At 34.5% G+C, this 144,179-nt stretch overlaps 3 protein-coding genes and 1 pseudogene across 4 annotated transcripts in view; 2 read left to right on the plus strand and 2 right to left on the minus strand.

Annotated features, from left to right (window-relative positions):
* The window catches only part of LOC144436633 (monocarboxylate transporter 13-like), a 5,362-nt gene extending 987 nt beyond the window's left edge, over positions 1-4,375 (plus strand). The window contains exons 2-6 of the mRNA XM_078125462.1: positions 1-20; positions 374-1,020; positions 2,014-2,221; positions 2,810-2,974; positions 3,608-4,375. The exon at positions 1-20 is cut by the window's left edge and continues 166 nt beyond it. Coding sequence (XP_077981588.1) covers positions 1-20; positions 374-1,020; positions 2,014-2,221; positions 2,810-2,974; positions 3,608-3,822 — 1,255 coding nt within the window. The 3' untranslated portion in view covers positions 3,823-4,375. The remainder of the gene's footprint in view (positions 21-373; positions 1,021-2,013; positions 2,222-2,809; positions 2,975-3,607) is intronic.
* Positions 4,376-22,969: 18,594 nt separating this feature from the next.
* LOC144436700 (uncharacterized) lies at positions 22,970-38,318 on the plus strand. Its single transcript, XM_078125553.1, has 13 exons — positions 22,970-23,077; positions 28,943-29,039; positions 29,288-29,300; positions 29,938-30,105; positions 30,757-30,924; positions 31,919-32,101; positions 32,821-32,994; positions 33,702-33,916; positions 34,749-34,882; positions 35,397-35,648; positions 36,282-36,471; positions 37,208-37,311; positions 37,970-38,318. The coding sequence occupies exons 2-13, from the start codon at positions 28,956-28,958 to the stop codon at positions 37,980-37,982; spliced, it is 1,698 nt and encodes a 565-aa protein (XP_077981679.1). The 5' UTR covers positions 22,970-23,077; positions 28,943-28,955; the 3' UTR covers positions 37,983-38,318.
* Positions 38,319-42,510: 4,192 nt separating this feature from the next.
* Positions 42,511-65,106, minus strand: LOC144436593 (receptor-type tyrosine-protein phosphatase epsilon-like; annotated as a pseudogene). Its single transcript, XR_013480966.1, has 19 exons — positions 64,992-65,106; positions 61,122-61,221; positions 56,833-56,891; positions 55,868-56,082; positions 55,345-55,432; positions 54,505-54,581; positions 54,201-54,237; positions 53,232-53,329; positions 52,141-52,263; positions 51,059-51,207; positions 49,703-49,838; positions 48,802-48,951; positions 48,062-48,166; positions 47,064-47,145; positions 46,560-46,694; positions 45,733-45,861; positions 44,722-44,873; positions 44,229-44,364; positions 42,511-43,460 (listed from the first exon to the last, which is right to left on the minus strand). The product of XR_013480966.1 is annotated as a receptor-type tyrosine-protein phosphatase epsilon-like (transcript).
* Positions 65,107-71,029: 5,923 nt separating this feature from the next.
* On the minus strand, positions 71,030-115,657 carry LOC144436301 (receptor-type tyrosine-protein phosphatase kappa-like). Its single transcript, XM_078125053.1, has 36 exons — positions 115,541-115,657; positions 111,806-112,186; positions 109,786-110,037; positions 109,049-109,180; positions 108,091-108,243; positions 104,966-105,097; positions 103,838-104,149; positions 102,588-102,658; positions 101,237-101,483; positions 99,929-100,255; positions 98,411-98,698; positions 97,976-98,193; positions 97,206-97,275; positions 96,711-96,817; positions 96,352-96,556; positions 95,251-95,353; positions 94,452-94,734; positions 93,355-93,397; positions 92,995-93,100; positions 91,874-92,007; positions 90,596-90,711; positions 89,480-89,567; positions 87,501-87,577; positions 86,659-86,695; positions 86,383-86,480; positions 85,660-85,776; positions 84,868-85,022; positions 84,016-84,151; positions 83,335-83,484; positions 82,928-83,027; positions 82,336-82,409; positions 81,410-81,544; positions 80,858-80,986; positions 80,305-80,462; positions 79,489-79,624; positions 71,030-78,785 (listed from the first exon to the last, which is right to left on the minus strand). Exons 1-36 carry the CDS (start codon positions 115,620-115,622, stop codon positions 78,711-78,713), a joined length of 5,427 nt encoding a protein of 1,808 aa, XP_077981179.1. The 5' UTR covers positions 115,623-115,657; the 3' UTR covers positions 71,030-78,710.
* Between the last annotated feature and the right edge of the window lie 28,522 nt (positions 115,658-144,179).

Consider the following 144,179-nt stretch of genomic DNA (forward strand, 5'->3'; position numbering starts at 1 on the left):
TATCTATGGAGTCTTTGTAGGTAAGTGTATGTCACATTGAAATGTTGATGAGTAGACTGTCTCGTATTAAAGTAGCGAGCACTCAACTAGTAGCAAAGGCCATGTTCATACTTGCAAACAAGGCTTTCTTAACAATTGAACCATTATTACCCTGCAATGTAAACATCAAACGACATAGATTGTTTAAGGAGTTCTTTTTAAAATGTTCATATGCCGATGAGCATATGTATGGCCTTAAATTTGGAACCTCACTAGAATAGTTTTTTTTTTCATATACTCAGTATATATTCAGTACTAAGAGACGTTTTCCACGTCATTGTGTTTTTTTTATTACTTTCATAGTTATTTTTATGTCATTCTTTACCCTTGACAGGTCTTTGGTTCTGGACACTTTCATTACCCACGCTCGGAAGCGTAGGCAAATACTTCACCAAAAGACTGCCATTAGCGATGGGTATTATCTTGTCCGGCACTGGGGCGGGACAATTTGCATTATCTTTTACCATACATTTACTTCTGGATGAGTATGGATGGCGTGGAACACTTATGATCCTTGCGGCACTCAACCTTAATATATGTGTGGCTGGTGCTTTACTCCGACCAATTGAAGTCTATAATGCTATGCAGCGTAGGCAAGACCAAAGTGTACAGAGAGATCTAGACTACGTTACAACTAACAGAAACGAGGATACGAAGCAACAAATTGTCAACAAAGACATCTCAAAAAATGGAAGCTTTACGCAAAATCACGAACATTATAGTGAAATTATTTCACGTGATGATCAGTCACCCTGGCAACAACCCCCACCATGTCAACAAAGTCAAGTCATGGCTGATAAGGAAGCTAACAATACTCAAGCAAATGATTGCCAATCATCGTGTAAAGTTCGATTAACAAAATTAAGACAGGGATTCAAGAATTCATTCGATTGGTCATTGTTTAGTAACCTTGGATTTGGTTTATTCATCTTTACTGGATTTACTGTCATGGGAGCCTGCATTGCTATAATGGCCCATATAGTGAGTTTATCTATATGATGTTTAGCCCGTCATAGCAATGCCTCATTACCTTAATTGAAGTCAAATAAACTTTCGAAAATAAATGAATTATTGATTTATAAAACTGTTCTTCTGGCATAACATAAAGGGCATAAGCTGAGATTATCATTCTGCTTGTGTCTGGAGTGGGTGGGGTTGGGATGGGAGTGTAACTGAACATTGAAAAGTCTGTCAAGGTATTATACTAACGCATAATAAACCATTATTTACTATTTATTGCCAGCACTCTTAACGTGGTACCTGTCTATAGTAATACATAATTTATTTGATAATACAATTTAGTATACATAATGTACTACTAAGTTGTGAGAAACACCTGTTAATCCATCAACTGTGCTAACAAAGAAGACGATTTTATTGCCACCGAAGGCATGCCGTTAAAGTGCCACAGACAGAGTTTATAAACGTTTTACTCTTGTGATATAAAACATAGCTTAAACTATTGTAGGGTAATGCTAATCAAGATGCATGCCTTCTATGAACTTACAGTTGTACATGTCTTGCATTGTTAAAACAGCTGATTATACGGATTTTTGCGATAATTTTGTCCTTACAAACATTTATGTCATCGAATTGTTTACAAATGTATATCGTCATACCAAGTGTGAGTTCAGTAAATTGCAAATGGTGGTTAAGTATGCTTTGGTAATACTGTGAATACCTCCTGAATCCTGAATATGCAGAACAAAAAAAAACTACGTCCTAAAGCGTACTAATTCAGCTTACGTCCTTTAACATTATAGCAGCTTAAGCTAATTTTATATAGAAGTATGTTACACTAGGTTTATAATTTACAAATAAAAATAACTTTTAAAACTCATCTCGTGCTAATCTAATCAAATACAGAGGATAAGTTGATGCTATAATGTCAAAATCATACCACACCAATTTTATAAATGTGTAATTATTTTGTGTACTATCGAGTCAATATTATATTGTATATACATTTCACAGGTCAGCAAGGGTAACGATTACGGTATACCTGGCTTGCGTTGTACGTCGTTGCCTGCAATCCTTGGACTAACTCAGTTCCTTGGACGATTGTTTTGGGGGATACTTGGTGGTGTTTTTACAAAGATTAAACCCACTGTGTTGTATGGTGGTAGTATTGCAGTTGCTGGGATAGCCACTATTGTCAGCATCCACACTACCACATACACAGGTAATATTTTTAAGTTCCCTCAATTTGTTTCAATAATTTCACGTCAATATATGCCTGTTAGAAAATACTATATGAAATTATCTCACTACTAGTTGATAATAGTGAGGTTTACACTGGTCTGACGTCATTGAGTAAACAGTCGTGAAAAGGGACTAGTGTACTTGTTTGAAAGCAAATTGTATAATACTTGCAAGGTTGATAAGGGGTCGATTAATTACGCTAGGTAGTCATACATGTTACATATCCAAGTCTTCTAAGATTTCTTTAAATATTGTATATACTTTTCAAGTCTTTAAATACTGAACCTACCTTAAAACAGCTACTGGGACGTCATCAATTATAATAACTTCCGCGCCAAATGTATAGTTGCAGACGATCCTTTCTATGTAGAAACATTATACGTACAGTAATATACTCGGTATTCGTTATATATCAGAGTCGTTTTCTTAAACAATTTGACATTCCCATACATATATTTTGTATTAAACGTTGTCTCATCCTTGTTTAGCGACAAGGAAAATATTGAGTGACGAGTTTCTAAATTTCGTTTTTTAAATCACACCTAAACTATTTGATTGTTACACATAGGTCAACTTGCTTTCGTGGTGGTACTTGGTATATGTATGGCATGTTTTACACCAATTATGCCTGTCATCATTCGTCAGTTACTATGTCCGGAGAAGGCAGACAATGGTCTAATGTTTTATCTACAAGCACAAGGCTTAGGTGGTTTGTTTGTATCTCCATTTGTAGGTAAGTAAACAAACGAGTATTTTTAGTATTTTGTATAGTCTCGGAAAAGTAGAAATTAGCTACCATTTTTTTGGTATAATTTAGTACTGTTATATGAAATTCCGTGCATAGCCAATAACAGCAAGATTGAAGTATTGGTTTCACAGAGAAAGTCCACTCCTACATATTTTAAATGTGACTGTGACTATAGCTGAATATTACATGTAAAACATACTTTAACCAAATTATTGATAAATAGCTTTGAACATTAACCTTCAAGGGATGTGGGTTATTAAATTAAGCCATAGTTTGTATTAAATATTAAACAGTTGTGGTGTGGACCATTGGTACACACACAGTCCACTTACAACTAATCTAGCGATAGGCCATGAGTATAGAGTTTCAATTAGGCGGCATGATGTTTGTTTACGTCTCACATAAATTAATGAAACAAAATACATACACTGATAGTGCGCAAGCGCATATGAAATGGCACATTTGTCTCAATGTGAATGCACACACACACACACACACATATATATATACCTCTACACTTCATATGAAGCAAAAAAAGAGAGATAAAATTCAGATATGTCTTATGTCCCTTTAACTGCCAAAACTCCTACATTTGGATTTCTATTTCTGTAACGACAGGTTGGATGCGAGACGTACAAGGACATTACGTTGGTGCTTTCTATATCCTTGGTGCAGTGTTTATCGTGTCAGCGATGTGTTCCTTTCCGATTCCAATTATTAATAAGTGGGACATGAAGAGGAAAGAACGTAAAGCTAATTCGAAGATGCACACCTCGGATGTATATGAGGAGGGTGTGGGCAAAGGGACACCCTTGGAGACGAACGGAATATAATGTAATATTATTAGTGCACCAATTTAAGATTATTTTATTTCCAGCTCGGTAGAGTTCAAATCTGATGAAATAGGGAAGTACAGCACTTTGCAGGTCACCATTCACCCTCTCGTTATGGTACAACCACTGTACATGCTACACTTTAAGATAGCAAGATAACAGGATTAAATGAATACAGTTTCTTGCTACATATTGTCTAAATGAAATTAACTACTGCACACATCAAATGATGATATCAGAATATTGGCGCCCACGTGTCTGCGTCTATTTGCAGTGTCATTAAATTGATTTGTTTCATTTAGAGTTAATGTAGCCAGAACAAAATGGCGATGTTCATGGCTTCAAGATACTTATTGATTTCGTTGTCATTGTATCAAACACAGACAGTAAACAGTCACCTGCAACGTGCTGTACACATACTCATCCACTCAAAAACCGGGTTTGACAGGATAGTGCTTAGAAATGCATTTTGGATTTTTACAAAATCAGTATTTTGTGTCTTTCTTCTTTTATTTAATTTAATAGACTAGATAAAGAGGATGAGGTAGAAATAGGGATGTCGATCACTACTTCCAAAGAAGAAACTTGATTTACACATATTATAATGTTATAACATGTATGCATTATTTTGTTATCAATTTATAACTAACCTTTTAAAGTTCACAGAGTATTAAAAGAAACATAATTTATTGTTACAAATATATGAAATAAAATAAAGGATTTTTGTTCAAATACTGCTTATGACCCTTAGTTGTTTTTTTTTAAAGTTGAAACACAGTTCAGAATTTGTCATTTTTGTTACGAACATTACATGGTGTGTTACTCTATTCAATGAAGTGGTGCGGTTCACTGGTGGAAGTTAATAATACTTATATGTTCTATTTTGACCCTCTAGAATGAGGTGAAGTATTATGGCAAGTACTGAGAATACGTCAACACTTGTACAAATATACTGTATACATTTGTTCCTGTATCCAAAGGATCTATATCACTCGCACACAGCGATCTGAGCAGTCAAATCAACATGGCGCCCTCTATGTTTGATGTTTCATTCCATGTAATAGAATATTAATGTGAGCAAAATTTGAGGTAAATAAGATAATACTACAGCAGTTATATTTAGGGAACATGATATGTTATACAATGAGTGTCTGAACACTGACTGCGTGTGCTTGTCATATATGAAACTGTTACCCTCGAGTATTTCTTTCATATTTCCCTACAAGGTGTTGGTTTTTGCCTTGCGTCTAATTATCACATCATGATATATTTGCACACACACACACACACACACACACACACACACACACACATACACACAATACAATACTGACAATACACAAAATTCCAGAAAGTACCAGTTACTTTTATTGACACAGTTGCATTTCGTTCACATTACATGAAGGCTTGAAACATAATTCAACATATACTAATAAATATGTTATCTCTTTCAATGATGCTGACATTTAAGATTTTATCTAACATTTAAATTTTACCTTCGTGAAAGATTCATTTTAAGGTAAATCACTGACAGAAAATGTATGCTTCAACAATTCAACAATAGTTTGAAACGATTGTTGAATCGATTGATGATAACTTTCACTAATTGAAATTCTTCGATGATATTATCGAATGCTTATTTTCCCAGTACTATGATTTGATGATTAAGTGAGCATTTATTTATAACCTATTTAAGATAGATTGGATTGTGGTCTTTTGATCAGGACAAATGTCTCGAACAAAAAAGTTACCTTTTGATATAAAATGAGCATTTATTTGCTTAGCTTACAAACTAGTAGTATGTTAACAAAATGAAGGCTCCTGGTCTCAAGCGATTCGATATACAAGAAATTCTGCCATCTTGATTAAATTTGTTATAGTTACAATTTCATACACCGGGGTAAATTTGAATGAGTTGTGCTTGTTTATGTAATGTTCCACAATACTTTCCATATATATATATTTTGAATACTGACGCGACAGAATAACTCTCAGTCTAAGGAGTTATCTAAAAGAGTCATACTTAAATCTGCACTAGCTTCAATATGTCGCTATGTTAAAAGGTGTATTGGTATAACTGGAGTATAATTTTTCAATCAGACAACCACAACATATTAACTGAATTTAAAAAAAAATACCAATTATCAGACAGTTTACATGTTAATCAGTGGTCAGTTTTATCCATAAGCAGTATAAAAACAGGTTGGTATTGCGATTGCTGTTGAGGGCGCTGTTTTTGGGAACGGGCCCAAAATCAATTGGATTTTATCTATCGTGTGTATTGCTCCAAAAATACCAGTGATACAATGCTGTTCGCAATGAATGATATTACCACTAAATATTGTAAAAGTTCCAGTTGCAGATAGTGTAGTTTTAAAATCACAGTACTGGTCAGAAGTTATCGTAAACAAATGAGTTTCCTATTGATTATATTACATTGCTCTGTCGTATATATGAAGAATGGTTGTCAATAGTAACATGGTAGGCAGATGTTAACAAAGAGGTCGACGTGCCACTAACATATTCAGGCTGATGGTATGTTTTACGGTATACACCAATATGGAAATGATCCACTGATTTATTTTCAATTAACTGAGAGCCTATTATTTCAGTTTTCAATTCCGTGCCATAGTTGTTTTTTAAGCATATCTAAAATTTCCCAAACCTATGTTGATATTAACATTGGTAACACACTGCAATATTTGTAATATAACACATATAATAACATCTTCCATCTTCCGAACGCAAGGGGCGGGCTTTGAAATACATTCTGTGAAGGAGTGGCGGCATGGACTAGGTATTCATTGTCAAGTCAAGATGACATTTTCCATTCCATGTTGAACAAAACATATATAATTCATCCTGTTCATTCCACATCACGACAATACGCGTCTATGTCAGAGTTTCACACTACCTTAGCGATCATCAGTCGCTTGATGATGTAGCGTTAAACTCCGAGTATAGACTTTTAACATCCTTATTCTTTAGTCTATTATGCTCTGCTATATATAAATATTGCATAGGACACTGTTTTCTCAGTGAGACACACACACACACACACACACACACACACACACACACACACACACACACACACACATATATATATATATATATATATATATATATATAAATATATAACTCGGTGAGTATCAATCTGCTAAGACAGTGTTCTATACCGCAGTGGCAGAGCGCAATAGTTTAGGTAGTACTGGAACTCTTTTTTGGTTGTAACTCGGAGTTTCACGCATTTTGCGATCATCAGACAAAATAGTTTTGTCTGATGATCGCACAATGCGTGAAACTCCGAGTTACAAGAGTTCCAGTACTACCAAAACTATATATATATATATATATATATATATATATATATATATATATATATATATATATATATATATATATATATATATATATATATATATATATATATATATAATACTGGGGAATAATATCTAACGGTTTTATGATTTTGGTATAATAAATTAATGCCATATATTGCATGCTAGTCATCTTTACAATCCGTAAATATGTGTGTGTATGTATGTATGTATGTATGTATGTATGTATGTATGTATGTATGTATGTATGTATATGTGTGTCTGTCTGTCTGTCCTCACATGTCTGTCTGAATATTAATGAGTGATTTACATAATGAATGGTTTTCGGGAATCAGGCTATATCCATAGACCTCCACCAACGTTGATTCAACATAATTTGGCACATATTTCATACATAACAAAGGCAACATGACAAGAAAAGCTTGTTGATATAACTTTTAGCTTTAATCAATTATTTGCATAATCTATGAAGAGTGCAAGTTTCAACTTCTATATAATTTGGTACATACATTCATAATACCAAGGTGCACATGTCTATTGACGTAACTAGGCTATATCTTAAGAATGCACACTTCAAATACATCATACTGTACTACACATATCAATAATACAAAAACGAAAGTACACAGATTCTAAAGTGCTTTGTGATGTACCTTTTAGGTTTAATGACTCATTTGCATAATTAATGATTTTCAGTAGTTAGGCTATATCTTCAAATACATTGTTCCAATTCAATGTATTTTGGTACATCAAACAAACAAATCTCATATATTCTGAAACGTTTGTTGTTGTAGCTTTTAGTTTTAAGGACTCATTTGCATAATTAATGATTTTCAGTAATTCGACGATATCTTAAGAATGCATACTTCAAACTAAAATAAATTCGTTACATATTTCATATAGCTAATTGCATATGTTCTGTTACATTCCAACACTCATTGTGTGAAGGAACGAGAAATCTAAAGACTTTGCCCTTACTTACGAAAGGCATTCAGTTTAAATCTGGTGTTATGTTAAACCTGTGTCTGCTTAATAATATCTAGGGAAGAATACTGGTGTATTTTTAGCCTGACTATTCTTATTTATAATCATATGTAAATAAAACTCCAGTGACTTCTAGAAGGTCTTTTAAGGAATGTTAATTTGAAGAATTATCTTTTAACTACATGGTTACCACAGATGCTGGTTTATATCACAGATTATGTAGGAATCAGATCTATAATACAATATATATTATTCAAATATTTCCAGATGCAATTCCCACAACCATTGACCCATACCCAGTAAAACATATATAGAAACGACAACGTCCAAACGTACAAAGAAGATAGCATGTTAGCTAAACTGTGCCCACCACCGATGTGTCAAATGGATTTTAATGACATTAATTGTTATCATTTTAAGTACTGCATCTATTGATTGCAACACTATAAACACGCTTTATGATTTGGTATAGTAAATAAGATCTACATAAGAGATACTACTTTGGCCTTGTTAGTATTCCTATACTTTATTTCAATATTTGGGCACCTTCTCATCGCAAAGGTTGCCGGTCAAATACTGTTGATTAGATAATAACTAAAACATTTTTTAAGTAGAGATCTTACTCTGATCTCTTTACAAAGTGAATGTACAATTCAAAAGACATTGAAAACACAAACAAAGTAGTCAAGTGGTAGACTTTTGTCAGAAAAGCCAAATTAGATAACATGGAAACTGTGGATGTTAAATTTTTATAGAGACAGTCTGGCACATTTGTCAGTCTTAAGTATACTTCTACCTAGAGTGAACACTGGAATAACGAAGGTAAAAATGTGGTATGAATCTAAGGGACTGTAAATGGTGAAAACATCATGGGTGATTTAGTCAATGTCGTTCCAAGTGACGAACTTTGGATCTGAAAAACAAAAACATTATAGATATAAAAAACCCAGAAGAAATCGTTCGAGTATGTTTTTCTTAATACATTTATGCATGCGTACCTTTGTACTAATATTATTCTAATAATTGGACATTTGAAACAGTTTTTGAAATAGTGTACTTTTGTTATCTTTTATGATTGTTTGTTTTTCATGTGTGTTGTACACGGCATTCGCATTGTGATTATTTTTTAATGTAGTGCGCTTGATAAGAAATAAAGATTAAGGTTAAGATTATAATCCACCAGTCAGTGTCTCTACCTAAGCGGTAATAATAACACAACATGCACAGAATACTCCATGCCAAAAATAAAACCATTCAGGCATTCGCAAAACGATCGTCATTATATAAAAAATTTGAGAGTATTCTAATAACTATTGTTTATACAACAAGTTATGATATTTTCATCAATCTTAATTTAACATTTCTGTCTCGTATCAATTTTGTTTATGACTTGGAAATGTATATACTGTCATAATTTAGTCGAATGCATTTCTGTTGTTAATTAGAAACGTGACACATTGTCAGATGAGATATGTTATATTTCAGAAGAAAAGTAGAAAGTAGAAAAAACATGTATTCATTTCCATTAATATTTATTAACATAGTTATTCTTGTTCACTGATGTGGAACTTATAGCAAGGTATCCAACTAATATTAAAAATCATTTCGTTAAATTAAGTTTTTTAAAAAGCTGTTCAACGAGCAACCTAGTCCTACAAATTGGGTTGGTAAGTCGATGTTTTTACAATGTTGGAAACGGATGTTAAAACAAGCCAAATTGATTTTATCTCTTTGCAATTTGTCTGTAGGGCAATCGATTTCCATTAGTTCTACAGTTATGAAATGTACACAATTTACGGTTAAACACATTTTGTAGCTCTACCACACCTCAGCTCTCGAAAAATATTAAGACCCGCCAAATGACACTCCAGCATTGTTTTAGCCAGCCTTTCTGTCACCAACACTATAGTGGGGATATATAAGTATATAGTACAGTGTTGCATTAAAATAACAGTGATAATTTTACTATGCAGCACATGTTATCTGGCTATTAAGTGTATTTTGTTGTGGCGAAGCTGAAACATATTTGTGGAGTGCACTTTAATTTGGTTCCAAAAATCACAAATAAAGATGAAAACATTTCAAGTCCCTCTTTCAGACTATCAGAATTTTGATGGCCCAATGAATTCTTAGCCCCCTTCGCACTGCCGTAAATTTTGCTCATTCCTTTAGTGCACGCTGGATATGCAACAACTTCGTTTGATCTCAATTCATTCTTGTATGCATCATCATCAAGTAAACCGCTGTAAAAGTCACTATATAATTTGGAATTGACTCAAATGTATATGGTCACATGTATTTAATTCAGACAATATTTTTTTAAAAACTTAAAATATAATTTTGAAACACAGACTTGTGTGCATATTAGTCAGTAGCCGTTTTACTAACCTATGAGGCCCGCATATGGAGATATTACCTATCACCAAAAAACAAATTGAATTACCAAAAAATATGAGTAGGCCATTAAATAGCTTATTTATTTTTTCTGGCCGAACAAATACTCACGTGTCCAAATCGGCCATTTACATATTACGCAAGGCAAATGCAATGACGGCCATTCCACAAGCTAAAATCGTACTCAGTTCTGGTACAGTACGACCGCCTTCTGAACCTGTAAAAAAGATCCATAGCAAAGTTATTTTCACGGTTACTGATTGTTATTCAAGAGTTTACTTTCCTGTTTAGTAATACAAATGTAATGTAGGGGCTTCACACTTAGATATTGAGCTTAGCTTTGCCTTATGTGTTATGTAAATAGTGCTTTATCACATTTGTAATCATTGCCAACAAACATTATTCAGTGATCCGAAAAATAAGAAACCCCACTCCCTTAGTTAATGGCTCGATTCTGTAATGCGGCTAATGGGGGAAAACAGTCAAGTTCCCATCTCGAGCTATCCACATGCCTTTTACTGTCAAGATGCTTTTAATCTTTTTTTTGAATAAATTTACACTGTGCAGTCGCTAACTTAGTATGATTCCATCATTTAAAGAATTAAGTGAAGCAAACAACTCCATATCATGATCAAATACCTGTGATGTAAATATGATATATGTGGGGGGGGGGAGGGAAGTTGTCACTATGTTTTATAATTAAGTGATGGGGGGGGGGGGGCTATTTTTTTTAGTTTTACAGATCTAGAGAATGTGTCAGTGACGTTTAGTCGGCCCAATGGAAAAAACCATCGCCCCCCCCCCCGCTGTAGAAACTGACCAGTCCCATAGTATTATTTGACTCATGCTTCTCAACAGCAAATACGCAAATGAAAATATTTCGAATTTTAATGTACCACTTTTCAATGTTTCGCATTCATGATGTGATCAAGATACCCACTAGAAAACTATTTATAAAATCGACGATTTAAACAAAATTAATCGCAATGGCACGTAAAACAGGGTATCAAAGCCGCCATATAACTACTTACATTTACCCTGTGCTGGGGAATCCACACTACATTTCGGTTCGTCACCTGTCCATCCTCCATTATTGCAAGTTCTCATAGCATCACCACTACTGATAGAGAAACCCTGGTTACATGTGGTTGTCACTTCTGTAAGGTGTATGATATCTGAGCCTGAGGGAGCGACGGCTCCATTTTCGACTTGAAAAGCAGTGCAGGCTATAGAGTAAAGAGAAAAGGCTTAGTGAGTCTTAAAGTGTACATATTCAGTAGGATACAATGGTGTCAGGTTTACTGTTCTTAAAGGCAATACAAAAGATTTACCCTGTGCTGGGTCACTACAGTTCGGTTCGTCACCTGTCCATCCTCCATTATTGCAAGTTCTCATAGCATCACCACTACTGATAGAGAAACCCTGGTTACATGTGGTTGTCACTTCTGTAAGGTGTATGATATCTGAGCCTGAGGGAGCGACGGCTCCATTTTCGACTTGAAAAGCAGTGCAGGCTATTAAAGTAAAAGGAAAAGGCTTAGTGAGTCTTAAAGTGTACATATTGAGTATGGTACTATGGTGAAAGGTTTACTGGTCATAAAGGCAATACAAAAGTTTTGCGATTTATTATATTTAACAATGAGAACAATTCCTGTCACAATCAATTGTTCAAATTTCAGCAATGAAAATCTATGAGCATGGTTAAGAATAGTGATAATGTTAAACAATGCAACTCATAATATTAAACACAAACACCAAGTAAACACGCACCTCACATTACATTATACATTGTGATAAAAAATAATATGCAACCACACAATAGACGTTAGCCCTCTTCTGTTAATATTGATAAAGTACACTTGTAATAAGTTACAGATTCACCTTTTACCTTGCACATTTGTAATTGTTATCTCCTCAGCATGTAGATTTACATTTAGTAATAGGTGAAATATGAAAACGACTTACAATCACAGTTTGTTGTACTTAGACTTTCATCATAAATAGCAATGCAAGAATCGTCGTTAGTTGTAATGGTATCGCTGGTGGTAGTGGCAACTACACATATATGAGTAATTCCGTAGCCGCAGTCAATATGTTCGGTAAGTGATGCCGTTGCACCACTTACCGTTGTATATCCATTGGCTGCCACTGTTATAGTGGTTGCTGAATCAGCTAGAGTAACACTGCCCGTAGAGATCCCAGGGGAAATTTCTGCATAGTTTGCAGCGTAAGATGGAGTAATATACCATGAGACCTGTAACCGTAGCGTCAGTGCCACTAACCTCACACAGAGTGAGATCGAATGTAATATCTACAGTGGAAGTACACATGCTAGAACTCAGAGATGGAGTCGTTATTGTCAATCCACCCGAAGCAACATCTTTGAAATAAAAAGATGAATTGTCCATTTAATAAGACATGAGACAGACAGAGACACGCGGACAAAGACAGACAAACGGCGAGAGACAGACAGACATTCATACATACATATGCATACATACATACATACATACATACATACATACATACATACATACATACATACATACATACATACATACACGCACACAAACAGAGAGAGACAGAGACATATAGACACGGACACGTGTTTTTACGTGTACACACACACACGCGCGCGCGCACACACAGAGAGAGAGAGACAGACAAACAAAGACATACATACATACATACATACATACATACATACATACATACATACATACATACATACATACATACATACATACACGCACACAAACAGAGAGAGACAGAGACATATAGACACGGACACGTGTTTTTACGTGTACACACACTCACACACACACACACACACACACACAGAGACAGACAAACATACATACATACATACATACATACATACATACATACATACATACAAACATACATACATACATGCATACATACATACATACATACATACATACATACATACATACATGCATACATACATACATACATACATACATACATACATACATACATACATACATACATACACACACATACATACATACATACATACATACATACATGCATACATACATACATACATACATACATACATACATACATACACACAGGCAGAGACACGGATAGACACGGACATGTGTGTTTCTACGTGTACACACACACACACACACACACACACACACACACACACACACACACACATATATATATATATATATATATATATATATATATATATATATATATATATATATATACTTGGTACAGTCTAAGGAGCATCATACTCACTCTGCGCATGCGTGTGTGATGTAAAGTCACTGAGTATCACGAAAAACAGTTTAACAGCTATACAGGTCGACCTAGTGAAGAGGAAAAAAAATAGATGTACGAATAAAAAGCTGGTGAAGAATTTATTTGCGTGATCGCAAATAACATTCTATTTACTGATCAATTTATTATAACTGACAAAAATGTTATAGACATTTATTCTATGGGAGTAAAATGCAATATGGTTATGTTCAAATATCTCTTACTATTGGCGCAATTTTAGTTCAAATATGTAATTATCCCTTATGGAATTAATATGGCTAGTTACTATGGACACTTTCCTGAGACTTATACTTTGTCCATTAGCGAGGAATCATTATAGACGTAATTGGATATGAGATCCTTATCAGAGCTGGCCACAGGTATCCCACTGAATGACACATTAGAAAAATAAACACAGACAGGTTCTAAGATATGAAAACTGAAGTGTATCTACATTCTGACAATTAATGTAACAAACAAGTTAAGGATCCGGAATTAATGCCAACAGATCCTAACTGCATATTTCGTGATGTCACTTTTAGCTTTTCTAATTTTCTTCATTTGTGATTTCTGATCTCAGTAAAAGGCCAACCTTCATGCTGAAAGTTAACTTGGTATAAATGTGAATTAAATTTGACATAGAGTCAAAACGGCCTAGTGAAAAAAACATTCATTGATTCAAGAAAATGACACATTTGCCATTTTTGTAATCAGGCCCTTATACTGTCCTACTGCCACGGCCGTGGTAAGTGCCCGCGAAACAAAACTTCTGCTTTGACAACACTATCCAACTACCGATAATTAAATATATAATAATCACATGTACACAGTGATAAAAACACGCAATCATTGCAAGAAAGCTTACTTCTGTTCTTTACTGTCAAATTGCCATACCATAGTGCAATATTAAAGGACAACACACACTCAATGAGAGACCTGTACACCAATTGAAGGACACTTTGACTTACGCCAGAAGGATTTGAGTTTCCTCAGGAGATGTATATTCTCTATTGGGCTTTTTTTGTGATATGATATGGTATGATATGATATGATATGATATGATATGATATGATATGATATGATATGATATATATATATATATATATATATATATATATATATATAATATATATATATATATATATATATATATATATATATATATATATATAACTTGTGAGTATCAATCTGCTAAGACAGAGCTCTATGCCGCAGTGGCAGAGCGCAATAGTTATATATATATATATATATATATAGGCAACAAGATTAGGTCAGCTTCATTTTTGTCTCACCAAGGAATTCAAAGGTCTGTACACCGCAAAACCACTGAACTTTCGTAGCAATCACCGGGGAAAAAATCAACAATCCAAACATTATGATTTGTTCAAATTATGTTTCGTTGAGTCAAAATACTTATAGTTATCATTATATAGAGGCTTTTGATATCTACTTCTAACAGCAGTTGAGCACCTAGTTTTATCGAGGGCCCAATTGGCAATCAACGTGAACCCAATATACTCTCCAACATCAATAGCATTTTCACTATTGTTGATAATATCGTATGATAAGACACCTACTTAAAAGGCCAAATCAATCTATCAAACATGGTATAAACATCATTTTCATAATTCTGACGAGCATCAAAGTCTGCTTACTATAATACTAACTGGCATGAAACGGTACTCTCTATGACGTCACAATCCCCAAACAGGAGAACAATACAAGGCAGTATAACTACTGCAAATTCATGGATGCTCCGGTCGCCGCTGATCGCCAATTTTAACTCTGTTTTCTCACTGATAATGCAATGTTGAATAGTCAGCTTTGCATTTACTGGTTAAGAGACATATAAAGAACATTTTTCAAAGTTGTGGTTATGGACTATGTGTAAAGCCTTTAAGGCGTGGGATGGCAGGATTCTCACAATAAATATATTAGTTTTCCTAATACCCATACACAAGGTTGATAGACGTCTCGCAATGTATAGGTGTAGAAAGATAAAATGTCAGTCAACCATGCAACTCCAGCAACGACGTGAATAAACAGTGTATATGATGTTATAACTCTACCAGTCATATATATACGGGTCAAAGGTTGCAGTATAATAGATATGACTTGTATAGGTTTGGTTTAATGGACAAGCAATATTGATAAGTTGACAATACTAAATGTTCTCTACTTTTATCGCCAGTTTTTTTGGCTTATACATTCTTACCTCCTATGTTATGCGTTTGTCTCTCTCTGTGTGTCTCTGTGTGTGTATGTGTGTCTCCGTGTATGTGCATACGTGTGTGTGTCAGTCAGTCAGTCAGTCTGTCTGTCCGTCTGGCTGTCTGTTGGTATGTTGGTAGGTATGTATGTATATGAATGAATGTATGTATGTATGTATATATGTATGTATGTATATATATGTATGTATGTATGTATGTATGTATGTATGTATGCAAAAATTACTGCACCGCACTACACATCTTCTATATGCAAATGACTACAATTGAAAAAAATATGGTAAACATCCAATTAAGATTAATGAGCTGTTTGCATAATTGATAGTTTTTAAAAATTAGGCTATATCTTAAGAATGTAGGCTTCAGCTTCAAGATAATTCGGTACATACATAACCATAATAAAGCACATATGTTGTATATAGTTTGTTGATGTAGCTTACAGTTTTTATGAATAATCTGCATAATTAATGATTGGAAGTAATTAGGTTTGTGAAGTTCTTACTTTGCATAATGAAACATTGTCAGCAATTAAGCAGGATCCAGTGACTGCACAATTCAAATTCCACAAAATGTGGTACATACATCAACCATAATATGGATACATGTCACATAAAGTATGTTGGCATAGTATTTATTTTTAATTAGTAATTTGCATAATTAGTATATTTGATGATTAAGCCATATCTATAGAATGCAACCTTCAAATATCATATAATTAGGTACTTTAATATCAACCATAGCAATGCACACATATCGTATAAAGACTGTTGGCATAGTTATTCTAAGTCGTTTCCAAAATCAATTGTTTTCAGTATTAAGCTAGAAGAATGCAAACTACAAATTTCAATTATCTTGGTACATACATCAACCATAACAAATCACTCGTGTTTGATGTAGAGATATCTTTATGTAGTTTAAAATTCTGAAGTGTAATTTGCATAAATTTTTGATAACTAGGTAACATCTTTAGAATGCAGTCTTAAAATGACATTTCGCATAACTTTAGTATATTCTTTGGTGGTAAAGAAGCACATTTCAGTTTGGACCTTTTTAAAGCTTGTTGGCATAGCTTAAAATAGTTGCTTTGCATAATTAATTATTTTTCGACAATTGGGCAATATGTTAACTATACAAGCTCCAAATTTCATATAGTTTCATATACCAATTTTCCAAATTAGGGGTACATCATGTACACTACCTATAGTTCAGAATATTCCATTCCAACAATGTGTGTAAGACCAAAAAACTTTAGTTTTGCCCTTACTGGGAGGCGCTCAGTTTAAATCTGATACTTCTAATTTTGCAGAGTTACTTTGATGTACACATTGTACTTTATTCTCACCTTAGGGTTTTGATTTTCACTTAAGTATAGTCTTTTCCTCCATGCGCTTTTCTATAAGCCCAAACTAAGCAATTTTCATTTTTAATTATACAGTGTTCCGTTTACCTGTTTACAGACATTCTTAGAGACCGGTCAGTTTCTCCAGCCTGTGGGGGCCGGGGATTGTTAAATCGGGCCGACAAAAAGTCACTAAACACCACCCCCCCCCCTCCATCTGTAAAATAAAAAAACAGACTGACCCCTTATCACTTAATTCTAAAACATAATGACCCCCATATGATATTCACATGACAGGGATTTTTTTATCCTGACTCAATGTGGATTCCTTGACTGTCTTGCATCTACTTTATAAGATCCCGGGTTAGCACTATCATAATTATAATTATTGACTACATACACAGGCTAAATATATTCCAAAAGGAGTTTAAGAACATCTTTGACAGTGAAAGGTAGGGGAAAGCTTTAGAAGGGAATATGTACAATTGTTATGTGGGTCTTAGGGGGTCTCCCCTTAGAAGCCCTAGAGGTTTTTTACTCTGAAAAGTCAATTTCGGAACTATTCAGGCCCTTCCTAACAATAATTTCCAAGATTTACAAGACAGCACCAACATGTAAAAAGCTACTACTGAAATACTTTTGAAATATACTTTGATAGCATCTTGACAGTGAGAAGGGAAGAGCTTGAGACTGGGATATGTCTACCTCATGTGGGGGGTCCGAGGGGTCTCCCTCTAGAAGCAATGGAGGATGTTTACTCTTAAAGCCAATATTTAGGCTATTGAGACCCTTTCAAGCAATAACTCAATCCATGCTTTACAAGACAGCATCATCAAGTATCAGAAACTATTCTTTATAACTTACAATAAGGGTTGAAATATGTTTTTAAGAAATTGAATGGCATCATTACATACATGTAGTAAAAGTCAGCACATCTAATGGTGGTTTCATTGGTAGGAGATTTAATGCAATTTTAGACCACCTTGGCAAACATTTCACATCTTTAAAAAACAATATCATCTCAAATTAGAATTTTATGAAAATATTTAGGAAAAGTTTAATACCATTATGTAAAAAGGTTGTTGGTGCATCTGATTGTTGGTTGAAAGCATGGGTGACCTCTGGGGGTGAGGGGGTGCTTGGGGTTTCCCCCTGGCAGATCTGCATTTTTTGCTTCTATTAAGGCAATGTTTAGGTTATTCATAGCCTTTGAATATTTTCCAAGCTCTCAATAGCTAACGTAAATGTAAGTTTTAAATGAGTTTCCCTTGTCACATAACAATGGCCCCGTAATATTGGTATAGGGGCATTAATATTGCATGTATGGTAAAGTTACCGGTATGTTAGAGAACTTTAGGTGGTCATACCTAGTGCATAATAGAAACTGGAATCTCATGAGATGTGGTGATTTGTAGTGTTAATAACATGTAGTGTCCAAAATAGAAAGTGTATTAATCCCTTTTGGCAAGTTCATAGTGATGAGTAGAACATTTTAGATAAACTTCTTTTATAAACTGTCTATGAAGATTACCATTACGAAACCTTCAAGTCCACGTTCGCGCCAAAGTGCAGTGAAGCACTGATTGTGAAACAGCAAGCATTTACATGACATGTTCTGTTACTAGTGTGGTAGCTAGGTAATACATGTATATGTATATTTATAGTTATGCTTGAACTAATAAGTGATATTAAAGAATGCATGTAAGAAACAGGGACAAGAACAAATATTTACATGTACCACATTTCAGTTTTTCTTCCATCACAATCCAAAACAGAATGACCCCCCATCCACAATTTTGAAAACAGCATGACCCCCTACTGCCAATTTAAAAAACAATGTGACCACCTACAAATCCACCGCCCCTCCCCGGGCCGAAGAAACTGGCCGGTCCCTTAGGTTGTATAGCATTTTACTTTCTGTACACTGTTATTTTATTCGTGTTAAGATTACTGCCGAAGGTAGTTTGTGAAGGAATGAAAGTTGTTATGAAGATTAAACGTTAAACATCATTGGGAGCAAATTCGTGTCATTTCATACAGAACTCGACTTAGACAGCAGTTTTAGGATTCGGCATATAGACTATGTATAAATCCATAAACTGTTTTCCAACAATAGAACTTTGCTATTGGCTTGTCAAATTATTTATTTTAACTACAATTGCTTTGATGGCCTTTGTACTGACCACAATAATAGAATAGAATAGGTCCACTACAGATGCAGACAGTGGCTTTTTTACCCAATGTCGGCGATCCATGGTCAAATTTTGTTGTTGTTTTTTGCACAAATTGTCTGTACATACAATTCATTTATAAAATCAAATCACATGGCTGACTTCACAGAGGGCATATAAATGTTGTTGTACGTTACCAATTGCAGAATCCTTACAGTGATCGCAAATCTCCGCTAAATCTGAACAAACAGGTACTCATTCTGTTTTGATAGTTCAGTTTCTGAGTGATCCATTTCAAACAGGTAGAATTGCAATTTAGGGACACCACTGTACCCGAATGCCTGATAATGTCACGTTCAAGGTTAGGAGGGTACAACATCACGAACTTTCAGAACTTTCACTTGAACCATATCAAAATGTGCAATTTTGGGATACAAATGGACTTACAAAGTAAGACATTAACAATTAGTTAAACTTTATCTAGAAGATAATAACTGTAATAAGTTATATAAATCAATAGTCAGATATCGTATCAATCAATACAAGTTGACTTATTTTTGGAGCTTTTATTTCATAAGTTTTATAACTCTTATTCTTGAACTGCTTCTTTAAAGAAAACAATACTTTCTTAAACATATTAACCTACTTTGAAAAGTCGTATTCTAAATGTAAGATACAGGAAATTTGTAATTAGTTTAGTGTGAAGTCTAAAATATGTCCTACCTGAATGCCATTCTTACTATTGAAGTCTGGGACACAGTGTATCAATGGGTTTGACAGAGGTAAAGACGTATGAAGTGCACTCAACTGTCAACTAATGCAACAGTTTGTTTAATAATGTCAAATATGTTCTACTGCCTTTGCACGTGATTCATTGCTTGATTGCCATTGGTTATTACTATTGCTGACATCATTATGCAAATATGGTTTGTTTATAGCAACGGGTACACACATTTCGATTGAGATGAACCCTTTGATTCATGTATATTAGCTAGATTTCATCAATATCTTGTCATTCACATGTTCATGTATAGTACTTAACATGTACAAATGTATCAACATACCACTAGTGATGAAATAATTGATTTCTTGTCGTGTTTATCTCAGAGCTTGACAAATCAATGTGACTGTTATTTGCCGCTCGGGGTGTATTCACCACAATATAGTCTCAATATAGCTGTATTTTCGGCACCTCTAAAAATGACTAACTTGACAATACTCGGGGGAAGTGTATGATCAAAAGAGATCTTTTGCTTTTTATCTGAATGAAAATGATAAATATAGATAACAGAAGCACAAATTCACTACACAGTGGAATTTTGTTAAATACTTGATTCTGAAAATTAAAGTCCTACACCAGAGTTTGCGATGTGAGCATCCGACTATTTTTGTCAAATTATACCTAATTTTGATAAGGGTATTCACCAACTGAACATTGGTTTGGTTATGTTTTAATTTTCCTAAATTGATTTCATGCGAGTCGACATACTTGTCTGAGTATGTTTATCTCACTTTTGCTATGCCATAGTATTATACAAGTTGATTGCTATCAGACACAGACCAGAACAATTACTTGATGTTATCCATGGTAAAATGACTTTTAATAATCGCTTAGCTGATTTCGTACGTATGCTCTTTGTTTATGTCAAAGTTGCGTTGCCACGGGCACCAGCACAATCGTCTCTGAATGAACATTGTGTTTACATGTTTGTAACTTGTATGAGAGAGCCTCAATTACACATTAACTTTTAAACTTGCAATACTGTCTTCGGTAATAAAGATTTTTCGACTGAATGGAACCACACTGTGACAGAAATTGTGTATAGACTACTAACTTTAGAGTAAACTAGGCACTTTACGATCTATCACAATGATATGTCACTGACAGTATTGTACTCGTTTTTCATTGCACATCTATTTATTATTCTTCATAAACAAGACATGCTAGAGATCAAACATTTATTGTTATTATTCTTAACTTGGCGGTGAAAGGTTTCAGCATTGTGTTGTTTAGCCATCATGGGAATGTTCACTGTGACCAGTATTTTACCCACCCTGTCCATTGTTTGTACGACGTACTTTATTATAGCCATTAAACTGAAGGCCATGGAAGCTTGTCACCACACGCACCAACGTTATATGTAAGACTATCTTCTATTAGCCTGCGAATAATAGTGGTCACTCCAGGACAAGGCTAATTATCTCATCACGCTGTAGACGTACCGAATAGATACTTGCAAGTACATAATGGAGTCTATGCATTCGAATACCAAGCATAGGCAAGCAACGATCTATACATATACCGATTATCTTTTACATTGCACAACGTATAACGTACTGACCATAAAGTTAAAACATGTCATTTTTTCTTGTAACATGACGATTGATTGAGGATGAAAACTTCAATTATAAATTGCACCAGGTTCAATCGTCATAGGAAAGAATTGTATATTGGGTCAAAATAAGAATAATTGTTTTGGGTCATCGCGCGTCACTTGAATAACCTCGTGTCGGTCTTGTGTGTGTGTGTGTGTGTGTGTGTGTGTGTGTGTGTGTGTGTGTGTGTGTGTGTGTGTGTGTGTGTGTGTGTGTGTGTGTGTGTGTTGTGTGTGTTGTGTGTTGTTCAGCCCCAAAATAAACCTCCCTACTTCATTGAAGACAACTGCAGGGCCAATCATGAACAAGCAATTTACATCAGCCCCCACATACACACTTGCTCTAAAGTACCAAATAAAAATAGCAGTAACTGCCATAAATAGTATTTAGCTTGAGTGACAGATTTCTTTAGGATTTGAAAAAGATATCGCGTCGTCGCACCACTTTAGACAAAATGTTCTGACCAGAAATAATTCATTTTTTTACATTGTGCAATGTAAAAGGCGTTTTGTAAGAAATAAATATTATTATTATCATTATTATTATTATTATTATTATTATTATTATTATTATTATTATTATTATTATTATTATTATTGTCATTAACTGTTTAAGATATCCTTGCGTTAAAAGGGCAACTAGCTGAGCTTATATGTGTTTAGGCCCAGACCACTACGTAGTTTATTTGCATATATATATGTATATATGTATAAAAGTACTCGCATTATTGTACCTACACGTACCTAACCCCAATTTGCAATTCAACAATGATTTGCCGTAAATCTAAAAAAATTGTTTTATATTTGTACTTCCTGACTACTTCCTGACTACGTAATGGAGTTTTTACACGAATTGGCTGCAACAGGTGTTTTTTCTATATATAAATGCGTTTATTTAATAACTAAAATTAGTTCTGAAATGATGTAATTGTGTAGTGGCCATCTTGTGATTCGGAAATTTGAGCGAATTTTATAAAGAACGCCGAATAGTTGAAATTTCAATTTCAATATAAAGGATGAATGCCAATCATATACTTATTATAGTGAAACTGTGAGCTGTGCTGAAGGGGTACAGTGTCATCGTTCACTTCACGTTGAGTTCGTGCTGATAATCGAAGATCTGGTAAGTAGACACGTATATTACGAATCCATTTGTACGTGAAATCTTAGCATAACCTCCTTCGTATGAACGACACCGTATGTTTACCACAAAAAATGTGCGGTCTTTCCCCTAAAGTAAACCACTCACAAGATTTGTTAATTTTCTTACACATTACTGTAAGTAGAACGAAAAAAAGTTGATAGAGAATAGCAATGTTTATACACCTCTGATTTGATGTAGTTGATAAAGACAGCGTTCGAAAAATTTAGGGACGAAAAATAGCATACTTGGATATGTGTTAATTACTTTCTACCGTGCTTCATGAACTTTGCTGACAATAGTAGTAAGGGTACATTCTTAAAGGGTACTTCATTAAATACCACATGTTCTTCGTCGTCTGAACCATACGTTATGTACTGAACGGTTCATATGATGACACTTTCAATGGTAAACGTTCGGATATCAGGCTGGTTTGATACAGATCTGTTGGTTTAGGCTCCGTAAAGCTTACTGAGTCATTAATTCCACATTTCTCCCTCTCCAAACGAAAAAAAAAAGTATCCAACAAAAGTAAGCAAAATGATAAAAATCGAGAAAAGTGTGTGATTCAAAATACACGTTCAGACAAAATGAGAACGAAAGATGAGACAGACGGAAATGCATAATTACGACGGGCATAAAAGGTGCGCTGAAAATCGAGATGATTAAGTGAGGCTACTACGATGGAAATAGAACTGCATGTGAAAACTAGCATTGCAGCACTCATTTTTACACTATGGGGTTGATAAAAGTTTACAAATATCAAGATCAATTTCAGTTAGTTTTGATGCTGGTCTCTGCTACCGTCGACAAACAAGACTAATTAAGCTTACACGTCAAAATCGTTTGCTACCAGATCTATCTATCTATCTATCTATCTATCTATCTATCTATCTATCTATCTAATAAATTTATATAGCGCCAAATATCCAAAGAAAACAATGTTCAGTGGCGCTTAGAGTTAGAAAAAAGATGAAAAAGCTCTCTGAAATATGTGAGTTTCCAAGCGTCTTTTGAAAATGTTTATATTAGGAGAGGTTTTAATGTCCAGGGGTAGAGAGTTCCAAAGTTCAGGAGCTGCTGAGGAGAAGGAGTGGCGACCATAGGAAACCAGATTCCATTTGAGCGTATGCAGAAGAAATTTATCCGATGAACGAAGAGTGCTTAAAGAAGAACGAGGTGTAATTAAGTTCTTGAGATATTGTGGAGAGATTCCATTTAGGGCTTTATAAGTGATGAGCAGAAGTTTGAAAACAATACGATGAGATACTGGAAGCCAATGAAGTCGTTTTAGAATAGGGGTTATGTGTTCGAATTTCCTGGTGCGAGTAATATTCCTAGCTGCCGTATTTTGGGCACGTTTACGTTGTAAGCGCTGTAAGTGAACGTCAGGCAGACCATATGGTAAGGAATTACAATAGTCTAGCTTCGATGATATGACAGCATGGACGAGGGTGGCACAAGAATCCTGGGAGAGGTATTTCCTGAGGTGTCCAAATTTACGAAGGAGGAAGTGAATGGTGCGGCAGGTGGTAATTATGTGTTGTTGAAATGTATAATTGTCATCAAATATAACATCAATGTTTCTCGCAGATGAATTAATTTCATTAATGCTTGAACATATGTTGATGGAAGTGAGAGGCAACAGCGAATGATCAAATTTGGAACGAATTAAAATGACTTCCGTCTTAGAATCATTTAACTTCAGTATATTTTGCGTCATCCATTTCTTAATATCGTTGACACATTCTTCAATAGAAGATACGGCAGAGGTGGTATTGGATTTCTTAAAAGACAAGTACAGTTCATTATTGTCAGCGAATTGGTGAAACTGAAGTTTATGAAGGCGAATGATCTGACCGAGTGGTGAAATATAAATGGTACGTAAACAATAGATGTCCTAGGACAGAGCCCTGAGGTACTCCGAACCGTTGCAATTGAGCAAGTGACATTTTCCAATATACTGTAACTGATTGAAATCTGCCTGTGAGGTATGAGCAAAGCCATTTAAGAGGAGTGCCTTTGATACCAAGATCTGACAAACGCTTTAAAAGTATTTCGTGATCTATGGTTAGTATCAAACGCTGCGGATAAGTCTAAAAGAACAAGAAGAACAATTTGCCCGGAGTCGGGTGCAGTCAGAATATCGTTGTGTACAAGGAGAAGTGCTGTTTCGGTACTGTGGTGTTGTTTGTAGGCAGATTGAAGTGGCTCAAATAAAAGGTTATTATTTAAGAAGTCTGTGAGCTGAGCAGCAACTACCTTTTCAAGTAACTTAGACAGAAAAGGTAGATTTGAAATTGGACGAAAGTTTTTGAGAATTTCCGGATCGAGCGTGGGTTTCTTTATAAGTGGTTTGACAACTACAGACTTCAATAAATGGGGTACAAAGCCAGATTCGAGTGACAGATTAATAATCCAAGTGATACTCACGAGTAGTTTATCAAGACACAGCTTGACAAATGATGTTGACAGTGGATCTAAACTACTTGACTTGTTTGGTGCACCCCTGATGGATATCGTGAATTTCTTTCTCTGATACTGGTTGAAAACAATCAAGAGATTCCTAAGACTTGAGCGGATATCAATGATCTTTTTAATGAAAAAATCACAGAAACGGTTACTTAATTCCAGTTCATTCCAGATACCAATGGCTCTTTCCTCTGTAACTGCTGGAGATTTGCGACCACTAATTCTTTTCCCCGTTCAATTCTGTGGTAAGGTGTTTGTTATATATTGCAATCCACATCTCTGGCATTTGATGAGATATATGACATTTGATATACAAAGGCCGTAGACAGTTTATTTCTTTATTGTAGAGAACTAAGTATACATTGAGCATATGCATACAAACCGTCATATCACCAAAGCAATAGTCGTCTGTTAAAGATGCATGATCCAAGAATGTGCGTAATAATCCTTGGGGGGTCATTTATGGAAATGAAGCATTTGTTAAAGTTGTGAAAATACAAATAACTCTTCCCTTGTGCTAACTCAGTATTTTAAGGCGAAACTCTTATAAGGCCAAATAAAAAAGTGAGTTTCTGATCCAATAACTCGACTGACCCTACTTTAAGCCTCAAACCCTACATATTTCTTTAAACATTCAATTTAAAAGATAACAGGGTACAAATTCTTTGTCTTCTTGACCCTCATGCACGTCTGTTTTCTTTCTCCAGTGATGTCTGTACATATTTCATCAATTATCATAGAAGGGATATTCTGACCGACAATTTGCTTATTTTGCGGTCGAAGCAACATTTTTCAAATATAAAGCAATTGAAACATAAAATAAAATGAATCCCGACCTACCTACCTACTGCATGTTATCGGAAACACAAAATAATTTTTTTTTCGCCTAAATAAGTTAATAGTAGCGATTTCTAATTATCTTACGGGTATTGCGGAGCCACTATGATTGCAAGATGAATACAATTATATTTACCTTCTACGCAGACATTGGCTGAACTAATTCACTAGTTCAACTATGTAGTTGGAAAAAAAAGAATATTTGATCGCGTCCAACTGTGTGGCTGCGAAAAAGGCTAGCGTTACTAACACAATTCCACAGATAAAGTTAAGAAACAACAATATGATAAAAAGTGGTGATTGTAAGTTTGGAAACTTAATACTTTAAACGACAATGAAATGACTAAATGTTTACTTTTAATTTGGCAGTGATAGTTATTTAGAGTGACTTACTTGGTTACATGTACATGAAATAAAATACATTTTCGTATACATGTAGATCACATAAATGCGCAAGTGTTTCGGTTGCGCGTCTTCTTTTAATTTCTGAAGGAAGGAAGAGTTAAAGCAGTGTTTTTACTTTTACTTCACCATCGAAGTGTAGCGGAAGAAATAACAGTTTTGGTTTGCGAGAATGCTTTTATCTGAAAAGGTGTTTCTTTTCCTCTTTTCTTTTCTTTTATATCATTTTAATTTTTCTTTTAAATGGGTGATTAATGCCGATTCTTGAAAATATAGTGAATTATATATCGACAGCATGTGCCAGTAATATTTTATCGTTATAACATTGGTTGTATTAAATGATTTATCTATCTATTTATTTATTGTTTGGTTGTATATTTTGTCAGTGTATTGTTTGTTTGTTTGTGATTATTTGGTTGGTTGGTTGGTTGGTTATTTTGTTTTGTCTGTCTGTCTGTTTGTTTGTATGTATGTATGTATGTATGTATGTATGTATGTATGTATGTATGTATGTATGTATGTATGTATGTATGTATGTATGTATGCATGTATGCATGTATGTATGCATGTTTGTATGTATGTATGTATGTATGTATGTATGTATGTATGTATGTATGTATGTGTGTATGTGTGTGTGTGTGCGTGCGTGCGTGCGTGCATGCATGCATGCATGCATGCATGTATGCCTGCCTGCCTGCCTGCATGCATGCATGCATGCATGCATGGATGTATGTATGTATGTATGTATGTCTGTCTGTCTGTCTGTCTGTCTGTATGTATATGTATGTATGTTTGTTTGTTTATTGGTTGGTTGGTTGGTTGGTTTGTATGTTTGGTTATTGTTTGTAATATGTGTTTGTTCGTTTATTTGCTCTAAAGACGTGTTACGTAAGTGCAGTGTACAAAGCTTCTGAAAGTTTGAAAGTACACAAGAATGGAAATAAGTTCAATTTCAATACAAACACAAACTCAAACGCAAACACACACACACAAACATAAACATAAACACAAACGCAAACACAAACACAAACGCAAACACACACACAAACACAAACATAAACATAAACATAAACATAAATACAAATAAAATCAATAAACGCATACGAATGTTGGAAACATTAAAAATGTATAACGAGAGTAAAGTACAAATGCAAGTATAAAAACTGACCAGATGAAATATATTACTGAAAGTAGTTCAGCTAAAAAACTACGGTCTAAAAATATCCAAACTCTTTGCATTCCTTTCATCATTTGGGAGCGAGTGGAATTCATATGTGCACATATTGAGAAAGCCCTGTGACTTAATAAATTTGGCATTCGAACAATGGTAGACTTTCAGCTGAACGAAGGGTGTTGGAACACAAAGATTGATAAATTCGCACACAAGTACAACGGTGCCGCGTGTTTGGATATAACAGTATACAGGAAATGAGATTACATTGTTTTCCTCTGAAAGTTATACGGTTTTTTCCTCTGAGGAAAGGGTCAACACAATGTCGAGACAGCTTACAAGTTAACAAAACGCCAAACTACGGGAGTAAAACAGCCTAGTTTAAGAGTTTAGTTACTGTTGGTACATTCATTTGATGAAATGTTAATTAAGTGTTTCCGGATTTGCAGCCTATTATACAATTAATTCACACTAGATTTTGTAAAACACATATTGAAAATCGCAGTATGTGTTATTTATTTGTATTTCTATATTTCCTGAATGATGAATACAACATATGTTTTCTTTACTCCTGCAATTTATTGTACTAATACCTTAATAACTTTGGAAAATATAATTATAATGAATATGTATGAATAATACCTCGTATCGAGGTAAGCATTTCCTGTTTCACATCAATATTGGTGCAATTGAGTAGCACATGGCTAGAGTAATTGCAACTGTTTTCTTTGTACCTAATATTTTGACATATAATTCAGTTAACACTTTTGAGACGCATGTTGAAGAGAATACTGCAAAGAAACCAATGTGTATGTATGTATGTATGTATGTATGTATGTATGTATGTATGTATGTATGTATGTATGTATGTGAATGTGTGTGAGTGTGTGTGTGTGTATGCTGGGTTGCTGGCCCGTTGTGATAACATTTCGTTTCAACACAGTTTTTCTGTTGTAAACTGTCAGAATTGGACGTGTGATGATGAAGGCCAACACCGTGTTTTTGTTACTTGTTGGAATTTTAATACCCCTATTGATTCAAATAGGGTTAACAAATGCCCAGGTGAGTGTTTATGAGGTTTTGCCACTGTCAGTATCAGTAACTGTAGGAATAATTTCTAGAATGTCTGATAGTATCATAACACCTAATTTGACAAATAACTACGACTATTTCGTCATGGAATAGAAATAGTTCATTGCATTAAACGCTATTTTTATAAAATTACAAAATATATTACTAGATGATAGATTGCCTTTCTTCGAAACTCTTTTACCACTTACTGTTTAACTTTTTTACTTTTAAACACCTAGAACGAAGGTGATGGTAAGTACATTTTTCTGTAATCTCTGTCCGTCTGTCTGTCTGTCTGTCTGTCTGTCTGTCTGTCTGTCTGTCTGTCTGTCTGTCTGTCTTTTTTATCTGTCTCAGTCTCTCTCTGTCTCTATCGTTCTGTATATATATATATATATATATATATATATATATATATATATATATATATATATATATATATATATATATTGTGTGTGTGTGTGTGTGTGTGTGTGTGTTGGTTGGTCGGTCGGTCGGTGCATCACTTCCTTCCTCCTTTCCATGTCTATATCTGCCTGCCTGACTCTCTGTCTCTGTCTCTGTCTGTCTGTCTGTCTGTCTGTCTGTCTGTCTGTCTGTCTGTCTGTCTGTCTGTCTGTCTGTCTGTCTGTCTGTCTGTCTGTCTGTCTGTCTGTCTGTCTGTCTGTCTGTCTGTCTGTCTGTCTCTCTCTCTCTCTCTCTCTCTCTCTCTCTCTCTCTCTCTCTCTCTCTCTCTCTCTCTCTCTCTCTCTCTCTCTCTTAATGAACACTCCGAGAAACAATTTCAGTATACGATAAATTACCCATTTCTTCAACCATTCTATGTTGATGCAATATTTTAATCACGTTGTTTATGCTGGCAACGTATATTTATAACTGACTTTATCAGACTGTGCACTGTTGAAACAACCGGAACACGGAACCCTGAACAGCACCGAGATTACAAGTGGTACAAGGGTCACATATATATGTGACCCAACGTATACTTTGAACGCTGTCACTCTACTGGTATGCACCAATGGCGTGTGGACAGGCACGTTTGGGCAATGTGGAACAGGTAATTAGTACTGTAATATAGTTATCACATACTCTTTATCATGTTTATTGTTACATAATGGCAATATTTAATTCAGTAAATATCAAAATGAATGATATGTTCAAAAAAATAAAATTTGTTGGGTTGGATCTGTTATATAAAATCTATATGTTGCTGTTGATGTTGTTGTTGTTGTTGTTGTTTATGTTGTTGTTGTTTATGTTGTCGAATTCAGCAAAAATGTCATGGGTTGAAACTGTTAATAATAGTAAATCTATATATGTTGTTGTTGCTGCTGCTACTGCTGCTGCTGTTGTTGTTGTTGTTGTTGTTGTTGTTGTTGTTGTTGAATGATTGAAATGGATGTCTGATTGTCAGACCTTTATGAAATCCAGGAAGGAAGTAATAAATGATACATTTGCATTTTCAAATCGGGATTATAAGTTGTTTGTTTGTTTGTTTGTTTGTTTGTTTGTTTGTTGAAACCTTCCTCAGATTCCTCAATAAAACAAGATTTAACAGAGCCTACAACATAAGATGTGTGTTTTTCCCCAGAAGTTCAGATCAATGTATTCATCTCTCCCAAGTCTATTACTGCACGATTCCAATTGTTCATATGTTAATATTTTCATTTCTATTGGTGTTTGTTCTTTTTACAACACGTCATAACAGACTGCCCACAACTAACTGTACCACAGAACGGAGACATATCAACCACAGCTGTCACAAGTGGTACGGTTGTTATACTTAAGTGCTATGATGGTTATATAGTGAATGGTGATGCTACAGTAATATGCAACGATGGGGAGTGGACTGGTACGCTTGGTACCTGTATTCCAGGTAATTATACTACAAGATATTTTTACTATCGATTATACAACACACGAACAAAGGATAAGTGAGAAGATCAAACCATAAAAAATCGGTTTTATCATGTTTAAAAATATATAATATGACACAAAGTTCTATTTCAAGTATCAACTAGATCAATCAGTAAGCCGAAAATATACTGTTCATGATAGATTTGGAGGCCATCTTGGAAAATGATTGCCATCTTGGATTTTCAAATGTCCCAATCCATATCCCACTAAATACATCTGTGCAGAGTTTCATACCTGTATCTCAATTTGAACGTTATCCCTGTTATCTGCTTCACTATATGCAGTATTGTGTTGTTTTTTGTCACAAGAGATACTTGTTATGTACACAGTATTGAAAAAACTGTACTGTTGGAAAATAATTTGAATTTCTGAACATACTATATCTGTAAAGGAAAGTGTAGGAAGAAAAACTGAAGTAAAGTGGCAAAAGCTGAGTTTGTAAGCTTTTTACTTTTGTGAAAATACTCACCAAAAAAAACTTCGATTAATTTATTATAATATTATAATTTTTATATCAACACATGCCTTCTAATTATACATGACAATATGTGTTCTGGCATCGTTAGAACTGTTAAGTTGATTCCTATACATTTTTGGTGCGTACACTAAATTACGTCATCGGATTGTTTATATCATAATACCAGGTCGAGTTAATTGCCAGTGATTAAATATACATCAATATGTAGAATACCATGAGTATCTTTTAATTATGCAGAAAAAACAATTAAACTCCCAAAACGTATGAACTCAGCTTGTGCCCTTTTAAGATTCAGTAGTGTTATATGAATTGTCTGTGTGTTGTAGGAGTATAGGGTGGGTCATGTGTGTGGGTAGGCTTTTAATTGGTGGGAAAATTATGTCAAATTCCTTATTATTCGTCGTGATGTTATCTACAGCGTCTATTTTTTCGAAATGTTTAAATCACAATTATCGTAAAACGGTTTTTTTTATAGATAGTGTAGAAGACGATCCGTGTTGCTTGCCTGCTGACCGAGGTGATTGTACACCAGACCGTCCAGAGCAGAAGTGGTACTATGATTGTGACCAAGGCATATGTCTACCGTTTAAATATAGCGGATGTGGAGGGAATGAAAATAGGTTTGATAGCTGCAAAAAATGTCTTAAACATTGTGCAGGTAAATAATAAACAGTTACTTCGATTTTTACATTTAAAGAAACCTTCATGTATGTTTTAGTAGTCATAGATGGGTTGAACATACACACTTAGTCGACTAGAAAAGATTGTAAACAATATACAATAGGGAACTTGCAATCCAGACTGAGCATGCTCAGACGCAAAGGACTATGGGATTATCTGTGGTTATCTTAATACCTAATCTGGGGCTACCAATAAAAAAATTCCCACAATTGTCAGGTTAACTATGAATTGATCATTCGTAGTTGCAAAAAATGTAACAATATTGTTTACAGTACCGATTCATTAGTATTTATTATCACATTTCCCATGATGCAACATTCAACATGGCGGGTTTGCAAGTTCCCCATTTAGATACTCCATAGGCCATATCTAGTGATGCCACATATCCTTGTTTATCCGTTCTTGGTTTATTGCAGTTTCGCAAATCGTTTAGGTAAACTGTTCCCTAGTTATTGGGGTAAAATTGAGTTTTGTTGAACGAAGTGTTTGAAGTATCACCTGGACGAATATGGTACCTTGGCGTTAGCAATTAAAGAACCTACATGTACGGACCGCAAAATGTTGCTCGGTGTTCAAACCGATACACTGCTGAAAGTACACTGTATACCGTACGACCAGTGTTGAAATTAATCAAATAAGAACACAGTTTCAAAATATGAAAGGAACTAACTTATATTATATTTATATTTTTAATAGCTGACTCCTGTTGTTTTGAACCTGACCCCGGCACAATCGGCAATTGCCAAGAGAGCAAACTTATGTGGTATTTTGACCCGAGAGATGATAGGTGCAAAGAATTCTACTATCTTGGCTGCGGTGGCAACGAAAACAAATACGATACAGAAGAACGGTGCATAGTATCATGCCGATGTAAGTAATTTGAACATCGAGTACTTGCATGATGCGAGTGAGTCAGAAAAATTAGCTGCTTTCATCTGGTATGTCTACACTTATACTTGTTATTGTTGAAGCTCATGTAATGTTCACCTGACAAGTACCAGCGACAGCGCATGTAGAGGTCTCTCCTATAATTCATAGATAAGATTACGTATTCTAAATAATGTCTACAATAATGCGGTCACTTTGGACTTGTGTACATGATACACTCGTGCAGAGAAAGCTAAAACAACTTTGTGCCCAAATTATTTGGCTCTAGAAGTACTAGACTTGAAAAGTTATGTTTGATGACAAAGAATGTTGTTTTGTTGTTGTTGTTGTCGTCGGTTTTTTTGTTGTTGTTGTTATTTTATTGTGTTTTTTTGGGGTGTTTTTTGAGGGGGTGGGTGGGGTATTTGGAATGTAAGGCCCTGTCCAATTTCAGGCCACTGTTTTAACAATTTATATCAACGTTAAAAAACCAATAGTACCACGTGATATGATATAAAATTGAATATGGATGAAAATAGATATGATGCTGACTTATAAATATGAATAAAATGATGCGTTTAAAAACCACCATCAAATTTTCTGACAATACATTGATGGAATAAACGCATGGTGTCGAAGTAGGGGAACAACTTTAATATGATCACATAATATATTCCTGAAATGTAGTTTGCTTTGTAACATGTTTTCAGCCTTCAACAAGAACATCAGTTGTGAAGCCGACGCAATGACAGCTACAATCTCTGTGGAGTGGTTGCAAGAATTGTTGCCCGAGACACCAAACGATCCACAATGGTATAGTTTGAATTGGGATGAACCAGGATGTAAGGGCTACTGGCGCTTTATTGGAGGGAAGGAGTATTACGAATTTACTACTGGTTTAGAAGGATGCGGCACTACTTCATTCGTGAGTTTAGCATTTACTTCGAACATGTCATGATATTCGATTGGTATGAGTGGCTGTTTTAGAACGTGTCATTGTATTTGATTGGTTAGAAAGGCTGGCTTAGCTATAGAACGTGTCATGATGTTCGATTGGTTAGAGTGGCTGGCTTGGAATCTGCAGGTTGCAGGTTCAAACCTCGCCACTGTCGCTTGTTTCTGAATGGCTAAAGTCCTTGATCAAGATTTAAGCACACTTGAGCTTCAGTCAACCTAGCCGGCACCTGATAGGACATAGGTTGCTAAGTGAACGCAATAATTTTTACACGCATGCAGAGGCTGCTATAGCTTGTAGATGTTCCTTAGAGTTCAGGAAGCTATCGATCGCGCAATGTCACAAGCGAACATCTTTCGTTTCGGTCAAACCTCCCTCCTCTTCCCCCTAAACGAACGTTCAAAAGTGCGACATCAAACGTTTGTATATGATGTAAACTATGATGAAAACTGTAGCGGTCACATAATTTGACGGAGTGAAAGTTTTGAGTCGAAATTTGGGTAAACGTGCGAAAATGAAGGACAGCAATCGCATTGACGCTAGATCCCCTTCCCCTTAACGATTGAAGTTCGCTTATTGAGCTTGTGGGAAATTTTGCGATCGTCCCTAAGCGCACAACATTGTGTATTCACATCCTCTTTCTCCTTCTGGGTCTCGAATTATACAGCTCATTTCAGTTCGTCACAAAGTAGTACTATTTCACGAAGCCATGTTCAGTCACATTACCATCCAGGACATATTTGATGTAAATACAACATTATGACGTGACGAACGAATTTTTCATTTTTAATTGCCTGTTCAGGAAAAACCCGAAGAGGACAGAATTGTGTACACGAACATCATACATACACACAGAGGAACAGAAGTCTTTGAACTGGAATGTTGCTATGAGACAGAGTACACGATTGCACCTATCCATATCATTACCAACCCATGGTAAATAAATTATTGTGTTAATCTTCAAATCGTTAAATCACTACCCTCGAATTCAGTGATAATGATAAGACGTACAGTCTCCGAAGACAACTTGATTACAAACTCCCTAGATCGCCCCCTAGAACGTACAATTACAACTCACTTCAACTGTCTACCAGTGTTATCCACGATAACTCCGATTCACGACGTTTCAACTTTTCATCAAAAATCAAAATGTATGTTTCCGATAGCCCGGTCGACCCTAGTTTAAATTAAGCCGCCGACTTTTTCTTGTTGACCTCCATGTACGTCCCCCCCCCCCCCAGTGATGTCTGTACATATTACATCAAACTATCAAGGAAGGTTTCTTCTGACCGACATTTCGTTTGGTTTTGGGTCGAAGCCATAATTTTCGAAAAAAATATAAAACAATTAAAAAGACCAAGTAAAATAAAATTCCGACCTACCCTACTCGGAAACACACAATTACTGTGTTTCCGCCTAATACAGTTAATTCCTCTTTTTTCTTTCATAGTTGTGTGCTGGTCACACTGAGAGGCTTTGGTACTTTTAACATCACGGCATCGTTGTACACCAACAGCACTTTCACCATTCTGTTCAATGAAAAAGACTTTCCACTGATGATATGTGATGGCGTGCTCATCTGCTTCGGTATTCGAGTGGAGTTACATGACTCGAGCTTGGAGTTGGCCGCTGAGGAATGCTATGCATCAGAAAGTGATGATCCACAAGCACCTGTAACCCAATATCCGATAATTACAAACGGGTTGGTTATATATTAACGAATTCTGCTTGTTTTGTCCAATAAAGGTAACGCCTTCCCGACCCTGGACTTTCGTTACTAAATCAGCCTTGCATTTTAAAAGTACACTAATTGCAATCTGGTACCTGTTTTCGACAAGACAACCAACAAATTGTATGGTCACTGAATGTTATTGAAATTGTAATAGTTAGACATTTTGCATATTAATTACAAGTCAGTTTTTTTTAAGCGTTGTACGTTAACTTGTTGTTATGACGATAGCGTTTAGGGCGCTGATTTTAGGGTACGGACGCAAAAATAATAATTGGATTGGACTTTTGTGTGATGTGAACAACACAGGTAGTCAGCTACTCTTTATGGTGACAGTACACATAAATATTATGTAAGTGTAACGAGCCGTGCAGAATGAATAAGGAATATAAATAATTACATCGTTTCACCTTGATAAAAATCTGTTTTTACAAAAACATTATCAAGTTTGCTAGGTGAATTACAAAAGTAGTAATTTGATATGATAATGTTAGCAAAATTTCCAAATATCAACGTATAAGAAAAGCTACATATGAAGTGTATTCTAAAACAAATACGCGTATAAAATTGTGAAATGAATTGAATTATTTCCGTTACGTTTAACAGGTGTCCGAATCCGGATACTTTGAATTTTGAAACCAATGACCTACTTACTCTCCATTTCTGCTGGGATGCCTATGATGCAGTGAACCGTGATGATGTTGAGGATGGAGAGGAAATCAACTTATACATACACTGCAAAGTTCACGTATGTAAGATAGACGAAGCCGGAACACGGTGTGATGAGCTTGACGAGGTAAGCTCAAAAACAAAACTCAGCGTTAGAATTTATAGTGATCATCATCATGCACACATAGATTCGCAGTGTGACTAAAGGCAGATTTTCCCATTCCGGCCACACCGTATTTCTTTGCCATATAAGATTCATGTGATACCCATCAGTAGATAAATAATGTATATGACGACATACTGTAAATCAAGTGTCAAATACCAACACAATTCACTTTTTACAAAGTTGATCGCTGTCGAACTGTTATACACCAGCATCCTAATGGGGTGCAATAGAGCTGATATGATCATGGACATTAGTTGTGAAACTTGTGACTGGTATAGGCCAAAACAACACAAAACATACTAAAGGTTGAACACGAAAGTAATGACCCGACATTTAAAATACGTGCTTGGATTAGGATAAAATTGGCATTTTTTCTAGTCATTATATCACCTTTTCCCCCCACACCAATCTCCATGATCGCCAGTGATAGAACGAGATATATTTACACTTTTTCACTTTAAACAGATCCCTGTCATGGGGCCATGAACATTTGCTAACATTGTTACGTTTTATCAACTGACTAAACACTACTATTAAACACAACATTTTACTAATTGTATGCGACCAAATTATCTTCGCAAATGTTTACATTGTAAACGAAGAGGCCCCACATCATAATGTATATGGAATGTGTTGTCAGGACAACCCCATGAATAATAAACACATAGTCAAAACTTGTAATCTGTTTTATTTCCAGGTTAATTGCAATAAGAAACGTAGAGCGATCGCTGACATGTCCGTTGATAGTGGCGCTACAGCGACTACTTTCATCACCCATGGGCCTTTGCAGAAATCTAAAAAGTATGTAAGAATTATCATGTGATTTGAACTTGTGAATTTTGATGGTAACAATGTATAGATAGCAACACTTTTATCACAATTATACTTATAGTGTGATTCAAATTCACAGTTGGTAATACACAAACACGTCGTATAATACAACCATTGCAACACTTATGTCTAAGAAATGCTGCTGATCAGAATGTACGTGGACAAGCTTTGAAGGTGCCGACAAAGTCTTCCCCCAGACTGACATATAGTGATAGAAAATAAGATTGGGCCTCTCTGATATAAGTTCACACTATTTTTCTTATCAATTTGTTTATGTCTGTGAAATTTATTCACATCGCCATATACACCATATATCTAAATTTCACAGACATAAATAAACTCACTAAAACATCATATAGCATGCGCAAATGCATCTACACTTGAGCATAGACCCTCCACAGATGGTCTATGATTTGAGTCACTCGCTATTGTTTTCTATTAATGTATGCCAGTTCTGATAGGGAGAATCCTTTCGGCACCTTCAAAGCCAGTTTTAACAGGCCAAATATTATTAGGGCGCCATCAACGACGATATCTCATAGTTCAGTAGTAATAAACGTTTATCTGATGGTTGAAAATCAAACCACAGTGATGACAATTAATTTGTTATTGTTTATTTTTATTTCAGCTGCCAGGGCTAACTGGACAGGATATGCATCGCAAACTCGGCAGCAATGAATACAAGCATACAATGTTGTCATCACATGTATGACATCACATAGATGTGATGTCATCTTCCATTTTAACCGATTTTAACATTTTAACTATTCTTGTCTACTTGGTAAGCTTGATCAATTTTCAGGTGGTGGGTTTTTGGTTTGTTTTGTTTTGTTTTTCTGGAGGCGGGTTTATGACATTTTGAATTTAGTTAATTTTGACTTGAACGACAGTTTGTCTCATCAGATAAAGCATTGGAATGTTTTAAAAATGTTTAAGTATGTGACTGGTTAGATGATTGTTTATGCCATAGTTGCAACCTCTAGGTATATCATAATTATTATGTTAAAGTATTTGTCATCAATTGATATACATTATCATCGTTGTTATTCCATTGTATGTGGATTTTGGTTTCTTGGTTAAGTTTCAAGTGTGATTCGATATTCATAGCGATATGTTGCTGATTATTTATTTTTATTAATTTATCTTTATGTTTCATTTAATATATTCATTACATTTATTGTTCAATGAAAGGGTAGTCAATTATTGGTTAAGTCATATTATTGGGCAAATAAAATTAGTTCAACACATTTTTTTTCTGGTCAGTTTTCAGTGATTTTAATTTGTATGATCATGCTGTATAGTGTCACGTAAATGTATCCAGCAATAATAACATTAACTGAGTACCAAAAACAACAACAACAACAACAACAACAACAACAACAACAACAACAACAGCAACAACAACAACAACAACAACAACAACAACAACAACAGCTGCAGCGAAGGTCTTTTTCCTTCGACACATTCATAATGGTTATCCTCAAATACATGGGATATATAGACAGCACTTTTGTAGTGACACAAACACTTACAATTTGCTAGGTTTAGGTAAGAAACTACACACACACACACACACACACACACACACACACGCACATACACATACACACACACACTCACACACACACACACGTATATATATATTTGACTTTTAAAATGCGAATATCATAGTGCTAGAAGCTTGAAAGATTGTATCAATCAGATTTGATCACTTAATGTCAATTTACGGTTATGTTTAACATATTACCATTTCAGTGAAATATATACACATATCACACATTTATACTACTGTGTGGTAGAGAATAAAGTATGCGACATCGTCCTCACATTCCTGTTCTACTAAATTACTGGCAAATAATGGGGACAAACGATAATGGTAAACAACTGACATTTTCAATAGTAAAATATATTTCGACATGTTTTTCTGATATAGTCGCAGTTGAAAATGCAAATTGCCACCTAATAGGTGTAGATATGTGATTTTAACACCAAATATAGAACTTTCAACCTTTCTCTACAAGTCATTGGTTATGAAATTACACGTATATACCTTTACACTCTAACAATTTGAGTTTGGAGGGAATAAATTAGAATTTTGAATGTCATATACAATCAGTGCTATTCGGTCCTTCAATGTCAGAAGCATCATACAGCCTAATTCTGCAACTACTCCAACTTATCTTCATCATCAGTGACTATTAAGTCTCAGTCTCTGAAAGGTATGTATGGAATCAGGATGACAGTGTACGGCATTGATGACGCATCTATCTGTACGTCCATATTTCTTGCCACATGTCCCTCAACTCTGCATGTTAAAGTTGTTGACTATTCAGGATTATACATACATATGGGGTGTACCGTCTATTGATAACAAAGAGATAAAGATAACCCATCTATTCTTGTTTAACATATAACATATACATTTATCAAACTCAAATCATAATTTCGTCTGTTTAATAAGAGTTAGCGGGGATCTGGAACCGTCAGGAGAGGTAAAACGTGACATTAAAGCTAGTAGCATTATTCACATTTGTTAGAACATTGTGCCCCATTAAACCAAAGAAGAGTTTAATTTCTGCAAATACAAAATATTTAAATTAGTTAATTACAATGCTCAAATTCATGGTGTTTTTTGTTTTAAATTGTCACCTGGGTCAGAGATGACTAACTCGACATTTCATTTAAATCTTGATTGAATGTTTTAAATGATGTGTCATGATTTTATACCAGTTTGTCAGGTTTGTCAAGACAGACAGACAGACAGACAGACAGACAGACAGAAAGACAGACAGACCAGCATACAACATACATACATACATACATACATACATACATACATACATACATACATACATACATACATGCATACATGCATGCATGCATGCTTGCATGCATACATACATACCTACATACATATCTACATACATACCTACATACATACATACAGACAGACAGACAGACAGACAGACAGACAGACAGACAGACAGACAGACAGACAGACATACATACATACATACATACATATGTACGTGCGTACACAAATATATATACACAGCTAGACATAAGTACATTCATACATACATACATACATACATACATACATACATACACACACACATACATACATACATACATACATACATACATACATAAATAAATAAATAAATAAATACATGCATACATACACAGATACATTAATCATATATGTTATCATATACATAAAATGTGTAGATTTTATTTCAAATTTATTTGCATTAGAAAGTTACATTTAAAATGTTATTACAAAGTGTGTTATGGTACCAAGCATATTCTTTGAATATACAGGTTTTTACTGAGAATATGTATTGACACAGAGTCTTGAATATATTTCATGAACTGTAAAAGTGAACACTGTTAATTTCCTGAATATATACATAATAGACAACTGAAATGTCAAAATTAATGTTTCAAAAATAAAATATTTTAAAGGCTTCATTTTCATCATCATCATCATCATCATCATCATCATCATCATCATCATCATCATCATCATCATCTTCATCGTCCCTGCTATTGCTTTGTTATTTAGTTTGTTTATCTGTTTTTGTTTGTTGATGTTGTTAATGTCGAGTTTAACCAGATCCTCGATGTAAATGGTTCATTAAAATGTAATCTTGTTATATAGCATTGTACCAGTACACTATTTTGAAATATTAGCCGGGTCATATTTTAAAATATTTACATTTTGCTGAGCATATGGTGTTGGATATTTACAAATTCGAATTTAATTCAAACATATGTATAGCTGAAACCTGCAACTATGTGTTACTAATAAATTAAAACTTTTACAAGACATGTTCGCTTTATTCTAAATACACCACACAGTTCAATGTTTATAGTGACTTCTAATCCTTTGCTTAATCAAACCAAATATTTTACTGTCAACAAGAATATTGATAGTTATTATACTACCGTATTGTAGTCACTTTAAAACCACTCCTTAACCTCGAAATGCAAAAAAAAAAATATTGTAATATAGTTAGACGAAACCCCTCTTCCTAACACAGACCCTGCAACCCCGCAATCCCTCCCCTCCACATAAACACATACTAGATTCATCGTTTCCGTCTGGAAAGTATGTATGTATGTATGTATGTATGTATGTATGTATGTATGTATGTGCGTGTGTGTTGGAAATCCACAAATAAGGGACAATAAAAAACCAAAAAACTATATAATGTGTAGGTCTTGATAAGGTTATGCATATACAAAGACACATTAAAATGTAGTGTACTGTTATTCCTCAGGCCTTCTTGAAAAAACGTGTAATAATCCCTCCCTATAACAGAAGCTAATATTATCATCGGTGCTTACGAAATGTAGAGATGCAATGATAAAAACTCCAGTCTCACTTATATCAAACTTTCCATTCTCCGATTAATACCACTCTCTAGAGTAAATCCAGAATGCCTTAAAATACATACTTATAGTGTTTCGTTACAAAGGAAACTAGTCGAATGTGAAAATTCATTAATTCTGCATCCCTTGTTGGAAAATCATATACAAATGACAGTGCCCCTGGCAACTCCTTCAAAAGCATTTACTGTGTAACTTCCATACTTTAAAATGTCTTAAAAACAGTATAATATTTAAAAACAATATCTAAAAAAAGAACAGTCTTTTTTATACTTAGTTCTCTGTACAGGAAACACTTAATAAACACAAATAAAAATGCAATGATTCAACTTCCAAGTGTTGTACTAATATGTACATTGTAATCGTTTGATCTACATAGATCCTAAAACTCTTCCATAGAGTAACTCTAAATCCTGGCTAGAGCAAGGGGATGGTCACTGTCTCTGAATATTACCACAAAATGAGAACAAGACTTGACTGCCTAGGTCTTACAACACAATTCTCTCAACCAACCGAGTTTGCCTGTCACAAGCTGTGCTAAACCTTGTGACTTGTGGGTTCCTCCTTTTAAATTAATGAAGTCTACCTCATTAGTCACACTATAAAGACAAACTGATAAATCACGCCATTACTAGACTCTGGCACATGGCTTATTAGTTATTTGTGAAGTTATCCATTTACTTCATATGTATGTACGTACGTACGTAGCGTACGTATGTGTGTGTGTATGTGTGTATGTATGTATGTATGTATGTATGTATGTATGTATCTTGCCAACAATTTGCTTACAAGTAATTACCAGGGAGTGAAGTGTGACACTGTGATAAATAGAGAAACGTACTACTAGTAGGCAGTTTTAGCACAGCTTGAGACAGGCTAACTCGGACACCTGATCGAATTTGGTAGTAGTATAAAAACTGAGCAGAAGAGATCATTTTCAAGGAGTCATAAATGAACTTGGGTATTGTATACTTGGGCCCTTATTACTATGGCAACCAAGCTATCGACAAATTAAGACAGACACCACGTGTGGTTGGTAACGGGGGAAGGGGGTGATAGTCATGTTGTGGTTATGTAGATATAATCACCCTATAATCAAGATAGATAGATTGCGTAGACGGTGAAAGTCCCCGAAAATGTTCCTTCGAATATCAAGTTCGAAATGAGACTGACAAGAAAAAACTCGTGCCATCAGAGATATGCCAGTCTATTGTGCAACGTTCAGTGATAACTTACATCATGTTGCAATAATAGTTTGTGTCTCTGTTAGCTTTTCGATAATTGATTTACCATAGTCGTATAGTTAGCTTAACAAAATCATGAAATCACAGCACACACAATGAATAAATATGGTTATTCTGGGTATGTTGCTCTAAAGGTGAATTGACTGGAAAAAAATCCACATAGGCAATACTGGATAATGGCAAATTAAGAATAATTAACGCACATAAACTATTCAAATATTATAGCTACAACGTCTCCTACATGTACTCTTCAGATTGTGATCATTACAAAGTATTGACTCTGTCGTCAGTGATTGTTCATATATATACATATATATTGAGATTCATTTGTCATTTTAGAGCTTGACAAGAGCATTGCCAGTCAGTATTTTAAATTGGTACATGTCGAACTCGACTCAAGCTTTACTGCTGGAAGTTGGAATAGGTAGCAAAGGAGTCTAGATACAATAACAAAACATCGTATATGTACTGGTACTGTGTCTGTGAAAGAAGTAAGAAATAAACAAATTAGATGGTTAGATTGCCTGTAAGAGGCTTGTGCGAATGTTTTGGGAACGTTATTACAAGTGTTGACACTGCGTATGCAAAGGGTAATTTTAGTGGATATTACACGACATGTGAACTGTGAATATTGTCACAGTGATAAATGGTAAATCTTGCTATTGTACATTATTTTTTATGAGCACGAGTTAATTAATGTACATAGTAAGCCTAGTTACCCGACGTTGACTAACTGTTATAAATGTTCAACTTTAACGTGCAATCTGAAATCTGTGTGAGATACAATTATTTTTTAAAAAAAATGTATTTCGCTGTCAGCTATCACACTAACATGTCGTGTACATGTGCTTAATAAAATGTCTAGTCAATGGTTAATACACACAGTTCCTCGGCGTTTACGTCACCTACTGATAAACATCTTAATCCAATGATTGATTTTTAAATTAAGAGTGGTTGTTTGCTATTGATATATATTGCTGTATTACAGAGACTTGTCTACAGCAAAATTGGGTATCTTTACTATAATAACACATTATGCTTTTATTCACCATTTCGTTTTTGTCATGCTTGCATATATTAATATCGTGGGAGGTTTTTTTCTGCATCTTTGCCATATATCTAAAATGTTACAAACGTTAGTCGCAATACTATTACCGTTCACATGAAAGGCAGGTGGTTTATGTATTAAGAGACGTTTAAGCGAATGCTCCAAGAACTCCCACATTGCTTAAATTAACAAACACTCACCAATGTCTCCACCATTCCATAACGGTGTAGTCTAAGAGTTTTCACTGCCTGCAAGACGTCAAAACTCTGTTCAGTCTTTACCTTCTCACAGTTCTTATAAACAGCACAAAACACACCAGTAGAACCTAATCCATTCCTAGTGAAACAATGTAATAACGTTCAGGATGATCATATTCCTCCAGGAAATGTTTCATGATTTAAAGTGGAAGTGAAACAATAGAGGCTAAGTCAAGGTAGAGGATATTATATCATAATGAAAATATGAATACTTTTGGAGACCACAAGAAGGGATATTCCCGAAACATCAGCTTTCTAAATCTCATTAACTTAATATGTAGACTGCGGATATTCTGCGTCACCACCGTTCTTTATTTAAAAAAAGAACATTTATAAAACATACTCAGTGGTAATTCTTATAATATATAATAAATTATAACATATCCAACGTTTCACCTGGGACATAGTTGTGGATAGAAATGTAGGTGAATCTTACTTGCAATGAACTCCGATGGGATTATTACCAGATTCTTGCTGTGCTCTCTCAACGAGTGTAGCAAGGTCCACCATGACTTTATTAGACGGCGGTATGTCTGTATCATTTGACCAGTTTGTCATGTGCACGTGTTGAACATACCGTGGTGCTTCCTTGATAGAGAAAGATACAACGAAACTATATTTTAGCTATAGTTATACTTCTCTATGGTCTAATCATAAAATAGGTTTGATGTCAATTTGTTTCCTTTATCGGATTGGACAACATCAAGAAAAGTTGCTTGCATTTGGTGCTTTATGTAATGTAATATAGAAATATACTAAATAAGATTTGTTGGGAATTTTAAAATTAATTTGATCTGGATTTATCACATTTGACGTGGTTTGATCTGATCTCACCTGATGTTATTTATCTTTGTCTTATTTTTATTTGATCTTAATCTGATCTGATCTGATCTTATTTGATTTCATCTGGTCTGATCTGATCTGGTTTGATTTCATCTGGTCTGATCTAATCTGATTTGATTTGATTTTCTGGTCTGATCTGATCTGATCTGATCTGATTTGATTTCATCTGGTCTGATCTGATCTGGTTTGATTTCATCTGGTCTGATCTGACATTTATTTGATGTGATGTGATGTGATGTGATAAGATGAAATCTGATTTGATTTGATTTGATTTGATTTGATTAGATTTGATTACATTCTTTACATTGTCTGACCCAACACAACCAGACAATATAATTCACTATTTACCTGCACAATCAGAGGTATATGTAATCTCTATTTGATTATTGATTTTGTATTCCATTTTTTACTGTTATAAAATGAATATTGCATAAACCTCGTCATCTACAAAAAATCAAAGTGAAAGATATTTCATATGTTGATGAATTGAACACTTAACAGGAACCACTGGTACCTTCGGAGTAGTTGAAAATGGTTCTTTACGAATATACCGCCAAAACTTCGAAGCGATGCGGTACAAATAAGTTGACATGTATCTGCTTACCGTCTTTTTGGTGTTTGTGATTCTCATTTTCCGGATGTCACAAGTACCAGCAGCTGTATTTGACATCACTTCTATTGAGAATGGTCCAAAACTCTCAGCTCTTTCATCTGACCAGTACTTTCCTTGTATCTTAAATGAAACAATGGAAAGTGCAAGATTTATATCTTAACAAGTAGTGGTAATTATCATATACCCAGTATCGATTCCAACGCAATTGAATGAAAAGCACGCGCATTGAACCCGGGTAATAATTTTCTGTATCACGCCCCGGCACACTTTGCCCAAATATGGCAAGTGGCGCGCTCATCGATATTCGTTTGCTCAGTGATTTGGCTTTGTTAATTTCTTCACTATTCACTATTTTACATTAATCGAAACATGGGATATTTATTGTATATCTGAAGTATTTTTTTCAGGAACGTTTTTTTTTCTTCAAATGGTACCCCGTATAACAAATAGTGTAGCCTATTTCAACCCTGATCAACAGAGAGTATTATAGGTTTGAACAATGGTTAAAGGCAATAAACCATTATGTATAGGTTGTTAACGCAAACGGTCAGTAATAAGACAAAATAAAGGTAGCTAGATTTACTATTGTAAAAATACAATGAATATATGTAACAATAAATTTGGTTACTATCACTCTTGTTGTTGTTGTTGTTGTTGTTGTTGTTGTTGTTTTTGGTAGTGGTGGTGGTGGTGGTGGTGGTGGTGGTGGTGGTGGTGGTGGAGGTGGTGATTACGGTATTACTGGTATGGGGTCTATCTTTCAAAATTTTTGAAGCCTAAATTCTAAATTCTGAACAGTAAAGAACTGATGTGCATACCATGTCATCTGTTTTTAGGTCGTTCAGCATCACAATAACCCTGATGTTATAATCCCAAATCATTCTCCAGAAATCAACTCTTGTATTTGACAGTGGCATTTGAGTTGCTAGGAAACCATCCTTTCTGTTATAGCCCTGTAATATACAAATACATGAAAGTGTTTCTATTAGTGTAGCAGTGACACACACACACACACACACACACACACGCGCGTTTCTCTCTCTCTCTCTCTCTCTCTCTCTCTCTCTCTCTCTCTCTCTCTCTCTCTCTCTCTCTCTCTCTCTCTCTCTCTCTCTCTCTCTATCTATCTCTCCCCCAGCACTTTCATAGTTGTATCCTCGTATTGCATACGATTGTGTATTTTGAAAGAAATTATGAAATATAAATGACGATTACCTATGCTGCTTTCGTTTCCATCATGCGAAAATTCAAATTTTGAACTTATCCATATTTAAGTGTAAGATAAAAATCATCATTATATTTAAGTTCACAGTTCTACTCACCGGCAAGAAACTGGCATTAATATAATCTGTAGAATCCGGATCATCAACTTGAGTCATCAAATAAGGAATAAGGTCTTGATAACTCAACTACAGAACAATGTAATAAATTGACCATTAAATTCTTAGCGCAAGGGACAATGATATCATATATATATATATATATATATATATATATATATATATATATATATATATATATATATATATATATATATATATATATATACAGTATTCCTTTGGGTATTTCCAATTAGATTTCAATTACAAATTAGATTTCAATTACAAACCAATCCTAGATTATAACAGATAAAAATGTTTTAGAAGGTTAAGTAAATATAAAATAGTGTGTTTCCGATAAGCTGAACGACCCGAGTTTTACATTTCTTTCACCAAAATAACATGAAGGTTACAATTTACTTCTATTTCCATGTACATCTTTATGCCTTTGCCTCATCTGTGGTAACTTTAATGTAAAAAACAAATTGTATTCCAGAGAGAAACCAGGTCTTCTTAGATTATTACAGTACAGTCTGTATAACGTGATCATCTACTTCACTAACAATTATCTGTATTACGTCATTTAGACCTCATCAAACTCTCACGGAAGTATTGTGACCCACGAGCTCGAGTATCTATCTTGGGATCGAAGTAATTTTTAACATTATTAAAGTAAAATAAAATAAAATAAATACCTGCCTACCCTATTTGATGAAGTCATGTTATCGGAAACAAACACTTAATTTTTAATTTTGCCTAATTAAAGTGCAATGAAACGATGGTGTTGATGGCATTAGCGCTGTCACCGACAGAGGGCGCTATTACAATAGCGCCAATGTATGATCACAGAACTTGCCGCTCTTGACCGTATTATTTATGATTTTGGTCAACAGCAACTAATACACAACAGTTGATGTTTAAAAACCCTGAATTTGTTGGAATATTATAAAAAACCATTACTCATATAAAATGTATGTATTATTTCATAATTTATTTTATACATACGTGGTATTACATCCGGATATCTATTCTTGTTGACGTTCTTGGGTTGTCTTTCCTGCCTTACAGTCCTCTAGCTTTGGTGGATTACATAGTTGCTTCAGATTCTACAATATATACAGGGTGACAGTAATTCTGTATTAGGTGAACGGTGTGACAGTTACCAGTGATCAGTATTGAGGCCTTAAGACTACATCTTGGTAGTAGGTACATGTATATAAGGGGGTACTTGGATGGGTAGTCGGTACTTGGGTATGTATGTATGTATGTATGTATGTATGTATGTATGTATGTATGTATGTATGTATGTATGTATGTATGTATGTATGTTGTATGTACGTACGTACGTACGTGTGTGTGTGTGTGAGAGAGAGAGAGAGAGAGAGAGTGAGTGAGAGAGAGAGAAAGAGAGAGAGAGAGAGAGAGAGAGAGAGAGAGAGAGAGAGAGAGAGAGAGAGAAGAGAGAGAGAGAGAGAGAGAGAGAGAGAGAGAGAGAGAGAGAGAGAGAGAGAGAGAGAGAGAGAGATGTTTCAGCAACCTGTGATGCAATAATTACTCGAGAGTTTTAACGAACTCTTAACTCTTCTCTGGTTAGGAGAACTTGCGACTTTGGTACAAATACATTTAATTTTGTAATGAAAAACCGAGATCTTCTAAAATAAACATTACGTTGCTTTCAGTTGCTCCATACTTTTAAAATTAACATCACATCTGATTTGTCATTACAGCTGATATCCCTTACCTCAAATTCTTTCTGGAAACCTGTCTTTCTTGTGTTGGGGTCCTGTGATTTCAGTTCCTTCATCTTAATCCTTACATCTGATGCCTGTATTTCTGTTATCCCAAAAATGGTGGACTCTAGTAGTACGGTGTAGATGAAATCATATTGATCCTGAAGAGACAAAGAAGATGTTTGCACGCTTATCTATAATCTAACATTAATACTGCAAAATAATCATAAACGTCTCTATATTACTGGAGAATGCACCACGGTGCAAATTTGCCTGGCAGTCAAAGTGCAATGAATCACTTGTTTGCTGTGGTGTTAGGAGAGTAGTGGATGTTTCAGGGGAGAAGGGCGACAGTATGGTAAGATATATCGGATAGTGGTCCGGGAGTGGACTTGTTGGCCTTGGTCCCGACAATGTCGGTGTGCAGTGCATTCATCTAGTCTTTAAGAGATTTGGCCTTCAGTTCTGCCAATTAGATCGTGACTTGTTAAGTAATTAACGCAGTACGTGTACCTGTGAACTATTTATCCTATTTCACTCCTGTCACAACACTCAAATACCCCCCCCTACCTCCTCCTAACAGATTTGTAAAGTCTGACCCCGATTCCTCAGCCCTCCGCAATAATTACTTGAAACTCCCTACTCATGTTCAAAGCACTTCCAACGACCAAAATATCCTAAATGCATGTGTCGACATTCATGTATGCTAGAGCTGCAGTGTTATGTCGAAAAAACTACATTTGGCGCGACCTTTGGCACGAAACTACCTTTGGCCCGAAAACATCTAAATTTGCCCGAGTCGTAATCCCTCCTCCCCAGTCCACTCCCCGTGACTCTATCCCCACTCGTATCATAATAGATGACACTTCAAGACACTATGTTATCAGTGGGGAAAATAAGCTATATACTCACAAAGACTTGTACGAATTGTGTTCGCCTTGTCCTTCCATCCTGTATAAACGAGAATACATCGATCTGTCCCTCTGCCTCAGCCATTTGCAACATTGCGTCAATTGTAACAAACGAACCACTCCGACCTACACCAGCACTGTTCAAACAAACGATACGAGCACATATTCAATGACGTGGCATTTACGGTATGTGTACACATTGAAAAACGAGTCTGTAATAAAACTTTATTGATAAATTCAAATCTAGCTATAAGTAATAAGTTCAACCGTTATGTATTTTATCTTGTATGTGACGTTATGGCCGAAATTTACGGAAGACAACATCTCCCAAATAAAATATAATATTATTTTGCTCGTCGCCAATAATATTTCCTAGTGATAAAAGAGATCTGCAAATAATATTACATTCGTTAAACTCTGTATTTTATACCACGCAGTTGTGTAAAGTTTACATAACAAAGAATTATATAGCAAGAGGGTGGATTATACACAATTATATAATATCGGATTTAAAACGCTTTAGAAAAAGGATAAACAAGACTAAATTCTCTTCCAGTACAGAAATACAGCAACATTTCCTGAAAGTTACAATTACCATGGCAATGGAATTTCATAACGTAGAATATTTTTTTTATTTCAGATTCGTTTAAATTCATAACTGCACTTAAAACTATTTTATAATTCATTTACACATCGCAAATATTTAGTGACTTTACTTTGGTCTGTAGTTTGGTCTGTAGTTGACTATCGTTTTCGCAAGCTTAGATCCACAGTGTTTTTATTTCTATATCATCTGGCTTTTAGCGAAGCTTGGATAAAATAACATTTCACACTTCCCATTTTAAGGCTGTTATGTTCAACATACCCATATATACAGTAATAGATGCAGAGGTATAATATCATAGGATAAACATTAACTTTACGACTTTACAATTGCTGAACCAATAACGTATTACTAGTAGTGTTCATTATATACACAGCATGCGTGAACATTTCTGTTCACTGACAATTCTACAACCAAACAAAACCTGCGTCGGCATTTAAAACGACATGGCTATAAAGAAAATAGGACTCGTCTACTTGATCTGGCCACCGAATCAGAAAAATCCATCTCTATGGCGTGTATATTCTAATCGACATCACTATAACGTCATTTCCTCTTCTTAAAGTGAGAATTATCTAAAATAGGAACAACTTTTGTTGATGCATGGCCATATATGAAACAACCTGCGTTTCGAAAGAATTGTATACGTAATCCTTGCACAAACTTTACAATTGGGTTATAACAAATAATCTATAATGACGCACGGGTTCAGTTCACAAACCTTTACAACTTTTTAAAATGATTTCACTTTACCTGCAGTGGACAACTAAGGGTCCTGATTGAGGTGCCTTGTAATCATTGATCTTTTTCAAGAACGCTACTACTGCCAGTGGATAGTCTCCAGCCGACATATCCTTCCAGGTTTTGTAATGAAAGTGTTTGACTTCACGGACCGTTGTTCCCTAGAATTGAAACATATATATTTAATAAATTGATATTTACTAAGAAAGTGTATTGCGTTCGGCAGTAGGGGCTCAATATATATATATATATATATATATATATATATATATATATATATATATATATATATATATATATATATTTACAAAACTATTACGCTCTGCCACTGCGGTATAGAGCACTGTCTTAGCAGATTGATATTCACCGAGTTATATATATATATATATATATATATATATATATATATATATATATATATATAATTTTATTTAGCAAACCAATCATGGTGTGAAATTGTTTGTATATTTTGTGTGACAAGACGGGGAGGGGTGGGGGTAGAGATAGATAGATAGGGTTGTCGGTGGCCGAGTGGTTAAACCACCTGCCTCTTACCACTGCGGTCGGGGTTCGAACCCCATTCAGGGTTCGATTAAGTTTACCACGCTGTAAGTAAGAAGAGTGTCGTTCAGTTTGACTCTACCAGGTTTTCCCCGGGTTTTCCTCCTACATTAACACTGAACCCATGATGGCTCCCACTGGAATTCTTGGGAGACAAGTGTTTATATGCTTAAAGAACTATCCAGTATAAATAAAGATTATTATTATATATGTGTATGCCTTGTGTTGGCGGTGGTTTTATGCTATAGAGAAGCAGAACCTATCAGTGCACGACTCCAACTTTTATTAACTATTAAAACGTGCTTGAAAACTGTCAAAGTTAGATGTCGTGAGAGAGACACGCTGTAGTCATTTGTGGTCTCTGCTGTATTTGTTTGTTTAAAGCAAGGTGTGTGGGTTGTTGTCTTTGATCAACCATTCTGCGATATCATACGCTGCCTCACCCCCACCCCTCCCCGTCTTGTCACACAAAATATACAAACAATTTCACACCATGATTGGCTTGCTAAATAAAAATCAAGTTTATTCCTTACCATTGTGACCCTGAACGTTCTGATAACAGAATCGGTGAAAATTTCCTCCCTGTCATTCTGAACAAGGATATCTCCAAATGCAACGTCTTCAAGGAGGTCAGGCCAATACTTGAAACATCGATCCTGCAATATAGAAGTAGGGAATATATTTAGATTTATCGAGAGAAGCATGAAATTTATAGTACATGATATAGTCACTAATCAATATGCAATGTCATCTAAAGAAAGGTGGTGGATGGTGACAAATGATGACAGTTTCCCATTAATCCCTCTTTTTATCTTTGCTACATCATCATTTGGCTATTACTATGGGCGTGGAATCTTTATTCACTTGCCCACCCATTCCAGTTTTCACCTTTGCAATATAAACGTCATCATTTGGCTGTTGCCATGGGTGTGATATGATGTTGTTGCTAGATAACTTTGCGTACGTCGAATGTGTAAATTATCTACCCATCTTTATCTACCTATTTTTATCTTTGTAATATACATCATCATTTTTTGTTTCTAAGGGCGTGGTCAGGTTACTAAGGCCAGTTGTCGCACATATAACAATAATTGCTGAATAACACCTTCAGGAACATCCCACCAAGTTTCAGCCCAATTCACCATCTAATTTTCGACATGTGCAAAACTTTTGACAAAATATTTGTAATTGACTGATTATATATAATATACAACGTGTAACATGTAAATATGACTTTTCAGTAACTTTGACATGGTTTTATAGGCAGTAAGTATTAAGCCTACCAAAACATGTGTTTACCCATAGCAATACATGGTATTTCGGTTTTCTCGCGATATAACAAAATGCCCAATGGTGCGCGAGTGGCACCCATCAGATATGCTAACAGGACACCTTTATGAGGTGGAATCTGCAACAAAATATCACATAACTCACATTGCAAAGGTTAACCCCTAAAAACACCTCTGGCAACTGGACTATTGTGGCACTGCTAGATATGCAACCAAAAGATAGCAAAACAATCTCACTTAAAGAAATGATCTTGTCATTAATTTTTACTTCCAGAAAGTTCATGCCTGATTACTGTCTTTTTACATAGATATAGATACAGGTTTGACAAACTTACCCTTCCTTTTTCAACCAGGTCAGTGGCCATCAGTATAATCGTCGATCTCTGTTCCCATACCATTCTCCAGAAATCGCCAGCCGTCTCTTTCTTTGGACCTGATGAAAAAGAGCGAAAAATAGTGAATATACAATAACTACTACAGTATCGATACATTGAGATACACATCCGTTAATCTACCCCCCCCCCCCCTCACTCCATCCATTCATCCATTCATCCAGCCATCAATTCACGTATAAATTTACCCGTTACCATATCAGCAGTACACCTACATTTGCACTTTAAAGTGGCCTTGTGGATGAGGATTGGGTATTTATTTTGGATTTTTAATCTATAACGCAATGTTATCATGGCTTCCTTCTTGAAAAATCAATGTGAAACAACATATACCAAGTCCTTGTTTGTAACCCAATACATTTCAAAAGCTAAACAATGCGTAAAACGTTTGTTATTGTACATGCAATAACAAACCTTTTTACACATGTATTAATATGTTGCAATGCATTGAGTTACAACCAAGGACTTGGTCTATTGTGTTTCACGTTGATTTTTCAAGTAGGAAGCCATGATAAAATTGCTTTATAAATTAGAAATCCAAATTAAATACCCAATCCTCATCCATATGACCACTTTAAGATTATATAACCAGCCTAATTGAAACTATTCGATTTGACTGTCAATTGTAGTTCTATGTACTGGTAATTGTTGGCGGTATTAGTACTTCGCCACCAAGTCATTACCATATATTTCTGTGATCGATCAGTAGGCAAAAGGTAACGCCTCCTGCCCCCCCCCCCCCCACCTTCCCTATGCTTAATGAATGATACCAAAGGATACTAAGGCTTGTGTGAATTCGTCGATATAACAAATTTCATTCTACATTTTCTTGTCACACGTTACAGTGTTATTAGTAGATAAAATAGCCAGATCTTCTGTAGTGAAAAAAAAAATGAGAATATTGCATCTTACCTTGCGTTAGTATGTAAGCGTTCGGCTTTTTGTAACCCTATTAAATCAAGAAAAGGAACTAGTTAATAGATAATGTGAACGTTTAAAAGAGTGTTGACAGATTTGAGTTCATTGGCTTAGAATACTTCATTGATATTATGTCTTCCCAGCGAATGATGAGAAAGGAGAGATATGTTGTTAATACAGCATGAGTATGAGGTAACATTGTCTAACCTGTACAATGACATTCTTCAGGCTGAAGTGACAAACACATTTTGATGCCAAACAGTATATTGTATACCTCATAATAAATGTGATCACTTACATTGATACGTGAAGCATTTATATAGTCCGAGTACGGATCTCCTTCTAGCTGGTGAAGGACCACTCGCGAATCATCGTCTACATTTGTATGAAAAATAAAAATAAAAGTTTACATATCAAAATGTTTTCTGCATAATTATATATAAATTTGTCAGAGTGTCAAGCTCAATTATGAGATATGTACTTAAGGCCGATAATAAAGTTCGTTTTTTTTTCTAATTTAACACACACACAAACACACACACACACACACACACTCACACTCACACTCACCAAATCGACCATGCCGGATAATCATAGCACGGTAATCAAAGTAAAGCTATGTTGTAAACACCAGATACCAATTCTGACTAGTTAAGGATTCCACGAGACATCACCGACAGCCAGATTTGGAGTTTTGTATTTGTATAGTATTTTACTATTGTATCTGTAAAAATGTTCAACATTACTTTTGCGATCGGACACTGAATACTGTCTACCATATTGTATCCCATCTCATCAAATACAAAACGCTTTAAGAAAGTAAATTTCTTCTTCTTCTCTCGATAGTTGCTCTTATTCTACATCGACGAGCAACCCATAAACTGTATTTGCTATCACTCAACGTTGTGTCTTTCTTTCAAGCAAAAACATTTGCTTCATAATCAAACGATTCACAAGATTTGCAATAACATATTCGTATAATATCCATATCCGATTTGCCCGTATTCAACTTACCCCACTATTAGTATGTAGTGGCAATAGTTTCGTGGCGACAGTATTACGCGAATAAGTACTTACAGTAAGTTAAAAATCCTTTCATACACAAACGTAATTATGTAAATAAGATGTAAAGTCTTACATGTAATGATATTTTTGAAACGGTTTTTTGTCCTGTTGACGTCCATCGACCCGACCTCGGTTGTGCCATAATCTTTTCCGGGTAAGTTCTGAAATAAATGAACTTCGTATTTAACACAATACTGATATTAACGGTCGAAGTTTGTCATTATTTCTTTAAAAGCTCGACATGTTTCGTGACTGATTACTATCATAAGTGTTTATTGCGCATTCAATCGTGTTACTTATCCATACGAATATTGACATAACATCAGTTCTCAGCGAAAACAGAATTTCGCAGCAGAATGCTATTTTTTCCTGCCTCTTTCGTATTACATGCACAATCCGACATATATTCAAGATACGTGTAATGATAAACAGAGGATGATAATTGTCCATGCTATATATATTCACGAGTGCAGCAATTTTTACAGTGAAAAGTACACTGAAAACAACAACAACAACAACAACAACAACAACAACAACAACAACAACAACAACAACAACAACAGTAATAACTAACAATAAAAACAACTGAAACTTACAGTATATTCCTCTTTTATAATGTTTTTCGCCCTTCTTATCCTAAGGTATTGTGGAAGATCGGCAACTTTGACTAAAGTAACTGTTGGATCCTCAAAGTTGGCCGATGATGATGTCATACCGTTTGCTATTGGTATGTTGTTCGGATTTGTCACCGGGTTTCGTCTGTGTATATCTTGGGTCATCTCTGTGTCTAGATCTGGAGATGGACTCAGACCTGATAAAAAAAAATGTAGAGAAATATTGTTGAATATGATCTATTACTAAACTTGCCATGTGAATGACAATTTGGAATTTGTTTTGATTTTGAATTGATAAAACAACTCCACTGTGTTTCTCGACTTGAGAATAAAACAGAATATAGCAAGGCCTTGATTTTAACTTAATACATTGCAATTAAAAATTTAATTTGAATTTAAACTAAAAAAAAATATTAAAGGTTTAATGTTGTACGTACAATAACAAAACTTTTTACACGCTTCTTTGAAGCCGTTTGGACCTGGTTGCTACTGTTTCACATTGAATTGTAAAGCAGGAAAATATCGTTAAGGTATTTTATCAATTGAGAATCCAAAAAAACAAATACAAAAAGTTTCGATACTTCTAAAACTAATTAATGATTAACAATATAATGTTAATAAAGTTTACTAGGTCTGTCTGTTACCCCGTTGACGTTGTGCGTAATCTACGGACCCAGTGTTATCCCTAAATTTCCAAATACGCTTGTCTTTAAAATGATTTCCTATTCGTAAGTATTAGTAACTTTTCGAGGTATAAACGTCGTCTTTCACAAGTTGGTAAATGTTTTACTCTTTTTTCCTTTTTAAAATTGTAATTTGAGTGTAATATTTCCATTTGAAGGTAATTTAGCATCTGATTCGCTTGAGTAGATGATTGACATGTAGTGTGAGTATACTGCAGTCTATAGGTGACATGTTGATGACCTAATAACATCACAATACATTACCTTCTCTTGACCTCGGTTTATCTCCCGTGATCCATGGCGCATCCACTTTCAACCATTTCCTGTAAAACGAATAGAAAGTGTACAAATTAGTTGTACGGTGTTGTGTTATGACCCGGATCTTCTACAAGTGAATACAGAAATATTATATATACTTTATACAGTACTGCGTTGAGCCCTACATGTTGTCTTCCCCATGCCATTCCCCATCTTATCAGTACTGTCTGCCTTTTCCTACACTGACCCGTATTGGTGACAACCAATCATCGCTCATAATTCACGTGTCTGACCTCTGCCTGACCTGAATGACCATGAGCTGGTGACCTGATACATATTCATGCGAATTTGTTTTTCGCCCTTCCCCACCTGTATTTCATTGCGTTTTTTTGTGTACATATGTAATAATAACAGAACACCATGGCCTCGCAATGGACGGTAGGGCATACAGTTAGTATGTAAGTTATTTTCACGAGTGATTCGGTTTATTCTGCCGCGTATTTTCATGAGGGATAGCGAAAATAACTCATGAAAATAACTTCTGTATGCCCTACCGTCCTTTGCGAGGCCATGGGGTTCTGTCATATTATTTCGCGAAATGTTTGGTGTATGGGATTGATTTACTGACTCCTGATTGGCTGAATCGCTCAAATCCACAAGTCAGTCACACTGGTCCGTAGGTTACACCTACTTTGGGCACAAAACCATATGAGAAAAATAATTGTCCGGCAGATATATAAAGAAAAAGCTGGCCTGGATGATCCTATTTACTCCTTCTTACTTTGCTGATTAAAAGATGGCCTGTCATTCCATGGGTGTCAAATATTGGGTTATATTTACAATGACAAAGTAAGAAAGAAATAGTAAAATGAGATGGAGCTGTGTATATGATTTAGAACGAATTTTCATAAAAGGTGATAATTTATGAATTTGCTGAAAATGAATATATTTTTGTATGCTTTGTGTTGATTTGTAACAACAACAACAACAACAACAACAACAACAACAACAACAACAACAACAACAACAACTCCTCCTTAAACAATGAATACAAGAAAGGTTTCGAGTTTCAATATAGCTTTTATAGATGGTTGTACTATTATTAGGGGGGGGGGAATATGAGAAAAAAAGCTTTATTATTCACATCTTGTGATTCAGGTACATATATGTAGTGAACTAACTCAATCGTAGTAAAAAAAATTCAGGAAACCATTTATAAAATTTCATAAGACTTAGTTCAGATTTATATACACAGCTACGCCCTACTCTACAACTATGTGCAATGAGGACCCAATCGTTTATCCGAGGTTGAGATATAGTTGGGCTTTATGCCAAACGTTTGTTATAAACAAAACATCAAACTTGTATATGTATTGTCTCATCGAAAGAATATAAATCGGAGAGTTTCAGTTGTTTTCATAACGCAACACAATTGACCTTTAGCCCAATGCTCTTTTTAAAAAAACAACAACAAACGAGTGGCCAAAGGTTAGATGATCTAATGGCAAAAACACCTCGTATATCCACGCACCCGTCTCGAACGAATAAACAAAAATACGAACCATAGGGGAGTGTAGTATTACTTAGATTGTTGTTTTCTTTGTCTACAGGTTGAATATAACGACGTTTTGACTACAATTTCCTACCTGTTACTGGTATAGAGAGTGATGCATTAGTAGCAGCAGGATTCGTTTGATATTTTCCTTTATAGAAAACAATTTCAGCAATAATACGTGCCCCTGTGATACGAACCAACGACATCAAAAATGTAAAACACAAAGTGAAAGCAAAGCTGCAATTGCCATCCTCCTGTGATGATTTCTTACTGCCTAGTATCAAATAGCCATATTTTAGATGATACATAGTTTAAAATAGTTGATTTTACGCCAATGGAATGTCACCCAGTACAAATAAACTAACCAATATTAACAACCACGATGTATGGTGATTTATTTCACTTATTTTATATACATCTCCAATACATGAGTACCAATTAGGGTTATTTGATTTTCCTTAGGTGATATTCTCTAATTTCACAATTGACCGGCTTTATGCCTGGTGATAAATTTGAAATATCAGATCAGGCCTTTCAATGAGTGACCAGACTAAAATATATCATCACTAAGACCGCCATTCTTAAATATATCTCACAGAGACGGAATAAAAACTTCTCTCTTCATGAAAAATTAATCTGGTTGATTCATTATCATCCAGTTTGGTCAAAAAATAACAGATTTGTGACAAGGACCAGGACGTGTATCTTATCGACAGACAAACTATACAATGTTTCCTTACTAGGGATTGGTTGAATTTGAATCAAGGAAACAGTGCGTTATTAGGCTAAGTATAGATAACGTATTCGCTTCCCTAGTGTTCCGTAAGGACCGAGTGGGAGTGGGGATCGGCGGGTGGGGGTTGGGGGCGTTTACGGGACAAGACTTCACTAATAAGTTGTGTAATGTGAAATGAAATTATTAGATGTCCTTGAGAAAAGACAGAATTTTACGATTGCATTTTTCTTACGACACAAACGATGGGCATTTTTGTTGTCTTTTTGTCAAAAACACTATGCGATAAAACTAGTATAAAAATTCTCATACCAGTATACGTAAATGTCAAACAAATAAAAATTAGGAGAAGTCGATAGTTAGTAATCCACACAGTATACGTACACACGATATGACCTATCAAATTAGCAACCAAACTTCGTGATACCATACAACGATCAAAGTACGCAGTCTATAACGACAAACAATGGTAGTCTTATCAACAATACGTTACTATACTGAGACTGTCATGTATCTCTTGTGACCTCATGGTTAGGTCACTATGACACACCCATGGTACATATAGATCATGTAGATAGGTCAGGTAGACGGAAGTAAAAATCGCCACAAAGCAAACTTAATATATTAAGAAGTAATATCACTTGCAGGAAGTTCACATAGTGTAGGTTTTGGTGGTGGTGGTGGTGGTGTTGGTGTTGGGATTGGGTGGTGTGGGGGTGCTGGGCAAACTTATATTTTTACACATATGATGAATGCTACAAGTAGAGATATGGATAAGTCAAAGCTTAATTTTGTAGACAAATGACGTCACTACTAAATTCTGTTCAATTCACTCTATTCGAAGTCATATTAATTTCAATCATATATAAACAATTGAGAGCGATAGCTTTTCTCAACAACGAGACGTCTAAAATTGGCGCGAAGCCATCGCGGAAAAAAACGTCAGAAAACGCAGTCAAAGAACAATAACCACACAATGGGTGGGATTTCCCCATAGAATTACAAATGACATAACAATAAAACTGAGTTGAGCTAAAACGCCATGCTGTATGTATTTTCTTTCTTTACCTACTACTAAAACCTTATCAGAATACACACACTCATTCACTCTCACTTCCCTCTAGTTTGCTTTTCTTATAAGGCAATACGGAAGTTAGAAGACTCTTGTATTTCTTTAAACACATTGACTTCCTTCCTTCATCTTTATACTATTACTGTATATTTCCCAGTGGTAACATGTGTAATGTTCAAGTTTTAAATTCATTGTAAGTTTATCATTATTTGACTTTTGATATTCCCTGAGTTCAGTCTCTCAGTCTCTAGGGTAAAAAGGAAGCTTGTCACGGTGGCGAAATGATATTCAACTAGTTTTTCTTACAGTGGCATACACTGAATTTTAAATTTTTTTACTAGAATAATATTTATCCAAATGAATTCTGAAATAAAAAAATAAATATATATATATATATATATATATATATATATATATATATATATATATATATATATATATATATATATAATGAAAGAAGACGAGTATGATATTACATTATGGATTTACACTACAGATCGTTTCACCAGAAGGATAATTGTTAACTAGTCTATCGTCAAATGTTATAATAACAGAAACATGCCAACTAAAACTAAGAGGAGGTTTAATTGTAAGATAGATACATAGTTATTAATTGTGATGAAACTGTGTCAAACCAAAATTTATAACACTCTAAACGTCAGTACCAAAATGCGTAATTTTATTCTCTTTTATTCTCCTAAAGGTTTCAACAGATTTTTCAATATTCCAATGGTTGTTCTTGACTAAAAAAACTATCCTAATTACGTGTCGAACACTATCCGGCAGAAAAGCGGATATTGGGTTATTATTAAGTTTCATTAAGTGCCCTCGTTTTAGTGATTATTTTTAATATGTTTCACTATTCTTATCACCTAAACATGAAACAAACTGTGATAACTGAATGACCTGGTAAATGCTATCAAAGTGCTACTTACCGTTGTATAGCATATATGACACAGAGTGCAACGACGGCGACCACAAGTAAAACTAGTATTGTCAGCAGTGCAATTTGTAAGCCTTCAGTCATCGTATTGTCTGCAAAAATAGGAAAATTGATTTAAGTATAGTTGTATCAACACAGTTATGTTTAACATTTGTTTTAGGTCGCGTATAGTTAAATAAACAGACATGCCGCCTCTAGGGCAAACTCCAGCTACTCATAGAGTAACTCCAGCTACTCAGAGGAGTAGAGAAACAAGAGACAGAAACTGGGTTACTCGAAGAAACCTTAAATGTGTTATAGCGTTAGACTGGGCATTATACATAATTACAACCATTTAAAAGAGACAGACTCTTATTAAAAGCACTTGTATGATTATAAATGAAGCTCTCGAAATACATGACCATTAATAGCACGCTCTAAACAAGCGAATTTTTATTACATTTTATAGGCTATAACTTTCCCTAATTCCATTCTTGTTGACGGTCATTGATCGACATACTGTATTGTAACTAAGATGTGATCTTGATCCTCAAATTAAAAGTCAAACGTCCAGGGAGAAGAAAGAGGGTGCTTTGTTTGCTATTGAAGCCAAGTGGAAATTGAACATCATTTTTAGCTTATCTGTCATGCATACACAGACTTAAGGAATATGCACATTTCAAAGCAATTCGTTGACCCCTTGCAGGACACAACACAGATTGCATTTGTTATTTGTAACGAAAGAAGAATATTTATCAAACAATTGTCGAAAATTATATATTATGTTTTTCAAAAAAATGTCAAAATCTCACAGTGATGGCTATGAGATTTATTTATATGTTTAACTGTATGTAAAGGTTGGTGGTTTATGAGAACATCAAAATAAACATCGCCACATTAGTAGACCATATAAACTAATTGTTGTTTCTTGTTCTCAGTCACAGTCACGCCTAAACACCTCGACGGAAGATTGGAATCCGAATGAAAAATTGACCTTTCAGCCAAATGTTCATTTTAATAAATACATTATTCTGCAGAGTGCATTATTTTAATAACCATACAATGTTAATTATAATTCAATATTTAATACCATACCTGTACTTAATAACTATTTACCAAAAAATTGCCTGGAATTGAACTATTGTTTTTTGATGTTGATTTTCAATTGAAAGAGATTATTTACTGCTCAACAGGATGACTTCCAACACTGGCTTTGTTATGCAAATTTCATATGTATTAGAATACGATTTATATGACATTGACAAAGTGTGACATCACTTTGTTTGATATATGTTTCTCACGACTAAAGTTTAAATAGTTAATATGTAGCTTTGTTTAATTGCATTGTTTTTGTCGTAACATTCCATCATGTCGTACATTTCATCCTATCGTAAAATACACTATCAAAGGAGTCAAAAACATATAGACATTATCCCTCTCTCTTCTCTCTCTCTCTCTCTCTCTCTCTCTCTCTTTCTCTCTTCTCTCTCTCTTTCTCTCGCGCACTCGCTCTCCCTCCTTCCCCCTCTCTCCCTCCCCCTCCCTCCCCTTCTCTCTCTCACTCTCTCTCACTCTCTTTCTCGCTCTCTCGGCTCTCGGGGGCAACTCCTATAAACGATCAGACGGGGAGGGTCCGCTGGAAAGGTGTGGGTTTTGTACTCGAGGGGGGGGGGGTACTCGGTGAAAACACATTTCTCGTAGCGGGAAGACTTCGAAAAAAAGTCCATCTATACCGGTATGTTTTGCTCCACTAGCTTAGAATATTTCTATAATTTTCAACGTTATGCTTAAACAATTGTTTAAAGTAAGATTTGATTTGATTTCTCAAAAAATGATTATTTTAATAACGTTTTAGCTATTTCACCATGCAAACTGCTATCTACATGTATCCTAGACTCGTGTAGTGTTTATTTTGTGCGATGTAGTTGGTATGACAAAGGTTGGTATTTTGTGGCATGTGGTATGACAGCAGTTTGGGCTTGTATGTCTTAGCGTAGCCTCAAAGTATTTTACAACCCCTGGGCCTATTCTCTTCTGTAACCCCCTTTATTTAACTACTTGTATTTTATTCTACTATAAGTCATCCACAGTGTCAGCTCTAAGCAGTGGAATTTGACATTCTTTTGTATTCAACCAGAATATATTGTACCACATGTCAACTGATACTGACGTGCGTCGCTGCAGTTGTCAGAACAGATAACCTCGGCTCCTAGGTCAATGTACAGGCTATCCACCGACTGGAACATCATGGGAAATATTCAACAATAGTTCGCCTGTTTACAAATTACCATCTATGAATAAAACCTGTAAGTGTGTACTTACAGGTACAGTGGTGACTTTTTTTTTCTTTTTTTTTTAAATTGCATTATAAGGTATTTCTGCTTCAATTTTTAAAACATTGAATGCAATAACTGATCTATTTCATGTTGACTGTTTAGGACAAATAACAAAAAACTAAGTGTTTCCAATAACCCAACCGACAACCGACCCTACTTTAAGCCTAAACATTCTTATACATTCAAAAAAGGTAAAATAGTAACAATTTACTCCTATTTCCATGTAAATATTTTGGTCAAAGTATCTTTAGTAATTTTAGACTGTAAAAATGAATGTATACGGTACAGTGTATTCATCTATTTCATAATGTAATTGTCTTCATTTAGTTCTTTTACATTTCATCAAACTATCACAAAATTATTGTGAGCAATGGGTATTTTGTTTTAGTGTTCGTTAAAGATTTCTCAACAGCCGTAATAATAGAAAGAAAAAATTCCAACCTACCTACTCTATTTTCTGAAGTCATGTTATGTTTTTGGAAACAAGCCCCCCCCCCTTTTTTTTTATTTCTACCTTACTAACGTATTTAGATTGCTTCCAGTTGAAGGATATCTGGATATATCTCAGCTGCAATGAGCAACATTTCTGAGATATGTACACCCATGTTGTATCACTATGCACCGTGCAAACATAATATTTATGAAAGAGCAAATGGTTGACATGGTTACTGTTACTAACGCAGTGGCTTTTAGTTTTAAAAAAAAGAAATCTTTAAGATTGCAATATATCATTTAATATATAGACACATGGTCATTTTTCAAAATCAATACTTTCTTCCGAATGTCATTGTCATACATGCATTTCAAGTGGTGAAAACAAACGTTACCTCCAATTGGTCAATTTCGTCACATGACGGCTGTATATTGGTAATATAATTTTTCAAAACTATAAATGATAAATTATAGTGTACTGAGATATGTTTTGACCATATGCACAATTCAGCAATGTTCACAGCGACTATGTAGACGAATACAATAAAGTAGCCAGTATAGCCTTGACCTTTGACATGAGATGGGCCCTATCGATATACTAGCTCACTATTTAACCCGGAAGTAGGTAGCAATCGTCGGACTACCGAAAGGCTCGTTTTGTTTTATCTGAAGTTCACCTTATATATCTGATCCATATGATCCTAAGATGTGTTCAATTGATAGATAGTACATCGAATTGTAGACAAATGTCGTCAAATCTAAATAAAATAACCCCCAAACCCTTATCAAAAGTAACTACTGGGTATTTGCTCCGTTGACCTGATATCGCCTTAGTGTGTACATAATATAACCACACAAATTACAGGGTAAATTAACAAACGTTAAAGACCATGTCATCCCAAACCGTCCTCTGGGCAGAGTATCACTTAAATATCAATGTCGGATGAAATTAATGACGTTCATACAGATTGTAAAATGTTGATTGTATTGCGGAAATATCGGTGTGTATACTTCCTCCTAGCCGATTGTGTTGGACTGACGTTTGTTTAAAAAAACACCAACATTTCGTCGTCATGTTTTTAAACTTCAAAAAAAGAGTACGATATAGTACTCACCTTCAGTAAGCTTATGTTGTAATGTTACTCACTAATTCCGTCGGTGACTTAAACTTCATGAAGGTCGGTTTATAGACACTAGACAGCTCGAGATCTCCTCACCAGACGAACTTCAGACCGCGAGTGTACTAAAATTAGAATATCAATAATGGGCTTCTGGCTGTTGTTCACTCAGGTGACCCAGGATTAACACCGACTATTGGCATAGAAGAGAGAATGTAGGCAGTCAAAGGTCAACCACTGGTAGGATAAAAGTACGTGTGTAGTGGTCACAAAACACTCCAAATTTAGTATGAAGTAAATTAGAGTTGAACGAAACCTATATTAAATCATCGCAATCTTGGGGGTTAAATAATTTGGCCGACAAGAGAGTTCAGATTTGGTCGAAATTCCTTTTCCACAAGAGAGTTCAGATTTGGTCGAAATTCCTTTTCTTCAGTTTGTGAGTGTTTAGCTTGCTAGTGCTGTGCAATAACCACATCGATCACTGTTATTAACAGTGTTAATGGTTTTCAAGTATCGCTCAACCACTGGTGCTTAATCAATGTCCAACTTCTTCAACGTCCAATCCTAGTACATGTACACAATTCTGTGACAGACGACAGCGAAGGAACAAAGTCTGAATGTTACAAGACTTAGTGTGATTTATCATTGGACCATATCGATTGTTAGACACGTGATCAAAAAGGTTTTTCAAAAAGCTAATCAGTATGACGGTCGACGTCATATTTAGTTTAATAGGGCATTTAAATGTAAATTCTACAAATTTGGAAGATGAATTCTTTCTAACAATGACTGCGTGTAGCTCTGTAAAGTGATTATGCGGAAACAATGACATGCTCTGTAATAAGCCTCTAGACAAAGAAATTAGTCAACATGTCCAGGCGCAGTATTTCCTTATTCTGTTTGTTTCCACTTTCATTGAGATTCAAATGACCAACAAATACATAAAAGGCTATGACACACAGGGTGTTTACCATCATGTCAAGTATGCACTGATTGCAATACAAATGATGATGATGATGATGATATCGTTGTTGTTGTTGTTGTTGTTGTTGTTGTTGTTGTTGTTGTTGTTGTTGTTGCTGTTGTTGTTGTTGTTGTTGCTGCTGCTGCTGCTGCTTCTGTATATAAGCTTATATAACTACCATCCTGCTCTCCTTTCATATGTATAAATCAACGATGACATTATGTATAGACAGAATCAAATATCAGTGTCAAATATTTATAAATACAACATAACTCCCTGGAATTTCTGAATAGTTTTAAGCGGCCACTTGACCAATTTTTGAGAAATACATCAAATTAGATACACAAAACGTCGTAAAGTCTATGAATTTAGTCACATTTTATATGGAAATGTTTGATGAACGACAACACCAAATTGGGTTTCGAATAGAATACATACATTTACATGACTATACGCATACCGATGAGAAGCTATCTCCAGGAATTTATTATGTTACATGTTGCATATACATTTCATCTATACGATCTCATTTAATCACACCAGGCTATGAGAATACCATAACGTAATTTCAGGAGATAATGGACATTCTGTAATTGTATCTCTGTACTCGTTGAACGAAACTCAACTTTTATACCATATGTAGGAGCGAATAGCTATTTTTTATGGGTGCCGGCCGGCCGCGGCGAAAGGGAAAAGTCAGCTGCAAAATAGTCACTTGAAACATAGGTCACCGTGTGGAGTACATATCGTAAAATCATAACCCATTCATATCTCCAAAATAGAACATTTTGCTGTTGCAGTTATCTTCTTCATTGGCTATTTGAATCATTCAGTATGTAATACCAGCTAAACTCCTTACGGATATCACAGCGGGGGGGGGGGGGGGATTAGTAACCTAGTAGGAATGTTTCAAGGAAGTTTAGCCTTGAAAGCATCGGTTTCCTGGACGGCTTTCAAGGCATGGTTTAGTGTGGTTATCGAAGGAAATTGTGTTTTTGGCGTTTAAACGATCGATGCTTGAATCTCCCTCTTCTTCCTGGAATAGAGGTATCAAACTTGTATCTAGAAGTTTATTTATTTGCTAAATGATGCCCATTTCAAACTCTATATGGCAACGTCGCCATTAACAATATTTGCAAGAAAAAATAATTTAGCTATATAGTACATATTATGATAACTTATCCCAGAGAAGAAAGATATTATAGCGTACGTATGACAAGTTCTCAACCTGCAATGTTTATTGGAGAGGATATCTCATTAACATATTCATAATCGGTAGAAAGTAACTGATATCGATGACAAGTAACACATAACAGACTCAGTGCTACTCCCAAGAAACATCGATCTCGCGAAGTGAGCTCATTCGGAAACAGTTTTGGCCAAAACACAACAGTCCGTTGTCAACCAAAATTCCTCCATTATGATCAAGAAGGTCACTCAAGGACAGTTGACTGTGTTGGGGGTACTTCTGACATAACTCATGCATAACCATGTACGTATATCTCACCCTGAGGTATTTATAAATATATATATATATATATATATTATTGACTGGGTGTTGATATAACCACATAAAAGTGCTCAATACAGTTAGTAGAGCGAGTTATATACAGGTTTTGAAAATATGAACAAAATTACATGCTATTGACCCTACAGAACTGTTTCGTGAGGTGTGTATTCCTCACTCATCAGGGGGGTAGAATGGAATATAGTATCTGCGTTTCCTTACCGTTAAATTCTATTATTCTAATGTTCCTAACAGGGAATATCTACCTAGTAACATAGCGTATTTGCATAGTTAATTGTTCTACAATAATGATTTATGTCTATGCCTACACGACGACACAAGTTCATTCCGTTTGTTTAGAGTGCAGCGATGAGGTTGACAAATTATAATGTACTTTTCAGTTATGCAGAGATTACATCTCTGACTGGAGCTGTTGTACGGTCGCGCGCGCGCGATAATTTTCCACGTTATGTCGTAATCAAATTCTTTATCCTTAAGAACCCATACACTTACTTAGTTCTGTTGAGTTTCTTGACAAATTGTTGCGGAATGAAGCTGTGTGGTTCCTGTACCGTGTCTTGAACTCGTTTTCAGTAAGTCCGACATACGTTTCACGGATATTGGTGTCTTTGCGCTGAACTGTTGTCTGGTATACCACACTGTTTTGTAAACATTTCCCGTTCACTGAGGGGACATGTGTCCTTCACGCGACAGTTACATAATTTAGTATTCTCGTTTTTACAGCCGTTCTGGGTAGACAGTTGTGTTTTATTGTGGTTGTCGATGAGACGTTTAGTATTAGTTACCAACTGTAACTAATTTTAATTGTGTTACGATTGATGATTTTCCTGAGGTTGTTCCCTTGTGGAAAGCACTTGTCTACCAGGGCGAGGAATTTTTTACCAATATTAGTGGAGACACTCTTGCTGAAGGGTACCATAAAATATTATTCCGTGGCCTATTCTTCCTACCTATAGTTGCGGGGGGCTTATAATAAATATTCAAGTTTGTATTTATACCCGCTTTCGTGTATTGCTTTCTGGTACTGAGGTGCGGCTTGATCGAATGACTGCTTGTCTGATGATATAGATGACAGGCGTCTATTTACCCCCGCTGGTATGTTTTTAAATAATATTAGGGGGGTCTATCATCTGTCTCAATCCGTTCTTAGACAAATCCTAAATTGTCGGACATAAATTAAATTGTTACGTCAACTTCGACTTTTACATTTAAATTATGTGGAATACAATATGTGCACAGAACACAATACTCTTTGCCCTATAGAAAACTAAAGTCATTCGTTGGCACTGGTCCATTACTATACCGTTTGTCATATACACTGTTGATAACAAAGGGGGAAATATATTCTTGCAATGCTTCTCGTGTAAAAAAGGGGTAACGTGATCTGGTATTGTTGAAAAAATGTCGGATGTTTTTTTTTTATGTTGATTGCTGATAACTAGTAGAATCCTGGTACATTAGATTAATGATTTAAGACACTGTGTTAGGGAGGTTTTTTTTACACGTTTTTGTCTAATGCTTCCCTGAAGCCCAATACGGTTTCCTGGTTGTCTTACATTCACCTACTAGTAATTCGAAACGTAGGTGATTTTATTACGAGTCTACAACCCTGGCATACACAAAAGTCGTTCGAATTTAAATTTATCTTTTCGCCCTTGCAAAGTTAACGACGTATTCTTTGTTAAACTACTTTATTCGACTATCCACTTTGGTAGGAAATGCTTTCGCCATAGATTAGAAACTACGAACAGACCAGGTTTCACTGATATCATTCTATGCTGGTTGTTTTTTTTTGTCTGGTTACCATTCATCATACAGACTACAAAAGCACTCTATATCCATATATCCGATTATTTATATTTCTACACATGTAAAAAACTATATAGATAAATCACAATCCCTCAAGAGGAAGTGTGGTTGAATACAACTATTGGTGAGGTATACTTACACGTTGTTGTTGTTGTTGTTGTTGTTGTTGGGGTGGTGGTGGCTTTATAACAAGCTGATTTACTATTAATCATATACCGCTTAACTATATCGCGATGGAAGTAACAACGTTCAGTGCAAACTTGAAACTCGCTTTAACACAGTTTCCATGTTTAGTTTGCGTTAATCATATTCGTCCATCATCGTCTATCTCATTATCGACGTCTGTTGTTGTTGAATATATACTTCATGTTCAAAATAAATTTCAAATATACTAGCATACTTCATTGCAGAATACTATGTTATTGTGTGTCATTCCATAACCACTATCATTTACTGCCATATAGTTTACCGGGGTCGTCTTCAGCAAATTAAATCGTATAGTTTCAATGGATAAAATCATTTGGAACACACGAACCAATTACAAATGATAACACTCATAAATTACTAAATATATGGGAATCAGTAAATACATGTCATTTGAGAAAGAGTACATGAAGGTGAACATTTTTCAGCTTGGCGGACAATAAATCAGCAACTATATTAGACTATTTTATGAATGCATTAATTAAATACCACATTGGCCATGACAACCAACGACTGTGCATGATTTGAATGCGAGGGTATATTTTGGGACAATGATTGCACTTTACAATGAACATCAAGTCACCAGCACAAGAGACACGGTAAAAGTATGAAATATAACTTGGTGCTAACCCCCTTGGTTTATTATTCCAAATAGTAGAACCCAATAAGACAGGGCAATACACAGTGTGTTGACTCGGATATACATGTATGTTAGTATAAGGGTCGGTTATTTATGACCAAATGGTATATCAACTCTGGCGTTGACAACGTTGACACACTTCACATTTACAATTTAAATGACACTGCTAACAAAATTTAGTGAGACAGTGCGGTGGCATTTGCAGATATTAAATTAATCATTGAATTAAAGATTAATTTTTACCAAAATAAAAACAGTATATCAATCTGGAAAAATGCCAAAATGTGAACAGACTGCAATGTACAATGAGTAGCTAGCCACAAACTTTACTTCACAGTCAAATGTTCACACTTCTCATAGCTAGGAGAAAACCATTGGCGTTAAGGATCTTTCAGGAAAGTTCAAAGATGACCTTATCTGTTTACTTTTTGAAGAATGCATGAGGAAAAACAACTCTGGACGAAAGTGTACTTTTGTTCTATGTACTCTGCCATTTACTTTATTGCTACGAAACACAAGCGAACAAAGAAAGGTTGATTCGTTACATTCCACAGCTAGATAATAACAGTGGGAAAAAAATGTGTCAACAAGCTAAGACAGACAAAGATTACAGCTATCATTGTGGTATTTAGTAGCTATAGAAATGGGTACTAGTAGCTATTGATGTGTGGGTATCATAACATTGTTATTGCAATACTACAAAGACTTGGAATCAACAATAATGTACACTAAGAGTCGACACAAGTATTCCACTGTATGGGTCTGCCACTAGAACGAACCATTCGTTCATGGTTGGTATTAACCGAGAAATGTTACAGGTCGAAATAAACATCAATTTACCGGACTATGAGTGTATTTATCAACAAGCTACAATATAGCTGGCTTTACTTTGTGTCCGTCTGTCTGTCTGTCTTAATTTGTCAAAAAACCCACACCACTGTAATGCACAACACCTTTCCAAACAAGTATCAACAGTCCTTGCAATGACAATGTGTTGGCACAGTGTTGACAATATTCACTTCTTTCTACATGCATGCCTATAATGGAAAGACTTGCATGGACATGCAAGACATTGACACAATAGCTTTGGAATTCAAACAGGAAAACAATACTTTAAACGTTCTTTGTTTTAAGTACAGCAGAGACAAATAATTCAGTTTTAGTAAAAAGCAAGGAAATACAAAGATATCCAAATCGTGAAGGACACAAGAAAAGCCAGATAAAGTCATAAACTATATCATACTGTACACAGGCGTTATCTGAATTAGTATAGGTGAGTGACAGTAAATATTATATAACAGATATAGTAAATGATGTATTGGAATTTATGAATAATGATGTAAAAACAAAGAATAAATGATTTATATAGAAAATATATATATACATAATAAAGAAAGGCCATTCTATGGCTTTCAGATGACGGGTAATATTGTTCACATTGTATAATAAAGTTTACAATAATCAATTAACATTTGACAATAAACAAAAAAATTATAATAGGCTTGACATAAACAGGTACATCATTTTGAGGAGCAGATAATTAGTATCTGTGTTTGTAGTCAATTGATGTATTTGATGACTAAGCATTATTGACACTCATTTTAATGCAAACTTATGACATCATCAGTGAGAACAATTTAGGACTGCAGAGAGCCATTTTCAGCTAACTAAGATAGATAGATTCAAACTATAACTATTGTTACAACATGCCAATATTACGATATTCATTTAATTTAGCTCACAGTAGGGCTGTGTTTCTCACAACTCTCTCCAGTGTTTATTTTTTATAAACTTCCATGATCTTACAGTTACATTTCGGGGACTTCAAATGTTAACAATACCTTGATTACAGGGTGAATATATCCACATGACCAAGGCCCCCCTGTTATCCACTTGTGTATTCTACGATAGTGAACAATAGTATAAGTTTGTGTCTAACTTAGTGAGCTGAAAGTCTGCTTTCCTAAACCCTTGCTAACTCATTGAATAAAAGACAATAACAAGTTTTGGCTCAATTACTTTGAATGAAATCAGGTCGGGTTACTTTTCTTATACAATCAGATGTTTGCCAATTCACTTAAATTGACAGTACACATAACTATTGAAACTATTTTGAATCAAAAGATAGTCTGGCTTGATAAAAATATGACTAATACTGCAGCATTTTCTATGCATGAGCTATAAGTATAGCAGATCATTGCCAAATAATCTGTTGCAATGACATTCAAATGACCAGCATGAAATGGAAAGACACAACTGTGATTTTCAAGATAAACTAAATTGATAAGACCCCTGTATATAAACAATTACACTCTTTGGAAAGTCCAATTCAAACATTCAACTCCAAGTGTGGTATCTGACAACAGGAGGTTGTAAAAAAGATGTCTTGTGTTGAACTCAGTCTAAGGTTCAGTCCATTGTAATGCAAGATTGTCTATAAAAATAGTATTTCTGGGTAGGTCAACTTCACTCAGTCTAGATATTGGCGACCTCATTGTATTTTATGACCTCCTGTTATCAGAAACCACAATTGGTGTTGATTGTTTGAAGTGGGCTTTCCAAATGCAAAGAGTGTAATTGTTTATACACCGTGGTCTTATCAATTGAGGTTGTCTTGAAAATCACAGTTGTGTATTCCTATCACACTGGTCATTTGAATTTAGATAACAGTGTCACATACAAAGAAAATGTAGTAATGTTATAGAGATATGTTGTATAAACTCTAACAAAGTTAGTACTACCAAACAACAAAGACTAGGGTTTTAATCTTATTTTTGCTATGAATTACACACACACAAATATGAAATATTACATTTTATCTCTGTTATGCATTTGAATCATCATTATTTCATTTGACAGTCACATCGATTTGTGTACACAAAGAAATAAAATGTATCATTTCATTTGCGTGCACACTATCAGTGTCATGTAATTCGAAACGAACAACCTTATGTGCAACATAAGAAATATTGTGACCTAATTGAAACTGTATGGTCACTCTGGTTTGGTAGTAAGATTTCTGTCAAGCCAGGTTAAATAGATTCAATTGTACTGCTTTGATAAAATATCGTAAAACCTCATCCTCATAACTGTATTTTTTTCACCTGTACAAGTTACACAAAACTGGTCAAAACCTTGAGAAATTCTAGTAGAATAATATAAAAAAACAACATATATGCTAAGTACATAATAGTTTAAGAATCTAAGATAACAATTATAGTATTTACACAAAATGATAATAAAGAACAAAAATATTTTTAATGACAATAGAAAAAATGTCTGGATAATAACAAAAAAAAACATTTCATAAACCATATAACTGAACATAATACTTTCACAAGAACTCTTTTGTACTAAAACAGTATGAATTGATATTAAATGTTTTTTGACAGCTAATTACAAAAACTAATGAGTTGTATTCAGACTATACAGTAAGTTGCATCATAATAATAACAGAGCACATCAAGTCAAAAAAAGAATAACAAAATTGGTATAGTGCTAGAAAATAACTGTCATTAGATAAGTGAAACACCTTTAGATGTGAAAATAGCATAACTCTCACTGAATACTTGGCTATTACTAAATTATAAGAATAGCTAAATTAAACAAACTGAAATACGTTTTAAAAAATAACATAGTCTGTGAATGAATATGTAGTTATCATCACAGACAAGAACCTGGATAGAGGTATGTCACATTGTTAATTGCCATACAGTTATCGACAATGAAGTTGGTGATGGCAGTACATTTGCTTACGTTGCATTCTCACTTCCAACACAAAGTATGTAGTAATTTCAGCCATTATTACATACATACATCATACTATATCTAATTAATATTCACATATTTGTGAAATTGTAGCATACATATTTAAGCCACACTGGCCACTACTAATAACACTATAAATAGTGATATTCAGGTGTCAGTCAGAAAGTCAAGCGGTTTTTGTACATTTAGTGTTTGTTTGTTTGTTTGAAAGTTAGCTTGCAATAAAATAATCCTTTATGGCATTGCTAGATTATTTCCGCTTTATTATTAAATACTGATACAGGTTGAAGATTAATGTTCTTTGTAGGATTACTATGTTTAAAAATCTTCCAGGAATGTTTTTGTTATCTTTAATAATTTATTTACCTTGATTAATACACAGTGATGTTATGATGGAAGACAAGCTGGTTACATGGTATCTGTATATTTAAAGAATTATAAAAATTACACAACATCATAAAAGCTTCCTTATTTAAAAGTATGTTGTTCAACATTGAGGGCTCATACATTTAAAATCAATCCAGGAAATAGATGTACTTTCACAAACTTTGGACTCCAGAGATTTCTTTCATGATTTTACATACTGTAAATTTTGCGTGATTAATAAATAATACCAGTTGAAACTCTATTTCGCCTCTATTGTTCAAAACCTTGTTCACTGTTGCTTCATGGGACTTAACAGACATACATACATGAAGGTAATAGATGCATACTGAATGTTCATGACTATCTTTAGGTATGTAATAAACAATTAGAAATCAGGAACATTCAGTAATCATCCCTTAATTAATATGTATATCTGCTAATATCCATGAGGAACTTGTGGCTTAGTATGAGAACAACAATGGTACAATTTACCGTAGTGTATCTTGGCAATTGCGCAAAGTTTATATGATGTAAAATAATGAACCGAGTCTCCAGAATCTAAAGTTTATGAATATACAATCCATTTCTTGGAGGGGCATTCCAGAAGCATTTGTGATAAGCTAATGATATATTAAATAAGCAAATCTAGGGAATTAAGAAATCTTTCTAGAACACTATTTTACTTTTGTCAGTGTTAGTTTTCACTGTGCATAAATGAAAATCCTTGGAAAAAAGCAAACAATTAAACTTCCTCAATTTCTCATGGGGTATTGAAAAAGTTATGAGATGACATTACTGAAAAAAAAAGAAGAGTTTTGTTGAATATATTAGTTGTATTCGCTAGACATAATTTTTGTTATGTTGTTGGAAAAACATAAAGGTCACACCCTGTTAGTCCCTTTTAGTAAACATTGCGGATCTAGGACTTAAGGTTTACATGATATAGCTATTGCTACAAATCAGGTTTAATTTCTTGGATATTATTACATGTAATTCAATAATATGCACCCAATGTATGAATCAACTGATCCCAAACCCCTCCCATCTGTTAGAATAATGTAAGTTATTAAAATATGTTGAAAGTGAAGTTAGTTCATCTTAAAATGCAAGAACTGCACAGGCAGTTGACTCTTTGAGTCTAAGTTACAACAAAATACTAAATTTCCTCATTCTAAAACAGTATGTTTGTCAAACTATATTAAATATTAAACAATATACTTGTAATCTGTGTTAAAAGTCTACCATCTACTGTAAAATATAAAACTAATATAAACACTAAAACATAGAAATATAATTATCATCAATGAGCTTTCAATTAACAAACTTTCAATCATTTTTATCAGCACCTTTTCTTTCAAACATAACAATTCAGACAGTGAACTATTTAGATATTCAAATATTACTAAGATTTAATGATAGTTTCAAATTCTGAACTGTTTTGGTTAATTGACCCTGAGGCGTATTAAAATTTCACTTAAATACATCTGGTTAATTCACTTATTGCCTGCAGTACAAGTTAAGTTGTGACACAGTCCCATATTAGTAAAATATTACAAAAAAGCTGCTGGCAAAGACATAAACTAGCACTCTACCTACATCTGTTCAAACACTTGCATAGATATTTTAATCAACCTTGTTATATCAGCCTACTCTCTATTGTAAATGCACATTGTGAAGGTTTGTGTTTTGGCGTTCCAACATTTTATTTTTTAGAAGAAAGACAATTATGTCCACTTTGTTCACAACTTAGTTATTGTAACATCAGTGCAATAAGGTCGTAACTGACATAATTCATAGGTCAGTTATTGCACCGACACAACGTTATCAGATATCAATGTAAACATAAAATTGTAAGACAGACATACAATGTAGATCTAATTAACATGTGCTTGGCAACAACATGGGTACTTATTGTAAAACAAAGCGCTCATCTGAGTCACTACATTTGGCTTTGTCTCTAGGTTGTATTCCAATTGTCTGTAATATGACAGAACCTCCTGAAGCGCGAGTGTAAGTGTAGTGTATGCGAGGTATTTGCACGAGTGCATCTGTACTTTCATGAGAGTAGCTAGTGCAGCAGAAAACACTGTACGGCAAGTGCAAATACTCTTGAGTACCCACACTGGCATTCACGCATCACAGGGCGCTGTTATTATTACATAAGTTTATATGAAACAGCAAATTTCTGTACAACATTCATATCTTCATTTGCATATAAGTTGTATATTATTTGCATGCAGCTATGCAATACTATTTTTGGTACTACACTGCAGTAAAAATACCACCAGCATGTGCATGAACCAGTGCAATTAATTTAAGAGTGGAGGTGACTCAAATTTGTTCCCGATTACTTATGACACAATGTTGTTTCTGCTAAAGGAGCTAGTACAAGTCAGCAGCTAAAATGTACTCAACATTCACAGTAGTTATTAAGTTAATCAAAGATAAATGCTTAACGCTTCAGGCACTGTCAATTTTTATTAGCTGCATGTACACGTAAAATGAATCTTAAATTTAGTATAGAAGGTAACCCACAGTCATCAGTCACATACACTGCATATTATTATTATTATTATTATGGTCAGTGCAAGTTTACAATTGTATGTTGATTATGTATATTGTTTTAAAAATCTGATGTAGAGTGATGAGTGACAAAAAATTAATTTCCATATTATCAACAAAGCCTATTTGATGACATGTAGGGCCACCATATCTGATTACACTTAATATTGATAACAAAAATGGTATAAATAAGTATGTATATCTGATAACAATGGTATAAATACGTCATTATGGTCATTCAAATGATGAGATTAAATCATAGTTACTTACAGCTTCAAATCATTGACTAGATTTTACTCATGATTTATTAACCACCTTGTTTAATTTCTCAATTATATGGAATCATTTACATCAATAGCACACCCCTTTGTATAAACTTTCCAAGCATTATTTAACATGTAAACATAGGACAACATGATAAAATGGAAGATTGCAATATTAATACTGACATCCAATAAATTCTGTACATAGCAAAGATGATATTCTAAGATAATTTACAGTTATCAAAATGTGTTGTAACAGTACCCAAAGCAACTAATAACATTGTTATTTAGTTTTTTGTTAAGGGCAGTAAGTTTAAGTTAAAATCTACCCAAATTCCCCTGTCATTGTAACTCAATTCCCCACCAATAATGGTAAAATGTATGGGATACTGTGTGTGTTTTACCAGGTTTCCTAGCCCATAGTAAAAACACTATGGTATTATTATGACAACAGACTGGTACAAGTAACTTGCCGAGATAGAAAATGTAAATTGATATATTACCCTCTATGAAAAAATTATGTTCATCGTTTAAAATTGGTTTTGTTTATAAAGTGTTAACTTTCTGGTTAAAACACTTTACTGATTGTCAAAATGTTGCTTGTATCAAAATATATTGTAAAGTTTTTGGTCCTGCCAGGCTGTAAACAGCATTAACTGGGGTGTAAATTGAATGACTTACAGATGATTTGATCGAGCCTCGAATGACAATGTTTCCATTGATATTGATTACTAGTATTGGTTTCAAAGTTAGTCTCCAAGTTTACTTCACTTGCAAGGTTACTTGGCTTGTGGAAGTGTACAGTGAAGTAATTGAAGATTTTTATGACTTATCTCAGTTAGATACTGATGAGCATTTAATGGATTTGCCTGAATAGACCACCTTTATTCAAGGTGTTGTCTGCATTTCTTTCACTAAGTCTTGTTTTCTTTACATGTATATGCTCATCAAGTTTGTGTGTGACCGAGTCCATGTAAAGACCTTCAAATTATAATGATGACAGAACACACATCACATGTTCAAAATAGAATTACTTACTATTGTAGCAGCCACATCATTAAAAAATACATGGGACTAGTATTTCCACACAAGGCAACCAAGTGTGTGCACTCTGGTTTTTAGTACTGACACTATCTCCCAAGTTTATGTGTAACTTCAACGATGTCTGTAACTGTTGTATCAAGTTGTCAACCATTCTACTAGTAATCTAATAATATCTATGTAAACATTGTCATTCTTTATTTTGTTGACTCAGCTGTAGTAACATCCTTAGACTGAATTATTCATTATTGAGTACATTGGTTATTGTAAAAGGTTAAAATGGTGATTTTTTCAGTCTTTATAAAAGCCTTTAACTCTTTCCTTCCTAGTAACTTTCACTAATATTTCACTGGTAGGTCCATTATCAATGGAGTATACAACACTATACACAATATGAGACATTAGAAACATTTACAAATATCTATCAATTTGCACAAAAGACATACTGTATCTTGGCAGCAACAGTAGCAGCAGTATTGGTTACAAGACACACGATTATTTTCATGCTTTTCTTTCTGATTACTTGTTTGTTTGTTTGTTTATTTGCTTGCAGTTGGTCGTTGGTCCATCACTTGAAATTTGCATAGGTTTCAAAGGAATCCAGGAATTCCATTGCAGTATCATAACAGAATGAATATTGCTCCTGCAAAAGAAATTACACAAAGAAAAAATAATCAGTCATTCATGTCACTAGTCTAGTAAATTAAGATAAATTTTACCATTACACTGAGAACTCTTGTTCAGATGGAACTATAATATGTATCAATTCTTGATATGTTTTCATGCATTTTCAAATTTGCAAGTAACTTTCGTAAAAGTATAACAGTCAACTAATATTTTCTAGGAGCATTGCATCATGGTTCCCCAAAATACTATTTTATATATTGCAACTGAAAAGATTTCATCCCACAATCAAATTTTCCATTATCATATTGATTACAGTTTCTTATATATTATTATTCAGGAGTTTCTAGACGTTATCTCAATTTCTCCAAGACTGGAATGGATGTTCAGATTGCCAAGAGCCTTTTAAAAATACAAAACTACCAATGAGTTTCTAGTACTATTTCATTAATTTTCTTTACAAAAAAAATTGGAACTGGCCCCTATACAATTAAAATTTGGAATTAATTAAAATATAGAAATACCACTGAAATATTAGGGAGTAAGGCAGAGGTGGAGAGAAAGTTGAGTTCTGAAATATGAAAGGCTCCAAAGGAGCATAACAATACAACACATTTTACTACCAGTTTTCTGAAATTGTCTATCTTGTGGGAAATACTGAAATTTGATTTCAATTTTGCCCCATATATTCTCTTTCTTATGACACCATTGTTGTAACTTACCAAGCTTTGCACCATGTTGGGCCTGTTTAGTCTTAGTTTCTTGACAGCTTGGAAGACATCCACCATCTGTTCAACTTTCATTCTTTCAATTGTTGCATAAATTGCACAAAATGTCCCCGTCCTTCCAAGACCATTCCTGAAAACAAACATTCACTCAGATATTCAATATAATTTTTCTTGATTACTATAATTATAATAGTAATACACAACCCGCAAAAAAACACTGGTCATTTGCTTGAATGAATCAATGAGCTAAGAGTTCAAGCAAAGACAAAATAGGTAAAACCAACAGACACAAAAACAACAGGGGTGCCCTCTTATGTACATTTAGGTTCAGGTGACACTTGTATCAGCTTGTTGTTTATATCTGTGGAGGTTATAATGTAACAGTAACAGTTGTAATCAGTGATATAACATGCAGCATTCTATCATTAAACACAGTTATGGGATCCATGCTCCAGTATGGTTTTTACATAATATGCTTTGACTGACACTAATAACATTGTATGTCTGTACATGGAAATTGTCTCATTCCTGCTTACCACAAGCATTCATAAACGCACTCAGTCTGGTGTTTTTTCGTGGGTTGTATGTATTGTCAGCGCAAAGAAAAATTTCAAATGATAACTGTGAAATCAAGATATTTATACTTTATCTTCCACTATTTCATGTGTAAAAATTGAATTATACTCAACTCATCTCTTTGTTGAAGATGTAGGACTCAAACTAGTGCTTGGATCTATCACAGCATGTCTGTTATATTCCACAACAAAATCTATTACATGGAAATGTATTTCAAGGGGCTTATAAACTTACAAGCAATGCACTGTGATTGGTCCATTACCAGTTTGTTGTTGCCATTTTTCAACCAATGATATAAGGTCTACCACAGCTGGTTTGGATTGTGGTACATCATGCCCTAATGGCCAACAGGTCAAGTGGAATTGCTGAATTGTGCGTACACCTTCTTCCTCCTGAGAAAATGAAAGGAGTAACCACATAAGTCACACGACTTCAGTACAAGTAGACATACAAAATAAAGAGCAGTTATACTATGTGAGTGTTATACTTTGAACACCATTATACATACAATTGTATATAGCATACATGATGCTGCTTTGTTAACAGGGCCAATACTAGTCAGAATTTCTGGAAATGGTTTGAGTTGAGGTTTATTTAGAGTAACCGCTTTTCATTTGCATGTTTGTACAACAGTACATAGCATTAAAGAAATCAAGAATGTGGTGAAACAGTAGTACTGTAGTAAGAGTTCCGATCAGTGCTTGGAAGGTTGCCAAACAAAAGCAGTGGATGACAGTACATAAATCTCCCTCAGGTGCGCAGTTCTAGAATCAATACTATGACAAACCTTTCTTCCAGTACGATAGAGTTTAAACACTCTACATTTGATAGCACCGTAGTCACCAATGGATACCACTTCTACTGTAAATGGACCATACTCCATACCTTCCTCATCTGGCCAATACTGCCCTAGAGTCTGAAATAAAATACAGCAAACACAAATTATTCCCAGACAATCAACTTGCATGTTATAATAATAATGATGATGCATACTTAAAGAACACCTTCCATAATAAATGTTATGATGATAACGTTGTACAATTATTGCATCTGGCACACCCACTACTCTCTGGGGAGCATAGTCCATTGCAGCCTCTGAATGCACATGGGGTTAAGACACTCACATATTATATTACATGTAGCAACATTTGTCTGACCACGTCCCATATTATATACATGTAAAGCTGGACTGACTGGGGCTCAGTTGAGGTTCAAGTCATGCCGAGGACCTCATAAGCAATTCAGAAACAAATGGCAACGGTAAGCAGAAACCAGCAATATGCAGATTCCAAGTTAACAACTCTACCCATTCAACTATTATGATACATTATGCACTTACCTCATCTGATTGATCCATAGAATTCAACATGACAACACTGCAAGATTTGTGGTCATAAAGCATTCTCCAAAAGTCTATGACAGTATATGGTAAGGGCATTTGAGTGGCAAGAAAGGCATCTTTTCGTTTGTAGGCCTGCAACCAAAATATCAAACATGTTAAACTAACAATATTAAATGATAAGTAAATGCTGACAGTAATATAGGAATACAAACTTTCACCAAACAAGAAATCAATATCCTAGAATAAAAATGTAAATTATATATTTTGTCATGTTTAACATTTACTAAAATTACATTAAGCATTTTATTTTTACACCTAATGGTTATGGAATTTTAACCACAGATTTAGCTTGTGATGGATTTTATTTGTTTCCAATCTTAGAATAAGTCCAAAGACAATGAGTAGGCAGTGTTTTTGTTCATGGTTGTAAGTAGATAACATCTACTTGAGTTTACCGGTCACTTTAAATACCTGGTTTCCCTATCAAAATGACTACGCAATGCTTTGTAAACTGTGACATTTTTACCTGATTTCCCCCTTTCTATATTAATGGGTTCCCCATCCTTACCAAAAACCCTGGTACTATCGAACCAGAAAGGCTATAAAGTTTTTATTCGGCAGCACAATGTTTTCAACATCTCATACAGTGTTTTTAGTCAGGAATAATGCAAACAAAATACATGCAAAATTATAACATTTTATTCTCACTGTGAACACAAATAAACAGTTGTCTGTATTATGTGTAATTCATAACAAAAAAAGCCTTGGTTGATACTTAAACACATTGTGTCGCCTAATTTAAGCTCTATAGTCACTCTCGTTTTATCAGTTCTTGCACAAAATCTGCTTCACTAGCAAGACTAAATTAAAACTGTATAACATTGGCGATGAGAATATTCTAATAAGACTGCGGGTATACTTACATCTACAAATGATGCATTGATGTAGTCAGATCCGTTCTCTACGTATGTCATCAGGTACGGTCGACATCGATCAACTATTACAACAAATGATCACATAATATCAGTATGGATTCAAAATTAAAGCCCAGGGTTTCAATTCTATGTTCTCACATAAATGTTACATGTATGTTATCAGTGTTGCAATGAGGAGTAGATAGGATTATTCTTTTGTTGTGGATCAACTTTTTCTAAAGATCTGCAAGACAACTGTCTTAGTGTGATATTGTGGAAAAAACACATATACATGTATTAGGGGAAAATCATATATCACAGTGACACATTTTTGAACAGTTCAGACCCTACCCACAATTTAGTGTTATCAATAGTGAAGTTTTTCAATAATCCACATGATCAATACCTACATTAAACACTTTTCATCTGAATATGAAGTATTTGAAATAGTGCTATATATGCTGCTAAATCCATGGACTACAATATACCTCAATAACAGATTCTTTTTACCGATATATGAAAACTGTCTATATGCTAGCTGCAAATAGTTGTAGACAACAGTATGTATATGATTACATCTTAACAATACATGTATAATCACCTGGTATGATGTTTGGAAACCTATTTTTCAGTCTGTTCTCTGGTATGTGACCATCTTCACAATCTTCTGGTTCTGGCAATGGACAGACTACAGACAAATTCTGTTTGCAAAAAAACCCAGTATAATATGATTTCTTATGACACTGGCACAGACATCTCATAAAGTGATACAATCTACTGCTTGTAACTGAAGTAAAAGGTTGTGAAGTAGAGGAGTGTACATAAAACAAGTACTAAACATACAGATATAAACTTTTATGAATCTTTCATTTTACACAATATGTCATATTCTGATCATTTTAATGGAAAATATTCCTACAACCCCCTCCTAGTTATTACTGTAATACAGGCAAAGACAGCAGTGATATATAATTAATTTAACCGATTACAAACTGCAACGATACTTACCTGGAATTCTTGAAATATTGTGTTTTGATTTGTTCTTGGATTGATTTGTTTCATCCTGTAAAGTCGTATTCTGTAATCGGATGTAGTCACTGAAGTATCACCACACAAACTAGCTTCTAATACAGCTTCATATATGAACACATACTGATCCTGCAAATAATTCACACACAAGTCAGAAATCACACCAGACACTGCCTTTTATGAATGGATTAGTCTGAGTGCAGTATGACTTCAAACATGACAAGAGTTTTCTAATCGCATTAGCCAATCTCGCACATATGATTATTTTGGTACAAACTGTTTTTGAATGTGTAAAGATTGCAAATTTATTATATATTTTTTACATTATTCATGTTGCTGGTGTTATAGAGCATAAAGACAATGGAAACAGAACTTATGCCTAAATAATTTAGTAAATTTGGCCAGTTAGTGTGGTTTTAACCACCCCCATCCACTCATTCTTTCTCTCTTATTACAGAAAATTAAATATACCTTTTCATAAACCACGTCTTTTATGCAGTATATATCTAATGAATCAATGACCAAGAGTGGTTGTGAAAACTTTCTAATTCATATCTTGAAGCTTATCACTGTACTGTTTCCTGTATTGTGTGAATTTATACAAAAAGTAGTTTCTGAAAAATGTGACGATCATATTTATGGTGAATGAATGAATCTTACCAGTGTCTGAACCATGTTGATTCTTTGTGTTCTTATTTTCTTCACAAAGTTATAGATGTCTACTTGACGCTCGGCTTTCATCATGTCTAGCATGGAGTCAATGACAATAAATGTTCCTGTACGACCTACTCCAGCACTGGAAAGACACAACATATGAAATAGGTACATTGTTTTAATGTGCTACAGGATTATTTTACATCCTACATGGAATACTAACACAGACATAATATTGACAATAGGGAACTTGCAAACCCGCCATGTTGAATATTGCATCATGGGAAATGTGATACTAAATACTAATCAAATAGTATTGTAAACAATGTTTTTAACCACAAATGATCAATTCATAGTCAACCTGACCATTGTGGGAGATTTATTTCATTGGTAACTCCTGATTAGGTATTGCGATAACCACAGATAATCCCATAGTCCTTTGCGTCTGAGCATGCTAAGTTAGGATTGCAAGTTCCCTATTAAGTTCCAGATCTTTAGTTCAATCAATATCTACTTAAAAAATATGTATGTCTTTGAAATGAGTATGAATAAATGATGGTCAAAAAACATAGGCACCTAATTACAAAGGTTAAACTGTTGGGAATTTATTTGAAGGAAAATACATTATGTCTTACTGAAATGTATTTTATTTTATTTTATATAAGTTGAAGAGTTGAACTTTATAAGTATCAATAACCAATGAAGTTCTGTGACAGCACCTTTTGGCAAAACAGGTGACTAAGAAAGGCTACAAAAAAACACAAAAGAATTTGACGAGTATCAAGTTTGAGGGCACTCTACAATTGCCAATTCATTTATTATGCATTGTATACCATCATGAAGTTATGAAAAACCTACCTGCAGTGGACTACAATTGGACCAGAAGTTGGAGAATTGCTAGCTCTAACTCTTTTCAAGAAAGCCAAAACAGCGGTGGCATACATAGGTACTCCCATATCAGGCCATACTATGAAATGGAACTGTTTGATAATACGAATTTCATCAGAGCCAGCCTGTAATAAACATACAATTAATATACACAATGCACTATCAAAAAAAAATCAACATCTCACAGATACACCTAATATTAACTGATTTCACATAGAATATTATTTCATCATACAATTATCACATACTGTAAACCAAGATATTTTCAGTACTAGAAAATTAAGACTAATTTTTACTATTTACCTGACTGGTACATTATGTTTATGTACAAGAAGACATTTTAGTCACTATTTATTTGTGTGATATTGTTTGTAGCGAAGTTAGTGAAAATAAGTCTTTAGCGAGGTTTAAGTGAAATTAAACTGAGCAATCGATAAATTGAATATCAAATTGGTAATTGGCAGTAGTTCAACAACACACACCGCTGGCTCTGTTAACCAGTCACGTTGAAAAATGATAAGGATTGCTATATGTTTACTGTACAGTAGAAGCAGGATTCTGCTGAAAAAAATTACACATCTACTTGACGATTTTAATGGCCTCAATTGTTTACTTTCCAACATGTTAAACTGTCTACTTCTACATCCCCACTATGTGTGGCACCTATATAATTGTTTCTTTTGATTTGAAGTTGTCTGTGTGTATAAAAAACATCCTGTCTCATGAGTGAAACTCCTGTATATTTCTCCTGTATATTCTTACCTTTGTCATTCTGAATACCCTTATAATGAAATCTGCAAGTCTTTCTACTCCTTCAAATGTTATAGTTATATCTCCATATACATTGGATTTTTCTGGCCAGTACTTGAAACACTTGATCTAAATAAAGAGGAAGAAACCATTGTAAATTATTGAGTTACACTTTCAGTACATAAATAAAAGTACTTATCTGTCTTGTGCTATTACTTAACTTTGAATGCCAAAAAATGACATTTCAAAAGCGTGTTATACAATTGTTCAAACAATATCTGGATCAATACATGTGATATGTTTCTTCAGTACCTGAGTAGAAGTTCAATTTTCAAGCCCAAACTCATTGGGAATTTTAAGGTAATTTTTAATTGGAAATCAACTTTATATGTAATTTCTTCTGCTATTATATCTCCATCACATGTGTACCATATATTTAAGTGGATCTGTTAATTATTCTGTTCATCATGATATGACTAACATAATTATTGAAGCTGTCCATTTTTTTGAATAGCGCCCTCTATGGCCAGATCAGAAAAGAACATACGACAAGCTGGAGACACCACAAATATAAAATATGGGTGAAAATAAATGTTCCTCCCTTATTTACTGTACTTTCAAATAAGCCAAATGGTTTACTGTCCTGACGTCAATAACAGGAACTGTGCAATACATACATTTTCAGAATGGTGCTTTGAAAGAAGTATTTCACAGATGGCATGAAAACCTACTCACCTTTCCTCTTTCTATTGTGTTTGTAGCCATAATAACAGTTTCTGTATTCTCCTGCCATACCATTCTCCAGAAATCATCAGTTGTTTCATCATTAGGACCTACCAAGGAACGTCAACACATGTTAAATTAGTTCATGTTAACTGAAGAGAAACTGAATTTCTTACATATTCTCAAGTAATATACATGTATATTAGCTTTTAGTAATTAGTATACATTATATTAATCATTACATTTCACATAAATGTGTAGGTAATACTTTTACATTATACTACTTACCTTGTGTTGCTATGAATGCATTCATTCTTTTGTAACCCTGAAAATAAAATAACATGTTTTCTTTAATATGCAAGTAAAAGAAGTCTGTTACAGCATCATTTATAATACATCAGAAATACATTCTCTAAATGGTTAAATGTATTGTGTTTTTAGTAGTGAAGTCTGCCTCACGACAAGTGAATTATCATTATTATTAAACTTTATTTCTGGAGAAAAGAACGAAAAATGCTCATAAAAATCCCATAGAAAAAGAATACACACAAAAACAGCATTGTAAAACAAATGGAACTTAAAAAAGACAAATACATACATGAACAAATACAAGCATTTAAAAATACAACAAATCTCTATGCAATTTAAAAATTCTTGAATAGAGGATTGTATCAGAGTTAAGGACCGCTGCAATTCAACTATTATGATTATTTCTAATTGTTGTACCTATAGAAAGCGGAATTGAAGTACCATATTCAACACAAAGTAAATGTCATGATGTCACATCATAAACTCATGATGACTCATTGTGATTTACATTGATGTATTACAGACTGGAGAAAATGCAGATATACATAATATAATAAGTACAGTCAAAAGAATGTCCAAATGGGGTAAAAAAAAAGTATGGTCAGTTTGTCTTTAGTGTTATGAATCTAACAATGTTACACACATTTTGTTGCAAACATGTATGTACCTGATGCCACATTTTTCTGGCAACATGGGAATGACTTTCCTTAATTTACTAAAGGAATAAATGCAACAATCTTTATGACTCAATATTCCATTAAAGACATCATATTCCATCTCTAGCAGTAGCGTGCAATTTCAGTGTTTATAGTTATACTCACATCAATGAAATTAGCATTAATGTAATCAGAAGTGTCATCATCTGGCAAAGGATCTAAAACAACCCGAGAGTGGTCATCTGAAATTACAAAACAGATGACAAGATGTTCAAGATCAGTTTGGTACAACCAAACCGGAATGTCTGTAAAGTTTCAATTCATACTACATAAAAGACGTACATACTGTATAATAGGCATAATGTTTTTAAGTCTCACACATGCTTTTTTGTTAAATATTATTAAATATCACAAAAAGAAGCAGACACGGCTAGCATGCAAGCATGATATTGGTACAGTTTTTGTCACTGCACACAAATCAACAGTCAGATTGAACAATTAAGATTCAAAATCAAAATCGTTTATTTGTGTTCACAGTGAGATAAAATGTAGCATTTTATGTGTGTATGCTATCAGTGTCTGTATTATTTTTGTATATAAAAAATATATATTATGAGATGTAAAAAAACATTGTGTCGCCTAATTCAAATTCTATAGTCTCTCTTGGTTTGGTAGTAAATTTATAATGGTTAATTAGTGGAATAATTAGGTAAGTGGCAGCTATCAGTAGTTTTTGAGAATTTCCAGTAGTAGGGAATATCTGGTATAAAGTAAATGTTTTCCATTCTTTTATCCAAAATCTGTATATTCATAGAAATACATCCCCTTCATGACAACGAGAAATTATAATCAAATTGTTTCAATTTATTTAAGCAATAACCCCCGCCGAAGGCGGGTATACACGAGATTTTGGTACAATTCGCGACATATAGCACGAGCCGAATGGCGAGTGCTATATGGAGCGAATTGTACCAAATTCGAGTGTATACCCGCCTTCGGCGGGAGTTATTGCTATTATATTATATCAAAATGTGTGTCTATTGATGTGATTCTGTGGTTATTTATATGCCCGAAAAGGCGAATTCGCACGTACAGAAAAAGATCGTCGGTAATACATCGTCGGGAACGAGCATATTTTAATGAGTGGATACGTTCATGTAGCCCCCACACACACTGCATGAACACAAACCATACACTGCATTGCAATGCATTGCATTGCATTGATAAATTACTTTATTTACATCATATAATGCATAACGAAAACGCGTTGAAAACTAGCAACAAAGAAAACGGGGCAAGAGGTCAAAGAAAGTAACAATTTTGTTTGGATATTTACATAAGAACAATAAATCTTGTACACTGCTAAAAATAGATGTCTCGGCGTTGAATCGGAGAAAGCGCGAGACAGTAAATCAGAGACGCGACGTTACACAGTCTTCTTTAATTTAATGGTTAACAAATTGAACATTGACCGAACCTGAAAATGTACAGTTTTGAAATAATCCTGACGCACCTTGACTGATGGTTAAAAGTTAAATCGGTGTTGCTTGATTCAACGCGTAACGAGAGTAGGACGCTGAGACGGCTCGTTGCATGGGGAGAACTTGTACCTTATCAGTGATGTTGAAGCCACTGATCGATCGTTGCTTTCGATCGCAAGGTCATCAGTGGAATTATTTGGACTACTGTAACCCAAACTATTGTACAGGATACCTGACACACCTTTACTCTGGGGAAGTGTTAACTTATTGGTAGAAGAACGAACACATTCAGCTTGTATGTACTATTCATATGCTAGTTTAGGGGCCCATTTTACCACTGCCAGCCGTGGTAAAATGGGATTTTACCACAGTTATTATCCAATCAGAATGGCGCACAGTAGCATGATATAATATAATTCACATTTTATAATAATAAATCAGTTATACAGCAAATGATATGTCAAATTTAAAACATCTCTTTCAACATACATTTTTATAGAATGTTAAAACTATATAAACTTTTATTCACACAGGATTAAAAATTCTCCTTTTTTTTGCCAGACTATTCTATTGTCTCATTTTAGAACAATAATCATATCACATGACCTTAGAGTAATCCTACTGTATTGGGGGTGTGTTTGCATAACAATAGTCTGTACTTACATGTAACTATGTTGATGTAGCGATTCTTGGCCTGATTGTCTGCCTTCAAGCATACATTGTGAGGCATCGTTGGTCCTTGTTGAAGAGACTGTAAAAGAAAGGTCATCTTTAGAATTGGAATGGTTGAATAATTTCCACTTGACTGACCACAAAGTGCTAATGTGTTTTTGAGGTCCAAGGTGTCAATCAATTACAATACACATGAGATTATATAGCACAATGAAGCACTTACTGTAACAATGTTAATTGATATGTTTTATAGTTGTCTCTGGTTCAACTAACCGCCTTGTATTCATTCTAAGTTTGTTTTGATAATAGTGTCCTCACATGAGGATGGGTCAGTCTTTTGTGAGGGATGACTGGTCACAGTGAACAAAGGTACTCGCCATTGAGTTATAGCTTGTTTTTAACACTACACAGCATGCCATCAGAAAAGGCTACATGTACATTTCTTATGCCTGGTGCTAAACCCTTGACCTATTTTCACGGCTCTGGTGTCTCACTTCTATAAAAGCATCTTCACACTTGAGATATATGACAATTGTACATGTAAAAGTCTTGCTAGCCTTTCATATGCAATTACAACTGATAACAATAATTGTTTGCTCTGACATCTTTCATGCACACTTTCGGGAATTAACACTGTTTAAAATGTTTTTCACTCTTCCATCATTTGTGATCAGAACATCGCAATATTCCCAATTGTACATTTTGCTCATTTCTATTTTTTGTCATCATTCCAAGATTCTGAACTTGGAGCAAAGCAGTTCAGAAAAGAATCAGTGCCAGTATGAATCAGTGCCTATATGAGCAAACTCCATAAAAATGTTGCTTTGCTTCATTTATACTGACACACTCTCCTTTTGCAATGCTATTTCCTTCTTTCTACTAAAAGAGGATATTGGTACTTCTGAGTAAATCATTGACATTGTAACTCGTCTTTTTACATAAAAGTCTGTAAATGTACACAGTCATGTAATTTAGATTTACTAATTATCTGTTGTTCAATCAATCAAATAATCCTATTTGCTATTTCTGTTGTCAAATCAAAGCCCATGAGAATACACACTTCATCATTTTGTAAGCCAGAGTTGATTGTCTCCAGTCACGACTTACCTCAAACTCTTCTACGAAACCTTCAAAGCTGTTCGCTCTCTTGTTCTTGATGTACTCTGCTAATTTGTTGATTTTGATTCCATCAACACCAAGTTGAACAATGTTCGGTTTCAACACTGGAATTTGAACAGGAAATAATTTCTCTATAACAAAAATATGTAATTCCTTCAAGCATAGCATTTGCTTGTTAATCAGCCATGCTATGATTCAATTCTCTTGATACCAACAGAACTATATTTAACACAGATTTTAATTGCAATGTCACATTTGCATAATTAGATTGTGGATCATAGAAGAAAGCTAATACGTTTCTACATGCAGTGTTCATCAGAAGACTACTTGTAACATATGTATTTATGATCAAAGTCTGTTGTTGTTTTACTTGATAGATAATAACACTTTTACTGTCGAATACAGCTTTGTTGTTATCAAGGGGAGTCTAAACAGTTGAATGAATTGTAAACAAAACTTCTTTCCTCAATCATTATAACCCTGCTGTTTTCAGCAATAAAAGTGCTCTTAATCTTACTGAGCAAGTAGAACCAAAATCTCAACTTGTCAAATGATATACATTAAATGTATATGATAAATGTATGCACAGTCTTCTGGGGAACACTCCCTGTTGTGGCTGTATCAGCGTGGTTTTCATAACAACATGATTATAGGAAAGTGTAAAATTACATGTAAAACTGTCTACATTTTTGATAAATGTGATCCTACATGCATATGTATTATAATTTGAGCTTGCAACAACCATCTATTAAATGTAACAAAACAGTATTGAAGGACAAAGCTCAAGTGCTTCAGGGATGAGACATGTTTCAAAGGAGAGTGATGTTCCATGATTTTTCCAGGATTGTTCAAAAGCATTCAACAAATCGACAAACATCACTATTATGTCCATCCAATATTTCTTTACAATTTACTCCATTTTCCCATTTATAAATAATGAAGGTAATGAATATTTACTAGCAGTAATGAACAGCTGTTGGAAGAGTGTGCATTAGTACAAAGGCACTTGTAAACTGTCGGCATATATTCAGAATCATGATGAATGCCATTTTTGAGCAAGTGAAGAATACTTGCACATTGTTCATGAATAACAGGATATACATGTACAAACATAACAACAAAGGAATGCAAAAGTAACAAGTAATACATGTACATTTCCAGTATAATTCTTGATGTTTTGAATTTAATATTCTTTCACAAAAAGGCTTATAGGTAAGATATACAACAACACATATGCATTCTCATACACGTCATGTCCATAAATACCTTCTAATTCATGTTCATCTATACTCCTGCTTGTATTTTTTATATGATTCTGTCGTCTATCTTTGTTTGGTCTATAAATTGGTGTTCGTCCATTCTCCACAATAGGCTCACCTTTCTTTAATTCTCTTTGATACCTGCAGTGTCACAGAAGAACTGAATTAAAACATACATTCATGCAAGTGATACTGATTGTTCGATTTAGATAAACCTAATTTTTCAAAAATACAATTATATTGGCTCATCAGAAGTTACAGGTTTCATGACTGCATGTTATTCACTACTGTAAACCTAGATATTTCCGCTCCTAGAAAATTTAGCACTTTTACAGTCTTCAGCTAATTCTCAAAGACTAATTTTCACTAATTACCAGACTGGTACATTGTGAACATATACAAGAAGGCATTTTACTCATCACTAATTATTTTTGCGTTTTTTGTTTTCTAGTGAAATTAGCGAAAACTTCCGGTATTTCATGTTCAATTATCATTGTAGTATTTTGAAATCAATTGCAACAGAGCTTTTGAGATGTCTTTCACTCATTTGGATGGTAACACAGATAAATGCTTTATGAACTTCAAGTGCACATTGCACACACTATACCAATCAGATACTGCTGAAGTCAACAATCTTTACTCTTCAAACAGCATGCACAGCTCTATACACTATATCACTTTTCTAAAGTCAGACTTATTGAAAATGTTTCGCTAGTGTACTAATGAACAAAAGAACAATTAATAGCCATGCAGTAAATTACGTTTTCATCAAAAGAACAGAAACATTTTTGTGACATTTTGTCTAATTTAAATGAACTAAAGTTCCACCATGCAGACATCAATTGCATACATCAAAACATTGGTGCCCACATGCCTGCGTCTAGTTGCAGTGTGCTTAAATCGTTTATTTTATAACAGACAAAATGTACCAAGAAATTCCAAACTTGCTATCTTCATGTAGAACATACAGTTTCTTAGTGGTTTCTCAGTGTATCATTGCATCTATTTGAAATAGTATAGGTGAATGGTAACTTGAAGTTGAAACATGCTGTATATCGTATAAAGATAAATAATTAAAGTTTTAGGAATACTTTACTGGAGTGTATTGATGTATGATAGCAAACTTACTTGACAATGAAAATAGCTGCTATAAGACCAGCAAGTAAGACCAACACAATACCAACGATTATCGCAACAACGATTGGTGAAATACCTCCCTTTCTAGCACTGAACACTGTAGGCAAAGTTGACATAATATAACATCATAACTTGACAAAAACAAGTTCTCACAAATAGCCAAGTTAACAGGATAGTAAAACTGGGATACTGAAACTTGTGAAAGGTGAATTGCTCTTTCATGTTTTGAAACTAAAATACAAAACTGGCTGGGTAGAACAACATAATGGTGACGTGATAATGTCTTGTTTATTCCTTTCACAGTTTTTTTTCTACATAAATACATAAGTCTTGGAGCAATTATAAGCTTACCTGGCATAATTTTAGTGCCATTGGACATTACAAAAAATGTTTCCTGAAAGAAAAACAAAATGGCCATTGATACTTTACATTTATTTAGAAGTAATATATGAATTTACTTTTCCTCAATTGAATTAGTAACTCACAACTCATATATGGTTTTAACTTTTTATGTATAATTTACAAAAAAATATCTTCAAGTGTGATTTTACAGGACACACACACACACACACACACACACACACACACACAAACAAACAACAACTTAACCTGCAAAAGAAACACTTATACATGTTATATATTTTGTACACAGTGGACATGTAGGAAGAGGTAAAGTTAACATGATGTTGACATCAGTTGGAAAGTAAACAACTGAAGCATTTAAAATCATCAAGTCAATGTGTATTTTTTTTCTGCAGAAACTTTTCTACTGCACTGAAAAAGAACAATACTTTCTCAGTTTCAATGTGATTTGGTGAAGGATTCTGCTGTGTGTGTTACATCTCTGTTATTGTTAATCTAGAGTTGACTATGTCTTCTATTTTTGTTTCAAAAACTCTGTCCTGTGACAAGTTAATTTCATCTGTACCACACTCATGGATGATACAATCTACTTTGCATACTAATTTTTTAACATGATTTCCTAACATACATTTGCATAAACATAATCACTTGGATAAATAATGGTGTACTTTGCAATGAAATATATTTAATGAATTTCAGTCAGTAATGTTCAATGTTGGTGGATGAATCCATATATATACATGTAGTACTGTATTTGTAAGTTACTGCAAAATTAGGAAGAATGCCAATGTTGTTTGCTCTATGTTACAGGTACTGTGCAGTTCAACTCTCGAATTGCTTTTTGACAGAGCTAGCATTGACATAGCTAGTTAACACTGGGCTTAGCCTAGCATTCACACCACACCAGTTTGTGTTAGCAAATGGTAGAGTTAATGCCTGCATTAGTCACATAACACAAACCAATTAATTAAATCGTAAACCAATATTAATATCAAATTGACAACAGGTTAGCAAATCAATAAAGAATAATTTAGCTGTACAGAAAGGCAAGTTCTCATCACTCAATCACTTTAAATTCAACTGACCTCTTCAGTAGTGGACAATATTCCAAAGTGAAGTTGATAATTCACTCCTGACATCAATGGTGCATTGTAGTATCCTCCTATAACTTCTCCATCTCCAACAATAAATGTTTCAGGTAGTGTTTCACTTCCACTAAATTCAGCAGTCACATAATAGGATAAACCTTGGGCTTTGGCTGTATAGTATTCAAATAACTGCCAACCGTTACCATTGAATAGGTCATTGGAAGTATCTCTTTTTCTCTTTGCACCATCATCTAGACGCCTTACTACCAATTTATATGCACTGTGGAGACACAAAAATAAAATACTGACAAAATAGCATTATGCAAAACCAAAATCTTTACTCCACAGATATACTGTGATTAAGCCACCATTAATAACCTAGATATAGATTCAGTATTAGCGAATGTTGAAAAAAAGGATGATTTACATTAATTTGTATATATCAACTAGTTTTCTGCAAGGGGCAGACATGTTTTTATCACAATCATGTATTACTTTTTTAAATGAATTCAGACATAGCGCCAAAGGAACATCATTTCACTGACAGTAGCAAACAATAATACAATTGTCTTCAAATAAAATAATGTTATAATGTTACTTAACTTCTGAACCATGATTGTTTGTCAATCTCTTTAGTTTATTTTACACCCCCCCTCCAAATATCAATGCATGTGTGCTATACATGTAAATGTGTGTATGTCATGTGTCGAATACTTTTAAACACACACACACACACACACATTTGTACATATCTTTAATACACTGAACACTAAAGACAAAAGAAAGTTACCAGTACCTGATGGGGGCATTTTTGCTGACAACCTGTTGCAATTGTACTTCTAGCGTTGTACCACTCATTTGTCCAACTATGATTGGTGGTGGAATTTCTGATGTTGGTACTAGAATTACAAAAGACCATTACATATATTTACAAGAGAAATGAATTTGTCTTCAATTGGTGTTTCAATCATGAAACAGGATGGTTTGTTTGTTTTGTTTTTTTTAAACAGAGGAGAGTCTCAAATGCAAAAGAAACAATTATATAGGTGCTGCACACAGTGGTGATGGAGAATTAACATGCTGATTATCAGTTGAAAAGTAAACAATAGAAGTATTAAAATCATCAAGTCTATGTGTACTTTTATAATTTTTTCAGAAGAGGCATACATGTATTTGTACTGTACGGTAAACAAAAAACAATTACGTGTATCACTCCTTATCACGTTTTAAAGTCTCACAAGCTGAGTTTATAAGCTTTTTACTCAAGTGAAAATACTTGCAACATGTCATTTAGACTATTCTTAGTACAGTAGTAATATGTTAATGTCAATGCAATATGCAGCATGCTTTCTCTGACAAACATTACAATTTGTGTTCTGGTATTGTTAAAACTGTTGATTGCATAGTAGGGAGTTCCAGTACATTTCTTGATACATACATGTACATTTGTATGATAAATTACATCAGTGAATCGTTTATAATTTATATCCTAATACCAGGTTTGAATTCAGTCAGTTGCAAGTGATTGTAAGTATGATCTGTAAGTACAATACTGTGAGTACTTTTGCTATTTATTTGCTAGATAAGAGCATTTTTATTGCTGAATACAGCAGGGCTATGATTGAGGAAAATGTTTTGCGTATAATTCATTCAACACTTTAGACTCCCCTTGTACAATTGTAACAACCATGCATGCTGTGTTGGCAGTAAAATTGTTATCTATGTGAAAAACAACAATCTGTGCTTGCAAAATCGTCGACTTTGATTTTAAACACAACACATTACATTTAGTATTCTGGTGAACACTGCCTGTTTTCCCTGTAACATTAGTAAATGCTAATTACCCTTAATTCAAACAATATATGTTGCCAACTATATCAATGTAAAACACACCTACCTTTAACTTTGGTTACTACATCAATCGGATCAGATGGAACTCCTGGTAGAATAGTGAATGCTTGGATAATTATCCTGTATTCTGTGGCTGGAAACAAACTTGAAAATTTATGCTGCAAGGCTGTGACATTTTCTTTATAATCCAAGTCATACTTAAGTTGATTGAAATTATTTTCATAGGGACGATCTATTAACATAATGTGGACCTTGAACAAAAAGAACATTCAAATTGTTAGGTGAAGTGATCAACACATAATTTGAAATACATAACTTTGCAACTGACACATGTGAAATGAATTGAAATACTGATTAATGTTTACATAATTCTAGAAATATGATAAGTAAGTAAATGACCCATACCTGATATATAGTAATGTGACCATTGGTTTGTTTTGGTACATCCCACTTGACATCTATAAATTGTTGACCTTTGTTAACAACTTGTACATCTGCTGGTTCACTTGGCACTGTAGTAGATAAAGAAAAAGTCATGAATATAATATTACACAAATACACATTCCGTGTTTACATTAAAGAATCTAAATTAAATCTTATCCATGGTAACACATTAAATTATCAGTAATTATAAAACTACATCCTGACAACCAATTCTTGTCACATCAATGATTTGTCAGGTCTAAAAACATGTAACTTTTGAAAACTGCATGTGTTGTCATGAATACTGTTGCTCTGTAAAATTATATTCAGTAAGAATTAATGAATGCTGGCTTACATGTATATTACATGTATTATATAGTTTTATACATTCTGTTCAAATTACAAGTACATGTATATTACATGTATTATATAGTTTTATACATTCTGTTCAAATTACAAATTTAAGTTCAACTTCACCTCCAGCCATTGTTTTATCAGTGACAGTATTACTACACACTCCAGTTCCTACTGAGGTTTCTGCCTTGACCTGTAATGAAGATACAAACTTAAGTGATTAGAATATCATACATTACAATGTTATAGTTGTATCAATTTATCTCTAGTACACCAGGCTGGCTCAAACTGATCTGACCATTCTTCCCCTTGAGATTTGGTGAATTCTTTCCCCATCTGGTTTATGTACTGGAACAGGATTTTGTCAACTTTTCAAGTCAAATCACTGTAAATCAATTTGAAAAAGTAGCACTGCATGAAAAGCAAATCACTGCAACCATAGATCTGATTTTCAAAAAGCAGCCCTACTGAAACTATAAATAAAACAACCAGTCATTCAACAGCTTATCTCTGTTGTATCAACACATTAAGACACAGGTTTTAGTTTGTGTCTATCTTAGTAAACCATAGCCTTGATTACCAGTCTGAGAGTAATATATTAAGTAAATTCTGATTTTCAAATGGCCTCTGAAATCAGCTTGTCATCATCTATCCATCATGCAATGAGTTGAGTGCATGTTGATATCTAAAGTGGTTGGGTCAAAGTTAATGTCAAATGTGTGTGGCAATTCCTCAGAGTTTATTAAGTTTCTACTCAAAAGACTGAACACTAGATGCTAAGACAACAAAATATGGCATATCATTCCACATACAGTTGTATTTACATTTCTATCAACCAAAGAGTAGGTATTTCAATTTCTGATGAAAATAACAAGAATGTAATTCACACTTACACAAAACGAATATTCAGTGAAACTTTCCAAGTTCTTCACTTTATAGACCATTTTGTCCTGAATATCTACAGTTATTTTGGAAACATTTTCTTTTAATGGTAGCCACAGTATTGTGTATGCTATGATTATTCCATTTGGTCGTTCTGGGATCTCCCACTTCAGTGTGATGGAAGTGTTGGTAGTCTCTTTCACTCGTAACATCTTTGGTTTCCCTGGATCTGGTTAAGAAAGAAATTCAGTTAGATGGTAACCATTGGCTGCAACATAGGTGAATTTGAATGGATAACAGGTTTCTAAACTATCAATACGAAACAAGCATAACCTAAAACACGGTGTATTGTTGTTGTTTTTATTCATCTCAGCTACGTAAAATAATGTCACATGTGCATTGATATTTAAAATTGAAATTTAATACGAAGAATTGAGATTACTCACTATCTTCCAATGTGGTGACCATTAATGGTTGACTGAAGTTTCCAGTTCCCTTATCATTTACAGCTTTTACTTGAAAACCATATTCGGTGTATGGCAGTAAGTAGCCAAATTGTGTTTCTTTTCCAGGTGAATGTTTTTCAATAGCGTCTCCAACAGGTGGTGTCATCAGGGCATAATATCCTGTAATTTCACCATTTTTCATACCACAAGCTGGTTCATCCCACTTAAATCCCACTGATGTTGAAGACACTGTCGTGTTGGTCACATTTTCTGGTGGTCCACTCGGAGCTTTGTGAATGAAATAAGACACCAATATTTTACTGGCAGAATACGGATTAATGGTTGGTTATCATTAACAATAACACATATTGTACAATACAGTTTTTTCAATTTATTTGGTCTATTGTACCATGCATAAACTACTCAAAGTGGGCATATGGATCAGGATTGGGTATTTATTTTGGATAATTAATTTTTACAACAATTTTATCATGATGTCCTACTTAAAAAATCAATGTGAAACAACATACTGTGTGTCAAGTCCTTGTTTGTAACTAGATAAATTAAAAAAGACTGATAAATGTGTAAAATGTTTGTTATTGTACGTACAATAACAAACTTTTTAAACTCACTTTTTAGCACTTTGCAAAGTATTGAGTTACAAAAACACATATTTCAAGAAGGAAGCCATGATGAAATTGTTTTATAAATTAAAAATCCAAAATAAATATCCAATCCTCATTCATATGGTGGTCACCTCAAGCTGCACTAGCCGCAACTGGAATATTTTTTGAACCTGTTCTGTGAAATATGAGAACATATACCTGTCAAACTGCATTGTGGTTAAATGTAGTACAACTAAATAAATACTGAATTCTTTTATTTATTATAAGTATTTATTTCTCAATACATAATGTACAAATGCAAAAAGTCATTCCCATTTTGATTACTTTCATAATCAACTAGTCTGTTTACTTACACTATAATTTGTAACTGTGTTTCTAGACATCTTCATGTATACCCTTGCCCCTATGAATTACAGGCCTGATAAATTTAAAGTCATAACAGATCTTAGACTAGAGTTGCCCAAGGCACAAAATGACCAACTTTACGTTTTGTTTTTGTTTTGTGGGTTTAATGCTCTAGACCCACAACACAAATTATGTTTTTTTTTAATAATATAAACTTACAATCTTTAGGCATTCAGGAAGTTTGTACAAAGACTAGAAGTCATATTTTATGGGAAAGAAAAAAAAAACGTCTGTGATGATGCTAAGCATATATGGCAGTCTGAATTTCCCACATTTGAATATGCAATACCCACAGTGCCCTTTATAAACCCCTGTTGTGTGTTTAAAGCCAGGCTAGTAAATATGTACTGTACTTTAAGAAAAGGCTTAAAATTTGCAAATTGTTGTTGCAGACAATGCAGAATTGTCTCTAAGTAGTAAACATATTTCTAGTACATGTACATGTATAAAGGATGTACTCACAAAGAAGTACATGTATTTACTCTACCTGATTGTGATGTTCTTCCTTCACTTCTTTCTGGGGAACTTTTTTCACTACCAACAACATCATCCACTGCAGTGGATACTTCAACCTTGTATTTTGAGTATGGGATGAGTCCATTTATAGTATAATTTCCAGTAAAACCTTTTAATGTATATTCAGGTTCTGAATATTCACTACTTGACAAATCACAATCATCTCTTTCAAGTAATTTGTATCTGACTATATAAACATACTCTTCTTTACACTCTCTTGGACTAGTCCATTCAGCCAGAAGAGCAGTAGGTAAGCTATGCTGATAAACTTTTAGATTGGTGACTGGAGATGGAGCACCTGAAAAGAAAATAATCCATAAATCAATTTATAAATACATATTGAGCAAGTGCTTTAAAGTTTAAATTATCCAACAGACTTGTTTACATACAGTGTCAATATACCTTTCCTATCATACCTAGTTTCTTTATGATATGCTTTTGCGTACCTATGATACACATGATTGTTTTAGTTGAGAAGGAATTGATCACCTAGATGTACTTGTAGACTAGAGCTGTGCAGAGGAGATGGCTGGAAAATTCAGACACAGACCGAGAAAGACAGTAAAACTGGGTATGCATTTTTAATACAAAATTAACGATACAAACAAGGCTTTGAATGACACTATTAGCTACATATACATTTAGAATATTCTGTGTTCTTTGGAATATGTTTATTTGTAATGCATTATGTGAAGTCAGGAAGAACTCTTGGTTGTAACATGTTCATGCCTTATACATGTACATGTGTATGTATTGCCTGCATACATGATATACACGGACTACATATACTTTAGTCAGTAAGAACTTATGTTTGTAATATATTTATGTCTTACAATGTCTGTGTCACATGGATTATGTGATACCCTTACTACATGCATGTCATGCACTTAAAGGTTTGCCAGTATTCAAAAGCATTTCCTAAAATGGTTGCTTTGATTTGATGATGATATAGAATGCATTTGAACCAGAAATTGTTGACAATGCAGTCATATATTTAGTAATCAAATTTAGTGTTGTATTTACAAATTTACTTTATTTATGATCTGCAATATATACATTTACATGCAGATTTTTCAAAAAAGGAAATTAAAATTATAACTAGTTATCTGTACATATATACAAGTATTGTTGCATTAAATTCTTTCTCCAAGACATGGTATTCATCAAACTAAAATCGTTTAGAGTATTATGCAACAAAGATGTATTTGATAATACATGCCAGCAGAATGTTTGAATCCACTAATGTTTTCATGTACATGTAAAGTTGTATAACACTCACTTGGTAAACCAGTTTTCCCTATGGCTGGTTGACTTCTAGGTCCTTCTTTTTCTCCATTGAACAATAATACCGTGACAGTGTACTGAGTACATGGTGTGAGGGAGTTGTTTCCGATTATATGCATCCGGTTTGAAAGAGATGATGTTGCCGTAGATGAGGGTTGTGTACCTTCTGCTTCATAGAGAATATAAAATTTGGCTTTGTCTGCATTACACTTTAGAACATTTTCACTTATGTCTTCTTGTACCTGTGGAAACATTATTATGTAAGAACAAAATGTTAATCCATGATGACAAGGATGATAAATTTCAGTTATAAGGTAACTTAAACTAAACAGTGTTTTCAAATTTCCAAATTGGTTAACTGAGAGTGGCCATTGTTTTCAAACAAACCAATTCTAATTCCTACATAATGCCCATCTGAAAAATACAGCTGCATTTCTAAACACCTGACTAGACTGAATAGCCCATATCCAGCACACTACAACCAGACCATTTGCATCAAATAAAATACAGTTAAGATGTAAAAGGTGTCAAAATGACCATGATGTTAGCCTTTTGATGCTGATTCATCTTGCATGTTCTTTTACTTTCACCACCCACCCCAAATCGTTAGACCATTAGTAAACATAACTTTCCAGCCAGAGTTTAGTATCTCATAGTCTGTAAGATATGATGTCTGTGCCACACAATCAGCTACCACTCACATCTGTACTACACTATGAGTCTGTTCCTGATAGATTCAAAGACTTATGCCCCACTTTGAACTTATGATTAGAAGGTCAAAGTTAAACAGAGGCTATTGTGCACAAAATATACAAGTTGATTAAAATCAAATAGCCTATATAATGTCGTTTACTTGCTTCTGATGATAAGAATGAATGTTATGGTGATATTGACCAATTATTTGTACTCATTAACACTACACCAAACTATATGACCAGAAACTTATGTTTATCATTGACGTAACATTAGGTGATTGTCTCACAAGTCAGCCTTGAAAGGCTGGTATCATGGTCATTTTACCACCTTAATGTTGATTGGCTGCAACCAAATCTGATTGCACAGTGCAAGACATTCGGTACTTTAGTACGGTGAAGGTTTAGAACCCTGATAGGAGATTTCTATGAAATCATTTCATGTTTACAGCAGCCTTGTTAAAAATATGTGAAAAAGGGTTATGTTGTATATTTTAACCTGAATAAATTTTGCATCTGTACATCACAAGCTGTGCAGAATAAATACATCCATTGACAAACACATGTACATGTATGCACACATGGACAAAACTCAGTCATGTAGACCTATCATGCAAAAGTTTGTGTGGAAAACCTTTTCTAAATATGACTTACCTGCCATTCAACTTTTAAATTATTTGGCCCAGATTGAGTCACTGTAATTGCATTTGGAGCAATGGAAGGTGCTGAAGACAAATGGAAATAATATCACAATTATTTTTGAACATCATAAAACTGTTGCAAGATTACATTACTATTATAGTATTTTGTAAATTTAATGTAAATGAGGTAATTGCAGTATCAGCAATCCATGGTTTCCTCTCCATTGGCAAAGGAGAACAAACATGACACTGATTTTTCATATCAGCTACATCTCTTTCTAGAAGACCCTGAAAAGTCTTCATTAATAATCCTAGAGTGCACAACCTCTCTAGTCTGGTTGTAAACTAGGTAGGGCACTGTGGGAAATAAACAATGACAGGAGCTTTTTGTTGAAACAGTGGTTTCAACATTGTGTGGGCTTTGTTTTGAGAGTCATGACAACTGACACTCCGTCATTTAACATTATATACATACTTCTCATAATGCCTTGACTGTGTATAGCAGACCTCTTCTTAATAAGATATGTCAATTTTTATAACTATATTTTAGAGGTTTCAAGCAAGGCAGGATAAGTGAATCATACAAGAACACCTTTCTTGGTCCCTTACACGATAAAATGCAGCTACATGTAAGACAATATCAGCCTTACTTGTGTTTCTGTTTAACCTGAAAATTTATAATAATCTTGTGAAATCAATGTTAGTTTTATGTCATTATGCTCAGAGTATGATACCAAGGACTGATACAAATTTGAGCCAATGTTTGTAGAGGCATTATGATGTAAAACTAAAACTGATTTCATAGAATTGTATATTTATCACTAATTAAAACAACTGAAACAATTTTTGACAATTTTGAATCAAATTATATGAACACTTAACAATTATTTGCTGCATATTCTCCATCACATACACATGTAGAAAATGGTATCTGATGGATGGCCTGTGCAAATACAAATGTACATGACTTCTGTCAAACTACAATATGCAACTATTTAAAGTATTTTACTGATAACAAAAAAGGTGCTACCGGTAATCTTTTATTGCTGTTACTATACTGGAGAGATGCTTCCATTATCTGTTGGTTGATAAACATAATTTTCTAAATGTATAAGGAAAACAGATGTTTGTGTTGCATGTATGCCTTGTGACAACCAACGTTTCCCTATGTGAACATAGCTAGTTTATTCCTGGTTCCAACATACATTTGTACAATATAGATATTTTGAATAACATGTACAATTTGATATAATCAATACTTACTACCACATTTTGTCTTAACTGTAATTGTTTCACTCTTAATCTCACTGACAACATAGGGTTGGGATATTTTTGCCTCTATATAGAATTTATATTCTGCATCTGGTTCTAAATTCTTCACTGTCGCTGATGATGAGGATTCCAAAACACCATCCCTTGGTTTTCTCTTCCAGTCACTGCTACTTGATTGCTTGAACCAGACTATGTAACCAGTTACTGGAAAGTTACTAACTTCTTCTAAACTACCCCATGCCAACTTCACTCTTTCACTTGTAGTCTCAGCAACATCGGGTTCCGTGGCAAATTCTGGAAGGTCTGGCAACAATGAAAGTAATAACATTTACAAATAGTATCGGTATATTTCTAATCATCAATGATATTTCTTTGTTAGCTCCATAAAGTGGTTATACAGAAAACTTAAAACATTCGTAAGTCATGATGAGAAGATTCTGCCATGCCTACATGTACACTGCCATTCATTAATCTACATTTGTGTTGTCTTTTGATAAAAGTTAAATATGGTAAAAGCTATTTGCTGCAGACAAAGTTCAGATAACTGGAGCATACCTGTGCTACATGTTTATTAATAATGAGTAAGTGAAATAATTTCAATTCAAACAATGCTTGTAGCTGAACTATTTCTTATCACTGACTGTGACAGGAGAATAATAAGATGAGATTATACATACATGTACATTATGATTTGCTACATTTGTAGATAGACAAACAATCTTAGCACATTTATACACCAACAATGTACAGTCATGTAGTTCATTTTAATCCTAGTGCATAAGGCTATTACTTCATGTACGTGTACATCATATGGACTATCACATTATGTATGATATATCATAAGCAATTCTGCATTTTTTACAGAGAGACAGATTATAATTCACACCACCTTCTAAAAAAGATAAAATTGTGTGACTGAAATCATTATTCTACTTTTTACCGGTAAATGTACACAGGTACAAAAAAATGATCATATGGAAAAGTAATGTGATGGATGACTTTACCATGGCAAATGCTGAATGTCGGCTACTGATTATTATAAAGACATAATGACTACAAAGTTCCTCCCTGCATAGAACATAAACCAATAAGTATCCATCTACATAAAGAAGTATTTACCTATACACTGTGGTTCAGTCCTTCCTTCATTGCAACCTTCATAGCATCCACCTGTTATTGGATCACATTTACCGCTGATGCAGAAATTACAATATTGGGTACAGCCAGCTCCATAGTAGCCTTCTTGACATTCTTGTAAGAATAATACAAAGACAAGCGACCTATCGGTCAGAATAGCTCCGCTGGTTTTTTTTTAATTTAATTTTTTATTTTGGTGACATGTAGAAGTGGTTCAGGTCTTCAGCTCTTCGAGTCACTATGCAGTTTTGTTTTAGCGATGCAATAAAGTGGTTAGTGGTTTCATATGATGTCTCACTATAAAACACATTTTACACAGAAGTTGGTAATGTATTGTACTTTTATACCATAGTCACCATTTTATAACAAAAATCTACTGTTATGAAAAATTGCACAAAATCTCAGAAAAAAATGACTGGGAAATGCACACAAGAAAAAGAAAAAAAAGAGGATTTTGAGGTTGGCTATAAGTAATTCCAGTGTCTTACAGCTGTAACCCTGGAAAATTTTAATGAAGAATGAAATAAACTAGGGATCTAAAATAATTTTGAGGCAATTTGAATTTCAATTTTCTAACAAATTTACAAAGTCAACAACATTCAACTTGTTCTAGTTGTGGTAGATATATATAGGGAAGAAATGTATTAATCGCCATCTTAGTTTCCGTACGGCGACAATCTCAAGTACCCGGAAGAGAGTCATTCTCAGCCATACGTTACAGTGGTAACACTCGTTCATGTTCGGTTACCTTTCACAAAGAAAACACAACGAAATGGTTGAAATGATCTATTTTTAATTTCTTTTCATCACAACAACAAAATCTGCGTGATCAAAAGTGTTGTAAACTAAACCAGAAAGAATTATCGGACTGGCTAAACTTCCCGATGAACTGGAAGGTCCTACTACTTCCAAGTAAGCCTCGATAGTACTATAGTACGTGAGAAAATCGTCTCAAACTAGCGATACAACTTTCAAAATATAACTTGACATGTCTTCATTTGTTAGAGTTATACAATTCAAGACGGGTTTTCACTCGAAAACAACAATTCTGTGAATAATGACACTCTGAACGCAGCGATTTCTCGGACGATGTTACCACTGTAACGTATGGCTGACAACGACTTGCTTCCGGGTTAGTCCCTCGTGCATACGGGTGAATTGTCGGCGATTAATACATACATGTACATCGTCTGATATTTTAATTCACAGTGTTTTTTGTGACCGGCGCCTGTCAGCAGACTCTGCCATTTTTTTCATCATTCCATTGTATTTAAACCTTGTACTTGACATTTCGCAATATTTATAATTCTCAACAAAATACCTCAACATGCCTCACCTCGCTCGTACTCAAAGCAGCCCCGCACGTAGTCCTGCTTGCATACGGAGGAATTCGGGACTCGATTCTGACAATTGTCCCTCCCCCTCCGGTGTTTAGAGTCAAGTCAGTAATACAGACTCGTGCACCCGAGGACTACCCCGCGCGGTATGATCACTGACACTGATGACATGATGAGAGAGAACCTTTTCGGATTTACATGTAAAACGGGGAAAGATACGCAAAACATAATGCAAAGTCTGAAGCCAAATTAAAGTTGTAATTATTTTAATTATTTTTACTTGCCAAATATTTGCATTTTGGAAAGGCAAGACACGTTCATGTCGTTTAACTTTACATGTGAACTGTCGGCCATATTTAAACTTCAACCGCATGCCTGGCATGCCCTTCCTTACGCAAGTTGTCTGAATTCTGGTTCACTGTCATTCCAAATTGCACGACAATATAGAATTAACCACAAGTTACATGTTATCTGAAAACATCACACTTTTATAGTGGGTCTGAAGTGTGATTTTAGTGAGTACTAAGAACGTCCTGTGTTGATACTCAAGATACTTGCTGTGGAAAATCGCTCGGTCGAATGAGGTCACCTTCAGCTTCTGGTCGAATCAGGATAGAGTATGCAAATGAGGATGTTGCGGATTGGCTGATAATGTAGAAGGGTGCAGAATTGGATTTGAAGTTTACAACCCTGTTTCGAACAAACGCTTGTCATTTGGGCGCCCAATGCGTAGAATTATGACTATAGCACATATTACATTGCTTGTTTGACGTCAATAGTGTCTTTTGAAAAGTGGCAGTTTACTTAAAGACTCGTCGACTGATTTCCAATATGGCGTCGGTCATTATGCTCATTAACATATTCATTTTTTTTTCAAATTACAAAAAAAAAATCATAAAAAATAAAAACGAGGATGTGCTGACTTGAAATTAACAAATCTGAGTAAGCTACCCCCTGCGCATCAACACGCCAGATATCAAAGCAATCTAATAAGAGGTTTTCAAGGAGTTGATGAAAATGACATTTTATGAAAAAAAATCATAAAAAATTGAAAATGGCACAGATCAACTTGGCATGAACAAATCTGAATAGCCTCCCCCCAGGGAACATGCACACCAAATATCGAAGAATTCCGACTGTCACTTATGGAGTAGATAGTAAAAATATAAAAGTTTGACGGACACCTATGATTCACTCTACTCTCTATACCTCAATACCCACCTATACCTAAAGCTACGCTTTCAGCTTTCGCTGACAGCGGAGCTAAAAAGAAATTCAATTTGAACATTTCATCTCTACACAATTATCATATTTCTCAATGAATGATATTATCATAAATACACATACATGTTGGTGCTGTATCAATTAAACAAGACTATATTTAAACTGTATGTGCCATGATATTGTTTTCCTGTATATGTGTATGGTAACAGGTCTCGTACTTAGGAATACTACACCGAAACGGGAGTATTAGTCAGAATGGTTGGTGACAGTGACAGCTGTTTTTAATGCCTGACAAGATTTCACATACACAGTACTACTGTCCAGATAGTTCCTGTCAACTATTGTTTTTACAAAGAATGTCTGTATGTGCATGTACTTGGCATTCTTCCAATTGTCAATTACAAAACACTTGAGAGTTGTTATTAACACTGTTCAATGATGTTAACCAAGATCCAGTTTGTAAATTCTCTGCTTTTATGGTCCTTGTGGGTCTTACTGGCCTAAGATTTTTGTGGCACCCAAACAAAACGATAACAATTAGCTTACCTTCAGTACAGTTCTTTCCACCATATCCTGCAACACATGAACATCCATAGGGTTCACGTTGACATATAAACTGACCATTACAAGTATTATCACGTCCAGTAGTCATACTGCATGGTATTTCACAGTTTGCACCAAAATAATGGGGAGAACATGCTGTAATTAAGCGAACCAAAGTTACTCAGGACTAACAAAGACATTGACATACATCAACATACACAAGTTAATTTATTGTCTTTGAACAGAAAATATGGACATATACTCTGGTCATTGCACACCACAACAAACTGGGTCTACATACAAATGTAACTTGTTCTGCTGTGCTCAAAAAGTTAAGTTAAAAAACAATTAACAATATCATTATTCCAAGACAATAAATCTTCAGTCAGCTGGAAAATACTCATGACCTAATGGTTTGTGACACTGCTACGAGTCTAGTGACTTATAGTGACAAGGCCCCTTACTGTATTTTCCTGGCTGAATGAACAAAAATAGTGGGAATAATATTTAAACATATGCAATATCCTTTGAAAATACAGAGTGTGCTTGAAATGATGACTCCTACCAATGGCTTACAGATATGCTCCTCATTTTCAAAATCAAAATATCACTTCTGTACACATATCAGACGTACATGTGCAGATGTAAGAAATATTGTCATTTTGACAATTTAAACTTTTCAAAATATGTTTCTCATTACATTCTTCAACTATAAAAAAGCCTGGTGAAGTTCTTGCCATACTGTACTGTAAGGAGAAATATTCTGATCTGTATCTACTGTCAATACAGTGTCACACTGGCAGCAATTACTACATCAGTACAGATATGGTATACATTCTCACTTCTAAGTTCTATTAGCAGTCGATCCTGTCTCATCACAGTTTGAATAATCTGATTTTGGCAGAATTCACTTGCTGGCCCTCGGTATCTAGTAGTAATACATGTTATTGTAGTATCTCACCATTTTCACATTGTTCTCCCATAAATCCAGGTGGACAAATACATGTGCCATCCTCATCATTACACATTCCTCCATTGTAACAAAGTGGACAATCACTTTCACAGTTTTCACCCCACGTTTCATCTGTACAAACTGTATTATTTTAGAATAAGGGTGAAAAATAGAAATAGTTTGAGTTACATAGTCTTTCTTCCTCTATCATACATATACCAGGAGTGTGGTTTAGAATTCCATCCTTATACTATAGTACAAGTATTTACATATGATACAATCACATTTACTGGAAATCATTATCATCTCATCTGTATTTCTGTTGTTACAATGTGCGTTATCTGATTTGCATATTTTTCCATATTATCTAATTCTACTTTTTAATTTTTGTTTGTTTTAGGAATTGCTCCTAACAATTTTCTATTTATGCAGCCATACACTGTATACACACATATTCCATATTTGTACTACATTACTCGTCAGTTAAATCTATTTCAATAGATGGATGCTTTTCATAAACCATATCAATAATAAATAATACCTTCATACAAATATATACTCATTCTGAAACATCAGATGACATGTACATGTTCTATGTAAGACATATTTACAGTGAACACAGAAATCACACGTAGAAATTAGAAATGTGATTTATAAACATGCAATTACAGAATTCGTGTCCCTAAAACACATTTCCTGTGTATCTTTAATTCTGTACATGTGATGTACAAAATGTACATATTTACCTCTAACATTCAGCAACACAATAGACTGCCTGCCAGTTTCCCTTTCACCCTTTAGGTAAGATTCATATATCCCACCATCAGCTTCAGTAACATCTCTGATCTGCACCTCTCTGTTACCTTTCCAGTCCTTTTTGTTATCATCATTATGTCGCCATATTAAATCAGCTGTGGTGTCAATATTGACTGTTACTGCTAGGTCAACTTGGTTACCAGTGTTCACAGTTTTGTGATAGTATGATGGAATCAAATTAGCTGGTTTATGAAATGGATAAGTGACAAAATATATTTAAACATGTACACATTGTATTTGTACATTCTTTTCTACACAAAGACAACATAAATTTCATCTCCCCTCTAAATGTTGCATACATGTACATGTACAGTATCTAATTAAGCAATAAACCACCCCCTGGGGATGGTATACCAAGAGGTTTTGACCAGTGAACGAAATATATGCACGAGCGATAGCGAGTGCATATATTGAGTTCACTGGTCAAAACCGAGTGGTATACCTTCCCCAGGGGGTGGTTTATCGCTATTATATTATACCAGTATATTGAAAATATCGGAAACAAGATAAGAACTAACGTTTTCTCGTTTCATATGCGCCCCTGTGGCTAATTTGCATAACAATAACACTGCTTTCAAGACAGCTGATCTTGGCCTGAACGTGAACGTCGTGCAGCTGCAGCGACTGGATTTATTTTATCTGCGAATCGTTTCTAGGGATAATCTGTACATTGATCGGCTTATTAAAAGTGTACAGTGATGAATAAACAACCTGTTTGACTCAAGGTATAAACTTAAAGTGGTTTATTGAATACAGCATGCTTCGATCGTTCCCGGCCGAATTCGCGACTCGGTGAAGTGATAGACAGGTTGATATTGACAATGTAGCCGCGCCGAGGCTGGGACCGATTTCATGCATGCCTTGACCTTAGTACATGTAGTAGGCGATGATTTGAACAAATACTCGATGACTTGGTTGCTTTCGAAATTTCCTTCAATAATTTCTCGTAAAATATTGTCTCATTGAGAGAAAATCCTCCTCTGACAATTCGAAGAGTTCGCAATCAGTGTCACAGCGGACTACAACTCAACGCTCGACCGTAGCCAAAACAAACAAAATTTGGACGCGTGCCAGCAGTGCATTATCGCTCGTTTTAGACGCGCTAGTTCTATGTCTAGACCAATCAGATCTCTCGATTTGCGCCATCAATATACTGGTATAATATAATGAACAGTAGTGACTCAAGTCATGGAAATTTCAAAATGTTCCGGAATACCATTCTTTGAAAAGGCTAAAAAAGATTTTCCCCATTTTTGTATGGTCTACAATACACATGTATGTACATGTACCTTAACTTCAGCAAGTCATGAATGTGTGTGTACTTTCTATTGCCAAACACACAGAGCACTATTCATGGATTTTACTTCTCCAATTTATTGCTGGGCAAATGCATATCTTGCACATGTATATAAAACCTATACATTTGGTAATTCTGTGTCTTCACTGGAATTGTTTGTTACTATTATTTTCTTAAAACATTGTTACATGTACATATGTTGATATTACATACATGTGTACATGTATGTGTACATATCAAAATTTACTTGCACGGTCCACATACAATGTACATACAAGTGGTATTTGCACTGCAGTGCAATATCGAAGAAAACATTATTGCATACAAACATGCATGTAAATTATATGCAAATTACAATCTTTTGTTGTACATGAAAACAAGTACAGGCTGTTTTGCATTAATGCATACATGTATGTAATACGCTTTCTAGATGATTCGGGACCAGACCAATTTGGCCCTGGTTGATTCGGTACCACTTTTTTGTTACCCTGGACAATTCGGTACCAGTACCCTGGTCGTTTCGGGATACTAACAGAACCCAATTCTTCACTCTTGCCCTTGTGTGTCATTAGATTCTGTCATATTTATCTCATCTTTGTGGTAAAATAATGTCTAATTGTATGTGTACAAACCAACAAGACAATGTTACTTACCTTCAGATTCACTTGGATTGACCAAGGTTACAATGTTTAACTCTGTTCTTGAGTTGTTAATGTTACAGTAAAAGACACCAACTCTTCCAGCTTGTCCCTTTGGCATGTAAATTTTATACAGTTCAAAGTCATCATTTTTGAGATTACTAATCACAGATCCTGGTGGAAATCCACTATCATCAGGCAGTGTCTGGTTGGTAGACCCTATATCATTATTTACAGTAAACCCTTGACCAACATTTTGTGTTCCAGTGTAAACTTTTCTTCCGACTGACAAAGGTTCATCTCTATGTGAATCACTTGCAAAACAACCAAACACAAACTCAGAGTCTTTTTGCACGTTGGGACTTTCACTCCAAAACAAAAGTTCTGCATGTACACCTACAATGTATTGAACAAATTGAGAAAGAAACATTGAAGAGTTTGATTGAAAAAACATGTACATAAACTTTAAGAGGGATATCCATGATGCAGTAAATATGAAACTGATACATGTGTAATTTTTTTTACAATTTAGTTTTATCCATATGTTTGTACATTGTAACCATGTGTACAGCATGTACGTGTACATTGTACATTATGTACTTTTATATAACTACATGTATATTGTATGTATGTGTAGATAGAGTGGAATATCAACAAGATACCTGTACATACATACTATATGTACATAAAGTTACAATGTATCTCAATACATTGTAAATGCACATTTTTTTTTACTACAATTGGGAAAGTTGTTTAATATATACATGTGTATCCTACTGAGAAAGTAAATGAGCAATGAGTATTATAAGATACTGTACACATATTGGTGTATGGGTGTACAATGTACAAATGTACAGTTACAATGTACACATGTACCTAATATTAAATAATCACTTGAAATGTTGAAGCTGATTCCTTCTGTTAGATAGTACAATGTACATGTACATGAAGGAAAAGAAACATACATGTAAGTATATCATCATGAATTTGTAAATCAGGGACTGTTTATTTATTGATAACATTGTAATAATTAAAAAGCAACATTACAAGATACATCAAGATGTACATGTATCCCTAATATACATGTAGGATGTTGCTGCTATAGAAGTTGTACATATAGGCTCTGTCTGTTGTGAGAATGGGAACTGCAACATGTACATGTACATTTGTACATGTACATATTACATGTAGTAGTACATTCTAGTTGGGGTGGGGGAAGGTTTATCATTATAGCTGGGGGGGATAGCTGGGGGGGGGGGGTTAACATACATTTAATTTGTTGACTAACTTTACAGCAACAGCAAGGAGAATAAAGACAATGAGAAGCACAATATCTGTCTGTTTTTCATACCAACACTTGCCTTTGGAAGGAAGTGGTTTCTAGTGCTTCACAGGAAATCTGAGTGGTACATAGATACATGTAGATACATGTACCAGGAGGTAAAACTTATCGATGATGTCAGGAATGTTGTGGTTTCCTGAAAATTTCTCTATTGTGTACAGTAGTGATGAAAATTGTCATGTAATTTATATAAGTGAATTTATAAATACACATTATAGTAATTAATTCGTCTCTGTGTGTTCTCGTGTTTTGTGCTTGGCCAAAATGTTCAGTAAAATCATCACTAAATATTGTAGTACATGTATGCCTCTCAATGGAACAGACTTGTTATACATGTAGTTTAAATTGGAACGAGGCTACATGTGTATGAACTATTTAGAACAGACCTATAAAAGTTGAACATAAAATTTTAAATGCCACAGACAAACCACTCAAGCACATCTTGTTGACATAAATCAAAGGTCTCAACATTACAATGTATGTGAAAATATACCAGTACATTTTGTACATGTACATGAAGTATACAAAACTGCCGTATCTCACTCTTTTGAGTGTGACTCACATGTATGTTTACAAATGCAATGTTAACAAGGATAACAGCATTAAACAAGTCTACTTCCATGACTAATATAATGTCTGACAGTTACATGTACAGTAAACTTTCTATACATGTACATCAATCTGTACACCGATAGAAACAGAAACTAACTCTCTCTGGTTTAACAAAACATTAACACTAGTCTTACATGTACATTGTTTATATGGAAATATAGGCCAGCCAAGTGATACATGTACATGTTTCCCATCATACATCCTTACATTTTAAATATTCAGAAAGCAAACACAAAAGTAGGTATTTAAATGCATTTACAAAATTTAATGTAATGTTGTGAAATTGAAACCAACCATGCTTCATGTATCACTGGGTACATATGATGTACATGTGCACACTATCATTGTATGTAGTATATAATGTACACATTGGCACTACATGCATAAGAATGTAGTGACTCAGATTGTACTGTTGACATCCATGACCTATTTACTATATTTTAAAATCTGTACAAAATGTATAATATGGATAAATTCATGTAATATCTCCATGTAGACATTTAATAGCTAAATCATAGACAATGTCTATGGCCAAACACCAAACATATGTCACTGTCAATACAGGATATCTTATCACCTTTAAAATAAAATGTCTACTCTTTTCTTACATGTACATGTAGCAGATGACAGAAGTTAAGAAATGTATTTTCCGTTTCCTTTGAAATAAGGTCAATGAAGTATGCAGGGTTACAGAAGGCCAAGCCGTAAAAAAAGGGGTACTTCCGTGTTACTAACCATGGATGATCCATATTATGAGTGGTGTACTAGTCTGGATGCCAACATGGTTTCTGTGAGTGGAGGTGTAAATGGTAACGATACATGTACATGTAGTACAATAACCATTAGGAATTAGACTAATGATGAGCTGACAGTTCACAATCAAACTGTACCAAACAAATACAAAGACATGGAGTTCAACTATCCTGTCTACTTTAGGAATCAGCTACATACACACTGTACATGTAACTCATCATGACTGATAGTTTTTAGTAGCATGCTGAGAAATATAAACAATTCATTAACAATATAATGAATATTTCATTGGATTGTTATCACATGTTGTTGATAACGTCGAATCATTCTTTGCCAGTTTGATGTCTGGTTTCTATTTCTTTTGATTACAGTTATCTATTGTGGTCTAACGATAGAGAAAAAAAGACAATACATACAGTACAGTGAAACGTCATCATTGCTACACTTATTCACACTTGAACGTTATTAAATTTTATGTAAAAGAGAAACGTTGTAGACATTATCTCATCTCAACGCTAACAGAGGAGAATAAGGTCGTGCTTACAGTGCAATGTCGTGTCGTTTCACGACAACTGTGCCCACTTCATTACGATTGGCCTCCCTTTAGACCTCCCCATTGACGGATTTAGTCAGAAAACTGAATGCTTGGACAAACAATTTATGTGTATTTATACAACTTACAAGTAGAGAGAATCTGGGAGCCAACAGAAGATAACCTGTGGACGGATTCCCCATTTGTCAGAACGTTGCAATTTCAAACCTTTAGCCTAACCTAGTATTCTACTATCTACAGATTAGTCATCAAATTTACGGAAATCCTCAGTAACGAAACGATAAAGATGATCATATGCGTGGGCATGAAGTCAGCCACTGTCGATTAATTGTCCTGAAGTTTGAGAATGAAGACGATGTATCGACAATTGTGAACGCTGGCTTCGGCCACTTCCTTATTTACGCCGCAATAACTGACATTTCGTGGGTAAAACGTTGGTTGAGGAGCCCTTCATTCGTGATCACTATACCGTACACCAAAATGTGCTTACCTGACACCAAGTAACAGAAGAAACAGGTCAAGAACACAATAGAATTCATGGTCAACACAGAAGCCACCGATATGGCCGCCATTGTTGGAAATAAGTTTGTGAAGTAGCGCACCACCTACGGAGTGAAACCGGAAATGAAATGATGAATTCATTGGTCAACGGTTTATGAATATTCATGATGCTCGAGGTCTGTGACGTCATGGGGCTAAGTTGTTGCAGACGACAATATTTACATCTACATTTCCTGTTCACCGAGCTTCGCATTGGAGAAACGTGTTAAAATTCCCTCCATATCTCGGATTTTAGTTCAGTTTTTATCTTCATTAAGTTGTTTCGAAGAATAGTTATCATGTGTGTTACACCTGTGAGACATATTATAGAGAACATGATTGTGATAATATCCCAAGTAAAGGTAAGTTGCCAATTCTTACATATTTTAGAATTTTTTGTTGAATTTATTTCCGAACATGTAAACAACAAAATTTAGCGACATCACCATGAACTATAGCTGCAACGTAAGTTTTTGTTTTGTTTTTTGTTTTGTGTTTTGTTTTGTATTTTTAAAAGCATTTTGTTTTTATTTTTATAAAGAGCTCTTTTTCGTCCGAAGTTGAAACACAAACTGAAGAGGCTAAAAGATGACAAACCAACAAACTAAAAAAAAAATAAAAAAAAATAAAAAACCGAAATTAGATGAGAAAAGGTTCATCCTATTGAAAACGAAGGAATACCATTGTATTATTGTACCGTTGGCGGCGTCATACATTCACAACAGATTGAGTGCGCGGATGTACAATACTATTTGACATCGATCATACGTCCACGTTCAGTGGTACCCTGGCATTTGAAACCAAATAACACATCTACAGTACTTTCAGGTTTATTCTTTTCGAATACTTTATAATCGGTAACTTTTAACTGCATTTTATGATTAATTTCAAGTATTTATGATGATGTAATGATTTATGATGTTTTTAAATATCTCAGGTTTTAGTTTCTTTCATATTTGTTATGTGTAGACACCATATTTCGGTTATCAGAGTGATGAAACATTTCATGGTTTGTCCACTAAGAGCAAGTTGTTAGCAATTCATATTTGGACTGGAAGTTAGGGGGAAATATAGTTAGTTTAAAGACAGCAGAGACGCATGCAACTTCCACAAATTTTAGTTTGCTCTTGTTGTACTGGTTTATGAGCAACTATCAGCAGTTAAAAAATTGCCAAACTACTGCATATATACTCTTCTAGATCTCCTTTAAGAACACAGAGTTCTGTAGCTCATATTTGGTCATCATAGCTTCATACATTACAATCAGTAGCCAAGAGCAAATTGTAGCCGTGAGCATTTTGCCAAATCTGGGGCATCCTTGTTGTGTGCAAGACTGAACTTCAGTAACCAGAATATGTTGTATTACGCTTAACAGGAGGCAAATTATTATAGGTAGGTATCGCATCTGTTGTGGCAACAATGTGTTCCATCATTTCTTTCTTTAATATAACTTTGATTTAATTCACATCCCTTTGAATTATACACATTTTTTATTAGACTACATTGTATACTTTCTACACTGCTGATCGCATGCTAAGATGCATTTCCTCCCCTGCCAACAAGAAAGGTGCAAATCCAAGCTGTTATGTTTTCATGTTGCTTATTGTTACTGAATGTACTGATGCATAAATATTCTTATAATAGGAGAATGATTATTTTTTTATGGGGGAGAGTTTAGATTGCTAACAATACATTATGGCAAGCATTACACTATTTCTATTTTTTCTGGATGCACAGTTACATAAATTATGGTACCTATAAGGGAGTGATACTTTTTATAGGAGGGTTCAGAATGCTGACAATACTTAAAGCAAGGATTGCCTTCTTTCTATCTACTATTCCTCGATACTGGTGACATACCTTTTGGTCACATACCGGAGTGAAAATGTTTAGGGAAGTTCAGAGTCCTGATATAACACTTGGACAAGGATTGTTTCTTTCTGTTTGCTATACCCCATGCACTGATGCAAGTTGAATTGGGTTACATAAGGGAGTATTCACATTTTATGAATACGTTTTGCACTATAAATTTTGTATCATATCCTATCACAATACTTTTATACAGCACTATACCTTACCACATAGTAATTCAAGAGAAAAAAATCATTGCCATGTTGCAATGTAAGCATTTCGGGACCCCCCCCCCCCCCGGATAAAAATTAACCACTTCCTTATACAACAAAGTTTATATTTTAGTACATCCAGTATTCGGCAGAAAGAAGAAATTCCAATGTTAGCATTTAGGACCCTCCCAAATAAATATTGGCCACTCCCTTATGTTCAGATATTTATGGATAAGTACAGCCGGAAATAGTAGACAGAATAATCCTTGCCATAATATAATGTCAACATTCTGAAATGACCCATATACACATTGATCACCTCCTTACATCACAGCATATATATTTGTGCACCAGACACAACAGAGAGAGATAGAAAGCAATCTTTACTGTGTTGTTATGTTAGTATTCTGAGCCCTCAACAGTAGAAAATGGTCAGTTCATTATGTACCGAAATTTATGCATCAGTTCATCCAGTAATGGTAGAAAGAAAAGATCCTTGCCATAGCGTGCTTCCCCCCCCCAAAAAAAAAGGGGGGAGGGGAAGAAGAAAAAGAAATAAGAAAAAATTAATGTGTTACCCCTTGTGACCTCTTTACGATTCATTTTATCATAGACATATACGTCTTTCTCCTACGTCTATGACTCTATCCAGGATTGCTCGACAGAAAGAAAATAATCATTGCGATAGTGTAATGTCAGCATTCTTAACCCACCCCATTAAGAAATGATCACACCCTTAGATACCCATGCATGCGAGATAAATTTAAGAATAAATACATAGACTTAGACAAAGCTAATCTTCAGTGTCACTGATGGCATTTCTGAATGCATCGGGATTTTTGTGTGTGTACAAAAGCTTGAGGGAGATAATTCAAAATTCTGCAAGATGCTGGTATGCGATATATGCGATAGGCTAAAATGTTTTCAGATCATGAGGGATGTAATCGATGGTTTGATTGAAATGGCAAATCAATGGTGACAAGATGTATGATTGTGAATCTTGTAGAACATCGTAAGACTGGCAATATGACGTCTTTCAGCTAGTATTTTCCTCTCAAGTTCGGAAAGCATTTGACCTACATGTACACTAGAAGTGTTTCTACACCGCTGTTGGGTACACGGTGCAGCACGTCTTTGGACCATCGCTATATTTTGTTTGTTAGGTCGGCTGTACGTATAGGGATATCGATCCCACGTGTTCTGAGTGTTCTAACAGAGGTCAAACAAGTGCAGTATATGCCTGTTCCTATATTTTGGGGTTGTTAGTGTTGATGTTGCCACACAGGAAACTGAGAGTATTGTTTGCTTTGGGTGTTATATTGTAAATATATTTGTCCCAGCGTAGGTTGGACGAGATCCTAGATATTTCACATAGTCAACGCGTTTTAACTGATGATCATGGATTTGAGTATGAATAAACAATAGGGGTTCTTTTCATAGTGATGACTTCACATTCGTCAGGATGGAACTACAGCATCCAAGTAGATTCCAATTTATATATATTACATATCAAATCGAGGTCCTTTGAAACAATGCTGCATCGTTAGTATTTTTATGGCAATGTATATAATAATAATAATAATAATAATAATAATAATAATAATAATAATAATAATAATAATAATAATGTTGGGTTCTTATATAGCGCTTTCCCACACCGTGCTCAAAGCGCTTTACAATTTATTACCCCTTGCTCGGATCAGAACGGCACAACGGCCCTTTAGTCTTCCTCAACTCTCCGGGGAGCATACAATCCATTGCAGCCATTTCAGCGCATAGGATTAAAGCTTTAAATGGAAAAATGAAGCAATTAATGTATTATTTTTGACCACTTCCTTGTCTGATGTTTGGCACAGCACATGATCAACACACGCAGCTGCTTTGCTAGAAAAGAAAGAATGGATAACACTGATAAATGGAAAATTTCAGACATCTGCATGAGACCATATTATGTATCATTTAAATCATTATTATGATGATTATTCATTTATTTCTTGTAAAAACGCTGTATTTCTTGTAAAAACCATGTCCCCAATTATACAGCTGGGTTGACTGAAGCACAGTCGTGGTTCAAATCTCCCAAGGACTTATTTAAGCCACTCAGAAACAAACAGCAGGCAGCTCGAACCTGCAACCTGTAGATTCCAAGCCGGTCACGGTAACCATTCACCCATCATGACTCCACATTGTGTCATTAGCAAATAATCTAACCATGGTTTTCAACAATATCATTTATGTAAAATAGAAAGAGGCAGGGGCCCAACATTGACCCCTGTGGTACACCGGATACCACTTGTTGCCGAATTTGTACTGGTACACTCAGTTTAGAATGTTCATTCGCTTCCAAATCCATAAAGTTACCTTTATCATATACTTATTTCCCATGACTTGACCACCAATATATGCAGAGAACATGTACTACCAATTTATGAATATGTATGTACATGATGCACAGATTAAAGCACAAATCTTTAAATGGAAAAATGAAGCAATTAATGTATTATTTTTGACCACTTCCTTGTCTGATGTTTGGCACAGCACATGATCAACACACACAGCTGCTTTGCTAGGAAAGAAAGAATAGACAACACTGATAAATGGAAAATTTCAGACAACTGCATGAAACCATATATGCATCATTTAAATCATTTATTATGATTATTCATTTATTTCTTGTAAAAACCCGCTACACGTGCGTCTAAATACATTGCAGAGACTGACGTTAAAAACAGCAAAAGTAAATCAATGAAAAAATAAAGTAACAGCACACACACTTGAAAAGGAATCAACACTATTAAAGTATAAAAAACCGACCCACTGAAATTATTCAAAAAACCGTCAAGTTAAAATCAATCACTTCCTATAAAACCTACCGATTAAATGTAATTACTTGAAATGTTGTCTAAAAAAGATGCGTCTTTAAACTACGTTTAAAAATGTCAACAGTCTTTGCATTTCTTATTTCAAATGTAAGCGAATTCTTCAACGACCTTGCTCACACTGAAAGCGCCCTCTGGACCTAAGATATATCAAAATGACCACGTGTTTGGACTAAGAGTAGCTTTTCAGCAGAACGAAGATTTCGTAGTGGCACATAAATACTATTAAATCCGACAGGTATGATGTGCCACGTGATTGATTATCTTGAAAGTGATCAGTAGGATTTTGAAATTAATTCCGTCCTCAACTGGGAGCCAATGCGAGTCAATGAGTACAGGAGTAATGTTGTCGAATTTACGTGTACAACTGATGAGACGGGCTGCAGCATTCTGAAATTGTATAATTTATCAAATAAATCTGGGTAAACTTAAGTTAGCAGTTAACAATCATGTAGAATATCTACAAGCTGCATTGAATGTTTTGTCGAAAGCGTTCTGATAAAAATAAAAACAAATCTGCGAAAGTGTATCCCTACAAGTCACACAATGTGAAACTAAATCTAAAATATAAAGTTTCGATTAAATGAATCCTACATATAACAATCATGTAGAACATCTACAAGCTACAATAAATGTCTTGTTGAAAGAGTTTTTATAAAAATAATGTGAAACTCTATATATCTAAAATAAAAATATAACGTTTCGATTAAATGAACCCATATAACAATCATGTATAACATCTACAAGCTACATTGAATGTTTTGTTGAAAGCGTTTTTATAAAAACAAATCTGCGAAAGTATATAAAAATATAAAGTTTTGATGAAATGAATCCTAGATATAAAACTAATTGTACTAATTTTGTCATACATAATACTTACTATAATACCACTTTACTTCAAATTTCTAATTACTGTATGTAAAAAAAGATCAAACAATATAATGATCAAATATTTATATAGTTACTATAAACCTTACTGAGGAATTATGACAACTGTTGTATTTTGTTGTCAATTATGATCACCACACTTCCAAGTACATTTATGAATAATTTTAAATTAAAACTGGTTAATATAGAAAACATTTTGTCATACTAGTCGTCCATTCTGTGCTGAATGAAAGTTTCAATCTGATCATGTACAATTGTTGTTGTTTTACAAATAACTGTTTCTTTAAAAAGTATATAAACAATGTATGCAGTACTTGTAAAAATATTTGTATGCAATATTAAAGTGAGTTGAATAATTTCATATAAAAAAGTATGTGACTTCTGTTGATTAAATAACACTTTGTATACACAGTTAGCAAATATAAACAGGAATGGAATATATATCAATTCTGAGCTCCTCAGAATCTTTACCAGTGTGCTAAATTCGTTTAATACATATCTAAAGTAAAAGTACCAAACGGAGAGCTCTATGAATTATGTAGCGTGATATGGACCCACAGCGAAATAACGACAATAAATGAAGGTCATTTTTACAGGTAAAAAAAGAAATTGAGCCGTATTCACCACACCAGATTTTAACCAGATTGTATGTGAGTCCTATCAGTGATTTGATGTGGCTATGTGCCTGACAATGTGAAACGTCATGAAACTCTAATTGCCTAGCCTTATTCAGACACTAGCAGACTTCATATTACCCCTCATGATGTAACAACTTAGAACTAAAAAACTGTATGACAGCCTCATAGACAAAATTAAGATGTGTTATACATGTAGCTCCTAGCCTCGTCCTATAGCTTTGTTGCTTTCGAAGTCTTTTATGTCCTCACAACACTCACTCCCAAACATGAGTATTCAAACCTAAAATTAGATAATGATTTCATATAATAACAGCTATTAAATACACCGAAACCCGTCATGGAATTGTTCCCTTTGTGAGTGGCTGATACTGTCAGCTGACTATGTTTTTGCAAAGCTCCAATCTCTTTTATTAATTAAGAACATGTGGTAATAACAGCGACAAGCTATCTGGCACAGCAGGTAAATCCAGTAAGATTGTATAGCTCATTGCCTCAGTACTAACTTCAAATATCAAAGTAACTTCTTGAGAGCGAGGGCATAGCTGCAATTAACAAAGCAAAAGACTCTAGGCTATATAGCTCGTTTCCCTGTAAAACACGTTTTATACAAAACTCTGAGTGAACCTTCTTTGATAATCAAGGCATTTGTAGTCAATTACTGCAGTTACAAATGTAATAGGCCATGCAAACATCTATAGTATTTCTCCAGGAGGGCATTCATTCTGTGGTATGTTTGAGTACAGGTGGCTTTCGAAATCTGACATTGTCAAATACTCCTGAAAAGGAAACAAAATACAAATATATGTTTAAAAGTACTTCATAGTGAGTGAATAATAATTAATATGCAATAATAACCATGAAGAAATGCACTGGTTATAATCTGACAAATCTGACATTTCAGCACTGCCATGTAGGTATCAAATTAAAAATATGTATTTTTCAATAATATTTTGAGTAACCAAAAAGTCGTATATGTATAAAGTAAAAAATACATTAAGCCTTTAAATAACGAACAACTTAACAATCAACTTAGTGCTCCGCTGTTATTTATTTTGGTTACATAAATGGTACAGGTGATGGACAAGGTCAAGTTCAAATGTTGTATTAGCTGACAGTTCTCTAGAAACAGTTGCTGTTGCTGATAGTGCAGCTAACAAATCTGAAAAATCTGAGTAGGTGTCTTTGCAAATCAACAGACAGCTGACAAGGTAGAAGCATATGAAAATGCAACACATTCATGATACCTTCATCGTGTCTGCAACAATATTCTCCATTGTGCTACAAAGCTTAGAAAATGTAGGTCTCATGTTTGGTGTAATCTTCCAACAATCACACATAACCTGGTACCTGAAAAAGTCAAAGTGAAAAAGACAGAAATGTAGTCAAATGTGTACGACATATCATAGTCTGCAGAGAAAAACAAGTAAGTTAAATAAATAAATAAAAAATAAAAAATAAATAAATAAATAAATAAATAAATACAAAAATGATTGAATATACAGAGTTCATACATGAATACCACACAACTTTGACAACACAACATAGTGGAAAGATTACTAAGAGTATATAGCATTAATAAAAGATAAGAGATTTGTAGCCAGCTGATATGATAAAGATCATCCTTGTGTGTGTGTTGAATACATTTTCTGGATTGTTGTAATTTGATCGATCGATGGATAGACAATGGGGGTGTGAGGGTGGGGGTAGTGTCGTTATCATTAGCGATATTGATATCATCACTTACAAGGCATCATTGCAGTGTGGAGGTTTATCCAGTACACGCCCTTTGAGTAAACTATCACACATTTGTTTAGAAGACAAAGCAGCATACGGTGTCGCACCTAAAAATAAAACAAGAGCAAGCAAGAGTAAATCAAACCTTGAAGATTTTTTACCTTATATAAGTGAAGGACATGTTGTTTGTTTATATGTCAGCCTGTCTGTCCGTCTGTCTGTTTGTTAACACAATATTTAAACGACTACTGCATCACTTCTAATAAAACTTGCTACACATCCACCATATGCTAATTGTAAGAACAGAATGGGTCTTGGTAAATACATGTATATATACATGTATATATACACTTCAAATTCCAAATAAGCAGTTGATATGAGGGCTAGGAGGTACGACCAGCCAACATAGTATCCCACAGTACACAGAATGCATCTTGGATCAGGAAATTTGACAATTGCAAATGATGCTCAAATGGGTTTATCATTGGGTGAATTAGCACCTGGAGTTGCCGGGGATAGCCTTCCCCCCTTTGTTTTCCCCTAATCCTCTACTGCAGCCATTACTATTTCTGCCGTTGTATCCACATTTGCTCAAGGATGTCATCACATTTGTTGTTTTCTGCTATTTTGACAGGCTTTGTCAGCACTGCCAGCTTCATCTACACAGACAGATCAAAGTGGTAAATTATGCTGGAATACAACTACACAGGATCGGACAAGACCAGCATGATTGAATCTAGCATCAACCAACCTTTTCTCGCGGATATGTCCACTGAAGAAAGTGAAAATTGATACCCCCAATGGCAAAGCCAAGTTAAAGAAAAGCATGCCAACCGAGAACTAAGAAAATTGACCCATCAGCGCGACCTGGAAGTCGAAGTTGTGGCACTAGCCAGCACTGTGAAAGGCTTGTCTAGTACTATTGGTATATATTAAAGAACAAGTTAGTGTTCAGTCAAGTTTGAGTGACAGTAAGCTGACCGGATATAGTAGTAGCAAACCCAGCCGTAGTGAACACATCCCATCCAGCTGTGACCAGTACAGCCAATATCCACTCCCTTACATTAGTAAGGACAGATAGTACAACAGGCGGTCAACAAACTGATGGCTGAAATGAACATCACTGAGATTGCCAGTTTGCCTTGTGACCCAGCTGGTGATATAACAGCGGCAGCAAAGGTGAGGAGGTGACATAAGAAAGTCCATAAGAGCCGTAACTCAGAATCTAGCCAGATCCCTAAAGGTTAGCAGATCAAAAGTGGGGCCACTGAAAAGTTTACCGACACTGTTAAAAGATACATCGCATGGCCAAAACAACTTTTCAGAGATCCAGACCCATAAAAATGGACTCAATTACACGTATACCTTATGGTCTGCACTTAATTCCATCTGCATCCTTTCCCAGCTTCTGACACTGTAGACTATACTATACAAATGTGACAACACCATGATAAATAACGAAGTATAAATTTAGGTTACAGGCTGCATGTGAGGCAACGTATTCCAAAATAATGTTTTCAATTAACAAAAAAACAGTATTATTTCATTTGTGATGTTTACTTATTCAAAACATTGACTCACCACACTTGCATGAATTATAACTTACTTATCAGTCATTATTTCCTATACACTCACCCAATGTTACTATTTCCCACAAGACCACTCCATAGGACCACACATCACTTTTGCATGTATGGAATTCATAGTGTATAGATTCTGGAGCCATCCATCGAAGAGGTAGCCTCCTCTGAAAAAACAGACAGTAACACATTTTATGATTATTTGAAAAGGCAAAGTCACTAAATTTATGGTAATTTACTCTCAAGAACCGTGACTGATGCTAAATTGGATGAATTCAAGGTCACGACAGAAGATATAAAACATACTAAAGAGATGCTCATTCCGTGTCACGCCTACCAGATCTCATGTTTCAATTGTAGATGAACTTGATTACGGTTAGGCCTAAAAAGGTTAAGTGGTTCAGGTGACCCAACCCCATCTAGTTTTTCACTGCTAACCCTTAACTCTTCTTTTTACATATTCGAGAAAAAAAAATAAAATCACGAAAATTGTGTGACGTCTCGCCAGAAAGTGGATGCAGAAACTTACGTCAACTTAAAAAAACATTATAAAACTGTTCTTCCAATCTGCAATGGCTGTACATCTGATGACAAGAAACCAATAACACAGAGGCCAGAAAACATTACCTGAACGAGACTCTTACAGAAGAAAAAAAAATAAACATAAAAAAATCTATCTACCCCACCTATTCTAAAATTTAGTGTAATCGGAACTACACAATTTTAGTAAATAGGCCTTAGTGTTTTTTTGTTCAATGTTCAATGTCTTCGTGTACTTCTCACACATAATTGTATTGGTGTACTTCTTTTGGGCAATACCAATCTGTCACGGAAGTAATGGCCACATGTTGTCTTAGGATCGAAGTAGTTTTCCAAAATGCATATTTGCTTAAAAATAAAGTTCCGACTCATCTACCCCATTTTAAGAAGTCATGTTATAGGAAAAAATCATTTTAACAACTGAAAGATAATAACTTACATCTGTTTTTCTTTTGTACATATCGACTCCTTTGAAATCTCTGGCCAAACCAAAATCTGATATTTTACATGTCTTATTTTCCCACAGAAGGATGTTTCTTGCAGCTAAATCCCGATGCAGACACTGAAAATTGCAAAATATGTTCATCAGTATGTAATTCAATTGTGAGTGGCTTTGTTCAATAGTTAAAACTTCCGAAACCCTGGACAAAGCAATGGTGGATAACTAGTAAATACTTTCTCGCTTTTCGTGGTGGTAATGACGTTAATTTTATGAAAATATGCTTTGCAAAAATCAACTTTCATCATTATTATATATACTGCACTATTGAACACTTAATTATGAACACAGAAATTGATTTCATGATTAGAAGTGATTTAAATTATTGTCCACAATTATTTGAAACTTAAGTCGATGAACAGTTTGATCAGATGTTCATATATAAAAATAGTAACAGACAGAATGCAATTAGGACAAATCCATTCCTTACTTCTGGCAATTTACAATAATGTAGCGCCATAAAAAATGATTGTGCTAGAGATTAAAGTTTACACACTACATGATTCTTAACGAATTTTGGATATTTTATGCCTCGTTTTCTGAAAACGTTGAAATCAAAGGGGTATTGATTATGTCTCCTTAACTTAAGCAAATTAAATTTGTAACAGTGAAAATATATTTTGATTCAGTGCTTCTAAAACACAAGTCATCCAACTTTCCTTTTGCAGGTATATGGCAGCAGCATTGATTTCTACAAGTAATTAACTGACCTTTATATTTTCCAGGTAACTCATTCCCTTTGAGACTTGCCACCCAAAGCTTAGTAGATCCCTTTCCGTTATATCCCTACTATCAGCATGCAGATTAGTGTATATATGATCAGAGTGATTCTTCCTAAGATAATCAAGTAAACTACCACCTGGTGCAAGTTCAACAATAATGCAAAGTGGCTCTAAAATAGATTATACATGTATAAAACTCTTCTAAGTTATTTGTATTTTTGAACAAATAAAAGCTATTTGTGGATCTATTAGAAAAAAAACTCCATGGCATTATAATTTTGAACATGATTATTTTGTCATATATGTTGAAATTATAATAGTATAATTCAGGCAATACTTTTTATCCCGGAAACAATTCCCACGACCGTAGAAAGCCTTGGTAAACTATTTACCTGATATTGTAACACATCCCAGTAGGGATACCACATTAGGATGATTTGTTGACATTGACTTCATAAGGATCAGTTCGTTTAAGAATTCTTCTTTTTCTTCTTTTGATGCATGACCTGCAATATGAGAATGGGGTCATGGCATGGGATTATAAAAATCCATACAATAACACAGGTTGCGATTTATGTGAACACATTTAATTTAGTTAATGCTAACTGATGTAAACATTATTTCATGTTTAGGTACATATCCCTTGTACATTTCAAGAGTACTTACAAAGAACTTGCGTTATTGATATAGTGAACGTTTTTGCCTTTTTTCTAATATTCCTGAGTGAAAACTTGAACACTAAGCTTACGGTACAAGTACTTATAATTTGACATAATTTTTCACCCTTCACGGTTTTCACAGCAACCTCTGTTCTTCCACGCCAACCATTGATATTGACAGCAACTGCCCGTCTAACTTCACCAAATTCACCACTACCTAAAAGGCTGTTGGCTTTACAGATTTCTAATCTTTCCGGAGGGAATTCCCATATATCTGTGAATTCCCAAAGGGCTTGTTGATTATCATATCTGCACTCCCAATTGGACTCTTGGTGTTGATTATTTGATATGCTGTCCATGGAATCACCAGTAGTACCACTATTGTTTGATAGAATAATCAACAAGTTGCTTCCCTTTTGGTGTAAGAGAAGACAACAATCTCAAATTACATTTTTATAGTGCGTCAACAAGCCTTTGTAATTACAAAATTAATGCTTATACGTTTATAAACTTACATGCAAAAATCAAGAATTGGGCATAAAATGTACAGAAGTTATTTTTAGAAGTGATACTGTGCATTGCTGTAGCCATATTTTCACGATGCAACAGAATACATCATTCTTACTGTTGCCTTGTTCTTTCAAATTACCCCTGGTTGGGTGATATGATATGAGCTCCATTTGCCTGCAAATCAAAGTACTATATAATCATGCATGTACCTAAAACAATGGCAAGTTTGGCTGCACATGTTAAAGCTTCACCTACATGGCAAGTAGCCTGGATGTTTTATTTATTATCTTAAACAATGGCACTGTTGTGTTTGTACATTTTCAGATACATGTATAATTATATCTGATATATATTTTCCTTTGTAGGAACCTACCACAGAGTGAATGTCAAGGACATCACAATTGTCTTCATGCAAGACATCATCTTGGACATCATAAACCTGAAAACCGTAGAAGATAACTTGTAAGCAAATGAAATACATATTAAGTTAGGTTAGTGAGAGTACGGAAACAGTTCATGCATCTACTTCAATGAGAAAATTTGTTCTTTTTCCTCAAGTATACATGCATACGTAATAAGGTAGCTTACAAATATGATTTTTAACATAAATATGGCCACCATTCAGTGACATCACAAGGCATACATTCATGTGAATGTCCCCATACACTGTGTCACATTTGCAAATAATTTTGAAGAAAGCAGCTCCACCATAGACCCTTTTTGACTATTGTAGTACCAAGGTAATTGTACAATAAGTATTTTAAGGACAAATATGCGGAAGGATATCTAAATCTGGACCTATCAAGGTCCGAAACGTCCCTTCTCGCCCAGTTTCGATTACGAATTTTACCATTAAGGATAGAAACGGGTCACTTCAGAGGTGAAGCGCTAAAAACTCGTACATGTAGATTTTGTGACTTGAACAAGATTGAGGACAAACCTCATTTTATTTTCAATTGTTCCCTTTACAATGATATTCGTCATATTCTTTTGAACACTGTAAGAATCCCTTGTCCCGAATTTCCTACCTTCAACGATACCATGACTAAACATCCAAGACTAGTTTCAAAATTTGTTTCGAGGGACTTCAACAGAAGGCATGATATATTGTATGCACAGACCTAAGGTATCATGTTACATTGAGAAAGTTTTTGGACGTAGTCTGCTTTTTTTCTTTCAACAGTGTTACCTATATATATTGTACAATGTCTGTAGTAACTTGTAAGCCCGTTGGGCGGGGTAATTCCTTGTTTCGACTTGTATTGATACTATTATGTTATGTGATTACATGTCACTCTGATAAACATACTACTACTACTACTACTACTACTACTACTACTACTACTACTACTACATTTGTACTACTATGACTGTAATCCAGTCAGCCAATTTGACAAGGTTGCAACAGTGATAAATATAGTATGTGCTCACTTTGACATTTCACCTGAAAGTTGTGACAAGTTTGAACAAAGTTGGACAATGCATTTCAGAGATTAGGCTACTGACGGACGAATGCCAAGTGTGCTGCTTAGTAACCCATCGCTATGACCAATTACTATTATACATGTATTCCCTTAAGACTTCATCTGTAGTAGTGTACCTTCTAAAATAGTCTCACCTCTGGCTCATTGACAATGCTTTCACCAATGGGGTTCTCTACTCTGGCAACTATTGGTTCCAACGCTAAAGAATAAAGATGATTAAAAAGCTATGAATATACTTAGAGTATATATATATATATATATATATATATATATATATATATATATATATATATATATATATATATATATATATATATACTTCAGAACACGACCATTCCACAACAACAGCTAAATGATGGTGTATATTGCAAAGATAAAAGTAGAGATGTAGAAGTAGAAGTTGATAAACATCCAAAAAGTGAATGCATGTACGCCAAGAAACAAGCCTGATACCCATAGCAACAGTGAAATAGTGATGTATATTACAAAGCTAACAACATGGATGGTTAGGCAAGTGGATAAACTAAAACAATATTTGACATAATTGACACAGAAACGCAGATACTGTCCATACAGTAAAATTGTTGTGTATATAACATATCTAAAAAGGGACATATAAACTCTAAAGCTGTATTACAACACCATTGGTGATATTTTTGTTAGGTTCAAATTGATATTTCTTACTTCTACTCTCAAACTGGTGATTGGATATCCTTCATCATTTGACCTAGCTAGTCACTCGACGCTACGAGTCTGACCAGATTTGTTCATGTCAAATTGGTATATTGCATCTTCTTTTTTTTGGTGGGTTTCGGGTATTCTAGTATTCAATTAAAATTTGTGTTTTTATGTTCTGTACTATACTTTATGTCAGATTGCTTTGACATGATTCTAGGATGTGACCTGATTGCCATCAGTTTCCTTTCTTGGTTTTAAATGCCTTGAGAGTAAAATTGGATAAAATCGATCCATTTACATATTCCATCAGCTATGAAAAAAAGAATTCCACCATGATGGTGAAAAGTACTATTTATAATATTTACAAAATGAATGTTTTCTTTTTAAGCCATAAACTAAATGATAATTGCAGATTTTTGTTTGAAAGTTGTTTACAGTTGATATGGACCATGTAACCACTGCAGAGAGTTCACCACTATGAAACTAAAAGTAAAGGTGGAGCTATTTCGACTTATTTGTATTTATTACTCTAGGGATAACATAGAGAAGGCTATCTTACTTGTTGGAATTGTACTTCCATTTGACATCACAAAAAATGTTTCCTGTTGGAGAAAGTATAATAGTCATGATCATCTACATGTATACTTTACAATTATCACCAAATCCCAAGGGTATTTGAACACAGTAAGAATTTGAAGATGGTTATCCATGATAAATTTGAACCTATGTTATATAATGCAAATAACTGACCTTTGAACTAATCTTTAATGTACAGATGAATAACACCTCTGGTTGAATGTACATATCTTACATACATGACTCGTCTTGCAAACAAGTAAGCAATGGACAGTACAAGCACATATGAAAACGTAAAATGGTGAAATACGCTGTGTTTACATTTGTAAGTACAGTCAAACCTTGTTAGTATGAATAGCTTGGGACTGGGGAATTCAGTTCGATTTATCTGTATTTAGGTATAAACGTACTGACACCGGGGGCGCTATTCAACTTGACATATGTTGGGCGCTATTCAGCATGGCAGAGAATCAGAAATGATTTCGATTCAACTCGATTTTGTTGTGTTCATACATCTTGAGAACGTCAGCTTTCTTTTTCAGGATAGTACACATGGTGCTGGGTTTGACATCAAATTTTCACAACAGATGTCACCAGACCAGTAAACCAGACTTTATCGCTTTGATCATTTGCACTTTGCAATCATGATAGTTTGTATGCAAAGACAACCCCCCACCATGGTGTACGTGCGACTATGTGGTTATAATCGCCTTATGTCTCCATTCTATATATATATATATATATATATATATATATATATATATATATATATATATATATATATATATATATATATATATATATATATATATATATATATATATACATACAATATTGGGAAATCCAAGTCTTTATTCACAAATGAAGTCAATCCCTGCCTACATTTTACAATGTGAAGAGCCGTGTTTTTGTTGTCAGCGAAGTTTCATCCTTTTGTTGCACTATGATAAAAGGAAAATGTTCATCGTAGTTGTCAACAAGCCTTCAATCGAAGACATAGACCCAAATTGTATGTGTAAAACAACAATCTTAGCAAAATCATCCACTTTGACTGTAAACACGTTACATACATGTACATGTAGTTTTCTAAGTTTTAGTGAACATTGCATGTTTTCCCTGTAACATTAGTAAATGCTAATTGCCCTTAATTCAAGCAATGTATGTTGCCAACAATATCAATGTAAAACACACCTACCTTTAACTTTGGTTACTACATCAATGGGATCAGATGCAACTCCTGGTAGAATAGTGAATGATTGGATAAGTATCCTGTATTCTGTAGCTGGAGACAAACTTGAAAATTTATGCTGCAAGGCTGTGACATTTTCTTTATAATCCAAGTAATACTTATGTTGATTGAAATTCTTTTCATAGGGACGATCTATTAACATAATGTGGACCTTGAACAAAAAGAACATTCAAATTGTTAGGTAAAGTGATCAGCACAATAATAATTTGAAATACATAACTTTGCAACTGACACATGTGAAATGAGTGATTAACATTAACAGATTACATTTGTTTTCTAGAAATATGATAAGTAAGTAAAAGAGCCATACCTGATATATAGTAATGTGACCATTGGTTTGTTTTGGTACATCCCATTTGACATCTATAAATTCTTTACCTTTATTAACAACTTGTACATCTAATGGTTCACTTGGCACTGCAATGGATAAAGAAATAGTCATGAATATAATATTCTACAAATACACATGTATTGCTTGTACACGCATGCATACGCTGTGTGTTTACATTAAGTCTAATTTTAACCATTAATTAAACTTTATACATGGTAAAACATTCAATTATCAGTGATAGCAACTCTACATGTAAAACCTCAATGATTTGCCAGTCGTAAAAACATGTAACATTTGAAAACTATATTTGTCATGAATAACGTCATTGTGTACAATTTACTGAACAATAGTAGATATTCAGTACAGATTAATCATAGACCCTACACAAGGCTGGTTTACATGTATATTACATGTACATGTAGTACACCTCTGATGATGCTGACAAGTCGGTGGTGAAAATTTGGGATGCACTTCCAAGAAATATTCCATGCACATTCATTTTTGTATACTACCCGGTACATTTAGTATGTACTAGATTTATAAATTTTGTCCAAATTAAACAGTTTAAATTCAACATTACCTCCAGCCATTGCTTTATCAGTGACAATAGTACTACACACTCCAGTTCCTGCTGAGGTTTCAGCCTTGACCTGTAATGATGATACACAGCATACAAATTTATACTTGCATCATTTTATCTCTTACACTTAGCTTGCTAAAATGATTCTTTTCCTTCAAATGTTATGATTTTTTTTCACCATCATGGCTAGAACAAGATTTTACCAACTTTCAATTGAAGTGTGTATAAAAAATGTAAGAAATAGCACTGTATGAAAAGGAAATCAGCACCCCTTATTTTTGACAAACATCAACTGTGAGCCCTACAGCAGCAACAATTTTCAAACTGATGTAATAATTATATTAGATCTGGTAATCGAGGCTTCAATCACAGGGTAAAGGACAAATAATCAGTTTTGTACTTGTAATTTTCCGGATTTCTAATATTATTTTCTGTATATTTCAAATAAAGTTTTAAATACTGTTTCCTCTCGCAGTTTTTTCTTTCTATTTCCTACTTGATATCAATGTCTTATCTTATCGGAGTTTATCGGCTTTGCATTAATTAGTAGCTTACTAATTCAAGAACAAACTCACTAGTTATTTGCCCAATTAACGCATTAAGCCGTGAGTGTAAACATCCACTGATCCGACTGATGGAGGTAACACATTGAGAGGAAACAGTATTTAAAACTTTATTTGAAATATACAGAAAATATTAGAAATCTGGAAAATCACGAGTACAAAACTGATTATTTGTCCTTTACCCTGTGCTTCAATGTAATAGATTACACAAGTGGGTAATGATGGTTCCTCTGTTGCGCAAATCCAATCACACTGTGATCAAGATAGTGTAAACATTGTAACGCCCAAAACAGTACACTGCAAATTTATGGAACTGTTTTTCAGAGAGCAGCCCTAAAAATACCGGTCCTTTAAACAGCTTATCTCAGTTGTGTCAAGACATTACGACACTAGTTTAGTTTGTGTCTATCTCAGTAAACCATACAATGTAGCCTTGATTACCAGAGTAATACGTTAGGTAAATCCTAATATCAAATGGCCTCTGAAATCAGCTTGTCATCATCTATCTATCACACAATGAGTTGAGTGCATGTTGACATCTAAAGTGGTTGGGTCAAAGTTAATGTCAAATGTGTATGGCAATTCCTCACATAGCTTATAAATTTGCTACTCAAAAGACTGAACACTAGATGCTTAGACAACAGACTATGGCATATCATTCCATGTATTTACATTTCTATGAACAAAAGAGTAGGTATTTCAGTTTCTGATGAAAATAACAAGAACGTAATTTAGACTTACACAAAATGAATATTCAGTGAAACTTTCCAAGTTCTTCACTTTATAAACCATTTTGTCCTGAATATCTACAGTTATTTTGGAAATATTTCCTTTTGATGGTAGCCAGAGAATTGTGTATGCTATGATTATTCCATTTGGTCGTTCTGGGACCTCCCACTTCAATGTGATGGAGGTGTTGGTAGTCTCTTTCACTCGTAACATCTTTGGTTTCCCAGGCTCTGTGTTAAAAAAGAAATTCAGTTAGATGGTTGTAACATATGAGGTGAAATTGAATGGACAATAGTTTCTAAACTATCACTAAATGAGCATAACCTGAGACACGGTGTATTAGGTCTTTCATTCTTTTCAGCGACGTAAAATAATGTCACATGTGCATTGATATTTAGAATTAAAACTTAATACAAAGAATTGAGTTTACTTACTATCTTCCAATGTGGTGACCATTAATGGTTGACTGAACTTTCCAGTTCCATTATCATTTACAGCTTTTACTTGAAAACCATATTCGGTGTATGGCATTAAGTTGTCAAATTGTGTTTCTTTTCCAGATACATGTTTTTCAATAGCGTCTCCAACACGTGGTGTCATCATGGCATCATATCCTGTAATTTCACCATTTTTCATACCACAAGCTGGTTCATCCCACTTAAATCCCACTGATGTTGAAGAGACTGCCTTGTTGGTCACATTTTCTGGTGGTCCACTCGGATCTTTGTGAATGAAATACGACACCAATATTTAACTGGTAGAATACGGTTTAATGGTTGGTTATTAACAATAACAAATATTGTACAATGTAGTTTGTTCAATTTATATATATATATATATATATATATATATATATATATATATATATATATATATATATATATATATATATATATATATATATATATATATATATATATATATCTTCTTTATTACCTACTTATTAAATTTTACATTTGTAGACAAAATAAAATAATATATGTTTTGAGGTAGGTAAAAGGAGACCAGAAAAATAGTCACTTGCTAATCAAGTCTGTCTCTTGGACACTGTAAATAAAATGTATAAATAAATACATGACAAAGTATAAAGAGGGCAGTGAAAAAAACTATATATCTATGAAAATATATACATTATACATCAACATGAGTTGCAGTATATTCATATCAGGTGAAGAAAATCTTTTAGTGAGTTACAAAAAAAAAACGTTCCTTGATGATTTGGACCTAACATCAAGAGGCAAGTTGTTCCAGTGTATAGCTCCTGTGTATGACATTGCAAATTTCCCTCTTTCAGTGTTTATCCTTGGGATCAAAATATTGCCCTTAATTTTGTGACGGGTATTCTAATAGTGAGTGGGAAAGGAACAATATTATGTGAAATGATGTGGCAAGTTACCGTTGAGCAAGTCGTACATAAAAGTGCAAGTTTATGTTGGTTAAATATATTTAGAATGTGTAATTGATTGAATAGTTGATTGGAGCCTACTGTACGATCACTGGAAGTTATAGCTCTGGCTGCCATTTTTTGATAAGTGAGGATACAGGTCAGATGTGATCGGTATGTAGAGCCCCAGACCTCAAGGCCATAAGTTATATGCGGTTGTATGAAAGTTTTGTAAATTAATAAGAGAATACTTTGTGGTATAAACTGACTCAGTCGAAAGATAATGCCAACTTTTTTCCTCACAATAGAGTTGACTTTGTATGCATGTTTGGACCAGTGAAGATTTTTGTCGAAGATGACACCAACAAAACAAGTTTCATCAACTTCATTAATTTCCTTGTTGTTGATATGTAGACTTCCACAAAGAGCAACTTTTCTTTTGTTTGTTCGAAAGACAATGTAATTTGTTTTGAGATGGTTAATAGTGAGTTTGTTTGCATTGCACCATGTTACAACTTTACTAAAATGTACATCAACCATGTTTAAATTTATATTGTGACAGTTACTATCAAAAGTATGAAAGAGATTGGTATCATCTGCAAACAACCTATATTTGAAAAAAGTAGAAGAACGGAAAATGTCATTGATAAAAATTAGGAAAAGAGTAGGTCCTAAAACAGACCCTTGAGGTACACCACATTTAATATCAAGGCTTGATGACTTATTGCCATCTGCAGAGACAAATTGGGATATATTATGCAAATAATCAGTAAACCATTGTAATGGAAGTCCTCTAATACCACAGTGTGCTATTTTAGACAAAAGAATTTGATGGTTAATTGTACATGTGTCGAAGGCCTTGGAGAAGTCTAGAAATATGCCAATTGTAACTTTGCCTGCATCTATTTGATGTAATGTGTGGTCTATGAGATTGATAAGAGAGTTTTGTGTTGTAGTTTTTTCCTAAATGCATACTGGTGTTCATAAAGAATATTGTGATTTTCCCAAAAAAAACTAGTTAGTCGAGTGTTGACAATTTGTTCTATGACTTTACTTAAAATGGTCAGAATTGAGATAGGTCTATAATTACCAGGGTCATCAGTAGCACTTTTCCTATAAATAGGGGATACTTTGGCTAATTTTAATAAATACTTTGGGAAAGACACAAACATAAATGATAAGTTAAAAATAGCACCAATGGCGTTGCAGCACAACTGTACAGTTGTAAAATATGTTTAACCCATATGCTGATCCATACTAGGTATAGGAGTTCATTTGCTGAATGATTATCCATACATTCATTTGTCTACTCATCCCTGTTATCTTTGCAATATATGTGATCACTTGGCTGTTGCTATGAGCTTGGTCTTGTTGCTAGGCACATTTGCATACATTTTTTGAATGTGTGATATCTTTGCAAAATGTGTGATCATTTGGCTGTTGCTATGGGCGTGGTCATGTTGCTAGGCATATTTACATACATTTTTTTGAATTGTTATTCATTTGTCCATCAATTTATATTGTTATCTTTGCAATATACGTGATTATTTGGTTGTTGCTATGGGCGTGGTCTTGTTGTTGTGCAAATTTACATACATTTTTGGAATGTTCATTCAATTATCTATTAATCTCTGTTATCTTTGCAATATATCTGATCAATTGGCTGTTGATATGGGCGTGGTCTTGTTGCTAGGCATATTTGCATACATTTTTGAATGCTTATTCAATTGTCTTTTGATCCCAGTGGTTATCTTTGTGAAATAACCCACCGTTTGGCTGTTGCTATGGGCGTGGTCTTGTTGCTAGGCAAATTCACATTCACTTTTTGAATGCTTATTATTCTTGTGAAATACCTCACCGTTTGGCTGTTGCTATGGGCGTGGTCTTGTTGCCATGCACATTTGCAAACATATTTTGAATGCTTAGACACCCCAAAGAATGTGCCCACCAAATTTCAGACCCATCTGCCCAATAGTTTTTGAGTAAGTTTTTTGACCAAAAATGACATTTTTCGACCCATATCACACACCGGTAGTAAAATCATTTTGATTTGAACAATTTCCCAACTAGACACCCAAGGTAATACACCCATCAAATATCATGGCAATTGGTGCATGCAGGAAATTTAACCTGCCAAACACAGTATGATCATAAAATGTGTGACTTCTTATTCTTTGTACAAACTGTTTTTTTGAATGCCTACGGATTGTGCATTTAAATGAACCTGTTTTAATCACAGTGTCTGAGATTTAATTCAGCTGTGCTAAAAACAGGCCTAGGATGCCAAGCAACCTTAAACAGATGTTAATCTTTACGCCATTGACATAAATATGTGAAGTAGCCCATAAAAGATTTAATGATTACGTTGCATCAATAAAACAAGAAAAATTCATTTCCAGGCTGAAGTCAAAGCATTTTTAATACAACAAATCACATTTTGAAACGATCATTTTCTGATGCGATCATTTTCATTTGAACAGTTTCCCAACTAGACACCCAAGGCGATGGACCCGACAAATATCATGGCAATCGGTTCAGCGGTTTTTGACTTCAAGTTGTTCACACACACACACACACACACACACACACACACACACACACACACACACACACACACACACACACACACACACACACATACAGACAGACAGACAGACGCCGGGTGATGCCTATAGCACTTATGAACCTCCAGTTCATTTGTGCTAAAAATGTAGGCCAGTGGTTTAGCTATAACAGATGCTCCGTCAATAAGTAATCTAGCTGGACAGTCATCATGACCACTAGTCTTTTTAGCATTTAGGTTAGTGATAAATTCTTTCACTTCATGTTCCATTGTGGGGCTCATAAAAAATGAATTTTTAGAGGGCTCTGTGGAACCAATTTTACTAGTTAGATCTGGTCCTATCTTTACAAAATATCTATTGAAAGCTGTTACAATATCATTAGCTGCTGTGAGTCCATTAAGACTATCAGGTAGATTGTTTTTTGGCATTTGTACCCCGACCTCCAAGGACTTAGTTAATAGTCTTCCATAGTATGTTTGTGTTATTGTTATTTTCTGTAAAAACATTAGCATAATATAACTGTTTCGCTTCCCTAATAACAGAGACCAAAACATTTCTGTAATGTTTGTATTTAGAGGCAGTATTTCTATCAAAATTCAAGTTGATCATCTTGGAAAAAGGTTTGTCCTTAGTCTTTATCGATTTCTTGATTCCTATAGAGATCCAAGGTTTGCTTACTTTCTTATTATTGACTATCCTAGTGGTAAGAGGTGCATGCCTATTGCATATATCACTCAATATATAATGAAATCTCTTGTAGGCAGAAACCACATTTGTACTGTTATATATAGAATCCAATGGACCACTTAGTAGGTCATTATGATAGTGAGAATAATCATAATGATTATAATTTCTAAAAGTAATTTTACGTTTGTATGATAATTTGATTGGATAATCTTCAAAAAGGGCAAAAATTGGGTACTGATCTGAAATATCACTTAACAGAGTACCTGCATGAATTTTGTATGAACAGATATTAGTGTAGATATGATAAATAAGTGTTTGAGAAGTACAATGTACTTGTCACTCAAGTTGGTGTAGATATCAGCTGGTATAGTCCTAAACATTCTAAAGATGTAAGTAGTGATTCAACCTGAAGTGAATTATTTATAGTGTTCATATCAATTTTAAAATCACCAATTAAAATACAATTGGTTTTATCAAGCCTACAATCATTCAATACACTTAGTAAACTATTATGAAATTCATTAATATCAGTGTTTGGCTTCCTGTATATGATGCCAACTATTGTTTTGTAGTTACTGATGTTACTTCCAACCAGATGGACTCAGTGTGAGTAATGACACAATTTTGTAAGTTGTATGTGAGAGATGATGTATATATGCCCCTACTCCACCACCCCTACCCACATCACGTGATTTACATTCAAGTGGATAATCATGTATATTACAAATATTCAAATTACTGGTATCCCAAACCTCAGATATACCAATAACAGCAAATTGGGATTTAATAATGTCTTCATTTAAACTATCAATATTTTTATGTAGTGACCTGATATTGACATGGGATACACATAAAGAACTATTTGATATAGAATCATAACACTCATCAAAACTGTATGGCGATAGGGAGGAGTGGTCTACATTAAAAAGCAAAGAAGTATCATTGTTACTGTTCATAGTTTGGGTAAGTAACTACTAGTAGTTGTACTAACTTATACATGGCACATACGGTCTCACTATTCCATAAAGAGAAGCTCTGAGGTAAGTTCTGAGGTAGTCGGAGTGTGAAAGTACCTTCTATATTAAACAATTCTTGATAAGTCATCTTCTTTAGAAACGATCAGTATTCTTGACGTGCCGTCCTTTTTAACATAAATCTTCCCATTATTTGTCCACATGTACTTGTAGTGAGTATATCTCCTTCTTATATTTACCTTGTACAGTAGTTTGCGCATGGCTAGTAGTATGTTTTCTTTGATGTACATAGTTTTGACGGGCTATCCATACCAAAATCTCTGGCAGTTGTATTTTTAGGTTTTTTCCTGTTGTCGTACAAGCTGTTTCTTGCATTCCTGGTTGTGAATTTTACTATGATCGGTCTAGGTCTTATTCGTGATGATATGGCTGACGCGGCAGTGTTGTTACGTCTGTCTTGTGGTCTGATTTGGTTTACTTTATTGTACCATGCATAGGCTACTTAAAGTGGCCATATGGATGAAGATTGGGTATTTATTCTGGACATCTAATGTTTACAACAATTTTATCATGGCGGCCTACTTGAAAAGTCAATGCGAAAAAAATGCCAAGTCTGTGTTTGTAACTAGATAAATTACAAATGACTGATAAATGTGTAAAATGTTTGTTATTGTACGTACAAAACAGTGTATGTATTCCTCTGTGCTGTAATACAAAATTAACGATACAAACAAGGCTTTGAATGACAGTATTAGCTACATATACATTCAGAATATTCTGTGTTCTTTGGAATATGTTTATTTGTAATGTATTATGTGAAGTCAGGAAGAACTCTTGGTTGTAACATGTCCATGCCTTATACATGTGTATGTACTGTCTGCATACATGATATACCATTACTACATGCATGACGTAATGCACTTTAGTCATATAAGAACTTATGTTTGTAACAATATATTTATGTCTTGCAGTGTCTGTCATGAATTGTGTGATAAACTTACTCCATGCATGTCATGTACTTTAAGGTCTACTAACATTAAAAAAATCCTAATGGTTGATTTGACGATGATATAGAATGTATTTGAACCAGAAATTGCTCACTATGCAGTCTTATATTCAGTGATCAAATTTAGTGTTGTATTTACTTTTATGATCCGCAATAAATAAATTTACATAGACGGCCTTTTCAAAAAAGGAAATTAAAATTATAACTAGTTATCTGTACATATATACAAGTACTGTTGCATTTAATTCTTTCTCCAAGACATGGTATTCATCAAACTAAAATCGTTTAGAGTAGTATGCAACAAAGATGTATTTGATAATACATGCCAGCAGATAGTATAAATCCACTAATGTTTTCATGTACATGTAAAGTTGTATAACACTCACTTGGTAAACCTGTTTTCCCTGTGGCTGGTTGACTTCTAGGTCCTTCTTTTTCACCATTGAACAATGATATTGTGACACTGTAATGAGTACACGGTGTGAGGGAGTTGTTTCCAATTATATGCATCCGGTTTGAAAGAGATGATGTTGCAATAGATGAGTGATGTGTACCTTCTGCTCCATAGAGAATCAACAATTTGGTTTTGTCTTCATTACACTTTAGAACATTTTCATTTATGTCTTCTTGTACCTGTGGAAATACTATTTTAATGAAATACTGATGACAAGGTTGATGAATTTCCGTTATAGGGTAAAGCAAACGTAAACAGTATTTACAAATTTCCAAGTTGATTATTAAACTGATAGTAGTCTGGATGCCAAATGTGGCTAACCACAGGCTGGACAAAGTCCCCTCGATCAGCACAGAAAGTTGTTCATCCAATCAGTGAACCCCCAGCTCCTATAGTGACGTAAATAGTGTATAAGTAGCATCTTGAGCTGAGAAATATACCATATTTGGACATTACATAACTGCCCAAATAATCTTTATGAGAGACTGTTATTGGTTAGAATTTTGTGATTGATTAACAAAGACATGATGAATAATTACTGTGTGGGTGGCTGTAGATGAATTGAAATTGCAACAGCTTTGACTATACTGTGAGTAAAGGTATAAATCATAACGATAATGTATAGGAACAAGACTAAACTGATAGTGGCCATTGTCTTCAAACACACCTATTCTATTTCCTACATAAGGGACCGGTCAGTTTCTTCAGCCGGGGGGGGGGGTGCGGTGGATTCTTAAATTGGGCCGACAAAAAGTCACTGACCCCCCCCCCCCATCTGTAAAACCAAAAACAGGCTGACCCTCCTATCACTTAATTCTAACACATGATGACCCCCCCCCTTATATATAATATTCACATGACAGGTATTTTTTATCGTGACTCAGTGTGGACTGTTTGACTGTCTTGCATCTACTTTGCATCTACTTTATAAGATCCTATCACTATCATAATTATAATTATTGACTACACAAGGTAAATATATTCCAAAAGGAGTTTAATAGCATCTTGACAGTGAAAGGTATAGGAAAGCTTGGGCAGGGAATATGTATATCTCTTATGGGGGGTCCTAGAAGTCCTGGAGGTTTTTTACTCTGAAATGTCAATTTTAAGACTATTCAGACCCTTTCAGACAATAATTTCCAAGCTTTACAAGACAACATCAACATGTAAAAAGCAACTACACAGGGTTGAAATACTTTTAAAATATACTTTGATAGCATCTCGACAGTAAGAGGGGAAGAACGTGAGACTGGGATATGTCCACCTCATGTGTGTGTGTGTGTGTGTGGGGGGGGGTCCATGTGGTGTGGTAGCTAGGTAATACATGTATATGTATATTTATAGTTATGCTTGAACTAATAAGTAATATTGAAGAATTCATGTAAGAAACAGGGAGAAGAACAAATATTGACATGTTTACCACATTTCAGACAAGGCTATATGCCATTGTAGAAAAAGGATTTTTTTCTTCCATCACAATCCAAAACACAATGACCCCCCTATCCACAATTCTGAAAACAGCATGACCCTCCTACTGCCAATTTTAAAAAACAGAGTGACCCCCTCCCTCCCAATCCACCGGACCCCCCCCCCCAGGCCGAAGAAACTGACTGGTCCCTAATGCCTATCTGAAAAATACTTTGTATTAATCAGCTGCATTTCTAAACACCTGACTTGACTGAATAGTCCATATCCAGCACACTGGAACCAGACCATATGCAGCAAATAAAATACAGTTAAGATGTAAAAGGTGTCAAAATGACCTTGATGTTAGCCTTTTGATGCTGATTCACCTTGCATGTTCTTTCAGTTTCACCATCCACCCCAAATTGTTAGTCCATTTTTAGTAAACATAACTTTCCAGTCAAAGTTTAGTATCTCATAGTCTGTGCGATATGATATTTGTGCCACACAATCAGCTACCACTCATATCAGTACTACATTTTGGGTCTGTTCCTGATAGATTGAAAGAGTTAGGCCCCACTTTGAACTTATGATTAGAAGGTCAAAGTCCAACAGAGGTTATTGTGCACAAAATATACAAGTTGATTAAAATCAAATAGCATAGGCAGAATAGTTTAATTGCTTCTGGTGACAAGAATGAATGTTGTTATGGTGATATTGACCAACTATTTGTACTCATTAACACTACACCAAACTATATGACCAGAAACTTATGTTTACTATTGACGTAACATTAGGTCAATGTACCACCTTAAATGTAGATTGGCTGCAACCAACTCTGCTTGCAGAGCAAGACATTGGGTAGTTTAGTACAGTCATGGTTTTGAAACCCAACAGATTTCCACAAAATTATTTCATGTTTACAGCAGCATTGTGATAAAATGGCTATATTTTAACCTGAATAAATTTTGCATCTGTACATCAGAAGCAGTACAGAAAAAATACATCCATTGACAAACACTTGTACAATGTACATGTACATGTGTATGCATACATGGACAAAACTCATTCATGTAGACCTCCTCATGCAAAAGTTTGAGTGGTAAACCTCTTCTGAATATGACTTACCTGCCATTCAACTTTTAAATTATTTGGCCCAGATTGAGTTACTGTAACTGTGTGTGGAGCAATGGAAGGTGCTGAAGACAAATGGA

This window comes from Glandiceps talaboti, chromosome 6 (assembly GCF_964340395.1).
Source record: "Glandiceps talaboti chromosome 6, keGlaTala1.1, whole genome shotgun sequence".
Taxonomy (NCBI): Eukaryota; Metazoa; Hemichordata; class Enteropneusta; family Spengelidae; genus Glandiceps; species Glandiceps talaboti.

Bases quoted from the DNA above. Each gene is read 5' to 3' on its own strand.
- LOC144436700 (XM_078125553.1), top strand. From the start codon at position 28,956: ATGATGAAGGCCAACACCGTGTTTTTGTTACTTGTTGGAATTTTAATA. The intron at 33,917-34,748 runs GTGAGTTTAGCA...TTGCCTGTTCAG, and splicing joins GATGCGGCACTACTTCATTC to GAAAAACCCGAAGAGGACAG. The intron at 35,649-36,281 runs GTTGGTTATATA...TACGTTTAACAG, and splicing joins TATCCGATAATTACAAACGG to GTGTCCGAATCCGGATACTT.
- LOC144436301 (XM_078125053.1), bottom strand. From the start codon at position 115,622: ATGGCGGCCATATCGGTGGCTTCTGTGTTGACCATGAATTCTATTGTG. The intron at 98,194-98,410 runs GTGAGTAATCTC...TTTCTTAACCAG, and splicing joins GGTCACCACATTGGAAGATA to ATCCAGGGAAACCAAAGATG. The intron at 83,485-84,015 runs GTAAGATTCATT...AATTATTTGCAG, and splicing joins TCAACATGGTTCAGACACTG to GATCAGTATGTGTTCATATA.